Genomic DNA, 118,175 nt, shown 5'->3' on the forward strand with positions numbered 1-118,175 from the left:
TGCACACATGTTACAGTAATGAACCCTTGTTGCTGACACCACTTCTATATGGTGGTCATTTGGAGAAACCCTCGGAATGAAACGTGAGATGCTAGCCTTGAAGGACGCAGCTCCTGATGGGTTGCAAGATTTGAACTCAAACTTTTTGTGTAAACGGCTTTCCGAGAAGTACGAGTGAACCCTCTTCGCTTTTTTTCTCATCTTCGCGGCGGAGCAGTTCACCGCACACCCGCCCCAAACGGTCAGCTCTCCAGTCCGCTCATTTCATTGGCTGAGAGGGACGTCCATCAGGGGATTATCCGTGTCGGGGTAGGTTGATTACGGTCTTCATCTCTGAGATGAGCGGGGCAGTGGAGAAAGCAGTGCATTTAAAACCGCCCAGGGAAGACACCGCATTCATTTACGAGCCTGTAGTTTTGTGTTTTGTTTTGTTTTTTTTGCGGACTCCCTCCCTCCCTCATCGCCCCGGGTTGACTGTCCGGTCCAGAATGAGTCGGTCGAGAGGAAGGCAGCACCGGTTTACCTGAGCGAGTGGTCACTTTTTCTTTTAACCCCGCGAAACATGCTCTGACTTTTTTATTTAATTTAATTGGATGCCGTGTCGGGCTGCTACTGTTGCTGCCTCCCTGGAAGAAACTAGAGGACTCTTGCTTGTGTCAGCTTGGGTGTTTTTTTTTTTAAACTGAAATGCAAGGTTATGTAGATAGGCATTTCTCTTGCATACATCTCCGCTCTATTGTTTACATGTTGTAATTGGATTTTCCATCATTTCCAGCAGCAGCAGCAGTAGTAGTAGCTCAGTTTTTTCTCCCTTCTCCTTCTCCTGTTCGGAGTTTTTTGTTTTTTTGTTGTTGTTGCCGGGTCGTCCAGGTTGTGTCGAGGCCGGTGGTGCTGGAGGAGAAGAAGAAGAAGAAGAAGAAGATGGGACTACCTGCCCTGGAGTTCAGTGACTGCTACCTGGACAGCCCGCAGTTCAGGGAGAGACTCAAGTCCCACGAACTGGAGCTGGACAAGACCAACAAGTTCATCAAGGAGCTGATTAAAGACGGCAAAGCTCTCATCCAGGCTTTGAAATGTAAGTGGAGGTGGAGAGGTGTGTGAGAGAGAGATAGAGAAAGAAAAAGAAAAAGAAAAAGGAGTAAGGTCTGTAGGTTCACTTAACTGACTGGCATTAGTCTGTGCTGTCCATACTGAAAAACAAAAATCTGTTTTGGTGCATGTGGTTTTGACACAATGAGTCACAGGAGTCTGACAAAAGCTGAGATGCCTCCAGGTGTGTGTGTCTGTGTGTGTATGTGTGTGTGTGTGTGTTTCTGATAAGACTCATAACAGAAGTTCAGAGGCAAGGCGGGAGACTCTGATTGAACAGTGCATAGTGTCCTCTGAAGCTGTCAGCACATTTGTTCTCATCAGCTTACATTATGAGGCATTTAGAGAGAGAGAGTGTGTGTGTGTGTCTTGCTGGCTTTTGATGTACTTGAGTTGTTTAATGCTGATAAAAGCCCGACTGCCAGAGTGCCCATGCTTTAAAGTAGTTGTTATAATTGACTTGGGGGAAGTGATTTGCTTTGTCCTCCTGGATTGTAATGAGGTGAAAGTAAAAACCAGTTTATTTGACACTACTTTCTTGCTTCTTTACAATGTTTCATGTTGCAAATGAAAACCTGGACAGGTGTATACGTTGGGGGACTGGAATGTGATCGTATATCCACTAGGGTTATGGGCAGAAGCACTGAGTGGATCATTAATTGAAAGATTATTTTTAGGCATGGAAATCAAAGTGGTTGTGTTTAGGTACAATAAGACTTGTGATGGTTATATTTAGATTAAGGAAGGTTTAAGTTCGGTGAGGCTTTGGTGTTGTTAGGGAAGGATCTGAAAGGGACAATCTTGTCTCTGCTAGGATCCATAACACAAGACTTGATTAAATTGCAAGATGCTAAAGATGATGTATGAAACTTTTAACTTATTTCTTTTAAATTGAATCTCAGAATCAGATTTAGCTTTATTGGCCAAGTATGTTTGACTTTGACTGCTGGCGCTTGAATGTACTTACACACAGTTCCAAGAACAATATACAGGAAGAAGCAAACAAACCTATAACTTTTGCACAACCCAGTATAATATACTAATTGAAACTTTTCACTTTTGTAGTAGCGAAACTGGCAGCTGTTACAACTCTGTGTTAAATGTGTGTGTTGTTTGCTTGATGTAACTTGGTGTAACTGTAATACTATCTACAGTATCACGCTCCTGATACTGTAGATAGTATTGTGTTTTGGTAGCTGGTGAAATATTCATGTTGCTCATATCCAGATAGGAAAAATCCTGGAAAGTCCAGGGGAGAGCAGCCTGCCAGTTAACCTGAACTTTCCACCCGCCTGTTATTGTCTGTACCTTTTAAAAACAAACAAAAAAAAAAAAAAACAAACTAGCTCAGTCCTCTGTCACCACAAAGCCCCGTCAGCTGATGTTTAGCTATAAAGACAAGTCTTCTTTTGTCTGTCGGTGAGATCTAGAAATCAAACAGCATGAGCATTGCGTTGCAGTTGGGAGGAGAGAGAGGTTCATTTGCTTGTTCTGTGCGACTATAGCACAGTGCTGCCCGACAAAGAGCAAATCAGCAGATTTTCCCAGTTGTATCTTTTTATACCTGTACTATACAGTAATGTTGACTTTTGCTTGTACGTGAGATGAATCACTTGCAGCAGGTTTAGAAATTTCTAACAGCATATTGAAGTTCTCCTTTCAGTTACACTGTAAATCTTGTCTGCTCATCTTTGAGCACACCTCGACCTCCACACCTCTTTGAGGTGCTGTGGGGATGTGAGACTGTCCCTCGAAGCTCCATAGTTTTGTGAGTTTCTAATTGCTGCTGGAGGAGGTTCCCCAAAGTCTCCTGACAGCTTTCACATGCGTGTGTGTTGTAATGACTACATGCATGGTGCCACAGAAAGAGAAAGTGGAACATATACAATCACCGTGTGCCATACCACTTTTACAGTGCCTCTGCCTGGGGACTTGCCGAGGCCTGTTATATCTCTGTTTTCTCTGGACTTTCAGTACAGTGTAAAACCCATACTATGATGATTCAGTGAGGAGGTATAAATGTAGCTATTGTCTGGGATTTTCATAAACGGTTTATACCAAGGGTTCTGTGTGTTATGGCAGCACTGTATTTACAGGATATTTGCATTAATGCAATAAAGTGTTTTGATTTGTAAGATGCTTAACTTCAAATTGGAATATAAAGCTCTGCCAAAGATGAATTCCCATAAATTTCTGATATTATTTATACAGTATCTTGTCATAAGTCAATATGAAGTTACACAAGCTGATACATATATCCATATTGCCTGCTCCCTGGATTGTGCAGTACAATTCTGCTATAGATTTATTCCTGGTGCGGTGTGAAGCTAGCACTGATGTTGTTGCTGAATTTGCTTCCTATAAATAATTGTTGCCAATGATTTTGATTACATTTTTTGGTGGTAAAAATTCATTTGTGTTTTTGCTCTAATCGCCCCAGAAATAAGTATTCAAGTATTCAAATAGAAGGTTTCACACAGAGATGCTATCACCACTTTTTCTAACTTGGAGCCGTTCCGTCCTCTTTGTGGGTGTCACATTGGTTTATGTAGCAGTTAAACATGTAGGCACATTCAGACAAACATCTATAGATACACGCATTCACAAACACAAGAACTGTTTCAGTAAAGGTTTGAAAAAACCACAAAGTCTATCTTGAATATGCAGCTGTGAGGTGTGAGACAAATATGGACTTAGGTGGCAGATGCAAAGTCACACACAGATAAACACATATACACACAGACACGTGTGCGAGTGTGTGTTAGCCAGATGTCATTTAAGGGCAGATCTAGCTTGTTATTACGGAGCCTGTAGAAATGTTTGACTCTCTGCTCCACCTCTAACATGACACAGCTCAATCAGCCAAACAAACCCTAATTACAAGCTGTGCATTTACTGCTGCTGTGAGGGGAAACAAGAGACCATGTTTAGACAGTTTATGTGACACTGACACATGACGTTGCCATGTATTCAGCTGAAAGCGTGGAGTTATTTTCTTTTGTAAGTTCATGTTACTTGGCTCAGCATATGTTCGTTTAAGTGTCTGAGTGTGATCTCTGTTTCCTTACTATATATCAACATTCTCACCATGTAGCGTTGCAGAAATGTGTTAAAGCAGTGTGTAAAATTGCTGTCTATGTCTGTTTTGATGTCACTCAAACACCCTGTGGGTTTCTAAAAATGAGCTTTAACGTAACTCAGTGTAACACTTTAACTATACAACTATTATAAAGTGTTGTTATTTGTATTAGTTTAATTCTGTTGTGTGTTTTGATGGTGTAAATCATCTTCTAGATGTTTCAGGAGCCTGCCAAAGTCTACATCCTAGGTAAAACACAGATTTTTTTGTAATTTGCTTAACTTTTTGGACATGAAATTGGTCACATAGATAGTGGACATCATAAGCACCTGTTTTGAGCACAGTCCCCAAAACAAAACAATTAGCTTTCAAAAACCCTTCATAGTTCATCCTAAGTCAGAAAGAATATTTGTCATCTGTCTGTCAGTGGATTGTTTACTCATTAAAATCAATTGAACAATACATGATGCAGGAATACAACAATGCTTGAACCTGTAACTATATATATCTAATACCTATTACTAGTTTGAGAGTTAAGAATGTTATAATCTGAGAATCATCTCACTGTAGTTAAGACATGTAATAATCACAGTCTCTCACAGTTGTGCACTCATTCTGCATGACACATTCTGTGATACAGATCATTTCCCTTTACTGTAAAGTTGTATTTTTAGGGCATGGCAGCATGAAACATAAGAGAACGCAGCTCAGGGTGCAACTTCTGGTGGAGCGTCCAAGAAAACAATGTGTGTGTAATTGATTGATGAGCACTTTTTGAAACATTTAAAAACCAAACATCTCAACTTATAACTTTAACTCAACTTAAACTTGAGAAGATGTCTTCTAATTTCGTTTAAAAAGCCAAATGTTGTCTGAGTTTAAGGAATTATATTGGGATTCATTTAAGCTTTTTTTTTTTTTTTGGCATTTTGACTTTATTTAACAGCTGGCCGTCTAGGATGAAACAGAAAACAAGAGCAGAGAGAAAGGGTATAACATGCCACAAAGGTCCTCAGGCTGGAAATCAAACCTTGGATGTTGCGGTTATGTGGTATTAGGCCACTGGATGCCTTGAAGTTGTTTAAAATAGTCTCCGTTTATTGATAGGGCCTGAAGTTGAAATCTGTCTCTGGTTTAGTTTGGACAAAAATTACAGTAAAATGTTCAACGACTATTTTAGCCCTATATAATGGTCGTGATGAACAGACCAGATTTAGCCTATAAAACATTGCCTGTAGATGTTGGCCCTTTTGAGAAATAGTTGATGCCTAAACTTTTATAAACATAGCCCAAAACTAAAATTACTCTGCAGGAACTACCGCTATATGAAAATGACATGGTAAACCTGAAAGGCTGGCTGGCCTAAAAAGTAGAGTCAGAGACTTGACCCTCAAAGCACACACATTGTTCAGGCATGTGCGCTTCATTGTGTGCGGCCTGTTACTGGTTTAAAAGCAGCCCTCCAGCCATTAGCGCCATCTTGATAATGGCTTCGTTTACTTTGACTTCAAATTGAACCTTTAACTGCCCCTAGCAACCTCACAAACAAGCTTCTGGCAAACTGAGGCCTTGTGTGTAAAAGTCCCCTGAGAAGAAGTGGAAATTCCTTGTGACGGACCACGCACTGTTGCAATGCATCTCTCTCTTTGAGTCTTCTTCCCTCTTTACCTTATGTCTTTGTTTTCCTGTAGCCACCCTCTGTGCCGTTGGTGAGTAATAAGGAAGATAATGGCAGCCATTCAGTGGCTCAACTGTCAACTGTGCTGATAGATGAGGGTCACACACACACAAATGCACACCACACCATAACTAATTCTCAATTATGTCTGATGGAGGGAGTGAACCCTCTTTTAAAAGGTCCAGAGCTAAAGGAGAGTATGTGCGGCAAAAGAAAGAGAAAAAGAGAGTGTGTGTGTGTGTGTGAGAGAGGAAGAGAGAGAGAGAGAGAGAGAGAGAGAGAGTAGGGGGGTGTTGTTGTCTTTGACAATTGTGTTTAAAAGCCGACATGGCCTTATTTTCTTCTCGCCTATAGAGGAGCTTGGAGCAGAGCAATCTAGGTTGTGGAGAGAGGAGGGGAAAGGGTAGAGGAGGAAGTCGATGGAAGAGGAAAGAAGTGAGGATGGGGCGAAAGAGAAGCAAGGCGGGGTGTCACTCTGTTTGAAGGCATTCCTCTGCATACATCAGATAGGAACAAAGAGACAAGAAGGGTGTGTGCATTTGTGTTTTAATGCATGCAGAATACTGTCTGCAGTGATGAATGTTTCGGGTGTCCACATGCATCATACAATATGCTATATGTTTACCATTATGACAATATATTTCTGCTCATGAGAAGGTGTGTGTGTACTTGTATTGCTACACAGTGTGGACCAATTTGAATTTTAAACAGCTGAAGTGAAGACACTTTGGGAAAGTGAGGACATTTTGAGGGTTGGGGTTAGACATTCAGTTTTGATGGTTAAGGTTAGGGTAAGGGGCAAGAGACTGCATTATGCCAACGAGTGTCCTCACAAAGATATAAGTACAAGTACGTGTGTGTGTGCACGTGTGTGTGTGTGCAGTCAGTGAACGCGTGTGTATGTTGCCACTGCAGTACGGCACAATGGGGGCTGGGGGTCTTGCTTTAGCAGTGACGTAAAGTGGAGATGAAGGAAATTAGGGCACGTCTCAGCCCAGCTCTGGTGCTATTGTTGCTTTGCTTTTATCAGGGCAGACTGTCTGTCTCACACACACACACACACACACTGGGTCACTGACTTATTACACCATACTTGATCAAAATTACGTATTTGTCCACAGTTTACCCGTTGAACATATTTTTCTCTTTTGTGTTCCTGATAATTTGTTGCGTAAGACTGAATTGAGAAGAATGAAACTGTAAAACTAACACAGAAAACCTCTTGATTGTGTGTGTGTGTGTGTGTATAGATATATAGATATATAGATATAGATAGATTAAAAGAGATTAAGAGAAAAAGTCCTGAAGCCAGATTTGTTGCAAAATATATACAGACTGCAAACTGGCATAGCTTCGAACATTCACCACAGAAGTGGTACTCCAACCAGCCTGCTGCTTCACCTCATAGTCGAATCTTTGATGTGGAGTATTGGACTTGGACTCTAGCTGGACTGAGGCTTGTAAATATTTTAGCTCGGGGACTTCTTCGGTTACACTGCCCTGAAATAATGCCGTGACTCAGCCCGTTGATACACTGTGATATTACTTGTGTGTTTTATCTCGTGGCAAAATAGCACTTATTTTGCTGGTATAGCACCAACACTACAGACTTCAAAGATGCATGCACATACGGCTCTTACGAGATGACATATTTCCTTTCTTCTGTGAAAGTATTGCTTTTGCAGCCATTCAGAAGTGTTAATGTTCACACATGCAACACTGTGGGAGGGATTGCTTCTCTATAAGTCACTCTTAATGCAGTCCTATACTAAGATTTTTTTCTATTTAAATAGAAAAATGTGTCATCAGAGGAACTGAAAGAGGAACAACAAAAGAGGCAGGCTTGTTTTCTCATGGTATAGTTAAAAATGCACTAAAGGAAACAACTAATTCTGACTTAATGTTAACATTTAAAGGTAAGATGAAACTATAAAGAAGGAAGTGGGATTCACACTTAAACACCAGTGTGCTTAAATATGAATCTTCTGCTTTATCACAAGCACTACATCACCTTCAGCAATGGAAACACTTTGACACTTACAGTAAGCTAATTGCAGAACAGTAAGTTGCATCTGTGATGTACCTTTGCATATGAATGCAAAAATATGCAAAATGACTCATGCCGTATACATGCGCTTGGCCAGAGAGGATGTGTTTCTCGTAAAGTGAAGTTTCAGTAGAACAAAACTGTTTTGACCAAAATGTATCTAGAGTATAACAAAGCTTCAAGTTGCTCTGTGACTCTTTCCCTCCTTCAGCAGGTGAATGTGAAAACAGCATTCAGGTGTCAAACACTGAAGATAAATCATTCTGCATGGTGAAGGTCAAACATCCAAGTGAAATAACAATAAGAAAAACAAATTATAGGTGGACAAGTGCTTGAAAAAAATGAATACTTGCTTTGCTAAACAAATAGTTTCAACTTGTTGATTAGTTGTAAATATTTATAATTTTTCTTGTTTCACCTGACCGTGTGCTTTGTATCTGCACTAATGTCTCAGTGATCTCTTCGTAAACATAGTTCAGTCCTCTCATTCTTAAAAGACATGAAGCAGTGTTCCATTAGGATTATACAATGTCATCTGTTATCCAATGAAAACTAACTTGATTTAAGAACGTTCTTGCATCTAGCTTCAGTTTCTTCTTTGCGATCATAAAACACCCGGAGCAGAGCAGGAAGAGAGGAGGGAATGTGAACTGTGAGGAATGCTCTTTAACTTTCTGCAATCTGCAACCTGATCGCTGCTGTTGGATTATAAAAGAGACAGCTGCTCTTTTCACAGCTGTTTAAAAAACAACCTGCTGCTTTCGCTGCAGGTGATTATGGAAGCAAATTGTTTAATTGGAACTGTTTTAACAGCAGATGGAGGGTGGTGAATTACTGTACGTGACACCCCACCCCTCTGAATGGCGGGGTGTCAGCTGGATGGATTCAAGTTTAATGTCAAGCTTGTGTTTCACATGAAAATTTACTACAAACTTAGACAGAGAGAAGGAGGATTTTACGGTTGATCAGTGCCTAATGTACCCTATAAAAAAATGGAAAAAATTTTCCATCTGCATGTTTCCGGCTGCAAGTCTGAACTCATTTTACTGAGAATTTGAATGAAGCAGAACTCCAGTAAATGATTTCTGTTCAACCTACCTCTTACCTTCCCTCCCTGCTCTCCTTCTGTTTTGAGATGTTTTTTAATTTGACTGCCAGCAGGCCCCCAGGAAGGGTCAGAGGTTACACAAATACTGTATGTGAGTGCACATATGAGTATGTTATTGTCTTTGGATCTGCGTTGTCTGTTTCGATCTGACCTATCAAAGGCACTTTTTTCTCATTGGTTGGTTGGGAAATTAGTCTTATTTTCAGTGTCACGTCTGGCAGCTGGATGTTGTGTTACTGTCCATAAAGTGTCACAAGACCTGAATAACTTTATTTGCAATGTTTTATGATGGTTGAGGAGGAAAATATGTTTTGTTCCAAACAGGAAGCTAGAGACTAAAGTTAAAGAAAACCATGGGAATGAAATGCAGGTTTTTGCCGATGGGGTTAAGATGGGGAGATTTATATAACCCTGTCAACCTCTTAAAAGTGTAGCTTCAGCTCCAGGTTGTCATTCACTCCTTAGCCTGGAGTGTTGAGTTGTCAGTTCCAAATTCAAGACCTGAGTTATAATGAACTAATTTCTCAGCCTGCAGTGGAGAAAAGGTGTGGCTCTGAGTTGCTACCCCATAAGAATAAACCTTAGGCCCCTGTGGAACTCTGCTGCCCAGACTTGCAACAAGTGTCTTATTCAGCAGGAAGATTTTTACTCTCTGATATCCTGAAATGTTACAGAACACGTACAGAATTAGGCAATTTAGCCTGACAGGTGGGGCTTAAATCAGGCAGGAGTACACAAAATACACCCCCACACACATACTCTCCCACACTTGCAACTGCATACACACACACATGCTGACACATGTTGTTGATAAAATAGCTATTTTCCTCTCACATCAAAGCTCTTGAAGTGAGTCAGAGCAAAAGGAGAGGAGCCAGTGTTACAAGTTCAAAGCTGGCACGGTGTTGGTGTCTACCCTCCTTTCAGGGAACTGTGAGTCTGGAGGTTGTAAGGTGAAAGCAGTGTTGTTGTGTCCAGGACGATACTGTGCTTGATACAGGAGGGAACAATTCTTCTTTGTTGTGTTTGAAACTTGGAATTTTTTTTCAGGCTCCAGAGTTTCAGTGCTCTGGAAGCTCACTTTCTTTGTGGGCACAAAGGAAAAAACAAATTTTGGTGCCCCGTGGCTGCATTATTCTGAGGTCAGTGGATGAAATAACTGAGTATATTTGTCAATGCAGCTGAAGTAGAATTTGGTTGCAAGAAAACAAAAAGAAGTCAACTGAAAAATTAGAGGTTGTCAGACATTGGTGTCAGGTGGTTTCTGGGAAATGTAGGAAGTCACTAAATTATGCAGTGTAGTTTACAAAGAAGCTTGAGGGCTACACCAAAAATAAAACCAAGATAACTCCTAGGATATTTTTAAAATTAATTAAGCTTAAAGATTTCCTTCACAGTGCACATATGAAAAAGAGAGAATGCACGGAGGTCATGCTAATTTTGATCTTGAGTTGTGAGATTGTGGTCAGCGCTTGCTGCCTGCTGAGCGAACGGAACACGCTAAAACACAGTTCTTCTTTGTTGGATTCCTCCTTATCACGCTCTTGGCTTTTTTCATTTTAGACTCTTTTCCATGAACCATGAGCCTAAAGCTATCTTCTCTGCGTCTACCAAAGAAGAAGTTTTGTGTACATGAAGGAAGATTGGTTAAAAAATTCGTTCACCCGTACAATAAACTGATTCATTGTTGTGTTTCAGAAAACAAATAAGACTCCAAATGAAGATGGTAACTCTCTGTGGTCTTGCCTTGGAAAGGTGAACGCAGGGTCGCGTTTTTCATGACTATCAATTACAATCGGGACTTTGTTTCCAGATGAGAAACGATACATGTGAAAATACAGTAAAGGTTCTCGCGTTTTATGGAGTTTTAGGAACACGGTGTACAACTATATCCATCAGGAAGCTTAAAGTTCAGTTGTATCATTTTCAGGGAAGTTAATTTGAGAGGTCCGTCTTCAGGCCAGAATTTAAACCTTATCGTTTCAACTTCATGTCCCATATTTTTTAATTTTACCACCGTGAGATCTTGTTACTGTTTTATGAAACTCCTTGACTAGTTTCCTTCACCTGGCCTCGTTATTACACAAATGTTTTTGGGAAATGATGCATTGTGTTAAAGAAGGTAATCATTAACTTGTAAAGTGTTAATGTCTACTTCCCACTCTTGACCTTGAAAAGGCTTTTTATCACAGCTTAATTTGCTTTTAGGATACTCTGATAGTGTAAACAAGTCATGAATGTATGCTGAATAAGTCCTTCAGCCTTTTATTGTTAGGCTGGTATTGAAGGAGACAGCTGACCTTCCAAAAGAGTGATTCTGCTTTCCCCTTCTCCTCCTTTTCCCCTTTCTCTAACTTCCCCCTTCCTCTTTCCTTTTAGCTGAGGTTGTGCATATTTTATTATAAACATATTAATCTCCTCCTCCTCCTCCTCCTCCTCCTTCTTTTTCTCATCAGCCTGTCCCTCTTCATTTCCTTTTGTCAATGTGACATGGAAATGCCTGTTACCCTTCTTCTTTCCCCCAGTCTTGTTCACCCTGCTTCCCCATCTGAAGTAACTCTGTTTTGCGTTATGAAAACAGGACAAGTGCTTGCAGAAAAACCTGACTAGGCCATTATTGGAAATGGCATGGCGGATGAGTGAATGAAGTGCAGGAGGCTTTAACTCTCTCCATCACTCCTATTGTTTCATTTTGTGCCACAACAAGCATGACCGCTCGCCTGGCCAGGCCTTATAATGCCTCTTGCCAGTGGTTGTGTTATATTTATAACAACAAGACATAAGCAAACCCCCACTGTGGTGAAGTAATCGTACTGGACATCAATCTGAAGCAGTTAGTTAGTGTAATACCGTGTTTCTAATTCTGTGACATATTCTGAGACAGTCTACTAAAGGCTATAAGCTAATGTGGGATCACACCCAGCCAGACATTTAGCTGTTTATGCTATAGTGATGTACTGTATGGGAAACTGTGCTGGAGGTGAATGCAGAATGGTCTTAGAGGAACGGATGCACTGAATTATTGAACACAATGCAGTGACCTGAGCTGAGGCGTGCTCTCTGTGTAACTATTGTTGCCCTGTCTAGTGGAGAATCAGCAGCCTTAGAGATGGAGCAGCAACCACAGAGGAGAGCAAGCAAATAGAGAGTGTTTTCAAGACCCATCATCCATTTCATGGTAAAAGTATAGGTAAAAGAGGCAGTTAGGTTGTCCTGTCTAGAGGCAGCACTCTTATCCTGCTTTATGTTCAGAATGACGAGGAGAAAAAGCTAGAGGTGGTGCAATTGCATGCAAAGTCAGTGGAAGAAGTTTCATGTGTCAGGTTTCGGGTTTCAAGGCAGTGAAATGGACCCAGCTTAACTCTTGGTAGTAATGTACAAATGTACTTACTCAAGTTAAAGAAATGCCTGTCTTGGTCTTTGTTTGTTTTTAGCCCATTTATTGTTTAGCTGCACGGAAAATACATTTTCAGTACTGTTGACCAAATAAAACAGCATTTTTGTTGCCAGGAGAGACAGCAATGTTTTAAAAAAATGGTCACTTGCATGGGTGAACTCACATGAACCTTTGCTTAGTTCTGAAACTCCAGCAAAGGTTTTTAGCCTCTTTTGTATCATTGTTTTGGTTTTGCATAATTCACATAGATTATTCTGATTATTCTATTCTCATCAGCCCCATTTTCAGAAGCAGCAAGCAGATGTTATACGAGACACGCTGTGATAAACCTAATGAACTCTACCTGCCCAGCACCAGAGGGCAGACAGATAAAGCAAGCAAGTAGCTGCTGAACATCTGGTGGAAGATCTAGGAAAAAACATTGGCTGCATTATTGTGAGGTCAATGAATGGAATAACTTAGTACATTTACTAAGTATTGTAGTTACTTAGTAAATGTGAGGTCAAGTGGAACATCTAGCAACTAAATAGACAGATATTTTTCACAGGAGTTGGCAGACACCAAACTAGACAGAGCCACAACAGCACATGAATGCTAATATTGCTCTGTATCTGCTGGATCTGTAAACAACTAATTATGTATGTTCCCATGATTGACATGGGAACATTATAAGTTGATAAGAGGCAGCGTGTCAGACATCTTGTTTTATAGTTTTTCTCCCATCGTTGGTGGGATTAATGCAATTTTAAATAACTTTAACAACAATATTCAGTTTTTATTTGAGCAGTTTTTGAAACATCAGAACTTTTACAGGACAGGGCATTCTGCTGCTCTTTCCATCTGTAGTGCTAAAGCACTTCAGCAGTGTTTGTTGAGGGAAGGAAGCGTGCTACTGTTCAACTTCCACCACCCAGATTTTCCCAGCTGGTTGAAGGATTTGAACTGGCAGTCCTCCAGTCGCAACCTATTATATATGTAATATAATAATTTAATACATTGTCTCATTGCACTACTTCACTCCATATTGATGCTCTGTGCAGTAGACATTCATTGTAAGACAGAAACACGTACTTAAAATTCACTCTGTGTCAGTGTGTTTGAGTCAAAGAGACAGAGCACGTGCAGGGGTGGGCTGAGGGGAAGACTCCATTGCTGCCCAGAGCCAACCCAAACAAACCACAGTCCACTGGCATGGAGAGCGGGGGAGTGTGTGTGTGTGTATTTAACAGTGTGCGTGTCTGCATTCAGCTCCCATCCGTTTTGTCCCGCCTGCTCCAAAAATAACCCCCTGCTAAGAATATTTAATCCCCAGGTTACCGCTCTCTCTTCTCTCAATGTCTTGCACTTTATCACACCCTCGCACATTTAATGTGCATACTGTACATGCACACACACATGTAGGGGTAGTTTGGGGGTTGAGTCTCCTGATGTAAAGCCAGCCAAAACTCAGGCTTAGTGGGGGTAATCTGGTAGGTGTGTGTTCGCTTTATTCTATTTGTTTTCATGTGTCTGGTGTCACATTTGGGGGTAAAGTGTTATTAGCTAGGCCTGGTGTCTGGCTGTGGCTTTGGCCCGTGGGCTGGAGATTACTGTAGGATGGAGGAATCTCTATGTATTCATTTAGTTTTTTTTTTTTCTTCCACAGGATTTGAGAACTATATTTTTTATTTGTAGTCATATTTCAAATCTTCCTGCTCTGCTTTTTGGTCCTGCAGGGTCAGGTTGTGGCGATGATGGGACTCAGGGTCATGAGGGCAAGCCAGGATTAATGCTAGAACACTGGGGGGTTAGGGGTGGTGTAGGTGGGAGGGGATTGAGTTTGGGGGGCAGGGATTTACTGAATGTCTATCTCTGCGGGAAATTATAGCAAACAGACAGTTTATGGGGTAGCTTGAGGTTGATACTGGTGACAAAGGGTGGGGCCACCAACAGCATTTTTGTAGTAGGTTTTTTTTTTTTTTTTTTTTTGCCTAAACCATTTCACTTTTGTCGAGGTTTTGAGTCAAATTAATTATGCCTAACAATGTCAGGATGTAATTTATTTATTAAAGAAAACACACAGTCATTCTTTTATACTGTCAAATGAAGGGATGTGCAGTGTGCTTCATTTTCAGATCACACTGAACCTTGTGCGAACACTTCCAAATGCTTAAACACTGAATATTTTTCCATCTCTGTGAAATTTATGGAAAGCATGTTTCACGGGCCAGCAGGAGATGGAGAATTCTGCAAAGAGTTAGCTGAGGTGGTGAGTTGGTGAGGTGTGATGACGCTTAGTACAAGCTCCATTCAAGGCCAGGACTTCAGCTGGATCATGTGATGTGGGTGGTGTGGTGCATTCAAGGTCATCCGTGAATTGCAAGTTGAAGGTGCGATCACAGAGCATCCAGACAGTTCAGATGGACTATCTGCACTGTGAACTCTGCCGTCCGTAATCAGGACCTTAAGAAAACAGCCACATCAGAATGTCTGGAAAAGACAAACATGTGAGCGTGCGTGTGTGACTTGTCAGTGATCTGTCACAAATGCACTGCTGCAATTAAAATAAGTACAGATGTTCAAGAAACCATCTTATTTTGTTGGAAATAATTCAGTCCAACTTAATCAGCAATCACGTTTGAATGTGATTTTTATTTTTGATTTTGGGCTAAATAAGTAAAGTTGACTTGACTCAACGAATACTTGGTATGAAAATCCTTTTCAACAAGCTATTATTTTTTCATTATTTGTTTATTTATTTAGCTTTCTCTATTAGCATTTGCACTGAAAAGGTAATGGAACTGAAACTGTAATTCTATATATATTCTCTATAAAAAAACATTTCTTTTCCTGAACTTTCAACTTGCTGTCTATTTCTGAATTATTATCTACAGTCAGGTCTGTCTAGCTCATTAATTTCTTCTCTTTGAGCAGCATCGAGGGCTGTTCCTGACTTGCAAGTTAAAATTGAGGTCACAGAAGACTCACCAGTCTACATAGATAGCTGAGTTTAGTCTGTCTGCTGAGCTGGCTCAGTCTGCCCCCAGTTTGTGTTTGCCTGAGTGATAATAGCTCATTGAGCTGAATAAGCAGCATCTCCCTTATTAGGCATAAATAGTGCAGTAATTGCTCTTCTTTTTCTGCCTGATGACTAACAGACATTGAATACTGGCAAATATACACATTTATTTTTGCATCATTTTGATAAATGCACCATTTTGATGTATGTTGTGTTTTCTTTTTAGAGACACTAAGACATCTAAATATATGTTCTGCTGGGATGTAGGGCAGCAGAAGCACAGGGACCAAAGGAGTCAAGGACCTTTGTTAGTATTTTAAGCTGAATACTGAAAACATTTTACTCTGACTCCAGTGCTAGACATGTTAGTGTTGAAACCAAATCATGATCGTTTTATGATGTTGCTGTTCCCAGCATGACTTTTAACACTATCCAGATCATTAAGTGAAATTTAGTGACAGTATTTCCAGTTGGAAAAGAAAAGTGAGCATTCAGAGTCTGAGAATATGCAGTATATTCAGTATTTTACAGCTGTATCAGATTGTTTCATTTTTTTTAACTGACATATCTCATTTTACAAAATGTTTAAGATTGTTTAAATGATTTAAGGTGAAATTTTGGTCTCACAGTCTCTTTCTGCTGACACAGAAAGCTGGATTAACTTGCCTGTTTCTCATTTTGATGACAGAGGACTTGCCCAGACAAACACTAAATTCTAATTCTGTCAGGACTTTGTACAGAGAAAATTCTTTTCTATTCCAAATTTAGACTCTTACATAACTTGACACAATCTTTCCAAAACTGATTTGTTTTGTTATGGCTTCTTTTTTTGAAGAGGAAAGTGGGGGCACATGCCAAGCAAGGCTCAGACAAAATGTAAATAAACACGATGAGTAAACAGCAATTAAAATGAATGGACACTGTCATGAATCCAACAGGGGACATTTTTTTAAGTTATTTACTTACATTCATTAAAAATTACACAATTTAAATAATCTCAAATTATTGTAAGATGCTTATGACACATGCTGATTTTAATATGGAAATGCCAGTTGGGAATGTGATAATTCAGTAAACCTTCAGCATTACTCCTGCTTCATGCAGCTGAAAAAAAAAAAAAAAACTTTGAAAATTTATCTTTCAAATTGAAGATGTCACATTGAGGGACGTTCAGTGGAAATAAAAGGCTGACCGCAAGAACGCTGTAGAGGGATCATATGGTGATAAAAGCAAATTTTCTGGCCCAGAACTGAAACACAAAAAACCACAATAATGTTAAGCTCATTTGTCTCACTGTACGCTGTAGGTCCCACAAAGCCAGTTTCCCATCCAGTGTCAACAGACCATCACAAGTTGGACTCTTTATCTGATATCCAGCTAACTGGAGTTATTCAAGTCTTTTTTAAGTGGATATTGATTAGACTGCTCCAGTAACATGTTAAAATGGTAAATTGGGTGGAATTCCCGCTTTCAGCTCCTCTGTAAACCAGCCTTCTGTCTTATTTGTAGGCTGTCCAGTATCATTCCACAGATTGACATTGAAGCCTTAAACTGAGATGTTTTCCCATTTCAGCTTCCATTTAAAACTCAGTTCTGTTTCTGCTGAATTAAATTTGAAGTGATTTCACTGTAATTGGTTTCTCCTTCTGTATGTATAGAATTTATTAATTTTATGTAAGCAATTGTATAAATATCATTGGGACAGATGACTTTACTGTAACCCACAACTTCAGAATTTGTGTTTTAGTTCACTCCCAAGTCCCAGTATTCAGCTTTTGAACATACTGTATCTGTAAATAGCTTGTAGACTGTTAGTACTAATATATAATGTGCTGTAGTTTTTGAGTATTTGATAGAATGTAAAACCTGGTGGAATGTTTGTAGTCTCATGATTTTTGATTTTGATGAGAAATATACATGTAGTATTTTTTCTCTGTGCATTGAGTACCCTTCATGGTCAGAAAAATATAGCTTGTGTTGATGATGATTGTTTTTTCATTGTGTTCCTCTAGCATTTTGCTATCAAATGTAATGTGGCACCATTTTCACTGGCAGTTTCATCTCCCCCGACAAACTCTGTATTAGCTTTTTAGGGATGCTAATTATACAGCATTTTGGGATATAGCATGTTTTGTGAAAATCCGGATAAGTCAATAGTCGCTAAAACGCACAATAGCTAAGATAGCAGCTGTTTTGCTGTCAGCTCATAAAGCCAAGAAAGAGATTTGCAGGGCATGAACCTGCCCAAACAGGGTGGAATTTGCTGTACACTACTTTGCTGCCTCAAGGCTAATAGCTGTACATTGTGTCTTCAAAGTTAGACTTCCAGTTTGTTCCTACCATATTCTGTGTGAGTGCATTAAGAGGGTGCCATTTCATTTGCTGTCATGCTCTGTTTGAAACCTCAGCTCCCTCTTATCTCGGTCTGGCTCTCTGTGTCACTCTGATCTCAGAGGACGGACTTAAACTGACAAACCACCGAGCAGCAGCCACTCGGCCGCACATCCCTCAGGCTGCTGTGATCCATCCTGACGGAAAGAGAGAGACGGAGAGAAAGAGAGAGATACGAGTTGGAGGAAGGCAGAGAGAGGGAGTAATGGCTACACTAACAAAGGGCTGTAACATACTCAAAGGACAAAATGTGTACTCACTCACTTATCTGTGCTGTCTGTGCACACTATAATACCCGATGAAGAGAAAATGAGACTGTGTGTTTGTGTGTGTGTGTGTGGTTGGATGCTAATAAAGCGTAAGATGGTGCCTTCAGGCTGCTTTTAGTTTCCTACTGGGAGAGAAAATGAAGTCAAGAGGGGGGAGAGCTGAGGGAAAGCGTCTGTACATTCTGTAATAAATCAGTTCGATATATGAGATAAACTAATCAGTAATGATTTTATTGCCATTAATTTAAAGTTCTGTAATCTTCTCTTCTGTAGTTTCAGTCTTTTCTCGAATCAATCCACCAAACTCAGTGTTTTGTCATTCTGATTTCTTTTTCTTTTTCTGAATATAATTTTTTTTCCCCCAGACATGTCTGATTACTGAACATGACATTTGAAAGTCAAAGGTTTTCAAATTCACAGTTTTGCATGTCCATGCCTGTTAACCAGACTGTGAGACCAAGAATTAACCAGAATTATAGCAAATTACTGACTCAATAAAACGTATTATTTATGTAGAATTTAGCATCCACTGGCCACCGTTCCCATTCAGTTCAGTGGCCTGACTCTCTCTGTAGTTCAGAGGTATTGTGTGTTGGCAGAGAGACGGTCAGATAGAATGACAGACAGTGAAACAGGCCCAGTTGAAGAAACACAGAAAGTGTATAAACGTGTTGAAGGGTGAGAAAGAACAGGAGGGTATTGCTGTGTTTTGAAAGTCTAAAATTATGAAGAACAAAAGGAATACAGCCTGGTTTTCATTTGCAGAATATGTAATAAAGTTAATCCTCCTGTGTTTTGACAGAGTGTGATCTGACCAAGGCTTACAGAGATAGATCCACCCATATAAGAACCATTTTGTTTTTTAAGTAAAATCCTCAATTGATACTACCATGAAGTCACATGACAACAGTGGCATGTTAAGTGCTGTGTTTGTGTGTGCAGGGGAAAGCCCAACTTTGCACGCTGTCTCTACACACTCTCCCATTATCCCGCAAATCTTCTGTCCTCCTTCAAAACAACCCGGATCACAACTCCTCCTAAACATTTAAATCCTGCAGTGGGTTGGATTTAGTATAGGTGTAATGAGACTAAGCACTTCAGGTGTACAGTTATACAGATAGGAAAAGTTCCTGTCATTTATCATGTATTTTCTCTTGCCTCATTCCTTCTAAATGTAATATGTCTGCTTACTCACTAAATTACATATTTTTGTGCTATTACAAGAACCCTGCCACTGCTGTCTCATTTTACCATAGGAGTATCCTCAAACATCATAATGTTAATACAGCGTTACCTGACCATTATGTCGTGACTTGGCTCTCGGCCGTTCTTAACCTCACAGCAGCTTGCCCAAGGCTGCAGCAGGTGTCAGAGACAGCTTGCTCACACATGCATGCGTACGCACAGCAGCATGAGCACATGCGTGCTGAGACACACACTTGCCCCATTAGTTTGCCTTGTATCTGTGGTCACACAAAATTTAGCACATCAGTTTTCTTCTCCCTAAAGTAAAGATGCATGTTAGGAAATTAGTACTAAAGGGGTCACATTTTACACTTAGGATGTGGTGAATTAATAGGATTGCCCTGCTAACCTGGTAACATCTTGACAGGGAAGGAGTGAACGGGAGAATGAAGGATTAATGAGGGAAGAAGCAGAGATGAGAGGGAAGTGAGATTACAACTTGGAGGTGCTTGGTCTGCGTGGGGTTTGGCTTGTTAAAGGTTGAGGTTTCAGTACTGGTGGGGGTCGGTTGGGGGTTGGGTGTTGAGGGGAATGACTTTGAGGCTCAATCATGGAGCCAAAAGAATATTAATTTAAATGCATATTTCTCTGACTCTGGGGAGAAGGAGAAAGAGGGAGGGAGAATTGAACAGAACCAGAGGAAGGTTTGTAAAGAGATGTTCGGAGGCAGACTAGTGGGCTAGACTCCATGTCCAGAGAAAGATCAAAGTGTAATTTCTTATTCTTTCTCCTGGATTCTGTTTGAAGCTGGATTTCTCTGAATAACTCCAGCAAATTCTCTGCTGCCACAGCACATAAAAGGCAGCGAGGTGCAAGGAGGGGGCAGGGTTGCTAGGCTGGCTGGCAAATGTCAGATGGCATTGGATACACATCACGATGACTTCTCTGTATCTGCTCAGTGGATAACTGGTCCTTGGCTGGGTTAAAGGTTGCCATGTGGTGGCCATTCGGACTGTGTGTATGTGTTCACTGACTCAGAAAAATAAAATGGGATTACACTGTTAAGGTTGCATTTCAAGCCTATGTTCCCTCAGTGTTTTACAACAGATCCAGGCTTTTTCTTTTTAATTTGGTTCTGGTTTTGATTTAGTTTTAAGTCTTTTGATGAAAACGTGTATTAGTTTTATTTGAATTTTAGTCACTGGATTTTTGTCAGTGACACGACAGCCTTTTACGTCTTCTGTCAGCATCTTTGTGTACAGTTACAGGTATCACTCTTCTCTGCAGTAATACACAGACTGAGATATTGCACAGTGAAGGGACTTTTGATAATTGGTGAAAAAAGTAATATATTTCGTCATTATTCCCGTTTTCAGCAGTTACTTTTTACATCTAGTCTTGTTTTTGTCTTTAAAAAAGGTTGTCATCAAATTTGTTTTTTCATAGTTTTGTCATAATTCGCACTGCATATATGATCCTGTTGATTTAAATAGTAATATAATACATTACTGCAGTTGAGTAACTTCAAAAGTTATGTTCCTTTATTACTGTATACAACCCTTAATGGTATGCATATATTGGTGAGAAACAAGTAGTCGATTAGTTGATCTTCAGGAAATTAATTGTCAGCTATTTTGATAAGCTAAACATCTGCTGCTATCAACCACAAATCCATTCAGACTCTTTAATGACTCCATATGATAAATTCTAAATATGCTTTTTGACACCTCAGTACATGGGATATTTCCTGTTCTACAATATGACAGAATGTTCCCAAGTCAGCGTTTGGGTTCAGTTATTTTGGCTGGAAAACAGTCTGGATAGAGAACCTACTTCCTCATCCTGTTCTTGTTTGGCACTTCCTGTTTCAAACGACAAAGAAGGTAGGGAGGGTGGTCGCAATAAGCCTGAGAAAACTTTTAGTGCAGTTTGCCATGTGAAAATGTTACACATTGTTCATACTGCATCTATGATGTGTTTGAAAATTTCCACAAAATGTTCAAGGTTGCTGGAGCTTTAAATCACATCTCACAAATCTTCCTCAGTAAAATGGATTTTGCTCAGTTGTTCGGGAAATGCCCCAGTTGAGTGTGGAAGTGTGGAACTTGGTTCACTCCATTCGCTTTTCATATGACTGAAACAAAACTCCACTGTTTTAATACCTTGAGTTAATATTATTGGTTCTTACACTGATAAAGTTTTATCTTTGTTCCAGCTGATATTTCCCCTCTTGCCATGATGCTGTTTGTAGCCTTACTGTCTCAGAGTAGGAAGCTGAAATTTTCTGACCACTGGCCACATTGTGAATTCCTCAGTTCACTATCAATTTTCACAGTTTTACAAGCCATTATATTTTAGAATAAAAACAAAACAAAACAGTATAGTAGGACAGGACTTGATATGATTTACCTGCCATAGTAGCTAGCTCAGATAAATTTAGCAATAATCCAAATGCAAAGTATTTTCATCAATGCGTTAAAGGTGGATAATCTCAGTTTCCCATTTTTGCTCCATTTATAACTTTCACTCTTTTTTTGGCTTCTCCTATAATCCTTTTTTCCGTCTGTCTCACAAGAGTTGATGGAATGAGGTCATGGAGGATTTCAGTCAATCCTGTTAGAGACTGCTGATTTATTTCCTGGTTGATGTCTCACAGAGGCCGTGCTTAGAGCTGCTGTCCTGTGTCGTCTTAGATGGGGAAAGATTGGCATTCATACAGCCATCTTCAATACAGTCAGCACTGGGACTCAGCAGATTGGCAGCTAATTCACTGGCATTTTATCCAAGCATTCAGTTGTAATAGAAATTGGCATCCATAGAAGGCAAGTTGCCACCCTGTAGAACTGGCATCTAAAGTATACTTCGTTAGCCATGTAATGTGTTTAAGGCTGGCATAGCAGACATAATAGCTACAACACTTCCATTTATGTAGGACTTGTCAATTCTGTATCAAATATATAACAATGCCTCCTGAGCAGTTTCTCTGATTTTAGTGTTTTTAGGCCTTTGTTAAAACTTGAAGACGTTCTGTACGTTTTGTTGACCAGTGCAGTCACAAAAGGAAAGGTCAGATTGTGTGGTTGTTGTTGTTGTTGTTGTTGTGAAGTTTAGTGTAAAGGAACACTGAGAACATATTCTCATAAACTGGCCATTTGAAGTACTGAGTGAACGGAAATTCTGTTAAATTGTTGATATACAGATATCTAAAATGCCTGTGAGGAAAAACGCTGTCCCTAACACGAAGCTCAAATCCCCACCTACAATTAAACTGCTTTACCAACATGCAGAATGATACAGAGGCAAGCCAGAGTGTGAACCTGTAACAGCCAAATACTGAAAAAAAAAAATTATGCAGTGAGCAGCTTCTCAATACCACACTCAAAAATCCAACAATTGCGGTTTTTAAGTTGGTGTACCACTTAATACCATTGTGCAGTCTTTAAGTTTGGCAGCTTTAAAGTAACCAGCAGTAAACAAAGTCTTTAGTATATCTGAGGTCACAAGGTCGCAGTTTGGCTCTCAGAGAGTTGTAAGAAGTGTTTTGGTGTATGTTTGTGTTGTCTGGAACAGAGGTCAGGTTTGTGTCGGGCGTTGGGGAGGAAGTGGACAAAGGCTATTTGGAGCCTGGCACTAATCTGGTTAGTGTGGTTTCCATCCTTTCTCTCTCTCCTAACACCACTCTCTTGACCGTACTGGTCTGATTTATCATGTGCCCAACAGGCCTTTAAACTGCCAACGGCTGCCTAGACATCGCATAGTTCAAGGGAAAAGTGTTTTCTCTTTACGAGTAATAACACTGTTTGCACGACAAGCTAAACTACATGTCAGACTCAAGCCATGGAATTGTGTTGGTTCACTATTTGAGAACACTGCATTATGAACGTTTTTGGGCGAAGCTGATGGAAAATGTGTGAACAAAGCTGCCTCAGCATTGTTGCTTTAATATGATTTATTCACAACCTCTTGACACGATGATAAAGACTGGATGTCCTTTTTCCACTGTTTGTGTTGGAATGGCATTTAGTTTGTCTTTTACCGGCCATGACCTCAAGTGGGACAACAGAGTCTCCCAGGCAGCTCAGAACAACTACAACAAGCCACAACAGTGAGAAAACTACTTTGTCATCTTCTGGCTCTTGTTTCCTTCTCTGTGTCTCCCACCTAGTTTATGAGAGGCCTGTTTTTTCCCTTCTCTGTCAGCATGTTTCTTGCTGTCACTTTGCGTGCGTTTGTGTCTGCGTCTGTGGATGTGTCTTGGTGTGTTCTCGCTGTCAGCTCTGTGTAGAGGCAAGGTCATATATTCCTCTTATGTTTCCTGTTTCCTGCCTGGGCTCTGAGTTAGGTCATGGTTGTCATATCAGGGAATGCTATTAGAAGAGTTGTTTGGGGGGGTATTGGTCAGCTTCAGGGCTGCAACAAATATTATTTTCATTAGCAATTTATATTCCACTTATTTTCAAGATTATTTAATAGTTGTTTGATCTATAAAATGCCAAGAAATGTGTGTGACATATTAATTTTGCTGCCTAAAATCATTATACAGAGGGTGATAATGTGATTGTTCACCTTAGAATAAACTGAATATATACAGTACATAATCCAAATTTATTTTTTGTATTTTCTTTTTCAAATGCAGACAGTCTCCACATCACGAATACAGCTGTAAAGCAAATGATACTGGGGGCACATGAGTACTTGTGGCGTCTGTGTTCTCTTCACTTCACAAGAATGTTATAAAATTGGCTGAAAACTTGGTGTTTTCCTTGAAATTACGAGGTCAGTTTTAGCCAAAGCAGGGCATTTCTGGCCCTGTGTCCTCCGCTCGGATTCCAAGTCAGATTGTCCCACATTCCTGCTGTGGATTTTTCCAGCGGCAGCCGGCGGTCTGCAGGATGATTTCACCCCACAGACGCTCTTTTTGAAATAGGGAGAGGAAAACCTCCCCGGTTGTCTCTGTTCGCTGTGTCAGCAACAGGCGTGGCAGTGCCAAAATGAGAGCGGAAGAGAGAGAGAGAGAGATTGAAAGAAGGTTACTCTAGACTAAATGAGGGAGGGCGAGGGGAGATAAGTCTGACAGAGCATAAAAGTGAGAAAAGCTGATAGAAAGATAATAATTATAATAAGATAATAGGAAACCTTGAAAAACAAAGAGAGGAAAACAGATGAAAGATGAGAGAGGTAGAAACACTGTATGAAAGACCAAAAAAAAAAAAAAAAAAAAATCCAGAGGCACAGAAGCTGAACTTCCTACTTCTTGTGGTGACCTGGCTTCTTTGTGCTTGTTGCTATGATACGACAGCTATGTGGCCCGGGGCAAGAGGAGGGAGAACGTGAAAGCCTCAGTGATGTACAGTGTTTCCCTCTTTTACTCCCAATGCTGCCCACAGAGGTTGTGAAGTGTTTCAGAGTTTAATATATCATTGACTTGGTGAAGATATAAAGTGAATAGTTTGATATTTTGTATGTTTGAGCACAACCAATTCTGAACTTTAGGAGGGTATAACGAGTATTTGGGAGTAATGCTGAAACTATTATTTGCTAAAACACTCAGATGCTTGAAACAATTTTGATTAACAGTCATTTAGGTCATTTGTCAAACAAAAATGTCAAATATTTACTAGTTCTGGTTACTAAAAGATGAGATGAGAATTTGCTGCTCTTTTTTATATCATTGTAAATAATTTAAAATGTGATATTTGGGGGGGGTTTGGACTGCTTGTGTGTCAGAACAACAAATATGAGGGCTTGGCCTTGAGCTCTGTTAGTAAAAAAAAGTACCAATAGATGAACTGATAGTGAAAATAAGCATTAATCCCAGTCCTAATTTGGAGATAGCAATCTATTTAACATTAACGTGACAAAAACAAACATTTTTAATAAAGATTTGACTGTTTAGAAGAAGAAGGACACTCCACATAATTTTACTTCATATTAAAACTAACAGAAAATATCATTGATATGTGACAATGAGGTTTTAGTTTAATCAAAAACCAGAACATTAAACATAGTAAAAAATAATTATAAATGATTGTTCGTGAAATTAAATGATTTAATGATGAACACGTTTTCGGTCTTCTCTCCAGGCTCCTCCTTTCTTATGCCCTCAACCCCTTAAATATCCTCCTGTTCCTCTTCCTCTCTGACTCCTTAAATCTAGTTTGCAACAGCTCACATTTCCTTCTCTTACAGCTGTTTCTCAGCTCAGTTCCCTCCTTCCCCTCTCTTAAACTATATGACTTTCTTCCTCTTGTTTCTCCCTGTTTCCCCAGTCCCTTCCTGCCCCCTGTCCAACATCTAACTCACAGTTCATTCCAGTTGGGACTGTGTGTGTCATTGTTAAATTCTTTTTTTGTTCCCAAGCTTTATTTAGCCATTGTTAATCACTTTGTTGGCCTCTGACCACCATTCAATTAGTTTCTGATGAGCGAAGTACTATTACAGGGCAAAGAAAAGCCACCACAAACTAGCACAGTGCTTTATTGACTTTATAATCTCTGACATTTGGGAGAATTTGAGGAGCTTGTTTCTCTGTCATTGTCTTTTGCTCCTTCTTTAAATTCCTTCCCTGGGACTCTTCTCTGGGATGGGCAGTTTGACACTCATTAAACAGGAATGAAGATGCGAATGGGGTGTGTGCGCTGTGTGTGTGTTTAGATTGTTTAGCTTGATGAAAGATTTGCTGATGAAAGATTGGTCGGAAAATGAATAGGTTCTAAATGTTACCCTGCAAATTACAGTGAACTTTTACTATACACACACTCTCACACACACAAACACTTGCCCCCTCAGTCGCTCTACTGACACATTCAGATGGGATGAAAGCCATCTGCTGAGATAGACACTGGGAGTGTTTCCATTGTTTGTGTGTGTGTGTCTATGCTGGGTCTGCTTTGTCAACCCCAGTGCTGTGTCATGTGTTGGCCCATGTTTGCTTTTATAAGTGGTTCCAAATGTGAGCCAGTGAGTGCCCCTTAGTTATTCTGTGTGTGTGTGTGTGTGTGCGCGCGTGTGTGTGTGTGTGTGTTTACTGTCATGACTCCCACATGTGACAGAGTTCCATCACAGCTTGTGTTTATGGTCCACAGAGCTGCTGCTGGCAAACATGGAAAGGTTTTCACAACATTATCATAGTAAATATAAAAACAGAAGTTCATAATCTGTTAGTGTAAAAACCCCTGTCCTGGACAGATAAACAGACGTATTTGTCCCCACATTACAGACATTTTGGGATTTATGAGACTGAATGTTTAGTCTTTGAGTCTTATAAAAATTAAATTTGTAAACAGTTTAATCCTGTTTACAATAACAAATGACACATATATTACTTACTATGCTGAAAAACTAGCAGCTGTACAGTCAGTTTCATTCACTGTTTTAAAATGTGGAAAAATATATTTGAACAACTGTCAAATTTAAGTGCCATATTGTAGCATTAATGTTACCTCATTTCCTTCCTCATTACTTTCTGTGGTAAAAAGTGTGTTAAATAACAGTGAATGACTGGCGCAGGTCAGCGGGGGGTATGAGTGAGGTATTGGACCCCAGGTCTGTGTGTCAGCCTGTAGTTAAACCACCAGCAGGAATATTTATACAAGTGGCGGCAATTAGTGTGTGATTGAGAGGTATGTAGAAACTCTGTGTGAGTGTGTGTGGGTGGGTGTGTTTTTTAACTTTCTGTCTGGTGGTATGTACATTTTGGATTGCCCTGAAGCACACATGCGTGGTCACCATGCTGGTAATAGGAAGCGGAGCAGTGTGGCCACTAAAATGCTGTTCTGTATCTTAAATCACATTGAACTTTTGATAGATTTTAGTACAGTGCAAACAAGATGTAATTTATAAAGTAAAAAAGAAAAAAAATGCAGAAAAAAAATTATGAAAAAGTGAATACATTAAGTGCAAAAAATATAAATGTTTATTACTTTACATTTTCTTTTGTGAATTAGAAACTGGAAGCAGTTTTATCATTTTATTTCATAAATTAATTTATATAATTTTTATATGTATACCTGTAAGACATGTGTTGATTACTCTGGAACAGAATTGGGAAAAAAAGTGGTACATCCCTGCAGATTGTCAGCACAACATTTAAAAGTTTTGGCCATAGATCTCAGATGCCTTAAATTATGACTAAAATATCATAATTAATTGAAATTAATAATCAGAAGAGTAATTTTACAGTTTTAAAAAATCACATTTCAATAATAAAAGTTAGTGTCATGCTTCTGCGGTCCAATGTCCAGTTGGTAGGTGGCTCAACAACTGTACCCCAGACTCAAATATCTCAAAAACTATTAAATGGATATGTTTGTACAGAAATTCATGGTCCCCAGAGGATGAAGCCCAGTGACTATGGAGACCCAAGTATATAGCTTGCTAATATAATGTGACATACAATATCAGTAGTAAAAAGAAATCACATTTACCCATATAATGACCGTATGTACACGTGCTTGCATGCATGTACAGTATTTGTTTGCATTTGTATCCTGCATGTGTGCAAGGATGAGTGAAGGGTTCTCCACGGTCTGGAGGTTTTCCTGGCATCTTGGCAGCAGCTTGTCCTGATGACATATTTACTGAACAGCCAGCCAGCTTAGCCTTTGGAAGGTGATGAGATAAAATATAACTCTGAGCTGTTTTCCCTCTCTTTCTCCCCGTTTCTCTGCCAATCTCTCACTCTGTCTTTCAATCTCCAAAGTGACGTTATTGCTGTTGCATCCAACGCAAACATATACAGTGTTGAAATGATCCTGGGTATGATTTCTCTTGTGCCATAACAAAACATTAAAATTGACTCTCTTGTTCTAATACAGTTGGAATACACACTCACATACCGTTTTTCAAATCAACCATAAAATTAACACCATTTGTGCCAGGATATATTCCAGCGACTGAATATGCCGAATGTGATTCCAGTGCGATTAGTAATCCACCTTTAACCTCCAGACATTAACCCACTTTACATAGCCCACAGGGACTGTATGACAAGGTATTAGATGGTATAGGCTTAATAATACTGGACAGTGGTGAGCTTTTTTTTTTTTCAAATGTTCTCCAGCTGTGTTGGTGGATCGTATTACAGGCGGATGATGGACCTGAAATGTGGGTCTGTAATGGAATCTACATTCGTGACCAGATTTGACCTTAATCAGCCATATATGCTCCTCTGTGGTCAGAAGAAGAGTGATGAGACAGTATATGTTGTCCATCAATGTGCATCGAACCAGTCTGCTTCCCATAAAGCTGACTTAGCAGAATGGACAGTCGAAGGGTGACCTTTGACTCCTGCTTACCCCCAACCTGCACTCACCATGGCAACGGCTGAAAGAAACCTTCTCCACTTCCTCACACTTTCCCTGCTTCTGTGACTTATTGTTGCCATGAAAGAAGTGTTTCCTCCCTGCTTAATGTCAGGGTGACCTTATGTTCTCAGTCCAACAGGAAAGCCCTGCCACACATATTGTAGGTTTATGCTCAGTGTTTGACAATATTCACTCACATTGAGTGTTTTATTTTTTAAGTTGCTCTTGAGCCAATCCTGTTTCATTGTTGAGGAAGGAAAGAGTCTGGATAGAGATCACCTTACTTTCAAACAATGTCTGTGAAGATTCTTATTCATCCAGGCCATGGTTATCCAAGAAGAGTTGACTTGAAGGCTGCTGGACTTTGTTGTAGATCTTGAAAAGATTTCAACTCAACTCTCATCTGATAGAATTTTTTTTAGTTCTGTGAGAACTGAAGAAGCCTCTCAGATTTGAGAACTGAAGAAATTCACAAGGAAAATCCAAGAGGATTTTTCAGTCTTCACAGAACTAAAGAATCTTCTCAGATGAGAGGTGACACATCTTCAAGGATCTAAGTCCAGTTGCCCTCGATTCAACTCCTCTTGGCTTACTTTAAAACTCACACTCTTTCTATTAAATTGTATTTCTTTCATCATAAATCTATCTGGATGCCACAGTCATGATATTTGACTTTGACAATATTAATCTTTCCAGTACACACATTCACCCTCACACTTGCCATACAAGAAAGCAAACACATTTGGGATTTGGTTGCAGTATGATTTCCACATGGAGAAACCCATAATTTAGCCTATAATTGAGGTCATTTTGAAACAATAGAAACAGTGTCCCACCTATTACATCTTAGTCACAGTTCTTTAATTCTAATCAAAAATGTTGTATGTTAATTAGGGGTGTGCCCAATTCATCGATTCATAGATTAATCGTGACGCGACACTTGACGATTCAGAATCGATTCATAAATGTTCAAAAATCGATTCTTTTAATAACGGAAGTGCAGCGGTCGGAACGAAAAAAAAAGTAGCGCGTCCCCCCCGGACATATTATAGGGCCCAATGATTTCCGCGATCACTGAATCGCGGAATTGGCCGACTAAAACGGAATCTATTTTTAACGCGCAATATCGCGGAATTTGACATAATTTGAGTGCAATGCTGTTTTCGTGTGGAAGAGGAACGTGTGTCTGGGGAAAACTGCACGGAGGGAAGCAAATCTGGATGGCACAACAAGCCCCTTCCACAGACTAAGCCCGTCCCCCTTCAAAACAATGTAAGCATGGTGAAGCGGCTACCTGCGGCTCTGTGTTCGTCGGTGAAAAAACTGCGAAACTCGACGCGAACTGCTCGGCTCTGTACTGAGGGGTTAGCGCCGACTGTTGCATATCCTGTCAACACTCCGTTGACTGGAAACGTAAGAATACGCGCAGTGACCACATAGTGTCCAAAATCCATATGAGAAACAATCTGGCTGACATGCACATACAGTAAGATTTAAAAGGATTACTTTCTGGACATGTAAATCAAGATATCAGATTGTAATAGAAGTGGAAATATTGTCAATTTCCTTTCCCTGTTTTTTTCTTTTCTTTTTTTAACAGATATTTTTTTCATGTACATGTTCATAATAAGATAATCAAATCAGAATTATGTCAGTGCAGCCACACAATATATATTTTTAGTATTATTATTGTTTTTAATCTACATCAATAAATGAAACAGGCATTACATGTGCGACCTAATGTTTTTTTCTTCTTTTATCAGAGGAGTTAGAAAAGAAAAGATAGAGATAAATGTGTTTTACTTCAATGAATGGATATTTAAAAATATACATTATTTTATAAGTAACTACAGAGTGAGAAAAGAAACATTCTATGTGGGGAAAAAAAAAGATTAATCGAGATGCATCGATAATCGGTGAATCATCGAATCATAGCACTGTGAATCGTAATCGAATCGAATCGTGAGGTGACTTAGATGGCACACCCCTAATGTTAATTGATTATGATAACTACATGGATATCAACTAATATATTAGTATCAGTACTAGCCTGAAAAATCCAGTATCAGTCAGACTGTACTGTAGACCCAAATATTTATCACAGTATGAAAACACAGAACTGTATTTGTTTATATAAGAATGTGTCATCTTTTACTTCTGGCATTTTTGGGGCTTTTCTTAGTACAGCTTTAAAGCAATATTGACTAAAATCCTTTTAGTCAATATTTTGGGAATTTTTTTACAGTTACATAACTGTATTATACATTTTTCTCACCAACAGGGTTGGCACTCAGCCAGCATTGCTGGAAGAGTAGCCAAAGTTAACATCCATACAACAATATGTAGAAATATTAGTCTGAGGCCACATGTGGAAGTAAACTGTAAAAGTAAAAGTATTTTTTCTGGATGGTCCTGCAGCAGTGGCAACCACAAAGCAACACGGACACTGTGTCATTAATTTCTTGGAGAAGTATTAGAAATCATATTTTCTACAAAATAAATTGTAGCAGAGTAATATGTACTGTAGTGAATCTGTCACTTTATGATTGAGTCCACAAATTCCTCTTCTTGCTTGGCTGCAAGAAATGTAAAGAATTAGATGGGGAGACTGAAATCTGTCTTTGTCTCCACAGATGAATAGTGTGGGGCGTGTGTGTGTGTGTGTGTGTGTGTGTGTGTGTGTGTGTGTGTGTGTGTGTGTGTGTGTGTGTGTGTGTGTGTGTACTTGTCCCACTTGATGAATAGGATTTCTATTCACATGCTTGTGGAACAAAGATACTGCAGAGTTCAAGCTACTGCTGGATATCCTGTTGATATCACACAGACCCATTCTTTGGGCTGTGTATGTGTGTGTCTGTGAGCTTATACACATAGCAGCCGTTGTACAGTGCTGCTGGTTGTGGTTAATTACAGATTCCTTTTGTGTAACTTGCTGTGCTGTTTGTGCGTGTGTGTATATGTGCTGCCTTTGTGAGCAGGATGCCTCACTCCAGCAGTATCCAAACCACTGTCCTTCAAATGTCATTGTTGAAATGCAGACAGCGCATGTGACCGGCACATTTAGTACTGACATGATTCACACATGAGCATAATCACACTTGACAAGCAAACCCTCTTAATGAAATATCTATGTGACAAGCCAGAAAGACGAAACATCTGTTTTGGCTCTTGCTGACCACAATTCACCCACATGTCCACATGTCATGGCAGTAACAAAGCCACCTGTATTATCCTCGTTATACAGCTGACCATGCAGACATCACTGTTCAATGGGTTCAATGGTTTGAAGGGGACAGGTCATCATTTACTTTAATTTTTCTCAGACCACCTCTGGGCACTTTTTGCATTGTGACTGGGAGCATCATCTTGTTCAAAGTACCTGTCATCCACTTGTATGTGTGTGTCAATTATTTTCTCAATTAGTCGTTGAATGGTTTGGTCTTTAAAACACCTAACATGTTACAAATGTCTAGAAAAATGACCATCACATTTTACCAGAATACAGTTTGACACATTTAGATGTCTTGTTTTGTCCTACCATCTATTCAAAACTAAAAAAAGATTAAGTTTACTTTAATAGCAGACTTAACAAGCTCATATATTTTTACTTAAAAATTTACTTCCATGTTAAATTTGTTTTCAAAAGTGTTTCCAATTAATTAATTAATTGAAAGGTATAATACATGTCTATGGATCTAGTTTTTACAGTGGTGGCTATCGCTGTATATTTGCCTATATGTTGTGCTTTTACTGTTTACCTTCATTTTCTCTCCCAGATATGTTTGACTAACATGGGGACTTAAAACTCATCTTAACATCTGACTGCTTGTGTTTTATTCATCTTCAGGTTGTGATTGACCTGGAATGTGTGCGTGGGCAAGAGTAGATCTTTATGAAGATTCTGTATTCAAAGTCCATGTGCTATGGTTACTTGGTACTGTTTGTTCGTGCATTTGTTTGTGTATGTCTCCATTGGGTGGTGTCTATGAGCTCAGGAGGAAGTAAAAGAGAGAAGAATGGAGGGAATTCTGTTGAACAAGTGCTAGAGAAGAGGGGAAGAGAACAGAGAGGCGAGTGTCAACAGGGTCACTTATTTTTAGCTGTCACTGTCCTCTGCTGTCCTTCCTGCCTGGACATTGACACACACACACACACACACTGACAAATACTAAACAGCAGTGACAACAGAGCATCATCTGCAGTCATCTGGGAGCCACCAACAATGCTGCTTTTTTTCTTTCAGCTGCAAATCTGATATTGCATATTCAAAATATTTCAAAGTTTTTCCACCCAGTGGTTGATTTTTATCACATTAACTACAGACCAACGCAGCAATACCGGTGATGGAATGCTGCTGTACCTAGCAGCTGGGGAAAAATAACATGTAATTCAATTCTGTTTGGTGGTTTATTCACATGGACTATGCACATTATTGAATGTATGTCTACACACTGGACAGCCATAGTCACTGGCAGTCCAAGGTCAGATACTGCAATGCCCAGTGGTAATGTCCCGTATCATGTCAAAGCATGCAGATTGTCACTCTTTTACTTGGAGGACGTTTGTGTTGTTGTGTATGTGACATTCATTCCTACCCCAATGCAGTAAAGGTGAGTCCAGTTTACCTTGTTGTGTTCACTGTCTTGGTAACATTTTTCTTTATGACAGTTTTACACATCAAAGTGTGTGCATGATCCTGAGGTACTTGGCAGTAAGAGGTCTAAACATCTGGAAACCATCAGCGCATAAATCCTAACTATCTGCTTGGCTAAATACCACAGTGTAATTTAATTTTTATTAAAATTAATTGGTACTTTATTCATCACACACATTTAAACGTACTGCTTGAACTTGTGAATCATTGCATTGAAAAAGCTACCATAAATGGTAAGGTATCACTTCTCCCTACATCTGTAAGGAGACATTCTCTTACACAAAAGCTTCTCTGGACAATGTACTTGTTGTGGGTTGTAATTCTTTCTATGTTTTGTAGTAATTCATTTGTGTTGGCAAGATTGTATGGAATCGTATCGGCCAGCAATGTGGTTTTGATTTGAAAACGTTGTTTGAGCCTGTGTGTGTGTGTGTATAGACATGTGAAGGTACGTATGTGCTTGCGTGTGTCGCTGTTGCCAGCATCTATCGAAACATGGCGCTGGGAGCGATACGACGTGTGATTTATCTGACATGCATGATGTATTTACATATAGAAGCCAGAAAAAAATTGAACGTTACCTCATCACAGCGTTTGCCAAAATGTACATTGAGACATCCTCCAAGAGCGAGTAAGCTAAAGAGAAATGCACGATTACGAGTTTGTTTTTCATCACTGTTTTGAGTGATGCAGCCTGAAGTCATTGTTTCCAAAGTAGGATAAAGTCATAGTTCACAGTCATCAGTGGGCCAAGCCAAACAGAGAGAAACAGGGAAACTGCTTGTGGTATGTAAATACTACATGGACCTTGTCTAATTCGAAAACGACTTATTATTTCGTTAGCAACACTGTCAAATAACTGTTAAACAATAATACGAACAATAATGTCATAATAGTTTCCGCACGCACTGCAGCACATTACAATTACTGTACCAAATAAATGCAAGGATCTGAACACATCTGGAAGGACAAATCAGCCTTTTATATAATATTGGCTATTGTGTAGAATGTGCTGCCTTGTAATGCAACATAACACACACCACAATTTAATATAAACCACATCTACAATGAAATGCCAAAAATAAAGAAGAGCGATTAATATAATTTACATAATCAGATTTTCACATTTGTCTACAGCTAAACGTATAAATTAACACTAAGGTATATATTTGTTACCTATTAGAAATCTGGAGGGCAAAATTGACTATTTTGTGTCCAGCTTTTGAGTTACCTGACTTTTGAAGACATGACTGACAATGATGGTTTGAATTTTTGATCAACACAGCAGAATATTGGAGGGTTTTTTGAGCCTTATTGTGACAGTAACACTTTAAAGTCTTTGTGTTATGTACAATACATAGTGCAACTCACTTTCCACAATCATCTGGAGACCCTTAAGCTACATAGAAATCTATTATAATGCCTAATGAGGGTTTTTAGCATTTTTGTCTCAGAATCATTGTTAACCTTTGGATGATTATTTCACTGATGAATAAACAGTGGTGAGTGCTGTACTTTTTAATACCCTTATAAAATATAATAGTCTAACCTATTGTGCCTCTGCCAGCATTCATTATTGGACAGTTAGAGGACACTCCAGGCAAAATCTATCTATTAAAAATGTTTTTTTTTTTATGTTTTAATTCTCTGCTTGAGATGTACTTAAGTTTATGACAGTTTATTTTAAATAACCATAAAAATTTGAACTTCAAGCCAAGTTTTTCTTTGACTAAGTTGAAACTTGCTCAACAATGACTCAGCTCTTCAGCTATGAACTGACAATACCCAGGTCTGGCTTTTTTAAGGGAGCTCATGTGCGCCAGCCTTAATGAGAACAGTTTATTTATCTCGATTTTAAAAGTAAAAAATTAAAACACAATGTGAAATGTTTCTGTGTAAGTATATGTAAGATTTACAGAAGTGATTTTCTGGCGCTGTACCATGAAATCTCCAGAGGTGTTTTCCAGACGTGTGTAATGAGTAATTTTCGTAACCTATTTGCAGAAGTGGGGAAAGTTAAAAAACGTAGTTAGTGGTTTCGAATGTTTTGGCTCTCCACAACCAACTGTTCAACATTTTAGATGTTTTGTGAGCTGAAACTAAAACATGAAACGAAGTAAGGAATAAAGTGTTCAGCTAACAGCAGTTTGGCCTATCGGGGCATCTTTAGCGATAGGCCTTAATTCTGGCTTTTAAAGGTCTATCTAAAACATTAGCATCAAACATGTTTTGGGTGAGTCTCTCAGATTGAGAGGAAGGGCCACTCTCTGAACTCATTGTTTTGCGCGAATGTTCGAAAGTCATACAGGAAGAAATTCATCACCGACCAATTACTCCTTGCACAGTCATGCAGCAGCTTGTTGCATCTGAATGCTGAAGCCACTGTGGAAGTCCTTTTTAAAAAATGTCACAGTGTTTGCAGTTGCTTGCTGTCACGGTTTGCTGTTTCCCCACCACTAGCTCCTATTCTCTCTGTGGCTCATCCAAATGCATTCTGAAAAATGTATGAACTGATAAAATGAAGTGTGAGTGGATGTTTAAGTATTACACAGTAATGATTAGAGTACACACATTCTTAAACTAATGATATGTATGGGTGTACTTGGTTTTGATGTTTATGAAAGAGAACACGTGGAGTGTGACTGGACCCAGTGTGAAGAAATTATCCACGACAGGCACGTTTCACTCACAAGGTGCTGAGAGGAACTGTCAGTGGCACAAAGAGGCAGTCAGAGAAGAGAAGGAAGGGAGATGGAAGCAGAAAAAAAGAGCAGAGAAGCAAGGAGGAGAGTGTAGAAGGAGATATTGTTTTGTGTAGCTTAGTGGACACATAGCATGACATCAGTGCTGCCGGAGCTGGATTTGATTCCCACTGAGGCCACTGGGGCTAAAAATAACACACTCATTCTACCAGACAGAACAAATGAAAAGCTACAAAAATAAAAGGTCAGCGAACAGTTTGTGATAGAAAGCAGGCACTTCAGTGGCATCCAGAGGCTGTGTATAAAAAGGAAAGGTGGCATCAAAGCAAAACAAACAAAAAAAACAAGTTTCAGACCTAGACATGTCTTGATTGATTACTTAATCCCTCATGAAAGGATTTAACAAATAAAATCAAACAGGAAATTACTGCAGATGAATTAATAATTCAATATAATGACTTGTTTAAAATAAATCACATTTTCATTTATGCAAACCTTTTTGTAACAGAGTTGCTTAGAAGGCATGTTCTTTTTCAGTCCAAAAGATTTCAGTCCTGTGGAAAGAATGGAAGATCCATTGTCCATTTCCAGCACAGTCCACATTACTTGTATCCCACTAGATTTTTTTCCCCCTCCAATTTACTGCTATAGTTTTCATTTTATTATAATGTGTCACACTGGAGGAGCAGTGGAGCTGAGTGAAAGTTTTGCTTTTTTCTTAAATTTTCTTTACTGGACACTGGCACTGTAAAACCACAGTTTATCCTTCAAGGTTGGAGTGTGGTCTCATTTTGGTCATACTTTAGTTATTTTGACGCCGCAGAGCCACTGTGACTCTCTGCTAACTGACATCCTACAATGCTTTTATATGAGTCAGTCACAAGAGAGGGGAGGGGGGGTGTGTGTGTCTGTGTGCCAGCATGTGTGTGTTTCTGGCAGCACAAGCGGGAGCTGCTGGGCCTGTGTTTCATTTCTGCGACTGGCAAGCTACAGCAGACCTTTCCAAAAACGTGCGCGCGCACACACACACAGATCTGCATGGAGGACCTGTGGTATTTACATGAACATGGCCAATTACGCTCTGTCTGTCTTGTCTCTCTACACTCACTGTCCTTTCCCTGACTCCCATCTGTCTTTCCATGAGACTCTTGATCTCTCGTCTCTTTTCTGTCTCTTTCTCTGCATCCTTGTCTGGATTTCATTTTAAGTTCCGTCCACATTTTTCAAAACGCCACTGAAATACATCTTTGCTGGTGAACATTTTGTGTAGTTTGTGTCCTCCTCTCTCTGGAAAAGTGGAGTTTCCCTGCTGGGACTGACCACATCACACTGTTACTCTTATTGTGAGCCTTTCTGTTTCTTATTTGACATTGAAAGTAAAAGACTTATTTGCCAAAGTATCAATATAAATGTTCATTATTTTGAAATTCCTATAACTCATTGTGTCTCAAAATCAGTATAGCATGCAAGATCCTGTGTCCTGTGTGTAGTTCTTCATTCTCTGTAGTTTCTAAGAAAGCTATGAGAGTTTTTTTTCTCTTTGTGTCTTCCCCTTCATCCTTCCCCTAATTCACACTGATTCTGTGTATGTGGCTGACCTCAGTCCACACAGCAACAGGAAATTTTGTAGTAGTGGTGACCCTGCCTTGAGTTTAAATGGACAGGAAGCCAAACTCACTGTGAGTGTCTGTCTCCCAGGAGCTCTTAGCGCCTCATGTATTATTTGAAAGGCATCCATCTGTCCCAGGCTTTTCACTGCCTCACTTGGCTAATGTGACTTAAGTTTAATGGAACTTTTTGCACTTTTCAGCGTGCACACACACATACAGATGCACAAAGCCCCACACAAATGTAGGAGCTGTCAACCTTCATCACTAACACCACTGGGGATCCACTCACAGTATCCGCTTGTCTGCATTTAGGCTTTTTCCATTTTCAGGAACTGCATAAAGAAGTGTAACAAAGAACAGTATTCTCTTACATGATAGTAAGAATATAGTAAGAGTATGTAGTAAGTAAAAAGAAGAATGTGATGCTTTCTAAGAGTCTTTACAGTTAGTGGTTGAATCATTATGAACTCCCACGGAGTAATGCAATAGACATGAAATATGGCTTTTGCTAGTATCGTCACTGGTGGAATAAAACATCTCTAAACCTAACAGCTCCTTTTTTCTCTTTCCTCTTTTCTTTCAGGTCTGTCAACAGCCAAGCGGAAGTTTGCTGACTCTCTCAACGAGTTTAAATTCCAGTGTATCGGAGATGCCGAGACGGATGATGAGATTTGCATAGGTGAGCTTGCTGATATGAAATCCAATACCTTCACTGTACCAGAAGAGGAAAGCTTGTAGATAGATGGTAGACGATGCTTTGCCATTTATAGTCACTGACACAGAACAGTCATATCAGCTCTGATGTGAAGACCAGCTTGATTTTCAGATGGTCTTAGATTATGCCTCCTCTCAAATTGTACGAAAACTAGACAAAATACCATGTCATTTTCTTAGCCATTCTTATTTCTAGTGGTCACTATTCATCTTTCTTATAAGCTATACAGTCATGATTACAATGTCAGTGTTTCTTCATCCTCTATAATGAAAACATTACGTGTTCTACTTGAAGTCACGTGTTTCATAGCTCTTGCTGAGGCCTATTTGTTTTATTTAATTTTTTTTTTTCAGTGTTGCTCTTGAATGCTATTTAACAATTCTCCCCTCTCTAGCCAGTGTTAGAAACACCCTGCTGACCCAACCGTAACCCATTTGGCGTACATGAGAATATTGTGTTTGTATTAGTGTACATGAGAATTTAATTATTATTTCCATAAACTCTCCCAGGCTTTGTAGTGCTCTTTTTTGGGTTTTTTTTGTTTGTTTTTTTTTAAATCCAAACAGCCTTTGAAACATGCAGCAACCACCACACCCTCTCATGCTGCCTGGCTCTATCTGTGCAGGCTGCAGCTCTTCACTGGCCTGACCCACCCACTACTGTTGTATAACTATCTTTGTCTATCTTTCCTGAACAGCTTGCTGCTCAACTGGGCTGAACCACGGCACTGTTGTTTTTGGGAAATTCATAGTCATACTCATGTCAAAACTAATTTTCTCTCTCTGATGCAATGATTTTCCTCCATACTTGGAGTGAGATAATCACTGGAGAACGTGTGATTGAGCTGAAAAGTTTGACTGTGTTTTATAAGCTTTATTAAAAGGTTGTGTTGCTTTTTAATACATTCCTTGCATAGTCCTGAGGTCCTTCTCTTTTATAGTTGGATCTAACTTCCAAATACCAAATCCTGAAGTCTAACTTTTTGGAGTAGAGTGTGTGCAAGTGTGTGTGTCCTGTCATGCGATGATTACGGAATTAAGTTGGTTCCAACTTTCAAGTACTAAATCCTGTAGCTTGAAGTCTAATGTGTATGTGGAGCAGAGTATGTGTGCTCTGTCACGCAATGATTAAGGAATAAACTTGGGGCTGCACTGTCTATTTGCATGTGCATGTGTGATTTTTTTTTTTTTCTTTTACATGCCAGCGCACATTCTCAGTACGAATGTGCGCTAAGGATGAGGTGCGTGTGTGTGTGAATGCGTGTGTGTGTGAAGTATTGGACAGGGATGGAGGCAAGTGAAGTGGAAACTCTGGCCCAAAACAATGTAGCCGTGCCTCACTTGCCAGCGAACGGGGAAACAAGCACTGAGCTCTGCTCACTTTGAAAGCACCATAGAAACTAACCCTTTAAATTGCGGTTTCATTTCCAGTTAATTACTCTGCTGTGTCATGACTTTAGAAAAACTTGTAAGAGATCCAAGAACAGAAACAATGCACCTTCATCGCCACCACTTCACGCCAACTTTCTTCAAACACTCTCTGTTTCTGTTTGCTTGCACTTGTGTACCTCTCACTGTCACTACTTGAAACACCAACATTTTCTCTCTTCCCCCTCCTTCCCAATTGTGTCTTGTCTCTCTCCTTCTCTTTTTCCCCTTGTCTGTCCCTAGCCAAATCTCTTCAGGAGTTTGCAGCAGTTCTACAGAACCTGGAGGATGAGAGGACACGGATGGTGAGTGACCCAACATGTTGGTTGTTTATAGGTGGTTGATGGTAGAGTGTAGGGGCTGTGTTTTGCACATAAATCTTGTCATTACTCAACATTGATAGGGCTGACCACTCTAAGTCGGTTAGTTGAAATGACTCAGAGGACAAGTAATTTATTTTTAGAATATGGTAAACTTTTTTCCATCATGTAATATGTACAAATAAGTTTTGACTTTACTTTGCATGCCCCTGTGATCCAGGGAGCTGTGTTGAGCTTCTAAATAGAGATCTACGATGGTTTCAATTTTCCATTTTACAGAAAATAATATGAGTAAACACTGTGATTTAAAAGATATCAGTAGTGCAGTAGTGTATACTTGCTAGTCTGTGACATTAATGTGTGTCACCCCAGATCGAGAACGCCAATGATGTGCTGATCATGCCTCTGGAGCGGTTCAGGAAAGAACAGATCAGTGCAGCCAAGGTAAGGGAGCAGCACCATACAGCTACAGGACTCGTGACAGGAATGACTTTCCCTACACGTGTACAGTGCACCATTATTGAATGCTGGCAGTGAAACAAAAATCAGTAAATCAATAAAATCCTTTCTGTCCTTCTGCAGCTGTTAGACGAGAACTGGTCGACACAACACCCACCCAAAAATACAGCTGACTTGAATATACAGTATTTCTTTCATTTTAGTTTAAGAAAATCTTAATATTTATTTGTGACTATTTTATCAGCAGTTTTCCAAAAGCTTCAAATGTGATTCATCCCATCAGATTTTGGAACTTTATTTTATAATGATGACGGTGATGAAGATTTCAGGAAAGGCCTCAGCTCAGTGGATGTGGTAATTGATGTGTGACCTTAGACACTTTGATGGAGCACTGCAGGTGAAATGATTTGCAGTCTCACATCCCTACCACCTGGTTGACATTACCTCAGTTTATCAGATTTTTGAATTTATCTGTTAAGCACATCTGGATAAAATTAGCTATATAATTTGTATTCACTGTATTCATATGTAGTTTACATGGCCAGTACTTGATCATGGCAGCTCCAGAAAAATGTCAGGTGTATTCTCATATGGCCCTATTTAAAACTATTGGCACATATTAAAGTTCCAATGAGATCCTCCTTAATTCAGGATAATTACAGTGTTTCCTGGAGGGTCAATATCAATGTTCAGTATGCAGGACTGTGATATTAAGTGTATAACTTTGTAATACTTCTGCATCTACAGCTTTGCTAGAAGCAAAGACTTTAAAGCAAGATGTTAGAATATGCCAAACACCACCTGTCAGTTGTTTGAACGGTGCAGCCACTCAATAACTTTGTACCAAGAATGACTGGAAAAGTCCTTTTAAGGTAAGCTTGTAATAAAAGGCTGTAGTATATAAACATATACAGAATATTTACTGCATGTGTCAGGGTCTCTTCTCCCATACCGAGTGTCTTCGTATCACGCTCTGTGCCATCACTGTATGACCTGGATAAAAGATTAGAGGAATACATAATCCTGCCATAAATCACTTCTCCCCACTGGGGGGTCTCAGAGGCCAACACTTCTCCCTCATGGCACAGCCGGTGTTGTTTTAGTGTTTCAGTGAGTATAAATCTTTTGTACCTCGACTGAGAGTACAGGAAGGTATGGAAACACAGAACATAAAGAAAGTAAGCAAGTAAGTAAACAAGGAGGATGTTTACCTTTTAATTGTTGCATCTTGGATCTGCTTCAACATTTTGTCTGTTGAGTCACTTGAAAATATTCAAAACTAAATGACAACATTGGACAGGACATCTCAGACTCTCATACATGCTGTTTAATTCAAATTCAGTTTTTGCTCTGTGAACTTTCAAAATAAGTGCTACAACATTCTAAAGTTAAAAGATAAGAGCTATACTGTACATTTTTTGGATAATCCCTTGCCCCGTTTAGTAAATGTGCCATGTTTCAGTGTTTGTAATCTCCTTACAGCAGGTCATGGTACACTTACCCTGTGCAGTCATTAGCCATAGGACCTAGATGAGTAGCCACAGGGGTTCCACTGATACATTCAGTATTAAACATGTTATCGGTTCAGACTCTGCTAATCCATCCCCTGATAACAGGTCATTGTTTGATTGTGACATGGTGGCCAGATTAAGAAGTGAACGCATAATCTGTGCAGTTAGGTCACCATTCATGATGTACTAATCCCAGTTTAGCCCTAAAAGAACTGACAACATCATTGCCCGACACAGTTTCACCTTGTCCTAAAGCTCTGGAGCTGGCAGACCTCTAACACGAGAGGGGTTTTAGGAGAATTACAGTGAGTGGATAAAAAAATAATAGAAATATGTTTAAAACATGCTGGGTTAAATATTATTCAGTTTATTTAAAGAAAACTCGAGCTGAGGTCCTAATCTTATTCACCAAGGAATTCACACTAATCAAATTGCTGCAGGAAGAAAGTCTCAACGCATTCCATAAGTAATTAAATTCTTTAAATTCAACAGTCACTGTGAGCACAATTCAGCTTTTAAGAATAAAGGAAAGGCTGGTGATAATGCGGGGCCTGTGTTTATATCAAAACATCAATCTTGCAACAACGATAGAAGCATTTCTGGATAAACACACTCCGAAGAAACTCTCTGAAATGATCTAATACTAATGATTTTGAGAGAATTGGTGTTACTAAGTGTTGTAAATTAGTCCCGGTTGTGAAACACTGTGTCACCTAAACACATATGTATGTGCAAATTTAATAATTTATATTAAAATGTATGTGATTTTTGCTTCAGGCTTAGAGAGTAGCGTGCTATTCTGATTTGTCCTGTTAGTTTATAAAGTTTGTGTCTTCAATTTTCCCATGGATTTAAGTTAGAAAAACAACTTGTTAAGACTGAAATATTAAAGTTTGATGACTGCATGAGATCAAAAGTGAGCCCGGCATCAGTGTTTTAGTCAGTTTAAGCCCCAGCAAATGCTGCTCCTGTTGAGAACATGGTTAATAATACAGTACAGGATATTCTTTTTACTGTTAGAGAACTTTGTTAAACAATTAAATGAATGTTTACACAAAGTGTCATACCATCTGTTATATGTAAAAAGAGGCAGGTTGTTGGTTGGCATCCTGTTTCAGTGGGACTTCCAAGTAATTGTTGACATGTCAGAGCAGTGTGGAGTCAAACCTGACTGAGTCATGTCTCAGTCTGGTGGCAGGACGTGGTTCTGTATCAAACATTTCAACTGCTTTAACTCCTCTGGCAAAAGAAAATCATCAGTGAGTTACCATACTGTGAAGACATTGCCACCTGCTGGCTGAAGATAGAAGTGACTTAAAGTAAACCAATTTAACAGCCTCTTTTTTTTCCAAACATTTGGCAAAAAACAAACAGTGACTGATAGAAAACATGATATTTATACTGGCTGTGTAATTTGTGATTTACACACACACAAACTTGTACTTCTATCTTTGTGAGGACACTCATTGACACAATGCATTCCCACGCATCTTACCCCTACATTTACCATCATAACAAAATGCCCAATCTCAACCGTTACCATAATCCTAACCTAAACCTGATTCTAACCAAGTCTTAACCCTCTTTAGGGGAAGGTCTATAGGAAAGTAAGGTCCCAAAATGTGCTCACTCTGTACAGTCTGTAAGTCAGACAAACCAGATTCTTTAAGCTGATTTTTATTTGTTTGTTGTTTTTAGTCAAAATTATGTCATGAAATCTGAGGGCTGAGGGAGATACTGAGAGAGCTGCAGAGTTAGTCATTTCAGACATGATTTCCACTGTGAATATGACAAAGTCAAAGAACCAGAGTTTAAACAGAGGCCTTGTTGTTTAGAGGAATGTTCATCATCTCTGATGCGTTCTGCAGCTGCTATCTGTTCCTCCTCAGCCCTCAAGGACTCTGCTTGTTGTTGAAACTGGCTTGGCAATGAAACACCTGTATCATGTGACTGTAACAGGGGTTGACATCATGGCCTTGTCTGAGTACAGACTGATGAGGCATTATTTCATTTATTTTCACTTATCTGGAAGTTTTATTTCCTTGGCAAATAGCTTTCCAATGAAAGTGGGAAGTGAGAGTGGGCATAGACAACCAGATAAGAAGATTGGGGAAATTAAATTAAATACATGACAGATGAAGATAGTTCATCACGCTGTTGCAAAAACATCCTCTAAATCCAGTATTGCCACAGTGCTGCACATTGATCTGCAACATTGCCCACAACTGGCCTTTTTCACAGCAGACATTTATGTTTGTCATAGGAATGCAGCCATTAAAATTTTATTGTTTACACTTGCGCTTTATGCCAAAATATCATTCATCATATTGCCTGTTTCAGCATCAGTAATATCATGATCAGATGAAAATAAGATGTAATTCGTCAACAGACGTTTGGCTCACTGGCTTCAGGTGTGCACACTTAGAGCTCAACTTAATAAAGTGTAAGAGTAAAATGTAAGAAAAATGTCACAAATGTATTCCACAATTTCCCATTATTTTACTGCTTTTTACTGCAGTACTGACTCAAGATATTCAGTACTGCTTTTTACTGCAGTACTGAATATCCTGAGTCTAATAGTATATCCCATGTTTTTGAGTTTCTTCCTGAAACTCCAGTCTGGTCATATTATGAGTTTGGGATAAAGAAATGCTGTAATATTAACAGGCTGCGGCAGATGTAAAGTTAATAATACCCCAGGGCCTCTCTGACAGAGGCAGACCCACCCTGATCTGCCCTTTCTCTGTTTATGTGTTCACTTCTCTCCTCTTTTTTCCCTTTCACTGCCTTTGTACTGATATCCATATCTCTTCCTTCCATCGGTTTGAATCAGATTAAAGTTTAATGATCCTAACGTTGCTGATAATTACTGTACAACCAACAGAACATGTTCAGAAAAGAAACAACTGTCTCACGTGTTCTTTCCTTTGAGTGTCTTCTGTGATCTTCTTGGACACTTTTCAGTTTTTCTCTATAGTTTTAAATCCAACAGTCTTAAGAAATACACACCCTGCTCTATCTGTCCCTGCTTTATCATCCATCCGTCTGTCTGATGAAACAGTCTGTTGTTTTATAAGCAGCTGTGCTCCCCGGAGGAACAATTTCAAACTGGACTCCCTGACAAATGGAAAATATTATGTGAAAGCTAAAATAAATTCACATTCAGTGGAGGTTATCTTGCTCTCTGTTCTCAAAACATGCACTTCAATCAGTTTTTTTCCAACTACTTGAGGGCTGGTTGATTGCAGATGGTAGTTACTGATCAAATTAGTCCATGGTAATATGTTTTAGGTTACTTGATTAGATTAGATTGTTGGTTTATTAACATTACAGATATGTTCCTCAAGAAGTCCCACGGGAGTTGAATTAGCTGTGATGAGGATGAAGCTTGATTATACTGTTTGTCACTCAAATACAAGTTTAGTTTTTTTTTTTTTTTTAAATCTGTTTCAGGAAGCCAAGAAAAAATATGACAAAGAGACAGAGAAGTATTGTGCAGTGCTGGAGAAGCATCTTAGCCTTTCAGCAAGGAAGAAAGAGTCACATCTGCATGAAGTAAGATATATTGTCAGAGTTTATATCTTTTGTCTTTGTCCCACCTGATTTGCCATATATCTCATATTTTTCCATAAATATCAGCCTGTCAGTTTTCTCACTTTCCTTTCCCATTGTAGGCGGACAACCAGGTGGATAATGTTCGGCAGCATTTCTACGAGGTTTCTCTGGAGTATGTCTTCAAGGTGCAGGAGGTCCAAGAGCGGAAGATGTTTGACTTTGTGGAGCCTGTAAGATGACCCTTTTTTTTTCCTTTTATGTAATATGACTTTTTTGTAAACTCTTTTCCCCAAAGTTGCTGAGCACACATGCTCTTTTTCAGCAGTGGTCTGTATTACAATCACTCATTTTGACATATCCACACCCAGCAGCTGCTTTCTGAATTCAGTCATCTTTTGTTGGCAAACATCAGTTTGGAGGTTTTGGTATCTTACTCGAGGGCACCTCAGTGGCAGCTGCGGTGGAAATAAGGACAGTTTCTTGCACACACACCGCACGAACCTGAGTTTTAGCCCTGTAAGAAAGTACAAAGTAGGTCTAATTCACTGCCTCTGTTTTAAGTTTAGTCTTTTAAAATATTGACTTTTCTCTTTGTCGCATGGCAACATTATATTTCAGGATGGGTCATCATTTATTCTTACATACATGGTTGCAAATTCTCCTACCTTCTTGTTCTATGAATCGGCTAAAAGATATGTATCGGTCCACTTTTTCTTCAAATTCTCTACTCGATCTTCAACCTTTTGCTTCTCAACCTCCACATTCTTGTCTCCTCTTCCCTTTCCCTCTACGTCACAGTCACTTTTGTTTTCTCCACTGTGTCCTCCTTATGCATTCTCTTTCTCTTCCTCCAAGTTCTCAACCTTTTCATCCTACATCTTATACTTTCCTCCTCCACTTGTCCTTGTCTTATTCTCACACATCTGCTTTTATTCACTGTCCTCATCATCCTTCACTGCCCTCACATTCATGCGGTTTTGTTTCCCTCAGCTGTTGGCGTTTCTCCAAGGCCTGTTCACCTACTATCACCACGGCTATGAGCTGGCAAAGGACTTCAATCACTTCAAGACCGATCTCACCATCAGCATACAGAATGTAAGGTCACACACAAACAAAACACAAGAAGATGACCTCAGAAGATGTCTTAGAGAAAGTAATACTACAGATGTGAATCTGCTGCAGGATGTGAGGAAGTCAGAGGTCAAGAAGTGAATCACCTCTGTCACTAGGAAAATAAGAAATTTGAAACACCAAAATATTCAGGATTTATAACAATGAGCTTTTCTTGTTCATTCTGCTCTCATGGAGCTTTTTATTTATCTCTTATTCTGCTGAATAACAACTAAGTGTAAGTTCTCTTGTTGCCTAAGGCTTGTGCTCCCCTGTGCTTGTGTTTGGACAGACGAGGAACCGCTTTGAGAGCACGCGGTCAGAGGTGGAGAGTCTGATGAGGAAGATGAAGGAGAATCCGCATGATCACAAGAGTGTCAGTCAGCACACCATGGAGGGATACCTGTTTGTCCAGGAGAAGCGTATGTATCAGCCAGCTTCTGTGTGTGTGTGTGTGTGTTACATCTTACAATGACGGCACAATATAGCAACAATTTAGTGTTGCAGTGCCATGGAAACATGAATGAGCATGTATGCAGGTACAGTGTGTGCACGCTGTTGGCAAATTGTTTGGCTCTCACACACACATTTAATCACACACACTGACAGAGCAGCAGAGCAAACAAACCATAATGAACCTACAGTTGACGAAGTCAAGGCTGATCTGCTGCGGACGTGACAGCAGCTCTGACCGGGTACCATGGTAACGCATGTAGCACTAAAGATGGCCTGACTAAGATGCAACCTTTTTTTTTTCCTATTTAACCCTGTCTCCTCCTACTTGCTCTGTTTTTGTTTTTCTCTGACCATTTGACTTCCCCCTTTTCTCTTTATTCCTTTTGTCTCCTGTGTTTTTAGTTTAACCTTCTCTCTCTCCATTTTTTTCTCTCTTTCCCTCAGGCTCATTTGTGTCTACCTGGGTGAAGTACTACTGTACATACCATCGCGAGCCCAAGAGGGTGACCATGGTACTGTTTGACCCTAAATCAGGAGGAAAAATGGTAAGTGGCTCTGGCCATTTAAATATACAGATGAGGTCACAATTTCACTAAACATCCAGGCTATCTATCTGTCTAGCTTTCTATATCTACATGTTAGTAAGGAACAAAACATGAAGTTTGCACAGATTCTTAAAGAGGTAGAAACATACATGGTCAAGTGCACACAAATGCTCTGCAAACTTGGACCCAAAATACACAGACACAAACACTCACACCTATTTTGGCCTGAGTGTCTCTTCAGCCTGTCATCATGTTGTCTGATTTGCAGTTGGTTCTCACCCAGTTCATCCCACTGGGCTGCTCTCCAGCGCTCTCTAACACACATTGCTGACTGTTGAGCACAACAAGCTCTCACTATGCGTTTGGGTATATTTTTATTATACCCAATACATGACACGCTGTCGTGGGATATTTCCAGGGCTGTCGCCCATCTCACACTGCATTTGTCCAAAATTACCTCAATGTGCCTTCAGTTGGAAGTGAAGCAAGTTGGAAATAATGTCTGTAGCTTCAGGCGCTCTTCAGCATGAGAAGGAGAGTGAGTCCTGATTATGAAAAACAAAGTTAACTCTAAAAACGTCTGTGTTCTCAGTTTGTCACGAGAAAAACTTGATCATCATTTCAGATGTCATTCATGATGTTGTAGAAAGTTTGCATTTGGTAGGTTCAGGATTCTATATGTATCAAACCACTACTGATATACTATGATGCTTCTTTTCTCTCTAACTCTCTTTGTCAGGGGGAAGAGGAGAGCTTCATCCTGAAGTCCTGCACCAGGAGGAAGACAGACTCGATAGAAAAGAGGTTCTGCTTTGATGTGGAGGCTGTGGACAGGTCAGTGAGTGTGTAATCTGACGACACATTAAATTTCTGTTCAGGGTACGAACTGTGTCTTTATCCGCCCAAATCAGTGTAATGCAACAGCCATGCTTACCTGTAGTATTAAGTCATTTCATTTATGGCTTTTCCATCTGCGGTCACATCACCAGAGTATTGTGGAATTCTGTGACCGGAAATATCAGGCTGCTTGATGAATACTCTGGAGAATATTGGCAAATACTGTAACTTTAATGATAGGATCTTCTGCATTAATTTCAAGCAGCTTTTGTCACACATACAGTTCATTGGACAGTGGTTTTCAGGAGATTTTTGTCCTAGCAGCCAAGCAACTGTAATGGCAAACCATCATGAAAAAATACAGGCATGCTGGGGCTTTGTTATTGAAAATAATGAAAGCATCATGGAATTTCACACCAGTGTGAACGCTGTCTTCATGTCACTAATTACAGCCCATGATCTCACTGATTGGCATTAGGTGTTTTAAATGGTGTAATTACAGGTAATATACACATGAGGGTGCTGCTCAGTTGAATTGGACCTGAATATAAGACATTGTGGCTGTTTGTCCTCTCAGGCTTGGCTCCCTGCAGGCTTTGCTTCCTACCTCCCCATCTTCCCCAACTTTGACTTTCCCCCATCAAATGAAATAACCTTGTCATCATCTCATCCTTTGCTTTGTTTCTTGTTTCCATATTTGTGACTTTATTTATATTAGTAGTGTGTGTGCATTTCTTTGTGTGTGTTTGTCTCTAAAGTGGTAAAAATAAATGCTAAAGTAAAGAGGTGTGTTTACACATAAATCACATAAATTCTGTGTGTTTGTTGTTTTACAGACCGGCATAAATACATTTGATTAAGTAATTTTTGTATTTGTACGTATTTGTATATGTAGCTACCCATGCTGAGAATGTGGCTGTATACATGCATTTGAGTGTGTTTGATTGAGTGTGATTGCCTGCTGGTTGTACTACACATCATGATTGAAAGACAGTGTATAGACCGGTGTGTGCGGGGGGTGTTGTAGTGCTGCGGTGGTGACAGCTGAAGGTGAGTGTGGTGCTGGTGACAGACTGTATAGGATCGTTTGAAACCCTATAGAAGATTGGGATGAACATGACTAATGAGGCAGTGTGTGGGTGTGTGTGTCTGTCTTTGGTACCTGTATGTGTGTGTGCACTTGAAAGATTGCATATGTCAGTATGATATATCTTAGTTGCTTAGTTGAATGAAGCCTCATTTGATTCTGTGTGAATTTACATGCTGAGTTCTTTGCTCTTTGTTTCAACCTTTTATGGAGAAAAAACCATCTGTTCTTTTTTTTTCCAGGAAAGTGATAGTGTAGTCATACCGCAGGCACCCATAAATAAATATATCTTGAATAAGTATGGGATTTGTATGCAGAGGTCTTTCTACACAACTGTGTTCATCTGAAGAAGGGCAACGAGCTCTTTGAATGAAACATTTTCTATGAAGTATATTTTTACTTTTAATATTGTACAGATTTTTCAGCTAAATCATCCAACTAATTAGTTGAAAAACTCCAGAAGAATTTCTGAGTAGCTCTTTGTTCAAAGCGTGATGTTATGATTACAGGTGTAGTTTGAGTCAAAAGCACTGCTGCGTGCAAGTATTTGCATATTTATCCTTGTGTGTGTTTGGCCAGTATGTGCAAGATTTGTTGATAGCATTTAACGGACAATGTTTGCCACTGGCCTTGATACTTGATAAACCAACGAGGCCTTTGTGTGTGTTTGTGTGTGTGAAGGCCGGGAGTGATCACCATGCAGGCTCTGTCAGAGGAAGACCGCAGGTTGTGGATGGAGGCTATGGATGGGAGAGAGCCGGTAGGTTACCATGGTTACTGGTTTGTTCTTATGTGACAAAAACAAACAGAGTGAAAGGAAGGGAGAGAGACGGACAATGTGACCGTTAAGCAGAACAAGAACTCCAGCATTAAAAATAATGTTTTTGCATTAGTCCAACTTCAGCAGCTTTTCCTCACTTCATCCTCTCCATACATACGATTTGTCACCTGATAACATAAAGCAGTGGTTTCCAGTCAGGGGCTCCTCTAAGGAGTCCCAAGATAAATCTGAGGAGAAACAAGATGATGAATGGCATTGGAAACACACACAGTTTTCTCTAATCTCTTTCTTGGGTAAATTGGCGATCTCAGGCCTCTAACAATAAAACAGTCCTAAAAGGTTAGAAGGGAAAATCAGTGTTGGGCGGAGTGTATATAGTGTATATAGTATACAACAAGAGTTGAGGGTCCACGAGTAGACATAGTGTCACATCATAGAATGACAAGCCAGAAAGGTTTGGGAACCACTGGCATAGAGCCAGTATCTCACAGATAATTTTGGTGTTTATGTTCCTAATAGGACAGCTGACTGACAGCTAGTCTCCCCAGCACTTGGTTTATGCCTTCTTAATATACAGCTCTTTCACCCTGAGGCTAGAAGTGTGTGTTAGTTCTGCTCTCCACGCTCTTATTTTGTTGCTTTCATGTCCCAACACCAACCTCATCCTTATGTCTACATTCAAACATGCGAAGGTAATCAACATCCATAAACCCACCACAAGTTTGAACAAGCAGTAGCTGCTGAGACGATCTGTAATAAAGCAAGAAATGTTGATGCCCACGGAGAGTGAAGTTATGTAGATTGAATAAATCTCAGTTATTGTGTTAAGGTTTTCTCTTAAGTGGAATGAGCAGCATTTACTAACAAGCACTGAAAGCCTAATAGGAAGATGTAGAAAAATAGCACAAGAGCATATAACAAATGTGTTGCTCTTAGTGTAATGTAGAGCACAAATAATAATAATGATGTTTTAATATCTCCTGTCTTGTCCTTTCCTTGTCCTGGTCATTGGGCTTAGTTGCAATTTAGCTGAAGGAGTTGATGTGTTTTTTTTTTTTTTTTTGCAGGTGTACAATTTAAACAAAGACAACCAGGCTGAAGGCAGTAAGTAGCTTTAAGTGTGATTCATTAACTGTTTAGTTATGTGTCCAGCATTAGTTATTATTATCATTTGACTTTTTGTATTGGTAGGGTTAGGATTAGATTTAAATAAAAATGTGCAAAATTCATTGTATGTTTACTTATTTGTTGACCAAAGAATAATTTAGTATGTCTAAAGTATGTATGATGTCCAAATAGTTTTATGTATCTTAATTTTGTAGTGCCATCATTTTCAAATAGATGCTCATCTTATTTTGCAAATCAAAGCAAATATAAATCAGAAATCCTTTTCTTCTGACTCTAACTAATATCACTGTGATGGCTCACACTCATTCTGTTCTTCTCCCTCTCTGTCAGTGGCTCAGCTGGATGTCATTGGGTTCAACGTGATGAAAAAATTCATCTATGCAGTGGACACTCGAGGTACAGTGTTAACTCAGATTCTGTGGATTTCATACTCCGTTAGTATAACACACTACTTTTCAGTTAGATTCAGTTCAGGTCTGTAGTTTCTGAATTATATTAATTCCAACCAGTTATCTGGACAGAGTCCAGTACATTGACATGGAGATATTAGGCATGTTAGGCTGGCATAAAATCACATCAAAACATCACATTATATACAGTATACATTAGACTGGAAACATCCTTATTTAACGCTGCCGTACAGGCATACAGGATGTGTATACAGAATATTATGTGTGTAGGCCCACAGCTCTGCAGCAAGCTAAACACACTTCCAATAAAGGTTGAAAGATTGCCTTTGAGGGGTTTTTATTAGAAGCAAATGTGAGACTGTGAGAACAGTACTGGACAACAAATTCAGCGGGAGTGTTTACAAATCAGAAATATAATACAATAACAAGGAAACTGGATTCATAACATTATTATCTGTCAAATCAGTTACATTGTGGTTCAGAAAGAAACAAATTATCACCAGTCAAAGACCAACATTGCATTCTCTTACAAAGTACAACAGAGTAATGAATCAAGTAAATGTACACACAGAGTCAGCAAAAGTAAATGTAAGAGGAGTAAAATACACAGCAGTTCTCCTATTAATTAACTCCAGATAGCTAGCACTGTGACTAGCTGGGTTAGCAGAAAGCCGAAAACTACTAAACCATAAAACTGCTTTAATAAAAACAGTACCTGCAGATAATCCTCCAACAGGAGCATCACGGGAGTGAGTAAAATATGTTTGTCAATATTGGCTTGGTCACCGAGCTGACAAAATGGTGGCTGTAACAACTGTGCCAGAAGTGGTTGCTATAGCAACAAATCACTCAACAGAAACCGACTGTTGGTGGCAGAATATAGTATGTGCAGTTTATAATGATTATTTACCATAAAACAGACGTTGTATTGAATCTCAAGAGAGTTCTAAAAGGGTACAAAAATAAATACACGTGAGGTATTGAGAAGTTCATAATAGAAAAATACAGTTTGCTAAAGGCTGGTTTGAAACGACAGGCATCAAAGGTCATCTGCAGGATTTAAACCCTCCACCTTCTGAGTATTGTCTTCTGATACATCTGGACATCCACTCTCTACAGACATTCTTCTAAAATGTCACAGTAAAGGTCCACATGGGCAATATCATTACCTTTTACCTTTATCTGCTGCACCAAGAACATCCATTACTACACGCTCTTGGGCTTTTCATTGCTTGCAGGACACATTTACTTGTGGAGTGTATATAATGATGGTCTCCTCTTTCTCAGCTGCTAGGATTATTCTTTATATGAGGGACATGTATGAAAATAAAATTGGTACAAAAAATGATGTTGATAAATTAAATATTAAGGCAAATGGACATATACTTACTACCAAAATTATTTGAATTGCACTAAACTAATTTGTTGTGAACCTGGCTGGCTGCCCTGCTCCTGGCCCTCATAAAATGCATATTTTAGGCTTTATGTAAGTGGATTAATGCAGCGAGTGTACAGTACTCAATTGAGGAAGCACAGGGATTAATATTATATTTCACTTGGTTCAAAATTTCCATGGAATAAGAACAAGAGGTAACCTCTCCTCTCCTCTCCCCTTCTCTTTCCTCCCCCCTAGGTATCGATGAGCAGGGCTTGTACAGAATTGTTGGCGTCAGCTCCAGAGTACAAAAACTACTGAGCCTGGCTATGGGTAAACACAAAAATACATATATTTTGTTTAAACTAAAAATAAAATCTGTTCTGTAAATGAAGTGGTCTTTTTTTTGTCTTAGCTCATATCTCATATTTTTGTCCATTAAGATCCTAAGACATGTGCTGATGTGGAGCTGGAAAATGCAGAGTGGGAGATTAAGACTATCACAAGTGCTATCAAGCACTATCTCAGGTTTGTGTGAAAAGGCTTGTGCAAGTACACATATGAGGTATAACAACAGAAAATCCTGTGAAAGAGCCGTGCAGTACATTGTCCTGTGGTTATTATCAAAATTTCCTCACTGTTCTACTCAGAAGCATTTGTCATGAAATTGTGTTTGTGTATTCAGAGATTAAGAGTGCGTTTTAACCTCAAAGACCCATGGAAAATGGATTAATTGGTCTTTTCGTGACTCTAAATTATTCTTCTCATTTTGAAATTGCAGCACTTTTCTGCTCTTTTCACTCACAAAACTTTGTACTTTTAAAACTTTTATTTAACCATAGAGGGACTGCTCTTAGCACAAACATTCTGTTTCTGCAGTGCTGCACTTAGATCAGTGATACATTCTGAGTACAACCACAGTCTTACTGCTGACCACTGTATAGCAGCTGACATTTAAAGTACTTCCTCAAGAGTATCTCAGCAGTTGGTGATGAGGGAAGGATCAGGATGATGGAAGAGCAGGAATAGGCAGCTAAGTGGATGAAAACGCATGAGGGGAAAGAGTATTGGTGTTCAATCTGTTCTAAATTTACAATGACTGAATGAATCTACACGCTGCACTGCTCTCAAACACACGTACACAAACTTTGACATGCAGACACATTCATGCACGTTCAGTGCACACACGTGCACTTCTTTGGCACAGAAATCAGTCAGAATCACAGACAGGCCTAGTGTCTACACGAATACACAGCACGCAAACACACTGTCACAGCACCAGGACCTCGGGTCAGGTGTCACTGAGAACCGGTTGGAGCCATTACACCCCTCAGGCAGCAGTGAGAAACTGATGTCCATCTGTGCAAGCTGGCATGATGGAGAGAAACAAAGAAAAGAGGGAGAACAGAGCCCATTCAGAACTATTCAGATTTCTGTAGAGTAGCCAAACCTAGACTTGTGTTCCGTTTTGAAAGCTGACATTCTCCACCTGAAATCTCCATCTCTTGTGTCTGCAGAATGCTGCCTGCACCTCTAATGACATATCAGTACCAGAGGAGCTTCATCAAAGCTGCCAGTGAGTATTCTCCTTTATGTGTGTCTTATTTAGCGTAGTTGGCAGAACACAAGATAAACTCTCCTGCGCGCTGAGCCTACTTTGGATTAAATAAATAGATTGTACTATATAGATGGTTTACATGGAGTTCACATACTCTTACAACAAACTGCTAAGCAGCAAATTCCTCAGTACCATTTGGTTTGCTGTTGATTTAAGCTGAAATCCTCATGGGTCATGTTGATTTATACAGTTTATGAATGGATTTTGGAAAATGTATTTAAAAATCCATATTTAAATATGTTTTTTTTTTATTTGTTGTAATACTTATCCAGGGATTCTGTCTCTTTTCTCAATTAATCTCTTTGAAGGCATTTCTTACAAGGCTTCCTCCAATTTAATGTGGAGAATGAGAGCATCAAATGAATCATCATATGAATGGGGTCATGACTTTGGCTGTTAAACCACTTGTTAGCTGCAAATAGATCGTTCACCTACTGAGAAACCAGCATACCCACTGTGCCACTGGGATGCCTCTGTCTCTTTATTAGGTCTGGTAGTTGAGCCCCCTGACTGTGTGGGCTTTATGTTGTGTGAGGCACACAGTATGTTACTGACCTGCTGTGTGTAGTGCTTTCATTGGAATATTTATATGAGATTCAAATTCCACATGAAGATGGAAAGCCTTGGGAGCTTAAAGCTGAAAGTGACAGCCTAGTAAAAGCTTAATGCTTTGAGGTTTGTTGGGAGCTACAAAAATGTTCCCTTATTTTCCACCAGCACCTGATGGGTGGGGTGTATTGATTCAAGATAAATAATTTCATTTAAAAAAAAACGTTCAGCTGTCTTGAAGACAGATTGCCTAAACTCTCCAACAGTCACTGCAATCATTTCAGTGTATTAGATTCTTCTCATGTGGCTCCTAGGCAACAAAACAAACTTTTGCAAGCACTAGCTGTTTTTTAGCATTAACTTGAGACTTTGCATGAAGACTCTTCACAGTGCAGTCTAATAGTTTGTACGTCTAGGTTTTATGTGGCCTGGCTTTGATCTAGTTTAGCAAAGTTAAGCCTGGCTTCATACAGTCTGGTTCATTTCTGTGTTGCTACTCTATCTTCCCCTTACTAAAGTTTTGAAATTTCGGTGTATTCCAAAAAAACTCTTGTTTAGTTTAGTTTAATCCAGTCCAGTCTAGTCTGACAGGATGTGTCAGTGACCTGTTTTCTCTGTTTGTCGGTAGCTAAGGCACTAGAAAGCTGAGCTGACAGGGGAAGGAACTTCAGGAAATGACTGTGTGTCTCTGGCAACACCACCAAGAAATGGTTCCATAGTGAGACCAGCTGGACAGAAAATGAGAAAAAGTGTGTTGATCTGTGTATTGGGAGAGAGGCTTAGAGTTTGGCAGCTAAGAATGCCAAGGTACCTGGTTTGATACCAACGTGGATCACCCATTCTATAATACATGCATATAAGTTTACAAATTTCTCTCATCTTCTGGTAAAACTCTGCTATCTCTTTTTACCCTGCCATTCATCAGTTTCTTTTTATGTGGGTGTCTGCATTTGCATGTCATGAATTTGTGTGTGAATGCATATCTGCAGGAATGCGTGTCGGCATGTGAAAGTGCGCTTTTGTATTTTTTCCAAGGCAGAATTTTACAGAAGTAGCGAGGTGTTTTGAGGACAGCGTCCTCAGTTGAACTCCCTCTTTCAGCTCCTCCCTTTCTCCTCCTCTCTTTCACGTATCCTTTCCAACTCCTCCCATCACTCCGTTAACAAATCTCATCTTCCGCCTCCTTCTCCTTCTCCTCCTCTAGTTTCATCTCGGCTTACTCTTACCCATCCTGTGCTACTTGGTTTTGAATATCTGGTTTAAATAGAGAGCAGAGGCAAAGGTAGTAGAAAAGGAGGAAATGGAGTGGAAAAAAGGGGGGAGTGTAAGAGAGAAACACAAAGGAGGAGGACGGAGGGAGGGTACTGCCACCTGGATTTCAGATACCTGCCTTAGGCATGTGCCAACAAGAAAACACACATACAGCAATCACTCTGTCTCCAGTCATTAGTTTTGCTTGCAGTATCGCTTTCTCATTAATTCATCAATTTCTTCCTCCTATTTCACCTCTAATTCTCTCTTTTTCTTACTTCATCTCCTGTCTCACATTTTCACTTGTATAGTTACCTGAATTCCTTCAACTTGCTTTTCATTGGGCTCAGGCTTTCTCTGTGCAAGGTGACTATTTTTTGTAAAGATTCTAAGAAACTGGACCAAGCATTATTCACTGTAACCATTTTTGTAGTTTTTGCTTTCTAACCTAGTACATAAAAGAAAGAGCTGAGAAGATAAAAGATGATATTGCATTGAACGGTGTTCACCATGAATTTTATCTGAAGTTAATATGCAGTGACATTGACCTGAATGATACATATTTCTTTTTAGATACATAAGATCCTATCCTCCTTTTCAAACAACCAAGCTGACAAAGATTCTTTTGGAAAAAACTGTAACGTGTCTTAAAACCAGTCACTCTTCCTATTTAACAAGTGTTGATCGGTTTTTATTCCTACTTTATCTATTTAACCTAAGCTTTGTTACACCTAATGGAGTGATTTGCTTGCTGCTTGGTCCACAGACCGTATAGAGATCACAATGCAAGTGTAGCAGCAGAACCACTTATGATGATTACATGACCCATTTGAAAAGTGATCAGGTGAAGACTTCAGGATAAATACACTGCATGCTCTTCAAAAGAAACATGTTTTTGTCCATCCATCCATGTGTCCATCATTTTGAGCCACTTGTTTTTGTCAGGGTTGTGGTGATAGCAGGGTAAAGGCAGCAGTATACTTAAAATGAAGTTCTTGTCGGATGGTTGAGCAAGGCCTGAAATTCTTTTGATATAGTGTGCACTGTAATCTCCATTTGTATGATTCATCCGGTCTTGCCTTGTCTTCTCTATGATGGCAGGTTTTCACCCTACCCTCAAACATTTAGAACAGGTATGAGCATGTTTGCCTTTAGACACAGATGACACTAGTTAGGCCAGCATACCCTAACACATATGCCCCTCTTACTAACTACTTACTTCAGTGGATCCCAAGGCATTCCCAGGCCACATGGGATATAAAATCCCTGCAGTGTGTTCTGGGTGTCACCCAGGGTCTCCTACCGGTTGGATGTGCCTGGAATATCTCTATAGATATGCAGCTTCTTTATCAGGGCCCTGACCTACCTTAACTGGCCTCTCTTTAACCCAAAGAAGCAGTGTTTCGAGAGCTTTCAGATGTGTGAATTCCTCACCCTGTTCATAAGGTTACACCCTTCAAAGGAAACTCTTTTAAGTTGCTTGTATACACAGTCTGATTCCTTTAGTCACTGTCCAAAGCTCATGACCCTAGATGAGCTTTACCTTCATGCTTAGTTCTGTTTTCACCACATTAGTCTTCTGCAGCACCCACCTTACTGATGATACTGCAGCAACCTACCTGTTGATCTCACACTCCACCTCACCTCTTATTATTTTTTCTTATTATGATGACATTATTTTCAGAATGGCCCCTTTGTGTATGGCCATATTATCTTTCTTAACCTTCTCTAGAGCTTATCTGCTTTTGCTGTAATGACGGAGATAACTTCAGTGACAAAGAGGAGATGGTCAGACAAGGAAACAAGGAATTTAATGGTACATGTGCAAGCAGCACACGAGAGATTTCAAGCTACACCACATCAAGAGTTTGAGCTGAGTTCAATGCTTAGCCAACAGTGACATCTTTCCACTTAAATGCAAACCTGCTGGCATTACTCCAAACAAAGGAAACACTATAATCAATAATTTAGACTGCTTTGTGTACATGAATGGATGCAGGCAGTGTTATATTGCTGCTAGCCAGGTGTTGTAATTTCAGCCTGCAGCTAAAATAGTGGTAAAACGTTATACTTTCTCATCTTCCGCATACAGTTCTGATCATTTCAAGTGATGGCCAGGAAGTTAATACAGAATACAAGAAACTGAAACCTGGCGATTTACATGTCATCTAGGGTCTTGCTCTAGGAAGAAACAGAAACTGAGACAAAGACAAACACATGTTGTTTACTCCTACTTAAGATTTTTGACACTGAACCTATAAACCGTTGATGCCTGTTACTCAAATGAATGATGCGTACTTTTGGTGCAGAGCTTGCCAACAACAAACGCTCACCATAACACCTTAACACCAAAACAAAATTCTCTTTGGTACTGCAAAATGAGGTGGTAATTCTCTGTGGTTTTTGCCACTTCCAGATACCATTTGACCCATTGTTAATATATAAATATTTGCTGCTTTAAAGCTACTGCATGCATGTGCAGTATAATAGTTTTTGATGATCTCTGTGACTATTCACAAAGACGCTAATTTTCAAATTAAGCCTCAAATGGAAATAGAAGATGTTTGACCTTCCTTTTCTTCTATCAGTCACGCTCAAAATGAATTAAGATAATGTGGTCTCTTGCTCAAATGTTGCAGAAAAATATGTCAAATTCTGCTGGAACACATACCGTACATCCAACGACTTATCATACTGCATCAATTTTGTTTGAAAATGAAAGACAGAATTTGTTTTGTTAAAACTGTAGATGTTTTGTATTTGTACAGTTTGTTCTGTCTTGGGTAGCCCACCACAATATGAATCCAGGCAGCATGCAAGTAGGAAAGATAGGATATTCTGCACATATTGCACAGGCGAGGAGATGATCAGGAGGCGGTGCTGGAGTTGGTTAGGGATCAGCCGGTGGTTAGCAGATGTGTCAAGCACTCCTCATTTACTGCATATGGTTGTGTACATGTTTGCTTTCCTGACTTTGATTGTAAAAGTATGTACTCCATACGTAATCCAAATCCCTTCTTGCTTAAGAGATGCACAAATGAATTTTTTATGACGTGAGATTTGTTGTCAGGGTTTTTGCTTTTTAAGAGCCTCAAGCTGTGAGAACTGTGGTATTTTATACAAATCTGTGCTTTCATATCTGATTTCAAGTTAATGGACAGAAGTGTTAATAAAACTGGCAACAGTCTTAGTCCAATTAACTTTATAACACAGGAGTTGGCCAAAGTCTCTAATGAGCTTCAGTCTGGATTAGGTAGTGTTAACAAAATGCCAGCCCAAAGAATAGTTTTGAAATCATCACCAAAAATAGGGATACTGGTTTATTTTGAATATCTTTGACAGTTGATATGAGAAGTCTAACGTTCTGCATTTTATATTATTGCAGTGGATGAAACTTGATTGTTTATTTTTAAATGCTAAATACTTAAGTAATGTAGTGGCTGCCAGAAAATTCTCTAATTCTGTCAACTTTGTATCGGCACCATGTTGTAAAGCATCTATACTAAATATGAGTATGGGGGACATGCAAACATGCATGCATGACAAGTGGAGAGGATGTGCATGAATTGTGTGTGTAGCTGCGTATGTCTTTGTGTGCAGGTGTGACTGTATTCAGATGCATGCAACCCAGTGTTCAAAGGAAAAAAATACTCCTGGGAACATGGTTTATTTATTTATTTTGTCCTCAGGGCTGAGATTCAAGGTGAGAGAGAAAAAGCGATTTTTAAAAGGTCATCGTCTGTTAAGTGATGGATGAGGTGGAGGCTGCGATGATAAATTATTTCTGCTTGTTATAATCACTTGTGACTCAGTGCTGTAGCTACTGACCACAGTGTTACATTGACATTCAGCCTGTGGTTTATGCATAAATGTTTCTTTGGTTTTCACGCATCACAGTAGCTGGTGTGTGTTTACAGTATTTTCATGTATGCATATGTTGTACATTTAATCTAGAAAAGAAAAAAGAATGTTCTCATTTCTTACATTGTGAATTGTTTTAAATGATTGTGATGATTTTTAAATGATTTTCCTTGGAGTTTAATCCAATGACATGGCAATTTCAATATTCAAGAAATTGTTTGGCATTTTGATTGATGTTTTTTTTTTTTTTTAATATTATTTACATTTGTGTCATGATGACAAGATTCCATTTCCGCTCAATTCCACTCTCAAATCAGAGTAAAGCCAAGAGGCTATTAGCTTGGCTTATCATAAAGACTGGAAGCAGGGGCTATGTCCAGAGTTTAAAAAAAAAATGTTTGAAAAAATGGGTCTGAATTCTGAGTGTGTAAATTTGTCCAATGTTTAGTGCCCTCAAAAATTCCATCCTGTTCCACATTTCATAGATGAGAAAACTTCTGAATATTTGTCAGTGAAGACACAAGATGATGATTAGTTCGTGTCGGAAATTTCAATTTACTGCTCATGACTAACTATTTAGTGTCTGTTATATAGGGAGTAGTGAATTAGTAGTGAATGCCATGGCCATTACTTTTTCTCTCCATTGTGCAATATTTTAGGGCATTATATAGTGAATAAATTTACTCTTTTTACTTTTATCCTTATGAACTTTATGTGTACATTTACGAGATTCATTTCTGTGTTGAGAACATAATGTTGCTCTTTCACCAGTGATAATTTGTTTCTTCCTCATATGAAACACAGTGCGACTAATTTGACAGCTAGTCTACACTTTTTTGAATCCAGTTCAACTGTTACCATAATCTACCTTTGGTCTAACTCTTGTTTATGGAATCTCATAGTTTGCTCATAAATTTCCTTCTGTCTGCATATCAAACTAATGAGATACAGTTAATTGTGACAATGGGTTTCTGCAGATGAGTAAACTTTGCAGGCACTGGTAGGCGTATTTTTGAACTTTGGACAGAGTCAGGCCAGATGAATCCCCTGTGCTTCCAGCCTTAATGCTGAGTTTAGCTAATTGCCTCCTGGCTTCTGCTCCATATTTAATGCACATACATGAGATATTGATCATCTCTTCTAACTCACAGCAAGAAAACAAATAAGCATGTTTCCCAAAATGTTACACAGACTGCTGCCTCAGAATAACTGCTTCATATACTCAATGAGAAATAACCTGTTTTTGAAAAAGCATCTGTGCACTAACCTTTGTCCATCACACACAATTATGACTATAATTTCAACAGTTGTTGGTCTCTGGTTGCCCAGTGGTTAATGCATTTACACACATCACCTCAACTTCCACAGTTTGATTCCTTAGACTGTCAGCTGTCAAATCAAGGCAAAATGTGAAAAATATATATATTTTTAAATTCAACTATTGAAGCATCAATCCAACCCTTATTAGATTAATGTGACTTAAAATTTATCCCATTAAGTAATTATTGAATCATACTCTCTTTATGTTTCTTACTCCCTCCTTGGATTAGGTAGGTGTTAGTGGGAGTTAATTCCAGAGCTTAGTATGATTTGGGGGGAGATTAAAAAAAGCATCTTTGAATTAGCTCTTGGATAGAATTAATACCTTTTCAACTGTGTTAAATTTGGTTTTCTGAAAGCCTGATATTAATGCATATATTGGTATATGTGGTTGTACCATATGTGTGTTTGTACCTAAGTCATGAGTTGCGGCTTGAAACAACAGAAGAGTGTGTGCTTCAGCATAATGTGTGTGAAGTGGTGGACACTGGAGAATGCATTATAGGGAACAACAGAGAAGGATGAGTGTAGCTGTTTTCATGTGCATGCATCTTTTTGGAGGTATGTGTGGGTGTGCACGTGTGTGTATGTTAAAGATATCTGACCTTGTGTGAGTTCATGTGTGTGTGTGTGTGTGTGTGTGTGTGTGTGTGTGTGTGTGTGTGTGTGTGTGTGTGTGTCAGCCCTACTTGTAAAATGTTTGTGTGCTTGCATGTGTATGCCTGTGTTTAAGATTCTCTGCTTGTTGTGAGTGTATTGCCTGGTGCTGACAGCCAGGGCCCAAGGGTTGATCTAGTATGAGTCTGCTGTCATCTATCTATTGACTGGTTCTGCAGACCTGACTTATTATAGCCATTCGTCAATAAGAGGTCTCTCTGCCTGCTTGTCTGTCTGCACTGCCTGTCTACCTGTTCATCACCAGGTCACAGTGCTTCTCCACTCTCTGCATCTCTCTCCGTCTTGAAATCAGTTCTCTTTCGGTCTGTATTAGGAGTATTGGAAGTTTCTGATTGCTTTCCACTTGTTTACCTGTTCAGTGTTTTGTTTCTGCATATTAAATATATGTGTTAGTAAGAAAGTAATCAACTGTGACATACTGAAGTCTTAATTTCTTCAACAGCCTGTCTCCCTGTCTTTCTGTCTGTCTCTGACCAGAATTGGACAACCCAGAGGCCAGGGTGACAGAGATCCATGCTCTGGTGCACCGGCTGCCTGAGAAGAACAGACAAATGCTGGAGCTGCTGATGAAACACCTGGCCAAGTAGGTGTTGATATCACACACTTGGACACAGATGCATAACTGCAGTCATTGTTATTTTGCTGTATCAGACGCTGTGTGCTTAGGAAAGCAGCACGGTATTTAATTTTAGCCGTAACCATGTTGTGCTATTAGCAACAGTAAATCTCCTCTCCACTCATGCCGCTGTAAAACTCCTCAGCTTAATATATGCTGTTGTCCATCCACAAAAAAGATTAGTGTTCCATGTAATCTCTTGCATTAAGGCAGTGTGTACTGAAAATAGAAACCCATCCAGCAGCCACCAGGCCAAATCCATTTCTCGACTTATCCCTTGAAGAGAAGGAGGGGTTAGTGGTCAGATGCAGGTGTTTCTGTGGACGCCAGGAAGTGTAGAAGCTACCATAATTGCAGCCCAATAAGGATTAGTTTGGTGATTTGCGATTCAAAAGATTCCTTTGTGTAAAGGTTAAAACGATGCTGAATTTGGTTTAAGAAGCCACTTTTTTCCCATACATCCAGTTTAATTTTAAATTACTATAAATGATTAAACTATTAAGGCTGAATCAGCTCCTAACTTCAGACTGAAATAAAGTATTTATAGTATATGTAGCATAAATGTTGAAAAAAACTTTCAACTTTTCAAACAAATTTATCCCAGGTTTACATAGGCTTCTAGATATCTTTTGACCTGCAAATCATCAAATCACTGCTTATTAGGAGATAAGAGGATGTTACTCGCCCTTTGAGCTGATAGGAATTCACTGTTTCTCTCAAAGACATTTCAGCAGGCAGATGCTGATGAGCACTCCAGACGATTAGGTTCAACAAATCTGTTTCAGAGATCTCTATTTTATACAAACGGTCCATTCCCTGACAATTGACTCTTCATTTTCTTTCTCTCAGGGCTTCAAATTCCACCGTTTGCCTCCACATTTTGCTGTACAGACATGTAAACTTGTGAATCAAACAGGCTGATGGTCTGTAAATAAGATAGCCACAAGCTGTGGAATCAAAAAAGCAGAGCATGACACTGTTGGCTTATGTGAAATAATTCCTTTAATGCAGCCAACTGGAATTGTGTTTTCATTCTAAACCCACATCTAAGCCCTCTGGCTTTATCAGGCTTTTCTTCAACAGCGGCAGCATGATATAATGTGTGACAAATGGAGCAGCAGCCATGTTTATACAACATGTAGGCGAATGCAAATCCAGGTATTTTGAGAACCTTTACCTGGGTTTAGTGGATTACACATGTGGACTGTCACACATGGACACAATATCATTTAAAAACAGGGATAACAGCACACATTTTCAGACAGTCTCTCCAGGGATAATGTTGCACTCAGTTGTAAACATGAAAAGTTCCTGGTGTGAAGTTGCTGTGAATGTTGAATTGTTGGTTTGAGAAAGTTACAGAAATGGTCATTTCTGTCTGGCTTCATAACCTTATTATCCTGCCAATTCAGCCACTTTAATTGTACCACCAGGGAGAGCTTTTCACTTCTTGAAGGTGTTGTTGTAAATTTGGAGAAAAATGTGTCTTATTTTTTTCTTTTCAGTTCTATAACACAATTGATGTCTGTCTCCAGTTTTTCTATTTCACACTTGGCAAAGAATATTTTTTCTCTAACAACTACTTTCCTTGAATTGCCCCCCAAGGGACAGTTCTTTGTTTGATTGATTGATTGATTGATTTCTATAGCAACATTTTTCAATAGCCAGTTCCCTGAATCAGTATTTTTTTTCTTTTTTTGGCTGCTTAGCAATAGGGAACAATATATTAACTCACTGAAAATATGTCCACTACAAATAGCAGAGCAACATTGGCATTCCATTTAAGGCTTGTTTCAACTCCATTGAATGTCCAACTCCTGAAAAATATATCTGGCTCTTTAGCTGATAAATGTTTCACCAGCTAGTTGCTACCTTTGCTTGCCTGCCATGGTGCTCAACAGGTTGCATAGAGTGTGTTTATGAGAGGTTTTTCTCCTTGCTGCTTCTTGATGAGAGCAGTGAGACTAATTTAAAACAGTAAAGTTTCAGGGATTTTTGGATTAAATGTGGGGCCACCCACTCTCTCTGTCTAAACCCCTCAACAGTGTGGCCAGTCACCACCAGCAGAATCTGATGACCATCGCTAATCTGGGTGTGGTCTTTGGGCCGACCTTGCTTCGACCCCAGGAGGAGACGGTGGCAGCCATCATGGACATCAAGTTCCAGAACATTGTTGTGGAGATCCTTATAGAGCACCATGAAAGGGTAAGAGGCTGTGCATGTGTACAAATTGAAACTGAAACAGTAGAGTCTGGCAACATGGCAGACTCTACTGCATAAGATTAAATGAATCCCCTGGCTTTGTCAAGGGGATTAACTTTTGTGTAATTGTGCATTAAACCTACAATTAATTCACCTAACCCTTTAAATCTGAACACATGCTACACACTCACACACTCAAAATAACTGTATATACTGTACTACATATACACTTCAAAGCCACTTTCCCCTTTAGATCCAAGCAGCTTATATTGGTAGGTCAAGCTGCTTACAGATGTCACCATGGCAACAGACAAATCAGCGTTACTGCTGGAGACTCAGGCACTGCGCACACACCGTATGTTCAGCCAGTGACAGAAAGAAACGATCAGTCACACACACAAATAACACAGATGGGAGAAGTGTGTATTGATAGGATGACACACACACACACACACACACACACACACACACACACACACACATGCACAGGTGATGTGTTAGACCCTTCCATCCTCCAGATTTCCCAGGCAACAGCTGTGTCTAGTGCAATGTGCAAAAACAAAACAAATGGAATATAAAAACTGTGATAGAACGGTCCTGCATCCTTAAAAAGATCTAATCACAGTCCTCGTGTCACTGTCCTCTTCTGTACAGCTGCAGAATAATGGCAGATATCTGACCTCTCTCCACAAATAAAAGCATAATTAGAGTCCATTTTTCTGACAATTTATGAATTTTATTTGCTGTGTGAAGTGCTTTTTATTCTCTTCCCTTGACAGTATAACTAAGCATGCTCATGTGCCATACTGAAAAAAGCATGGATATGGATGAATGGATTTGGGGATGGTAATGTTTAGGCTGACAGCAGCATTTAGCTGTGGAAAACCATCAATTTTGAAAAATGTAGAGATGCATAATTAGTTGGGGATGGGGAAAGGGATGGGAGGGCACGAGACCCAGTACATGTATATTTTTATCACAACAGAGATTTGAAGCATGTTGCGTAATCATGCTTCAAGGAGTACAAATAAAGTTTGTCACAATCACAGATTGTAGTCTGAAGCCAACAATGTCCCTCATTGTTAAGATACATTTCCCTGCAGTTAAACACGAGACCATAAATTACATGGAATTAGCAAGAACATCCTGTACACTTGTTTAATTTTTTTTTTTGGAATGTTTCAAAGTTTTTTTTCACAATTTATATATTGTTGCTTTGGTTATCCTCAAACTGAACTGTCTTGTTTGAGCAGATATTTAGGGATGTGCCAAGCTCTTCAGGAGGTTCGACCAACCTGCCGCTCAACCTGCCCAGGAGAAAAAGCACTGAGAGCAAAGCCCCATCCTGCAGCGAGAGGCCTCTCACACTCTTCCACACACCAACACATTCCCAGAAAGGTGAGCTGAACCACCTAATTTGCCTAATACAAATAATTATGATTGTTTTTGGCTCTTTAGTTTTTTGGGGTTTTTTTTCTGTTAGAGTTGGCTTACACCTGGTATGTGCTGCCATAAGTTCGGCTTAGGGAGAAAAGGAAGTGTCCACAGCCACCATTTTTTGCTGAACATCATAAACAACTAGCCATTTTGATACAGTTTTGCTATTTTTTTTGCAGAAAAATAGATGAAATTTGTATGTCTGATAACACCAGAACATTTGTAAATCATTCTTTATTCTTGTAGGTGAAAAGAGGAACAGTGTTGTCAACGCCACCGTCAGCGAGCTACAGCAGCCGGTTTCCTCTTCTGCCAACTGTAACAGCAGCAGCAGTAGCAGCAGCAGCAGCCAAGGTCGAACCCCAAGACACAGCCTGACCAGCAACGACGGAGAGCAAGACACCCGTCAGATCCGACCCAGTTCACTGTGAGTAGGACAGAGCAATAATGTAAACTGAAGTTAGCTTGTATAGTTCCTTCACCAGAGCGCAAATCTGATTTTAATCAGATTTAGCATTTGCTGTGCAGCTGAATTGCAGTTTAACCATTTATTGTTTAATTTATTTCTTTGAGACATAGTCGGCACCTAATGTTCATGGTTTCCATTTTTATCTTCTTTTCTACAACCAAAAATATTTTCTGAGCTATCCTTGTTTACTGTAAACAGAAGTGAAAAGTGTGTAGGATGTTTGAGGATATAAAATCCATGAGAAAAGCTGTTTAAATGGAAAAAAAAATTGGTATTGTCCAAGAAAATTCTTAAACAGAAAATGATGATTTGTCAAGAAGACCAAAATAAATAAAAACTTAATGGCTCAACAGATGTTTGTGAGTGAGCGGGGAAGCATAGAAAGTTTGGAACCACTGGATATAAAAAGAGACATACTGTTTATGCACACATGCTAACATTAACTTCAGATGCACTCACAAACACTGTGGGTTCAAGAATGTACACACACTTTTTTTCATGCACACAGAAATTCACGGGCAGAGGAATGCAGGAGCACATACACTCTGTCAGCACACACGTGCATATGTGGCAGCTAAGAGCTTTAACAGAAGTAGTCTTGTGACTGGCAGGTTGTCGGTCTAAATCCCAAAAGCATCTGGGAAACATTTGCGGCAAGGAATTGAACTCCCCACTGCACCAACAGTGTACCTTCTTCCCCTGAATGAGAACAAAAGCACAGAAAAGTACAGAAAAAAACACATCCCGTTAATATGCATGTGCACACAAACGTATCAGCTAGCAGTTATACAATTTGCATGTCTTGGATTTTTGTTACACAGTGTGCCCACATTTCAGGCTATCTCAGTGTCTGATCAGCAGTTTACAAAACAAAGAAAGACCAACTGAAAGAAAAAAATATTTTTACAGGTCTGAGCAAGCCTCTCTCCCTGTGAGAAGTACATTACATCTTCATATAAACACCACCCTCAGGTTATTAACAGGTGTAAACACACACACCTGCATATGGCGTTCACAGCAACATGATGCTAAGTCTACACACATACACACAGTGTCTTCAATAGTCTGTCAGCATAAGATTGTCTATTTCATGATGTTGTTTCTTTGAGCCACTTTGGTGTTAGAGAAGATATGCTACACACTACCAATCATCTCATTTACTGATACAAGAGTGGCAGACTCTCAGTAAGATGATTGCATGCCACCACTGATTACTTTCCTCCATCTGTCTTCCCTCTGCCACCTCCACTCTTTCTGCTTTATTTTCTCACCCTCATTATTCTTTAATCTCCCATTCATAGATTCATCTGTTTTTTTTTCTTACCTTTAGATGTGCATTCTTTGTCAGTGTTATTTATTATTTTTCCTTTGATACATTGCTCTGTATGTTTGTTTGCATATGGGATTCTCCTCTCTTCTGTTCTCTACTCTGTCTCTGATGAGGACATCAGGTCGTAGTCTGACTGATAGTTACAAATGATGTGAATAACAGAGAGGACAACTGACTCTGCTGTGTGCTATTGTATCCTTACAACAGATTCTTAACATAAATAATAAATATACAGAGAAATAAATACACAGATCAGTGCAGTTATAGGATCAATATGACAAAATCCTTAGGTAGTCACCTAAAAGCGTGAAAGAAATGCATACTTTTTGTCTTTTGTTGCTGTATACAGTAAGTTAGTCTCTCTTAATAGGAGACCACAACCCACCTGCACAGCACAACACAGTCATAACTGCAGAGATGGACAGTCTGCTACGTCATGCCTTTACTGCTTCAGTAATGTCCTCTGAGTTCTCTGCTATATTACAGCTGCTGCTGTGTCATAAATCTGAAAAGTACGGAACGTAACAAACATGCCACCTAACTTAAAAATTTATGGTCCTTTCAAAATGAGGTGTGAAGGGCACACTTAAAATTCTACCTGTGAATATAAGTAAGTTAAGAAATAGACTGATAATTTTTTATTTTGCTGGTTAGAGTATGACTATAAATTTTTTGGGCTTTCTTGTTCCTCAAGATTGAGGAGATATGTCATCCATAACTGCTTGTTGGTGATGGTGATTGACAAAAAATAAATACCAGCAGAGACAGATCAAGGCCTAAAAGAGACATTCAAGAGTTAGGAGGAGACAGAAAAGCTTTTCACATAGTATTTCGATTATGAGTCACATTAAAGAGGCATTTAATAACTGAAGTGAACAACCTGTTGGCCATGACAAGACACCTAATCAGCCTAATCAGCCACAACATTAAATCCAGTCAAAGTCAGAGACCACACACACAAACACACATTATAAACTGAGACTGAACCCGGGATACAAACGTCTACAGGTCTGAGCAGCACAGATTGTGTTGCAGTACTGGAAGAGGAAAGTGTGACATTCCCTTCATGAACAAAAGAAACTGTTTTGAAGCATTTTGACAGTGGAGAAAAACAAGAGGATCTGCATACAAGATGTCTTATAGAAAATTATGTGTGTAATTATCTCCCATTAGAGGTTTTTATATGAGGCAAGTGGCTGCATGAATAGATTACTGTAGTGCATTTATGCATGTATGAGCAAAGAGTAATAGATTTCCTTTCATTAACTCAGTCTCAGCCAATTTACTCATTAGAGTCTTGCAGTGTCTAAGATGGAAAGGATTTTATTTTAGATTCAAAGATAGAACTACTGAGTGATTTTGAGCTTCTCAACAACCAGCCACAATGAAAACACTACACATGGTGGAGGGAAAGAAAAAGCACTTCCAAAGCTATCTGGTTGGAGTAGTCACTGAAGTGTGAATCTCAAAGGAGCTGCCACGGCCAAGATCGATATGGCGAGCTTTTCAAAATTGTGGCAGTTTGTCCTTTTAAAGCAACAGTCCCACATTTTGGGGAATGTGTGCATGTGTGTGTCGTCTTACTCAGAGTTAAAGTAGATAGAGTCCAAGTAGATAATAATCAGTTTGATCTGTGTGCAAACATAGACACTCAAAGATTGAAAGACTAAAGGAGATGAAACCAAAGGGTGGGGGATTCAGTCTAACGCCACGGCAAAAGAATGTATATCTGGCAATTGCTGATGTTTGGTGATTAAGCAAATTTTCATATAAATGAATTTGTGTCTTGCTGCTTGTTTTTCGCTAACTGATGAGTGACAATGATGCAGTAAATATTCTGTGATAAAAGGTTTCACATTTGCATCAAAATACCGAATGGTAGGTCTTTCAAACTGGGGCTGTGAAATTTGAAAGGCCATGGGTTTTACTAGGCAGGGAGGGTTTAACAAGGAGACATTGCTTAGTTGCATTATGGGTAGTGTAGTGTCCAGTGTTTTTGGCGCTTCACTCATGCTTGGAACTAAAATTTAGGATATGTTGGCTTCAGCAGCTGTGACTTTTACTATTCTCACAAGTCCCCCGGCTTAATGAAACTGAATACTAACTTTCTGATGTACCCCTTTGTAGATCCCAAAGTGAAACAAAACAGAAAAGATTTATTAAAGCCTGTTTACAGCATGAAATGCTGCCTAGTGCAGACCATGTTTTTTTACTCTCATAGACCCAAGTCAGACATCATAGTTTTCAAAGAAAAGCGGGCCTGCGTCCTCATCACAGACAAGAGCGAGGTACAAAGTTCACAGGTTAACAACTAGGTCTTTGAAAGTTCCACATAACCCTGAGGCAGATGTTATTTTCAGCTTTGGCACATTTTGTTGTGTCCTTTTTCTAAGTTTGTTTTCGGGTGGGAAATGCCTCAGAGGTCTTTTCATACCTTTTAAGTTCTTTCATATACAAATCATATCCCCGTGACTCTTTCTATTAATGTGTTTACTAAGGTGTGTACATCAAGTGTAAATGGCAAAAGGTCTCTGTCTTCCTTTTGCCCATTGGAGAAAATCAGTGTTTTTGGTTTATTCTTGTTGCTTGTTTGGCTTTTAAAAGAAAAGGAAAAAAAAACAAAACAAAAAAACGGTGAAGAGAAAGTCTTGAATGCAGAGAGATTAGAGACAAAGAAATAGAAAGAGAGCTGTAAAATTAAATCCATGGAAAAAACAAAATTGTGAATTGAAATTATAAAACCATTGGGATGATAACGTTTTGTAGGAAAATTATCATAGAAATATTTCCACAGCGTGACCCCCATGTACACACACACGCAAGCACACACGCACGCACACACAGTGCCAGTCACCAGATTACATGTGTCTGCTTCTGCTGCTTTTACTGATGAGCTGCTTCTTGAATTTCTTTTCCGTCATTCCCATTTAATTTTTTTCTTTTTTGTTTGCCGTCAGCACAGTGCAGACACAGTATGTCTCTCTCTCACGCTCTTAGATCTTGGGATATTACTCAGAGTACTGGCAGTCGCACATGAGGGGTTCAACTTAGGTTTTTAAATAGGTTTTTAAGCTGCAACCAAAACAACACTTGATTTTTTTGTTCTTATTTTTTGAGAGAAAGTCCAGAGAAAGTTCTGTGTAGACTTCCTCTCTGTGCCATTTTCTGTCCTTTGCCTTCTTCAGCAGCTTGCCCTCTGCTGTAAATATCATTCCAATTCTTATTTTCTGTAATATTGGCAAATAATCTCTTGCTGCACAGTCGTGAGTCTGGCTTCAAGTCAAGCTTTCAACTTGATCTGTTTGCATGATGATCATAGTGAAAACTCCACATAAACAGTCGGAATAATAAGCAGGTGAATGAATCAGTAAGTGAGCAAGCAATAAGTGAGCAATATAAAACAGCTGTGTTTTTCTCTCGCAGCTGATGTTTATTTGGTGTAAATTCTCATATAAAAGCCAGTTTTCAAATAGTAGCATAAAAAAATAGCACCTATAAATTAAGGCCACTTTCTAATAAAGGCCAGGTAAAAAAGAATAAAAAACATAATAAAACCTTGAGGGGGCTGAGTTTACCTTTCTCCTACTACAGCAGGCCACATTTACTAATATGCTGCTCTGGGTTTCTTTTTTTTTAAATAGAAATACCACGTCACATTATAAGCGTACCAATAACAGGAAGACTGACAGTCTTTTAAGGTGAAAAATCTGAGGTGAATTCACAGTAGGTCAACATCAATCAGGAAAAAAAACAGAAGGAAAGAGGACAGAGGAAAAGGACTGGAATTAATTAGTGAATGAAAATACTGTTGAGCAGCAAAGTGGTGAGGGTGACATGACTGATGGAATTGGTGATGTGTAAATGCAAATTACACTGAAATGATCAAGACAGTAGGTAAACAGGAATTTTTAAGTTTGTATTAACTTCAGAAGCAGGGTAAAGCAGTACAGTATAGTACAGTAAAAAGCCCTACATAACAGCGTCAAGGCATCATATATTCATATCCTCATTTGTATAGAGAAGTGCACAACTTGTCTAACCTGTCTAATCTCTTCCCTGTTCTTTGTGCCACTTTAATCGGCATTATCTTGCTGTCATTGTGAAAACAAATATAATGTGGGGCACAATGACACCTGTGTGACATCAGTAGCAACTAAAATTTATGATGCTCATTACTGAAATATTCCTGAGAACTTTTTGCACCCATGTGTTTTTTCTGGTGCCCAAACTTGATATTTGCAGGTCATGCAGGTTATGCAGTTTTATTGTGCAGACAGTCTTTAGGCAGTAGACGATACATTCCTGTTTAAGGGATCAAGAACTGCATGGTGTTGTTGATGTGCAGCAGCATCTAATAATTGAATTCAACAAACACAGTAAATACAGACGTGCCATTTTGGTTAAACTATAATTTGTTTCACTTTGATTTGAGATTATTTTTACTGTCAGAGTATTAGAAGTATTGATCATCACATACCTGTATTGTTTGTTAATATTAATACATGGTGTCATTGTAGGATGTCTTCAAATGTGCGTTTGCATTCACTTTTAATGAGATGGAAGCGTGTGCCTTTGCATTAGTGTTTGCGTTGCGGTGAATGTGTGGGTGTGTTATGACAAAGTGAATAAATGGCCTGTCAGAAGGAGAGTGGAGAGACAAGAGATCACTTTAATTAAATCAGCTGTCAGATGTGCTGTGCATGTGATGGGGAGACTATAATGTGGGGCACCAGTTGACTCACTTTGTAACCTGTAATCTTTATTACTTTTTGCGCAGAATGCTGGAAAAGAGGAGATCTTATCTGAGAAAGTGGAGAATTCAGTTTCTGCAAAGTAGGGGAAAGAAAACATTGATTTAGTCAAAATTACCTTGATTGTCAGCTGGAAATTGTCTTTTCTAACAGCTAACAGTGGAGGGAGGGAGAGGAGATGAATGGGTTAGAAGAAACTACATAGGATGAAAAGAAATTGAAACAGAGGAAGCAGATGAGAGAGCACATTGACAAGCAGTGAGTGACAAATGGAGAGAGAGGGTGGATCATTGAGACAGTCACTCAGATTGACACTTACAATAAATAAATAAATAAGGCGCATAACAACAACCTGTTTTTCTGCTGTATTTTCTTAAAGCTGGATGTTTAATTGACAAATTTCCATTAATCCATATCCATCCAATAATCCATTAAGGTGAAAAACAGACAGGACCTGTACAATGATGAAATCACATTAGTAAAATGTCTAGAATGTGCTTGATTGAGCTTGCATACTCTGTCTTTATTATTAATGGTTCAGTTTCACAGTACATCATGGAATTAAAGGGATTTCTATTCATATTTATATTCTATTTATATTTTGGATCTCAGGCAGAACTGCATCTGTGCAACACTCAGTTAAACATATTAGAATCATGGAGAATTTGAAACCAAAATACTAATTTTCCAGAGTCAGCTCATAAAGTTGATAATCTTTCCAATATTCACAAAATGCTGTCAACTCAAACATCCATCATTCTGGAGCTCCCGAGAATTGATCGTGTGATACAGTCCAAAGCTCCAAAACAGCTACTCAGTGGACCATGTGGACAGACTGCTGTTCCCAAGGTCAAAAATGAACTTTCCGACTCTATTTCAAATCCATCCCTCTCTCCATATTTCTCCACTGCAGAATTAAAGCCAGTATTATCTGCTGGAGCACAGCGCTGGAAACTGCAGATGGACTCCTTACTGCATGTGTAAAGTGTTACTGAATGAAGTAATTAATGTGTTTGTTCCCAAAGAAAGACATACCATGATTATCACAAATCTCACCTTAGCACACAGCAGTGTCACTATGGCAACCAGATTTCACGTCATCACATCACAGACAACTGTCTGACACTGGCAGAAAAATCTAAATTTTCCCTTTTGCTAACCATGTGTATGCAGGGTATCCATTCAGTCATTCATGTCATAAAGCTTAAGCCCGCCCAAAACAATATTTTTAGATCACACAGGATAAACTCTTCTCCCTAAATTTCACCATCTTTCTTGAAATTTAGAAAGAAAAATTCTGCCTTACTATGATATCACAGTCTGTATCTGCCTGTTGTAACAGTTCATTGAAGCTGCTTACTGAAATATTTATGCAGACACAGTGTTTTTCGTGAATGCACAATCATACGGAAATATTTCAGATGTCTTCTCCGTCATTAGGTAGACAAAAGTCAGTGTGACATGCTTGGTATCTTTGGGAACTCACTAGAATTTAAAATAAAGATATAAGCAGTCTGAAATTCAAATGACTTGGGTCTAGTAGAGTTTAAGGTAAGCTGATCAATAATTAGAAGTAGCTCTCAAGGTTCCAGTATTTTCTAGCTATTCTCAGGGCTGCTGGATACTTACAACAATCAAAGCAAAGTCTTGGATCATCTTCAGAAGCTGAGACATAATTTCAACAAGTTTAAAAATGCCTAAATGTTAGACAAATTCAATTTTCTGTCATCAGTTTGAGCTTTAGGGTGGAATACTTTGCACTGATATCATACATGTAAATAATGTGTGTAACTGTCTCCCATCAGAGGTTTTTAATAAAGGGCAAGTGGCTGTATGAATATATGTTCTGTATTTTCTACACTAAGCAACACCTTCCTTGTATAATCCTGCCTTTTAAGGCTTTCTCAGTACTGTTTTAGTTCATATGAGGCAGAACAATGACAGAGAAGCAGAGGCAGCAGAAAATCTCTTTGAGTCTGAAATACATGTAGCCAGTCATGATGCACAACAGGCTGGCTGAGTTTCGTCAGTGATGCAGCATGAATGCAAAGTGGTGGGTGTTCTGTTTCCTCGTGACTCCGCTGGCCTTGTTTATGTCAGAATGTTCTGTGATGTCTGCGTAATAATCTACGTGTATGTTAATCACTGAACAGAACTTTTCACCAGAATCTTGCTGCACCAGATTAGACGGATGGAAGGATGAATGGATTGATGAAGGCACATGGCTTGCTTAGTTAGACAAATGAATTATATTTTACAGCATCACGTCAGCTGACCATTTGGAAATTTGATTAGATTACTGTAGATACACTCTTCCCCAAAAACTGGAAAGAGTCTCACTACAACTGTGTGTATTTGCAGTAGTTGGATGAGCTAAATCTAAATATTCTTTTTGTCTTTAAACATGTTAGTCCTGTTGATGTGGTGCTTCATGTCATTTCCCTATCTACAGCCTGTAAAGTTCAGCAAGCAGTTCATATATTGAACTTGTACTAGATGTGTATTCATGGTGGAGTAAGCTAAATCTTTCATTTGTTTTGACTGAAAGCTCACCAGTATGTACCGTTTTCTTCATCATGGCTAATAACCTTCAATTAAGGTTGTTATTTTAGTCAGAGCTGGAGCACATTAAGCAACTCGCCTCACCTGTTGAGAGTAGCAGTGCTGGGAACAGGTATTCAGCATGCCAACATTTTTTTTAAACATGTCCAATGCAACAGTTCATGTGAAATTTTTGCCAGACATTGGTATGAAAAATAGTTATATTCAGATTCTAGGAACAATTAGAAGCTCTGAAATCTGTTGGTAACATGACAATTTTTGTGAGGCTTTTAGGAGAGCTCTGTGCCTTTAACCATCATGAGATGTTTGTTGTGTGACAGGGCTGTAACGATCATGACTGATGATAAAATGATTTGTACACTTGCATTCAGAGGTGGATAAGCCTTTTTCTAACCTACCTTTTTCGTGTGTCATTCCACTTTAATAAGCATAACGTTATTTGTGGATTATAAAGTTATGGTTTCTTTATCTGTGTGATTTTCTGGAGGTAATACCAGTGTCTGGTCAACTGCTGGATTGGATCTGCGTTTATTTTAAAGTGTTGACTTTTTGAATACTTGCTTCAGCCACTGTATTAAAGAGTAAGTTTCTCCTTGCAGCTAAGTGTTTTGAGTTTTCTTTAAACTTTTTTTTTTTTTTCCCCTGGGAGGTCTGCTGTGCAGACTTGTCATTTGTTCCTTGTGTGCTGGAAAGCTATTGCAAACAGACCTCAGAGGACAGTGAGAGTGGAAAACTATTCACTAAAAATAATCTCTTGAGGCATAATGGCTAAATTAATATCAGGTTAGTTAAAATAGCTTTCCTTTGTTTTCCTAAGTCCAGAAATGCCGTAGTACTAAATCTTGTGGCTCACTGATTAGGATGGATTACTTAATCCTGGTTTTTATTTCATTTTCTGTTTGCAGGCTCAACCCAAAGAGTCGTGGCAGCATACCAACTAGGTAAGAAAAACATGTCTTTGATTTAAGAAAGTCACATTTGTCACATCTCATAATATCCAGAACTGCACACTATGCATATGTGATTGTTTTCTTTCTGTATAATACTACCGGCGTGTAATTTTGTGTGTATGTGTCCACCAGCACAACGTCTCCCAGCCCCACTTCACCACGTTCTCCCTCCTGGCCAATGTTCTCAGCCCCGTCAAGTCCACAGCCGACGTCCTCCACCTCCAGCGATTCCTCTCCTGTCAGGTTGGTCCACATTGTTTGTGTTATGATTTAATCACAACATCTGTGTGAAGATGACAGTAAAGTGAGAGGAGAGGAAATAAAATAAAATAAAATAAAATAAATGAAAGCAATATATTTGTATGTCTTCTATACAATAAAGTATATAAATAGTTTATTTTTTAGAGGTGTTGGAGTGCAGTAAATAATTTGAATGCTGTTAGCATCATGCTAATATGCTTTTATTTAAGTAGGTCTTCAAAATTCATCATGCCAGATGATGTGACTGTTGTCGACTTTGAAATCATGAGGAACAGCAAGGTAGCTCCAAAAAAATAAATAAATAAAATGTAGAGGTGCACTACAGCAAGCGTCTCCCCACTTTCAGTGTCCTACCAGCTTCAAACAGCTATCATGTAGCTGGAATCATGAAAGAAGGGAATTTAAAAGCCAAACAGCTCCACTGGGGAACAATGTAGTATCATCAAGTTCTCCTAACTAGTTTTGCATTACTTGCTTATATAAGTGTCTCTGTTTAAATTGGAATAAAAATGTACCCAATTTTGATGCAGTTATTTAATTCAGCCTTGGCAGACAAACTGCATTTCACTGCATCAAGTTTCAAGCTTCGAGTGTCCCAAGTGCTGCTGCAGAAGCTGTTAACAGCTGGTCTTCCATGTCACTGCTTTGCACCTTCAAAATCCCAGCCTTTCTTCCAACCAATAAGCTCTACATGGCAGGTTCTGTTACCTGATGCAATATAAATTAAAAGAATATGAAAAAATGACTTGGAAAAAGGAGAAAACTGTAGTTTAAATGTAAAATATAAAGCAATTATCTGTCCAGTGAAACATATTGGCTATGTAATGGCACAACATGAAATCCATACTAGTCCAAGATGATCACATCTTTAGTTTGACTTGAGCTGGAAAACATCCATTATCATGTCTGAATATAGCCACTTGGCACTGATAAAACAGTTTGTATAAAGTAGTGAGCAGTCTCAGGCTTGTGTAACCTAAGGTTTTTGTTTTTTTTTTTTAGGTTTTTGAGGTGTCTAAATGAAGCATTGTTAAACATTTTTCTAACTTTCTTAACGTCTCCAGTATTGCGGGCAGGAAGGCTCGAGCGCTGTACGCCTGCAAGGCCGAGCATGACTCTGAGCTGTCCTTCATCGCTGGAACCATCTTCGAGAACGGTGAGTCAAGCTCTGGACTTGCCAGCAGAAAGGAAAAATGAAAAATTGTGGGTTGGTGTTTGTATAAAAACAAAAACAATTGCTCTCGAAACAAAAAGTCAGCCTTGGGAATTTGCTGGACTTGAATTTGTTCAGCCTTGGTGCCAGATTTCATTGTTGAGGTTGAAAATATGTTTAAAGTTATCCAAATGGTCAGTGCATTTGGCCCAGAGAATTACAACTGAAAGGCTTTTAACACCATTTTCCCTTGGCTGCCATTTCAGTACCGAAATTTAATGGTTCCTGTCATTTCTGCCCAAAGTTTTTCCTTTAGTAATGTGTGATACTCACACTGGAGAAAAGAAGAAGGTGTTTTGGAGTTGGATGAAGAAACTTTTTAATTGGTATCATGCACTTAATTACTGGGAAACTTCATAGGGTGTGGTATATTTTTCCATTTGTTAATAGCATTTTTGTCCAGTACCTGGCCACAGAATAAGCTTAGATGTGCACTTGCTTTTATTGCATACTTCTCCAAAGAATATTAAGAGGTTGGCAAGCAGGCTAGACTGTAACAGACGCAGTCAAATGCAATGCATTGCTTTTACCTGCAGCCAAGAACTTAATATCTTTCAGATGGAGGAGTCATTTGCTTTGTTTTGGGCAAAAATATGTATGTATAAATACAGTATATGAAATAAACCCCAAGCACACAAACAATGGTACAAGAAAGTATTGAAAATAATATTTCTGTGTTTAATTGGCTTCATTTCTCTCTTTTGTTTTCTTTAATATTCTTTCCATTTCCCCTCACTCTAAGGATCTCATCAGAAAGTCCTATTGTGCCTAATTTCAGCCTCTTCAACCTTGAGCTCCCAAAACTGTAAATTACGTTTATCTCTCCACAGTTTTATTTTGCTCAACTCCTCCAGTGGAGACCAGATTGGCACAAATGTAAGAATAGCACAAGTACTTAAGCAGCACTTGTGCAACTAACGTGTGCTATCATTCAAAATAATAGTTGAGCTGAATAGCTATTACAGTACGATTGTAAGAATAGGACAGGAACAGGATTTAATGTTTTTCTGACATTATACTTACCTCAAGTTGCCTTTTGGGACATACATGCATACATTTGTACATATCATACCTGCCTGTAGAGAAGATTTATTACAGCATCATATAAAATCAACAATAATGATAATAATAATATTAAAGCAAACAGAGCTCTGGTATCAGAATAGTATTTGTATTGGCAGATATCCAAATTCAGGTATCGGGATCGGAAGTGAAAAAATGTGGATTGGTGCATCCCTAGTGACATTGTTCATCCTGGCACATATTTCATACTCACTTATCAGTAGTTATGATTGTGTTCAGTAATTTGCAACTGTCTCTTAACCCCCATTCCCCCACTCTCTCTCACTATCTGCACATGTGCTTGTGTCGATGTTCAAATGCTTCACATTTATGGACATTTTTGCCTCTGTCTTGAGATGTTTAAACAAATTCAGTTATTTTTCTCTCTCTCTTTCTAGTTCATGCCTCCAGGGAGCCGGGTTGGCTGGAAGGGACTCTGGAAGGTCGAACTGGACTGATACCAGAAAACTATGTGGAGTTTTTATAGTCCAGGGCCAAGAAAAAGACCTGAACTGGACGATACTGGACTAGAGATGACCAAACTGGACTAGAGGGGGACTAGATTTGACTGCACAAGACTGAACAGACTCTGTTAGATTGTAAACTATACTGGACTGGACCATTGTTGATGAGGCCATTCTTGTCTTGACTAGAACTGAAACTGGACAAAGCAGAACCATATCAAATGGATATGACGCAGAAATAAAGCGGAGCGGATCGAGGAGAGACCCATGAATTGCACTGGAAAAAAGAAAAGTTACGACTCCCTCTGTGTGGTTCTGGCTGTTATTGGATTAGTGTGGATGATTTCCCAAGTCCTGGTGAAGATGATGTGGTAATGAACCTGGAATGTGTGTGTGTGTGTGTGTGTGTGTGTGTGTGTGAGAGAGAGAGGAAAGAAAAGTGTATGTTTGGGGGAGGGGGGTTCAGTTGTATAAATTAGTTGATATTTCTGAGCTGTGAGGCTTGTGATTTTTCAGCCCTTCAGCGTCATAATGTTGAACTGCTTCATCTTCTCCTCTCTTTATCAGCTTGAAATAGAAAGCTGGAGATGATGGAGATGATGACAGCAAATGTGAGAAAAAGCAAGTGGCCTCTAACTTTGGACTTGCTAATTCACCTCCTCTGTGCGGCATTTGTATGATTGCTTATGCCATTAGGGGAGTGGAGCTTTTAAAGCAGATTTAAATGATTGGGTTTGGCTGAATAGCTCCAAATGTGTTTGTGAGCACTTTCTGTGGCAGTCCGGTAATTCCCCAGGACAAGACTCAACCTGGCTAATGTTTCAGAGCTCCAGTTCAGCAGCAGGAGCCCCAAGGCAGATCAGAGTAGGATGAGGTCGCCTGGAAAACAGTTTGCCAAAAGGTCAGCATTGGGTTTCTCCTTTTTTTTTAAAGGAGCAGAGCCTTCGCAAAAAATGTGAAAAATTTCAAACTAGCTCCACAAGCCGATCAGCGGTTTACAGTGCAGCATAGGAGTAACAACTGATTCCTGCTGGTTAAAACAAGCCCAGCTGTGAGGCCTTGCTCTGCCTCCCCAGCTCAGACACTTTTTGACTGTTGGAACTAACTGGATACTGTGTAGTGCTGAGTCATATTTGCACTATTTTGGGGAATTCTCATCAAGCACAGTGTTTTATTTTCCACTTCGCAGAGCACTGGTGTTCCAAGCCATCAATGTTTTTCTTTTTCAACCTCACTTCAGAAACACATACAATTGAATATATTTATTTTAAGCTTGGTTTTTCTTCTTGTTTTAGCCATCATGGATTCAGTTAATTCCATTACTTTAGACAGAAGAAGTCCAAATAGGACACAGTTACCTTTTGTATGTTATCACTCAGCACCAAGATTCTTTTCTGCTTTTATATAGAATCAAAAAGACAATACTATGATTGTCTTAAATGGACGGATATTTATAGACAAGAGAAAGTTGTCCATGCATATGGAAATGAAATGTAGATAGCGTAATATTTGTTTTTCAGAGAAACACAGAGGAAAAGACAAGTCATTAATTTTCAGAGATGTTCAGATACACATGTAAACGCTGGTCTGCTTTGGGGCTCCAATAACTGTCCTCTTTTCATGAGTCAAAACTGAACTTTTTCCTTGAACCAGTTGGTGAACGTCTGAAAAGAAATGTCTAAAAAGAAATGTCTAAAAAGAAAAAAGTTTTTAGTTAAACTTTTTCTCTTTGGACAGAATATTGAAAGAATATTATAGCATTTTAACAGGAAAATCAAATGGGAGAGTAAAAAAATGTGAAACGAGACTACTTTGTTCATATATAAACTTATTTATGAGACGTTCTTCAAGGCGCAATTCTGAACTTTATTCTTTTGAGGTGTTCTATTGACATTGTAAATAAATTCACATTTGATAAGGTATAATTTTTTTAAGTATGAAATTTTATATTTTGTATTTTTAGCATACTAACTTAATTCCATCTTTGTTGCCCAGATTTTTGTATCATTTAAGCCTGTCTCCAGCCTTAAATATTCCTTCAGATGTTTTGGTGAATTGATAAGCATGTGCAGAATTAAAAGATAAATGTTGAACAGTTGCAGCTTTGACTGTTTTTTCTTATTTAGTGCCTGGCCTTAATATTTGTACTGTGGAAGTATTCACACATGTTGCAGTGCTTCTTTTGTATATTTTAATGTAACTACAGCACAATAATTAGCGATTAGCTCGATGCTAACATAATATGGAGAATTCCATTGATGGGCTAGCGCATTAGCATCAGTCGCGCTATTAACTTTTAAACCAAAGCGGGACAGCATAACAGGAAAGTCATACAGGTAATTCACACACCAACAATATATTACTCACAGACTTATGTCCCTTCTAGGTACAGCAGGAAGAATATGAACCGTGAGTGGGCTTCTGCCCCCCAGGATTTTTGATATTTGAAAAACCTTTGTTTCTGCTACAAGAGCCAGTATACTTAATTTGTACTGATCAGATTAAGTAGCCCTTTTTATTTCTATTTTATTTGGAGAGGGGTAGTCTAAAAGAAGGTTACCCTTTATGGGTATCTCTTGAATTTAATAAATATTGAACGTTAACAGGATTTCCTGTTTTTCTGACCTTATACTTACCTCAAGTTACCTTTTGGGACATACATGCATACATTTGTACATATCATATTTACCTGTAGAGAAGATTTATTACAGCATCATATAAAATCAACAATAATGATAAGTAAGGCTGCAAGCAGCGATGGGCGGGCCCTCGCACCCCTTGCGAACTGCGGGAGTCGCAGCCAGCGCAGCCACGCACAAGAGTCCTCCTATGTCCTCTCTTCTCTCCTGCTCTTCTCCCCAGAGAAGCACAGCAGTATACAGCAACAGAAAAGACATGGCACCCTCCCAGTGGGGGGCGCAATGAGTGTATCATCATATGAGCATATAAATGAGGGGAGAGTGTGAAGGTCATCCTGATTATCTGTGCAGAGCAAACGTAATTTGGTTTAATGGACAGTGTGTTATTTGTAAATTACTTTAGTGTTTTATATATATATATATATATATATATATATATATATATATATATATATATATATATATTTTTTTTTTTTTTTTTTTTATTACTTTATTGATCCCTCCTGGGGAAATTACTCTCTGCATTTTACCCACACCAAGTGAACACACACAAAAGCATGCTCATGCAGTAAAGACGCTGGGGCAGGGGCTACCCAGTGGGGCGCCCGAGGAGCTGGGGTGGATCGGTGCCTTGCTCAGGGGCTCCACTGCCATGGTTGCAGGGGAGGCGCACTCTTAACTTGCTGCGCCACGGCTGCCCCTTTTTATTTTTGTATATATATATATATATATATATATATATGAAAAAGTTAACTTTAATGGACATTTGTACGTTGAGCGAGTTGTGTTTATGTGACTACGTGTGTAATGTGGTTACAAGAAAGTTGCACATGTTAAAAAAAGTATCATGAAGTTTGTCAGAGGATAACTCACGCAATCAGTGTTCAGTTTGAGAGTTGTGAAGCAGGTTAATGGAGCCTGCTGTTAAAAGTTAGACATTGTTTTTCCAAGCATTGTATAATTTGTATTTTAACCATACACATTTCATGATTAAATGTAGGGAGGTGGGACTTTAGTTGCGTGGGACTAGTTGTTTGGTTCAGTGGTGTCTTATAATTGATGAATGATGTCTTATATGATATATTGCCGTCTTTTTTACCTGTTTTTCTGAACTTATATTTTTATATGTACAGTGCTTTTTTCTGCTGGAGCACAACAGAGCTCTGGTGCATTTTCTACTTTGTGTGCTCTTTACATGTCCACATCCTTTGCTTTCTATATTTTCTCAACAATTAAGAACTATTTCAAATCATATACAATCATGCACATCACCACTTACCCACAGACGTAACGCAAAAATACATAACACATTATAGATTATATGTCATAAATCCATGCTTTGATTCTATAGCAGTAATACATATGTCATATACATTATTCAAAGGTTTTCTTTCCTACATTACAACAGCATTTCCACAAATGCCATATCTCATTTTTACTAGATATGTTGATAACACAATATTTAAGAAATGCTGTTGAAATATAGGTTTTGCTTTACCTTTACATCACATCAAAAAGCAAAAGGCACTGGTTATGGTACACCTAGTACACTAGGGTGGGGTTCAATTCCCTGCAGTGCCCTGCTAATAGATTGATGATGTAAGATCCACACAAAATCCTAAATCTGCACAGCTTGTCATGACAACTCCATGTTAACACATCTATGTAGAATGTATGTATTTCCAGTATATAGATCACATGGCACACTGACATAAAGAGACATTTATGGTTCCAAGTAAAAGGAGCTCAACTGCACCAATGCTCTCAGGGTATACAGAGACATACACATGTACAAAAGACATGTCTTCTCCCCCAGTAGGTGCTGTATGTGTGTAGCATAATATGAGCATGTCACTGTGTTCTCTTTTGTATGCTGATCAGTTTCTCCCTCTTCATCTGGTATGCTTTCCAGTGAACTACATGAAAAATACACATAACTACATGAAAAATGCACAGATTTCCTATTCCAAATAGTTGGCGCTATTTGTGTATCATGATATCAATACATCAATCTGCTCTGAATCACATGATCAACATGACTGTAAAGTTTGATCCACATTCTCCACATGCTGCTTGGTTTGAACAAAAACCAAATAGTATAGCATGGCGTTTTTTTCGGGCAAAAAAAGTCAAAATTTTTTTTGACCTCAAAATGTCGTAAAAAACGTCATAGTATAGCATGGCATTTTTTTCGGCCAAAAAAAGTCAAAAATTTTTTTGACCTCAAAATGTCGTAAAAAACGTCATAGTATAGTATGGCGTTTTTTTCAGCCAAAAAAAGTCAAAAATTTTTTTGACCTCAAAATGTCGTAAAAAACGTCATAGTATAGTAAGGCGTCAAAATCGGCCAAAAAAAGTCAAAATTTTTTGACCTCAAAATGTCGTAAAAAACGTCATAGTACAGTAAGGCGTCAAAATCGGCCAAATCAAGTCAAAATTTTTTTGACCTCAAAATGTCGTAAAAAACGTCATAGTATAGTATGCCGTTTTTTTCGGCCAAAAGAAGTGAAAATTTTTTTTGACCTCAAAATGTCGTAAAAAACGTCATAGTATAGTATGGCGTTTTTTTTCGGCCAAAAAAAGTCAAAAAATTTTTTGACCTCAAAATGTCGTAAAAAACGTCATAGTATAGTATGACGTTTTTTTCGGCTGAAAAAAGTCAAAAATTTTTTTGACCTTAAAATGTCGTAAAAAACGTCATAGTATAGTAAGGCGTCAAAATCGGGCAAAAAAAGTCAAATTTTTTTTGACCTCAAAATGTCGTAAAAAACGTCATAGTACAGTAAGGCGTCAAAATCGGCCAAATCAAGTCAAAATTTTTTTGACCTCAAAATGTCGTAAAAAACGTCATAGTATAGTATGGCGTTTTTTTCGGCCAAAAAAAGTCAAAAATTTTTTTGACCTCAAAATGTCGTAAAAAACGTCATAGTATAGTAAGCCGTCAAAATCGGCCAAAAAAAGTCAAATTTTTTTTGACCTCAAAATGTCGTAAAAAACGTCATAGTATAGTAAGGCGTCAAAATCGGGCAAAAAAAGTCAAAAAATTTTTTGACCTCAAAATGTCGTAAAAAACGTCATAGTATAGTATGGCATTTTTTTCGGCTAAAAAAAGTCAAAAAATTTTTTTGACCTCAAAATGTCGTAAAAAACGTCATAGTATAGTAAGGCGTCAAAATCGGGCAAAAAAAGTCAAAAAATTTTTTGACCTCAAAATGTCGTAAAAAACGTCATAGTATAGTATGGCGTTTTTTTTCGGCCAAAAAAAGTCAAATTTTTTTTTGACCTCAAAATGTCGTAAAAAACGTCATAGTATAGTAAGGCGTCAAAATCGGGCAAAAAAAGTCAAAAAAATTTTTGACCTCAAAATGTCGTAAAAAACGTCATAGTATAGTATGGCTTTTTTTTCGGCCAAAAAAAGTCAAAAAATTTTTTGACCTCAAAATGTCCTAAAAAACGTCATAGTATATTATGGCATTTTTTTCGGCTAAAAAAAGTCAAAAAATTTTTTTGACCTCAAAATGTCGTAAAAAACGTCATAGTATAGTAAGGCGTCAAAATCGGGCAAAAAAAGTCAAAACATTTTTTGACCTCAAAATGTCGTAAAAAACGTCATAGTATAGTAAGGCATTTTTTTTGGCCAAAAAAAGTCAAAAATTTTTTGACCTCAAAATGTCGTAAAAAACGTCATAGTATAGTAAGGCGTCAAAATGGGGCAAAAAAAGTCAAAAATTTTTTTGACCTCAAAATGTCGTAAAAAACGTCATAGTATAGTAAGGCATTTTTTTCGGCCAAAAAAAGTCAAAAAAATTTTTGACCTCAAAATGTCGTAAAAAACGTCATAGTATAGTATGGCGTTTTTTTCAGCCAAAAAAAGTCAAAAATTTTTTGACCTCAAAATGTCGTAAAAACGTCATAGTATAGTAAGGCGTCAAAATCGGGCAAAAAAAGTCAAAATTTTTTTGACCTCAAAATGTCGTAAAAAACGTCATAGTATAGTATGGCGTTTTTTTCAGCCAAAAAAAGTCAAAAAAATTTTTGACCTCAAAATGTCGTAAAAACGTCATAGTATAGTAAGGCGTCAAAATCGGGCAAAAAAAGTCAAAATTTTTTTGACCTAGTATAGTATAGTATGGCATTTTTTTCAGCCAAAAAAAGTCAAAAAATTTTTTGACCTCAAAATGGCGTAAAAACGTCATAGTATAGTAAGGCGTCAAAATCGGGCAAAAAAAGTCAAAATTTTTTTTGACCTCAAAATGTCGTAAAAAACGTCATAGTATAGTATGGCGTTTTTTTCGGCCAAAAAAAGTCAAAAAATTTTTTGACCTCAAAATGTCGTAAAAAACGTCATAGTACAGTAAGGCGTCAAAATAGGGCAAAAAAAGTCAAAATTTTTTTTGACCTCAAAATGTCGTAAAAAAAGTCATAGTATAGTAAGGCGTCAAAATCGGGCAAAAAAAGTCAAAAGTTTTTTTGACCTCAAAATGTCGTAAAAACGTCATAGTATAGTATGGCTTTTTTTCAGCCAAAAAAAGTCAAAAATTTGTTTGGCAAAAAAAGTCAAAATTTTTTTTGACCTCAAAATGTCGTAAAAACGTCATAGTATAGTAAGGCGTTTTTTTCAGCCAAAAAAAGTCAAAATTTTTTTTGACCTCAAAATGTCTTAAAAACGTCATAGTATAGTAAGGCTCTAAAATAGGGCAAAAAAAGTCAAAAAATTTTTTGACATTTTGAGGTCAAAAGAATTTTTGACTTTTTTTAGTCGAAAAAATTCAAAAATTTTTTGACCTCAAAATGTCGTAAAAAACGTCATAGTATAGTAAGGCATTTTTTTTGGCCAAAAAAAGTCAAAAATTTTTTGACCTCAAAATGTCGTAAAAAACGTCATAGTATAGTAAGGCGTCAAAATGGGGCAAAAAAAGTCAAAAAATTTTTTGACCTCAAAATGTCCTAAAAAACGTCATAGTATAGTATGGCATTTTTTTCGGCTAAAAAAAGTCAAAAAATTTTTTTGACCTCAAAATGTCGTAAAAAACGTCATAGTACAGTAAGGCGTCAAAATCGGGCAAAAAAAGTCAAAATTTTTTTTGACCTCAAAATGTCGTAAAAAACGTCATAGTATAGTATGGCGTTTTTTTCGGCCAAAAAAAGTCAAAAAATTTTTTGACCTCAAAATGTCGTAAAAAACGTCATAGTACAGTAAGGCGTCAAAATCGGGCAAAAAAAGTCAAAATTTTTTTTGACCTCAAAATGTCGTAAAAAATGTCATAGTATAGTAAGGCGTCAAAATCGGGCAAAAAAAGTCAAAAATTTTTTTGACCTCAAAATGTCGTAAAAACGTCGTAGTATAGTATGGCTTTTTTTCAGCCAAAAAAAGTCAAAAATTTGTTTGGCAAAAAAAGTCAAAATTTTTTTTGACCTCAAAATGTCGTAAAAACGTCATAGTATAGTAAGGCGTTTTTTTCAGCCAAAAAAAGTCAAAATTTTTTTTGACCTCAAAATGTCTTAAAAACGTCATAGTATAGTAAGGCTCTAAAATAGGGCAAAAAAAGTCAAAAAATTTTTTGACCTCAAAATGTCATTAAAAACGTCATAGTATAGTAAGGCGTTTTTTTCAGCCAAAAAAAGTCAAAATTTTTTTTGACCTCAAAATGTCTTAAAAACGTCATAGTATAGTAAGGCTCTAAAATAGGGCAAAAAAAGTCAAAAAAATTTTTGACCTCAAAATGTCGTAAAAAACGTCATAGTATAGTAAGGCATTTTTTTTGGCCAAAAAAAGTCAAAAATTTTTTGACCTCAAAATGTCGTAAAAAACGTCATAGTATAGTAAGGCGTCAAAATGGGGCAAAAAAAGTCAAAAAATTTTTTGACCTCAAAATGTCGTAAAAAACGTCATAGTATAGTAAGGCATTTTTTTTGGCCAAAAAAAGTCAAAAAATTTTTTGACCTCAAAATGCCGTAAAAAACGTCATAGTACAGTAAGGCGTCAAAATCGGGCAAAAAAAGTCAAAATTTTTTTTGACCTCAAAATGTCGTAAAAAACGTCATAGTATAGTATGGCGTTTTTTTTCGGCCAAAAAAAGTCAAAAAATTTTTTGACCTCAAAATGTCGTAAAAAACGTCATAGTACAGTAAGGCGTCAAAATCGGGCAAAAAAAGTCAAAATTTTTTTTTACCTCAAAATGTCGTAAAAAACGTCATAGTATAGTATGGCTTTTTTTCAGCCAAAAAAAGTCAAAAATTTGTTTGGCAAAAAAAGTCAAAAATTTTTTTGACCTCAAAATGTCGTTAAAAAACGTCATAGTATAGTAAGGCGTTTTTTTCAGCCAAAAAAAGTCAAAATTTTTTTTGACCTCAAAATGTCTTAAAAACGTCATAGTATAGTAAGGCTCTAAAATAGGGCAAAAAAAGTCAAAAAATTTTTTGACCTCAAAATGTCGTAAAAAAACGTCATAGTATAGTATGGCGTTTTTTTCAGCGAAAAAAAGTCAAAAATTTTTTGACCTCAAAATGTCGTAAAAACGTCATAGTATAGTAAGGCGTCAAAATCGGGCAAAAAAAGTCAAAATTTTTTTTGACCTCAAAATGTCGTAAAAAACGTCATAGTATAGTAAGCCGTCAAAATCGGGCAAAAAAAGTCAAAATTTTTTTTGACCTCAAAATGTCGTAAAAAACGTCATAGTATAGTATGGCATTTTTTTCGGCCAAAAAAAGTCGAAAATTTTTTTGACCTCAAAATGTCGTAAAAACGTCATAGTATAGTAAGGCGTCAAAATCGGGCAAAAAAAGTCAAAAATTTTTTGACCTCAAAATGTCGTAAAAAACGTCATAGTATAGTAAGGAGTCAAATTGGGGCAAAAAAAGTCAAAAATTTTTTTGACCTCAAAATGTCGTAAAAAACGTCATAGTATAGTATGGCATTTTTTTCGGCCAAAAAAAGTCGAAAATTTTTTTGACCTCAAAATGTCGTAAAAACGTCATAGTATAGTAAGGCGTCAAAATCGGGCAAAAAAAGTCAAAAATTTTTTGACCTCAAAATGTCGTAAAAAACGTCATAGTATAGTAAGGAGTCAAATTGGGGCAAAAAAAGTCAAAAAATTTTTTGACCTCAAAATGTCGTAAAAAACGTCATAGTATAGTAAGGCGTTTTTTTCGGCCAAAAAAAGTCAAAAAATTTTTTGACCTCAAAATGTCGTAAAAAACGTCATAGTATAGTATGGCATTTTTTTCGGCCAAAAGAAGTGAAAATTTTTTTTGACCTCAAAATGTCGTAAAAAACATCATAGTATAGTATGGCGTTTTTTTCAGCCAAAAAAAGTCAAAAATTTTTTGACCTCAAAATGTCGTAAAAACGTCATAGTATAGTAAGGCGTCAAAATCGGGAATAAAAAAGTCAAAAAATTTTTTGACCTCAAAATGTCGTAAAAAACGTCATAGTACAGTAAGGCGTCAAAATCGCGCAAAAAAAGTCAAATTTTTTTTTGACCTCAAAATGTCGTAAAAAACGTCATAGTATAGTATGGCGTTTTTTTCGGCCAAAAAAAAGTCAAAAAATTTTTTGACCTCAAAATGTCGTAAAAAACGTCATCGTATAGTATGGCCTTTTTTTCGGCTAAAAAAAAGTCAAAAAATTTTTTGACCTCAAAATGTCGTAAAAAACGTCATAGTATAGAATGGCATTTTTTTCGGCCAAAAAAAGTCAAATTTTTTTTTGACCTCAAAATGGCGTAAAAAAACGTCATAGTATAGTAAGCCGTCAAAATCGGCCAAAAAAAGTCAAATTTTTTTTTGACCTCAAAATGTCGTAAAAAACGTCATTGTATAGTAAGGCGTCAAAATGGGGCAAAAAAAGTCAAAAAATTTTTTGACCTCAAAATGTCGTACAAAACGTCATAGTATAGTATGGCATTTTTTTCGGCCAAAAAAAGTCAAAAAATTTTTTGACCTCAAATTGTCCTAAAAAACGTCATAGTATAGTATGGCATTTTTTTCGGCCAAAAAAAGTCAAAATTTTTTTTGACCTCAAAATGTCGTAAAAACGTCATAGTATAGTATGGCGTTTTTTTCGACAAAAAAAAGTCAAAAATTTGTTTGGCAAAAAAAGTCAAAATTTTTTTTGACCTCAAAATGTCGTAAAAAACGTCATAGTATAGTATGCCGTTTTTTTCAGCCAAAAAAAGTCAAAATTTTTTTTGACCTCAAAATGTCTTAAAAACGTCATAGTATAGTAAGGCTCTAAAATAGGGCAAAAAAAGTCAAAAAATTTTTTGACCTCAAAATGTCGTTAAAAACGTCATAGTATAGTATGGAATTTTTTTCGGCCAAAAGAAGTGAAAATTTTTTTTGACCTCAAAATGTCGTAAAAAACGTCATAGTATAGTATGGCGTTTTTTCGGCCAAAAAAAGTCAAAAAATTTTTTCACCTCAAAATGTCGTAAAAAACGTCATAGTACAGTAAGGCGTCAAAATCGGGCAAAAAAAGTCAAAAAATTTTTTGACCTCAAAATGTCGTAAAAAACGTCATAGTATAGTATGGCGTTTTTTTCGGCCAAAAAAAGTCAAAAATTTTTTTGACCTCAAAATGTCGTAAAAAACGTCATAGTATAGTAAGGCGTCAAAATCGGGCAAAAAAAGTCACATTTTTTTTTTACCTCAAAATGTCGTAAAAAACGTCATAGTATAGTAAGGCGTCAAAATCGGGCAAAAAAAGTCAAAAATTTTTTTGACCTCAAAATGTCCTAAAAAACGTCATAGTATAGTAAGGCGTTTTTTTTCGGGCAAAAAAAGTCAAATTTTTTTTTACCTCAAAATGTCGTAAAAACGTCATAGTATAGTAAGGCGCTAAAATAGGGCAAAAAAAGTCAAAAAATTTTTTGACCTCAAAATGTCGTAAAAAACGTCATAGTATAGTATGGCAATTTGTTCGACTAAAAAAAGTCAAAAATTTTTTTGACCTCAAATTGTCTTAAAAAACGTCATAGTATAGTAAGGCTTCAAAATCGGGCAAAAAAAGTCAATTTTTTTTTTGACCTCAAAATGTCGTAAAAAACGTCATAGTATAGTATGGCGTTTTTTTCTGCCAAAAAAAGTCAAAAATTTTTTTGACCTCAAAATGTCGTAAAAAACGTCATAGTATAGTATGGCCTTTTTTCGGCTAAAAAAAGTCAAAAAATTTTTTGACCTCAAAATGTCGTACAAAACGTCATAGTATAGTATGGCGTTTTTTTCAGCCAAAAAAAGTCAAACATTTTTTGACCTCAAAATGTCGTAAAAAACGTCATAGTATAGTAAGGCGTCAAAATCGGGCAAAAAAAGTCAAAAAATTTTTTGACCTCAAAATGTCGTAAAAAACGTCATAGTATAGTATGGCGTTTTTTTCGGCCAAAAAAAGTCAAAAAAATTTTTGACCTCAAAATGGCGTAAAAAAACGTCATAGTATAGTAAGGAATTTTTTTCGGCCAAAAGAAGTCAAAAACATTTTTGACCTCAAAATGTCGTAAAAAACGTCATAGTATAGTATGGCGTTTTTTTCAGCCAAAAAAAGTCAAAAATTTTTTTGACCTCAAAATGTCGTAAAAACGTCATAGTATAGTAAGGCGTCAAAATCGGGCAAAAAAAGTCAAAATTTTTTTTGACCTCAAAATGTCATAAAAAATGTCATAGTATAGTATGGCATTTTTTGTCATAGTATAGTATGGCATTTTTTTCGGCCAAAAAAAGTCCAAAAATTTTTTGACCTCAAAATGTCGTAAAAACGTCATAGTACAGTAAGGCGTCAAAATCGGCCAAAAAAAGTCCAAAAATTTTTTGACCTCAAAATGTCGTAAAAAACGTCATAGTACAGTAAGGCGTCAAAATCGGGCAAAAAAAGTCAAAAAATTTTTTGACCTCAAAATGTCGTAAAAACGTCATAGTACAGTAAGGCGTCAAAATCGGCCAAAAAAAGTCCAAAAATTTTTTGACCTCAAAATGTCGTAAAAAACGTCATAGTACAGTAAGGCGTCAAAATCGGGCAAAAAAAGTCAAAAAATTTTTTGACCTCAAAATGTCGTAAAAAACGTCATAGTATAGTAAGGCATTTTTTTCGGCCAAAAAAAGTCAAATTTTTTTTTGACCTCAAAATGGCGTAAAAAAACGTCATGGTATAATAAGGCATTTTTTTCGGCCAAAAAAAGTCAAAAAATTTTTTGACCTCAAAATGTCGTAAAAAACGTCATAGTATAGTATGGCATTTTTTTCGGCCAAAAAAAGTCGAAAATTTTTTTGACCTCAAAATGTCGTAAAAACGTCATAGTATAGTAAGGCGTCAAAATCGGGCAAAAAAAGTCAAAAATTTTTTGACCTCAAAATGTCGTAAAAAACGTCATAGTTTAGTAAGGCGTCAAAATGGGGCAAAAAAAGTCAAAAAATTTTTTGACCTCAAAATGTCGTAAAAAACGTCATAGTATAGTAAGGCATTTTTTTCGGCCAAAAAAAGTCAAAAATTTTTTTGACCTCAAAATGTCGTAAAAAAACGTCATAGTATAGTATGGCATTTTTTTCGACTAAAAAAAGTCAAAAATTTTTTTGACCTCAAAATGTCGTAAAAAACGTCATAGTATAGTAAGGCGTCAAAATCGGGCAAAAAAAGTCAAAAAATTTTTTGACCTCAAAATGTCGTAAAAAACATCATAGTATAGTATGGCGTTTTTTTCAGCCAAAAAAAGTCAAAAATTTTTTGACCTCAAAATGTCGTAAAAACGTCATAGTATAGTAAGGCGTCAAAATCGGGCAAAAAAAGTCAAAAATTTTTTTGACCTCAAAATGTCGTAAAAAACGTCATAGTACAGTAAGGCGTCAAAATCGGGCAAAAAAAGTCAAATTTTTTTTTGACCTCAAAATGTCGTAAAAAACGTCATAGTATAGTATGGCGTTTTTTTCGGCCAAAAACAGTCAAAAAATTTTTTGACCTCAAAATGTCGTAAAAAACGTCATCGTATAGTATGGCCTTTTTTTCGGCTAAAAAAAGTCAAAAAAATTTTTGACCTCAAAATGTCGTAAAAAACGTCATAGTATAGTATGGCATTTTTTTCGGCCAAAAAAAGTCAATTTTTTTTTTGACCTCAAAATGGCGTAAAAAAACGTCATAGTATAGTAAGCCGTCAAAATCGGCCAAAAAAAGTCAAATTTTTTTTTGACCTCAAAATGTCGTAAAAAACGTCATAGTATAGTAAGGCGTCAAAATCGGGCAAAAAAAGTCAAAAAATTTTTTGACCTCAAAATGTCCTAAAAAACGTCGTAGTATAGTATGGCATTTTTTTCGGCCAAAAAAAGTCAAAAATTTTTTTGACCTCAAATTGTCCTAAAAAACGTCATAGTATAGTATGGCATTTTTTTCGGCCAAAAAAAGTCAAAATTTTTTTTGACCTCAAAATGTCGTAAAAACGTCATAGTATAGTATGGCGTTTTTTTCGACAAAAAAAAGTCAAAAATTTGTTTGGCAAAAAAAGTCAAAATTTTTTTTGACCTCAAAATGTCGTAAAAACGTCATAGTATAGTAAGGCGTTTTTTTCAGCCAAAAAAAGTCAAAATTTTTTTTGACCTCAAAATGTCTTAAAAACGTCATAGTATAGTAAGGCTCTAAAATAGGGCAAAAAAAGTCAAAAAATTTTTTGACCTCAAAATGTCGTTAAAAACGTCATAGTATAGTATGGAATTTTTTTCGGCCAAAAGAAGTGAAAATTTTTTTTGACCTCAAAATGTCGTAAAAAACGTCATAGTATAGTATGGCGTTTTTTCGGCCAAAAAAAGTCAAAAAATTTTTTGACCTCAAAATGTCGTAAAAAACGTCATAGTATAGTAAGGCGTCAAAATCGGGCAAAAAAAGTCACATTTTTTTTTTGACCTCAAATTGTCTTAAAAAACGTCATAGTATAGTAAGGCGTCAAAATCGGGCAAAAAAAGTCAATTTTTTTTTTGACCTCAAAATGTCGTAAAAAACGTCATAGTATAGTATGGCGTTTTTTTCGGCCAAAAAAAGTCAAAAATTTTTTTGACCTCAAAATGTCGTAAAAAACGTCATAGTATAGTATGGCCTTTTTTCGGCTAAAAAAAGTCAAAAAATTTTTTGACCTCAAAATGTCGTACAAAACGTCATAGTATAGTATGGCGTTTTTTTCAGCCAAAAAAAGTCAAAAATTTTTTGACCTCAAAATGTCGTAAAAAACGTCATAGTATAGTAAGGCGTCAAAATCGGGCAAAAAAAGTCAAAAAATTTTTTGACCTCAAAATGTCGTAAAAAACGTCATAGTATAGTATGGCATTTTTTTCGGCCAAAAAAAGTCAAAAATTTTTTTGACCTCAAAATGTCGTAAAAAACGTCATAGTACAGTAAGGCGTCAAAATCGGGCAAAAAAAGTCAAAAAATTTTTTGACCTCAAAATGTCGTAAAAAACGTCATAGTATAGTATGGCATTTTTTTCGGCCAAAAAAAGTCACAAAATTTTTTGACCTCAAAATGTCGTAAAAAACGTCATAGTATAGTATGGCGTTTTTTTCAGCCAAAAAAAGTCAAAAAATTTTTTGACCTCAAAATGTCGTAAAAACGTCATAGTATAGTAAGGCGTCAAAATCGGGCAAAAAAAGTCAAAAATTTTTTTGACCTCAAAATGTCGTAAAAAACGTCATAGTACAGTATGGCGTCAAAATCGGGCAAAAAAAGTCAATTTTTTTTTTGACCTCAAAATGTCGTAAAAAACGTCATAGTATAGTATGGCGTTTTTTTCGGCCAAAAAAAGTCAAAAATTTTTTTGACCTCAAAATGTCGTAAAAAACGTCATAGTATAGTATGGCCTTTTTTTCGGCTAAAAAAAGTCAAAAAATTTTTTGACCTCAAAATGTCGTAAAAAACGTCATAGTATAGTATGGCGTCAAAATCGGGCAAAAAAAGTCAAAAATTTTTTTGACCTCAAAATGTCGTAAAAAACGTCATAGTACAGTATGGCGTCAAAATCGGCCAAAAAAAGTCAAAAATTTTTTTGACCTCAAAATGTCGTAAAAAACGTCATAGTATAGTATGGCCTTTTTTTCGGCTAAAAAAAGTCAAAATTTTTTTTGACCTCAAAATGTCGTAAAAAACGTCATAGTATAGTATGGCCTTTTTTCGGCTAAAAAAAGTCAAAAAATTTTTTGACCTCAAAATGTCGTACAAAACGTCATAGTATAGTATGGCGTTTTTTTCAGCCAAAAAAAGTCAAAAATTTTTTGACCTCAAAATGTCGTAAAAAACGTCATAGTATAGTAAGGCGTCAAAATCGGGCAAAAAAAGTCAAAAAATTTTTTGACCTCAAAATGTCGTAAAAAACGTCATAGTATAGTATGGCATTTTTTTCGGCCAAAAAAAGTCAAAAATTTTTTTGACCTCAAAATGTCGTAAAAAACGTCATAGTACAGTAAGGCGTCAAAATCGGGCAAAAAAAGTCCAAATTTTTTTTGACCTCAAAATGTCGTAAAAAACGTCATAGTATAGTAAGCCGTCAAAATCGGGCAAAAAAAGTCAAAATTTTTTTTGACCTCAAAATGTCGTAAAAAACGTCATAGTATAGTATGGCATTTTTTTCGGCCAAAAAAAGTCAAAAAATTTTTTTTGACCTCAAAATGGCGTAAAAAAACGTCATAGTATAGTAAGGAATTTTTTTCGGCCAAAAGAAGTCAAAAAAATTTTTGACCTCAAAATGTCGTAAAAAACGTCATAGTATAGTATGGCGTTTTTTTCAGCCAAAAAAAGTCAAAAATTTTTTTACCTCAAAATGTCGTAAAAAACGTCATAGTATAGTATGGCGTTTTTTTCTGCCAAAAAAAGTCAAAAATTTTTTGACCTCAAAATTTCGTAAAAAACGTCATAGTATAGTATGGCGTTTTTTTCAGCCAAAAAAAGTCAAAAATTTTTTTGACCTCAAAATGTCGTAAAAACGTCATAGTATAGTAAGGCGTCAAAATCGGGCAAAAAAAGTCAAAATTTTTTTTGACCTCAAAATGTCATAAAAAATGTCATAGTATAGTATGGCGTTTTTTTCGGCCAAAAAAAGTCCAAAAATTTTTTGACCTCAAAATGTCGTAAAAACGTCATAGTACAGTAAGGCGTCAAAATCGGCCAAAAAAAGTCCAAAAATGTTTTGACCTCAAAATGTCGTAAAAAACGTCATAGTACAGTAAGGCGTCAAAATCGGGCAAAAAAAGTCAAAAAATTTTTTGACCTCAAAATGTCGTAAAAAACGTCATAGTATAGTATGGCTTTTTTTCAGCCAAAAAAAGTAAAAAATTTGTTTGGCAAAAAAAGTCAAAATTTTTTTTGACCTCAAAATGTCGTAAAAAACGTCATAGTATAGTATGGCGTTTTTTTCGGCCAAAAAAAGTCAAAAAAATTTTTGACCTCAAAATGTCGTAAAAAAACGTCATAGTATAGTATGGCCTTTTTTTCGGCTAAAAAAAGTCAAAAAATTTTTTGACCTCAAAATGTCGTAAAAAACGTCATAGTATAGTATGGCGTTTTTTTCGGCCAAAAAAAGTCAAAAAATTTTTTGACCTCAAAATGTCGTAAAAACGTCATAGTACAGTAAGGCGTCAAAATCGGCCAAAAAAAGTCAAAAAATTTTTTGACCTCAAAATGTCGTAAAAAACGTCATAGTACAGTAAGGCGTCAAAATCGGGCAAAAAAAGTCAAAAAATTTTTTGACCTCAAAATGTCGTAAAAAACGTCATAGTATAGTATGGCTTTTTTTCAGCCAAAAAAAGTAAAAAATTTGTTTGGCAAAAAAAGTCAAAAATTTTTTTGACCTCAAAATGTCGTAAAAAACGTCATAGTATAGTATGGCATTTTTTTCGGCCAAAAAAAGTCAAAAAATTTTTTGACCTCAAAATGTCGTAAAAAACGTCATAGTACAGTAAGGCGTCAAAATCGGCCAAAAAAAGTCCAAAAATTTTTTGACCTCAAAATGTCGTAAAAAACGTCATAGTATAGTATGGCTTTTTTTCAGCCAAAAAAAGTAAAAAATTTGTTTGGCAAAAAAAGTCAAAATTTTTTTTGACCTCAAAATGTCGTAAAAAACGTCATAGTATAGTATGGCATTTTTTTCGGCCAAAAAAAGTCAAAAAATTTTTTGACCTCAAAATGTCTTAAAAACGTCATAGTATAGTATGGCATTTTTTTCGACCAAAAAAAGTCAAAAAAATTTTTGACCTCAAAATGTCGTAAAAAACATCATAGTATAGTATGGCGTTTTTTTCAGCCAAAAAAAGTCAAAAAATTTTTTGACCTCAAAATGTCGTAAAAACGTCATAGTATAGTAAGGCGTCAAAATCGGGAAAAAAAAGTCAAAAATTTTTTTGACCTCAAAATGTCGTAAAAAACATCATAGTTTAGTATGGCGTTTTTTTCAGCCAAAAAAAGTCAAAAAATTTTTTGACCTCAAAATGTCGTAAAAACGTCATAGTATAGTAAGGCGTCAAAATCGGGCAAAAAAAGTCAAAAATTTTTTTGACCTCAAAATGTCGTAAAAAACGTCATAGTACAGTATGGCGTCAAAATCGGGCAAAAAAAGTCAATTTTTTTTTTGACCTCAAAATGTCGTAAAAAACGTCATAGTATAGTATGGCGTTTTTTTCGGCCAAAAAAAGTCCAAAAATTTTTTGACCTCAAAATGTCGTAAAAAACGTCATAGTATAGTATGGCCTTTTTTTCGGTTAAAAAAAGTCAAAAAAATTTTTGACCTCAAAATGTCGTAAAAAACGTCATAGTATAGTATGGCGTTTTCTTCAGCCAAAAAAAGTCAAAATTTTTTTGACCTCAAAATGTCGTAAAAAACGTCATAGTATAGTAAGGCGTCAAAATCGGGCAAAAAAAGTCAAAAAATTTTTTGACCTCAAAATGTCGTAAAAAACGTCATAGTATAGTATGGCATTTTTTTCGGCCAAAAAAAGTCACATTTTTTTTTGACCTCAAAATGGCGTAAAAAAACGTCATAGTATAGTAAGGAATTTTTTTCGGCCAAAAGAAGTCAAAAAAATTTTTGACCTCAAAATGTCGTAAAAAACGTCATAGTACAGTAAGGCGTCAAAATCGGCCAAAAAAAGTCAAAAAATTTTTTGACCTCAAAATGTCGTAAAAAACGTCATAGTACAGTAAGGCGTCAAAATCGGGCAAAAAAAGTCAAAAAATTTTTTGACCTCAAAATGTCGTAAAAAACGTCATAGTATAGTATGGCATTTTTTTCGGCCAAAAAAAGTCAAAAAATTTTTTGACCTCAAAATGTCGTAAAAAACGTCATAGTACAGTAAGGCGTCAAAATCGGGCAAAAAAAGTCAAAAAATTTTTTGACCTCAAAATGTCGTAAAAAACGTCATAGTATAGTATGGCTTTTTTTCAGCCAAAAAAAGTAAAAAATTTGTTTGGCAAAAAAAGTCAAAATTTTTTTTGACCTCAAAATGTCGTAAAAAACGTCATAGTATAGTATGGCATTTTTTTCGGCCAAAAAAAGTCAAAAAATTTTTTGACCTCAAAATGTCATAAAAAACGTCATAGTATAGTATGGCATTTTTTTCGACCAAAAAAAGTCAAAAAATTTTTTGACCTCAAAATGTCGTAAAAAACGTCATAGGATAGTATGGCATTTTTTTCGGCCAAAAAAAGTCAAAAATTTTTTTGACCTCAAAATGTCCTAAAAAACGTCATAGTATAGTATGGCATATTTTTCGGCCAAAAAAAGTCAAAAAATTTTTTGACCTCAAAATGTCATAAAAAACGTCATAGTATAGTATGGCATTTTTTTCGGCCAAAAAAAGTCAAAATTTTTTTTGACCTCAAAATGTCGTAAAAAACGTCATAGTATAGTAAGCCGTCAAAATCGGCCAAAAAAAGTCAAATTTTTTTTTGACCTCAAAATGTCGTAAAAAACGTCATAGTATAGTAAGGCATTTTTTTCGGGCAAAAAAAGTCAAATTTTTTTTGACCTCAAAATGTCGTAAAAACGTCATAGTATAGTAAGGCGTTTTTTTCGACCAAAAAAAGTACAGTAAGGTACAGTAAGGCGTACAGTAAGGCGTCAAAATCGGGCAAAAAAAGTCAAAATTTTTTTGGCCTCAAAATGTCGTAAAAAACGTCATAGTATAGTATGGCATTTTTTTCGGCTAAAAAAAGTCAAAAAATTTTTTGACTTCAAAATGTCGTAAAAAACGTCATAGTACAGTAAGGCGTCAAAATCGGGCAAAAAAAGTCAAATTTTTTTTTGACCTCAAAATGTCGTAAAAAACGTCATAGTATAGTAAGCCGTCAAAATCGGCCAAAAAAAGTCAAAAATTTTTTTGACCTCAAAATGTCGTAAAAAACGTCATAGTATAGTAAGCCGTCAAAATCGGGCAAAAAAAGTCAAATTTTTTTTTTACCTCAAAATGTCGTAAAAAACGTCATAGTATAGTAAGGCATTTTTTTCGGCCAAAAAAAGTCAAAAAATTTTTTGACCTCAAAATGTCGTAAAAACGTCATAGTATAGTATGGCGTTTTTTTCAGCCAAAAAAAGTCAAACATTTTTTTGACCTCAAAATGTCGTAAAAACGTCATAGTATAGTAAGGCGTCAAAATCGGGCAAAAAAAGTCAAAATTTTTTTTGACCTCAAAATGTCGTAAAAAACGTCATAGTATAGTATGGCGTTTTTTTCGGCCAAAAAAAGTCAAAAAAATTTTTGACCTCAAAATGTCGTAAAAAACGTCATAGTACAGTAAGGCGTCAAAATCGGCCAAATCAAGTCAAAATTTTTTTGACCTCAAAATGTCGTAAAAAACGTCATAGTACAGTAAGGCGTCAAAATCGGCCAAAAAAGTCAAAATTTTTTTTTACCTCAAAATGTCGTAAAAACGTCATAGTATAGTATGGCATTTTTTTCGGTCAAAAAAAGTCAAAATTTTTTTTGACCTCAAAATGTCGTAAAAACGTCATAGTATAGTATGGCGTTTTTTTCGACCAAAAAAAGTCAAAAATTGTTTTGACCTCAAAATGTCGTAAAAAACATCATTGTACAGTAAGGCGTCAAAATCGGCCCAAAAAATTCAAAAATTTTTTGGCCTCAAAATGTCGTAAAAAACGTCATAGTATAGTATGGCATTTTTTTCGGCTAAAAAAAGTTAAAAAAAATTTTTGACTTCAAATTGTCGTAAAAAACGTCATAGTACAGTAAGGCGTCAAAATCGGGCAAAAAAAGTCAAATTTTTTTTTGACCTCAAAATGGCGTAAAAAACGTCATAGTATAGTAAGCCGTCAAAATCGGCCAAAAAAAGTCAAATTTTTTTTTGACCTCAAAATGTCGTAAAAACGTCATAGTATATTATGGCGTTTTTTTCAGCCAAAAAAAGTCAAAAATTTTTTGACCTCAAAATGTCGTAAAAAAACGTCATAGTATAGTATGGCGTTTTTTTCAGCCAAAAAAAGTCAAAAATTTTTTTGACCTCAAAATGTCGTAAAAACGTCATAGTATAGTAAGGCGTCAAAATCGGGTAAAAAAAGTCAAAATTTTTTTTGACCTCAAAATGTCGTAAAAAACGTCATAGTATAGTATGGCGTTTTTTCAGCCAAAAAAAGTCAAAAATTTTTTTTACCTCAAAATGTCGTAAAAAACGTCATAGTATAGTATGGCGTTTTTTTCGGCCGAAAAAAGTCAAAAATGTTTTTGACCTCAAAATGTCGTAAAAACGTCATAGTACAGTAAGGCGTCAAAATCGGCCAAAAAAAGTCAAAATTTTTTTGACCTCAAAATGTCGTAAAAACGTCATAGTATAGTAAGGCGTCAAAATCGGGCAAAAAAAGTCAAAAATTTTTTTGACCTCAAAATGTCGTAAAAAACGTCATAGTACAGTAAGGCGTCAAAATCGGGCAAAAAAAGTCAAATTTTTTTTTGACCTCAAAATGTCGTAAAAAACGTCATAGTATAGTATGGCGTTTTTTTCGGCCAAAAACAGTCAAAAAATTTTTTGACCTCAAAATGTCGTAAAAAACGTCATCGTATAGTATGGCCTTTTTTTCGGCTAAAAAAAGTCAAAAAAATTTTTGACCTCAAAATGTCGTAAAAAACGTCATAGTATAGTATGGCATTTTTTTCGGCCAAAAAAAGTCAATTTTTTTTTTGACCTCAAAATGGCGTAAAAAAACGTCATAGTATAGTAAGCCGTCAAAATCGGCCAAAAAAAGTCAAATTTTTTTTTGACCTCAAAATGTCGTAAAAAACGTCATAGTATAGTAAGGCGTCAAAATCGGGCAAAAAAAGTCAAAAAATTTTTTGACCTCAAAATGTCCTAAAAAACGTCGTAGTATAGTATGGCCTTTTTTTCGGCCAAAAAAAGTCAAAAATTTTTTTGACCTCAAATTGTCCTAAAAAACGTCATAGTATAGTATGGCATTTTTTTCGGCCAAAAAAAGTCAAAATTTTTTTTGACCTCAAAATGTCGTAAAAACGTCATAGTATAGTATGGCGTTTTTTTCGACAAAAAAAAGTCAAAAATTTGTTTGGCAAAAAAAGTCAAAATTTTTTTTGACCTCAAAATGTCGTAAAAACGTCATAGTATAGTAAGGCGTTTTTTTCAGCCAAAAAAAGTCAAAATTTTTTTTGACCTCAAAATGTCTTAAAAACGTCATAGTATAGTAAGGCTCTAAAATAGGGCAAAAAAAGTCAAAAAATTTTTTGACCTCAAAATGTCGTTAAAAACGTCATAGTATAGTATGGAATTTTTTTCGGCCAAAAGAAGTGAAAATTTTTTTTGACCTCAAAATGTCGTAAAAAACGTCATAGTATAGTATGGCGTTTTTTCGGCCAAAAAAAGTCAAAAAATTTTTTGACCTCAAAATGTCGTAAAAAACGTCATAGTATAGTAAGGCGTCAAAATCGGGCAAAAAAAGTCACATTTTTTTTTTACCTCAAAATGTCGTAAAAAACGTCATAGTATAGTAAGGCGTCAAAATCGGGCAAAAAAAGTCAAAAAATTTTTTGACCTCAAAATGTCCTAAAAAACGTCATAGTATAGTATGGCATTTTTTTCGACTAAAAAAAGTCAAAAATTTTTTTGACCTCAAATTGTCTTAAAAAACGTCATAGTATAGTAAGGCGTCAAAATCGGGCAAAAAAAGTCAATTTTTTTTTTGACCTCAAAATGTCGTAAAAAACGTCATAGTATAGTATGGCGTTTTTTTCGGCCAAAAAAAGTCAAAAATTTTTTTGACCTCAAAATGTCGTAAAAAACGTCATAGTATAGTATGGCGTTTTTTTCGACAAAAAAAAGTCAAAAATTTGTTTGGCAAAAAAAGTCAAAATTTTTTTTGACCTCAAAATGTCGTAAAAACGTCATAGTATAGTAAGGCGTTTTTTTCAGCCAAAAAAAGTCAAAATTTTTTTTGACCTCAAAATGTCTTAAAAACGTCATAGTATAGTAAGGCTCTAAAATAGGGCAAAAAAAGTCAAAAAATTTTTTGACCTCAAAATGTCGTTAAAAACGTCATAGTATAGTATGGAATTTTTTTCGGCCAAAAGAAGTGAAAATTTTTTTTGACCTCAAAATGTCGTAAAAAACGTCATAGTATAGTATGGCGTTTTTTCGGCCAAAAAAAGTCAAAAAATTTTTTGACCTCAAAATGTCGTAAAAAACGTCATAGTATAGTAAGGCGTCAAAATCGGGCAAAAAAAGTCACATTTTTTTTTTGACCTCAAATTGTCTTAAAAAACGTCATAGTATAGTAAGGCGTCAAAATCGGGCAAAAAAAGTCAATTTTTTTTTTGACCTCAAAATGTCGTAAAAAACGTCATAGTATAGTATGGCGTTTTTTTCGGCCAAAAAAAGTCAAAAATTTTTTTGACCTCAAAATGTCGTAAAAAACGTCATAGTATAGTATGGCCTTTTTTCGGCTAAAAAAAGTCAAAAAATTTTTTGACCTCAAAATGTCGTACAAAACGTCATAGTATAGTATGGCGTTTTTTTCAGCCAAAAAAAGTCAAAAATTTTTTGACCTCAAAATGTCGTAAAAAACGTCATAGTATAGTAAGGCGTCAAAATCGGGCAAAAAAAGTCAAAAAATTTTTTGACCTCAAAATGTCGTAAAAAACGTCATAGTATAGTATGGCATTTTTTTCGGCCAAAAAAAGTCAAAAATTTTTTTGACCTCAAAATGTCGTAAAAAACGTCATAGTACAGTAAGGCGTCAAAATCGGGCAAAAAAAGTCCAAATTTTTTTTGACCTCAAAATGTCGTAAAAAACGTCATAGTATAGTAAGCCGTCAAAATCGGGCAAAAAAAGTCAAAATTTTTTTTGACCTCAAAATGTCGTAAAAAACGTCATAGTATAGTAAGCCGTCAAAATCGGGCAAAAAGTCAAATTTTTTTTTGACCTCAAAATGTCGTAAAAAATGTCATAGTATAGTAAGGCGTCAAAATCGGGCAAAAAAAGTCAAAAAAATTTTTGACCTCAAAATGTCGTAAAAAACGTCATAGTATAGTATGGCATTTTTTTCGGCCAAAAAAAGTCAAAAATTTTTTTTTGACCTCAAAATGGCGTAAAAAAACGTCATAGTATAGTAAGGAATTTTTTTCGGCCAAAAGAAGTCAAAAAAATTTTTGACCTCAAAATGTCGTAAAAAACGTCATAGTATAGTATGGCGTTTTTTTCAGCCAAAAAAAGTCAAAAATTTTTTTACCTCAAAATGTCGTAAAAAACGTCATAGTATAGTATGGCGTTTTTTTCTGCCAAAAAAAGTCAAAAAATTTTTTTGACCTCAAAATGTCGTAAAAACGTCATAGTATAGTAAGGCGTCAAAATCGGGCAAAAAAAGTCAAAATTTTTTTTGACCTCAAAATGTCGTAAAAAATGTCATAGTATAGTATGGCATTTTTTTCGGCCAAAAAAAGTCCAAAAATTTTTTGACCTCAAAATGTCGTAAAAACGTCATAGTACAGTAATGCGTCAAAATCGGCCAAAAAAAGTCAAAAAATTTTTTGACCTCAAAATGTCGTAAAAAATGTCATAGTATAGTATGGCTTTTTTTCAGCCAAAAAAAGTAAAAAATTTGTTTGGCAAAAAAAGTCAAATTTTTTTTTGACCTCAAAATGTCGTAAAAAACGTCATAGTATAGTATGGCGTTTTTTTCGGCCAAAAAAAGTCAAAAAAATTTTTGACCTCAAAATGTCGTAAAAAACGTCATAGTATAGTATGGCCTTTTTTTCGGCTAAAAAAAGTCAAAAAATTTTTTGACCTCAAAATGTCGTAAAAAACGTCATAGTATAGTATGGCGTTTTTTTCGGCCAAAAAAAGTCAAAAATTTTTTTGACCTCAAAATGTCGTAAAAACGTCATAGTACAGTAAGGCGTCAAAATCGGGCAAAAAAAGTCAAAAAATTTTTTGACCTCAAAATGTCGTAAAAAACGTCATAGTACAGTAAGGCGTCAAAATCGGGCAAAAAAAGTCAAAAAATTTTTTGACCTCAAAATGTCGTAAAAAACGTCATAGTATAGTATGGCTTTTTTTCAGCCAAAAAAAGTAAAAAATTTGTTTGGCAAAAAAAGTCAAAAATTTTTTTGACCTCAAAATGTCGTAAAAAACGTCATAGTATAGTATGGCATTTTTTTCGGCCAAAAAAAGTCAAAAAAATTTTTGACCTCAAAATGTCATAAAAAACGTCATAGTATAGTATGGCATTTTTTTCGGCCAAAAAAAGTCAAAAATTTTTTTGACCTCAAAATGTCGTAAAAACGTCATAGTACAGTAAGGCGTCAAAATCGGCCAAAAAAAGTCCAAAAATTTTTTGACCTCAAAATGTCGTAAAAAACGTCATAGTACAGTAAGGCGTCAAAATCGGGCAAAAAAAGTCAAAAAATTTTTTGACCTCAAAATGTCGTAAAAAACGTCATAGTATAGTATGGCTTTTTTTCAGCCAAAAAAAGTAAAAAATTTGTTTGGCAAAAAAAGTCAAAAAATTTTTTGACCTCAAAATGTCGTAAAAAACGTCATAGTACAGTAAGGCGTCAAAATCGGGCAAAAAAAGTCAAAAAATTTTTTGACCTCAAAATGTCGTAAAAAACGTCATAGTATAGTATGGCTTTTTTTCAGCCAAAAAAAGTAAAAAATTTGTTTGGCAAAAAAAGTCAAAATTTTTTTTGACCTCAAAATGTCGTAAAAACGTCATAGTACAGTAAGGCGTCAAAATCGGCCAAAAAAAGTCAAAAAATTTTTTGACCTCAAAATGTCGTAAAAAACGTCATAGTATAGTATGGCATTTTTTTCGGCCAAAAAAAGTCACAAAATTTTTTGACCTCAAAATGTCGTAAAAAACGTCATAGTATAGTATGGCGTTTTTTTCAGCCAAAAAAAGTCAAAAAATTTTTTGACCTCAAAATGTCGTAAAAACGTCATAGTATAGTAAGGCGTCAAAATCGGGCAAAAAAAGTCAAAAATTTTTTTGACCTCAAAATGTCGTAAAAAACGTCATAGTACAGTATGGCGTCAAAATCGGGCAAAAAAAGTCAATTTTTTTTTTGACCTCAAAATGTCGTAAAAAACGTCATAGTATAGTATGGCGTTTTTTTCGGCCAAAAAAAGTCAAAAATTTTTTTGACCTCAAAATGTCGTAAAAAACGTCATAGTATAGTATGGCCTTTTTTTCGGCTAAAAAAAGTCAAAAAATTTTTTGACCTCAAAATGTCGTAAAAAACGTCATAGTATAGTATGGCGTCAAAATCGGGCAAAAAAAGTCAAAAATTTTTTTGACCTCAAAATGTCGTAAAAAACGTCATAGTACAGTATGGCGTCAAAATCGGGCAAAAAAAGTCAATTTTTTTTTTGACCTCAAAATGTCGTAAAAAACGTCATAGTATAGTATGGCGTTTTATTCGGCCAAAAAAAGTCAAAAATTTTTTTGACCTCAAAATGTCGTAAAAAACGTCATAGTATAGTATGGCCTTTTTTTCGGCTAAAAAAAGTCAAAAATTTTTTTGACCTCAAAATGTCGTAAAAAACGTCATAGTATAGTATGGCCTTTTTTCGGCTAAAAAAAGTCAAAAAATTTTTTGACCTCAAAATGTCGTACAAAACGTCATAGTATAGTATGGCGTTTTTTTCAGCCAAAAAAAGTCAAAAATTTTTTTACCTCAAAATGTCGTAAAAAACGTCATAGTATAGTAAGGCGTCAAAATCGGGCAAAAAAAGTCAAAAAATTTTTTGACCTCAAAATGTCGTAAAAAACGTCATAGTATAGTATGGCATTTTTTTCGGCCAAAAAAAGTCAAAAATTTTTTTGACCTCAAAATGTCGTAAAAAACGTCATAGTACAGTAAGGCGTCAAAATCGGGCAAAAAAAGTCCAAATTTTTTTTGACCTCAAAATGTCGTAAAAAACGTCATAGTATAGTAAGCCGTCAAAATCGGGCAAAAAAAGTCAAAATTTTTTTTGACCTCAAAATGTCGTAAAAAACGTCATAGTATAGTATGGCATTTTTTTCGGCCAAAAAAAGTCAAAAAATTTTTTTTGACCTCAAAATGGCGTAAAAAAACGTCATAGTATAGTAAGGAATTTTTTTCGGCCAAAAGAAGTCAAAAAAATTTTTGACCTCAAAATGTCGTAAAAAACGTCATAGTATAGTATGGCGTTTTTTTCAGCCAAAAAAAGTCAAAAATTTTTTTACCTCAAAATGTCGTAAAAAACGTCATAGTATAGTATGGCGTTTTTTTCTGCCAAAAAAAGTCAAAAATTTTTTGACCTCAAAATTTCGTAAAAAACGTCATAGTATAGTATGGCGTTTTTTTCAGCCAAAAAAAGTCAAAAATTTTTTTGACCTCAAAATGTCGTAAAAACGTCATAGTATAGTAAGGCGTCAAAATCGGGCAAAAAAAGTCAAAATTTTTTTTGACCTCAAAATGTCATAAAAAATGTCATAGTATAGTATGGCGTTTTTTTCGGCCAAAAAAAGTCCAAAAATTTTTTGACCTCAAAATGTCGTAAAAACGTCATAGTACAGTAAGGCGTCAAAATCGGCCAAAAAAAGTCCAAAAATGTTTTGACCTCAAAATGTCGTAAAAAACGTCATAGTACAGTAAGGCGTCAAAATCGGGCAAAAAAAGTCAAAAAATTTTTTGACCTCAAAATGTCGTAAAAAACGTCATAGTATAGTATGGCTTTTTTTCAGCCAAAAAAAGTAAAAAATTTGTTTGGCAAAAAAAGTCAAAAATTTTTTTGACCTCAAAATGTCGTAAAAAACGTCATAGTATAGTATGGCGTTTTTTTCGGCCAAAAAAAGTCAAAAAAATTTTTGACCTCAAAATGTCGTAAAAAAACGTCATAGTATAGTATGGCCTTTTTTTCGGCTAAAAAAAGTCAAAAAATTTTTTGACCTCAAAATGTCGTAAAAAACGTCATAGTATAGTATGGCGTTTTTTTCGGCCAAAAAAAGTCAAAAAATTTTTTGACCTCAAAATGTCGTAAAAACGTCATAGTACAGTAAGGCGTCAAAATCGGCCAAAAAAAGTCAAAAAATTTTTTGACCTCAAAATGTCGTAAAAAACGTCATAGTACAGTAAGGCGTCAAAATCGGGCAAAAAAAGTCAAAAAATTTTTTGACCTCAAAATGTCGTAAAAAACGTCATAGTATAGTATGGCTTTTTTTCAGCCAAAAAAAGTAAAAAATTTGTTTGGCAAAAAAAGTCAAAAATTTTTTTGACCTCAAAATGTCGTAAAAAACGTCATAGTATAGTATGGCATTTTTTTCGGCCAAAAAAAGTCAAAAAATTTTTTGACCTCAAAATGTCGTAAAAAACGTCATAGTACAGTAAGGCGTCAAAATCGGCCAAAAAAAGTCCAAAAATTTTTTGACCTCAAAATGTCGTAAAAAACGTCATAGTATAGTATGGCTTTTTTTCAGCCAAAAAAAGTAAAAAATTTGTTTGGCAAAAAAAGTCAAAATTTTTTTTGACCTCAAAATGTCGTAAAAAACGTCATAGTATAGTATGGCATTTTTTTCGGCCAAAAAAAGTCAAAAAATTTTTTTACCTCAAAATGTCATAAAAAACGTCATAGTATAGTATGGCATTTTTTTCGACCAAAAAAAGTCAAAAAAATTTTTGACCTCAAAATGTCGTAAAAAACATCATAGTATAGTATGGCGTTTTTTTCAGCCAAAAAAAGTCAAAAAATTTTTTGACCTCAAAATGTCGTAAAAACGTCATAGTATAGTAAGGCGTCAAAATCGGGAAAAAAAAGTCAAAAATTTTTTTGACCTCAAAATGTCGTAAAAAACATCATAGTTTAGTATGGCGTTTTTTTCAGCCAAAAAAAGTCAAAAAATTTTTTGACCTCAAAATGTCGTAAAAACGTCATAGTATAGTAAGGCGTCAAAATCGGGCAAAAAAAGTCAAAAATTTTTTTGACCTCAAAATGTCGTAAAAAACGTCATAGTACAGTATGGCGTCAAAATCGGGCAAAAAAAGTCAATTTTTTTTTTGACCTCAAAATGTCGTAAAAAACGTCATAGTATAGTATGGCGTTTTTTTCGGCCAAAAAAAGTCCAAAAATTTTTTGACCTCAAAATGTCGTAAAAAACGTCATAGTATAGTATGGCCTTTTTTTCGGTTAAAAAAAGTCAAAAAAATTTTTGACCTCAAAATGTCGTAAAAAACGTCATAGTATAGTATGGCGTTTTCTTCAGCCAAAAAAAGTCAAAATTTTTTTGACCTCAAAATGTCGTAAAAAACGTCATAGTATAGTAAGGCGTCAAAATCGGGCAAAAAAAGTCAAAAAATTTTTTGACCTCAAAATGTCGTAAAAAACGTCATAGTATAGTATGGCATTTTTTTCGGCCAAAAAAAGTCACATTTTTTTTTGACCTCAAAATGGCGTAAAAAAACGTCATAGTATAGTAAGGAATTTTTTTCGGCCAAAAGAAGTCAAAAAAATTTTTGACCTCAAAATGTCGTAAAAAACGTCATAGTACAGTAAGGCGTCAAAATCGGCCAAAAAAAGTCAAAAAATTTTTTGACCTCAAAATGTCGTAAAAAACGTCATAGTACAGTAAGGCGTCAAAATCGGGCAAAAAAAGTCAAAAAATTTTTTGACCTCAAAATGTCGTAAAAAACGTCATAGTATAGTATGGCATTTTTTTCGGCCAAAAAAAGTCAAAAAATTTTTTGACCTCAAAATGTCGTAAAAAACGTCATAGTACAGTAAGGCGTCAAAATCGGGCAAAAAAAGTCAAAAAATTTTTTGACCTCAAAATGTCGTAAAAAACGTCATAGTATAGTATGGCTTTTTTTCAGCCAAAAAAAGTAAAAAATTTGTTTGGCAAAAAAAGTCAAAATTTTTTTTGACCTCAAAATGTCGTAAAAAACGTCATAGTATAGTATGGCATTTTTTTCGGCCAAAAAAAGTCAAAAAATTTTTTGACCTCAAAATGTCATAAAAAACGTCATAGTATAGTATGGCATTTTTTTCGACCAAAAAAAGTCAAAAAATTTTTTGACCTCAAAATGTCGTAAAAAACGTCATAGGATAGTATGGCATTTTTTTCGGCCAAAAAAAGTCAAAAATTTTTTTGACCTCAAAATGTCCTAAAAAACGTCATAGTATAGTATGGCATATTTTTCGGCCAAAAAAAGGCAAAAAATTTTTTGACCTCAAAATGTCATAAAAAACGTCATAGTATAGTATGGCATTTTTTTCGGCCAAAAAAAGTCAAAATTTTTTTTGACCTCAAAATGTCGTAAAAAACGTCATAGTATAGTAAGCCGTCAAAATCGGCCAAAAAAAGTCAAATTTTTTTTTGACCTCAAAATGTCGTAAAAAACGTCATAGTATAGTAAGGCATTTTTTTCGGGCAAAAAAAGTCAAATTTTTTTTGACCTCAAAATGTCGTAAAAACGTCATAGTATAGTAAGGCGTTTTTTTCGACCAAAAAAAGTACAGTAAGGTACAGTAAGGCGTACAGTAAGGCGTCAAAATCGGGCAAAAAAAGTCAAAATTTTTTTGGCCTCAAAATGTCGTAAAAAACGTCATAGTATAGTATGGCATTTTTTTCGGCTAAAAAAAGTCAAAAAATTTTTTGACTTCAAAATGTCGTAAAAAACGTCATAGTACAGTAAGGCGTCAAAATCGGGCAAAAAAAGTCAAATTTTTTTTTGACCTCAAAATGTCGTAAAAAACGTCATAGTATAGTAAGCCGTCAAAATCGGCCAAAAAAAGTCAAAAATTTTTTTGACCTCAAAATGTCGTAAAAAACGTCATAGTATAGTAAGCCGTCAAAATCGGGCAAAAAAAGTCAAATTTTTTTTTTACCTCAAAATGTCGTAAAAAACGTCATAGTATAGTAAGGCATTTTTTTCGGCCAAAAAAAGTCAAAAAATTTTTTGACCTCAAAATGTCGTAAAAACGTCATAGTATAGTATGGCGTTTTTTTCAGCCAAAAAAAGTCAAACATTTTTTTGACCTCAAAATGTCGTAAAAACGTCATAGTATAGTAAGGCGTCAAAATCGGGCAAAAAAAGTCAAAATTTTTTTTGACCTCAAAATGTCGTAAAAAACGTCATAGTATAGTATGGCGTTTTTTTCGGCCAAAAAAAGTCAAAAAAATTTTTGACCTCAAAATGTCGTAAAAAACGTCATAGTACAGTAAGGCGTCAAAATCGGCCAAATCAAGTCAAAATTTTTTTGACCTCAAAATGTCGTAAAAAACGTCATAGTACAGTAAGGCGTCAAAATCGGCCAAAAAAGTCAAAATTTTTTTTTACCTCAAAATGTCGTAAAAACGTCATAGTATAGTATGGCATTTTTTTCGGTCAAAAAAAGTCAAAATTTTTTTTGACCTCAAAATGTCGTAAAAACGTCATAGTATAGTATGGCGTTTTTTTCGACCAAAAAAAGTCAAAAATTGTTTTGACCTCAAAATGTCGTAAAAAACATCATTGTACAGTAAGGCGTCAAAATCGGCCCAAAAAATTCAAAAATTTTTTGGCCTCAAAATGTCGTAAAAAACGTCATAGTATAGTATGGCATTTTTTTCGGCTAAAAAAAGTTAAAAAAATTTTTTGACTTCAAATTGTCGTAAAAAACGTCATAGTACAGTAAGGCGTCAAAATCGGGCAAAAAAAGTCAAATTTTTTTTTGACCTCAAAATGGCGTAAAAAACGTCATAGTATAGTAAGCCGTCAAAATCGGCCAAAAAAAGTCAAATTTTTTTTTGACCTCAAAATGTCGTAAAAACGTCATAGTATATTATGGCGTTTTTTTCAGCCAAAAAAAGTCAAAAATTTTTTGACCTCAAAATGTCGTAAAAAAACGTCATAGTATAGTATGGCGTTTTTTTCAGCCAAAAAAAGTCAAAAATTTTTTTGACCTCAAAATGTCGTAAAAACGTCATAGTATAGTAAGGCGTCAAAATCGGGTAAAAAAAGTCAAAATTTTTTTTGACCTCAAAATGTCGTAAAAAACGTCATAGTATAGTATGGCGTTTTTTCAGCCAAAAAAAGTCAAAAATTTTTTTTACCTCAAAATGTCGTAAAAAACGTCATAGTATAGTATGGCGTTTTTTTCGGCCGAAAAAAGTCAAAAATGTTTTTGACCTCAAAATGTCGTAAAAACGTCATAGTACAGTAAGGCGTCAAAATCGGCCAAAAAAAGTCAAAATTTTTTTGACCTCAAAATGTCGTAAAAAACGTCATAGTACAGTAAGGCGTCAAAATCGGCCAAAAAAAGTCAAATTTTTTTTTTACCTCAAAATGTCGTAAAAACGTCATAGTATAGTATGGCATTTTTTTTCGGCTAAAAAAAGTTAAAAAAATTTTTTGACTTCAAAATGTCGTAAAAAACGTCATAGTACAGTAAGGCGTCAAAATCGGGCAAAAAAAGTCAAATTTTTTTTTGACCTCAAAATGTCGTAAAAAACGTCATAGTATAGTAAGCCGTCAAAATCGGCCAAAAAAAGTCAAATTTTTTTTTGACCTCAAAATGTCGTAAAAACGTCATAGTATATTATGGCGTTTTTTTCAGCCAAAAAAAGTCAAAAATTTTTTGACCTCAAAATGTCGTAAAAAAACGTCATAGTATAGTATGGCGTTTTTTTCAGCCAAAAAAAGTCAAAAATTTTTTTGACCTCAAAATGTCGTAAAAACGTCATAGTATAGTAAGGCGTCAAAATCGGGTAAAAAAAGTCAAAATTTTTTTTGACCTCAAAATGTCGTAAAAAACGTCATAGTATAGTATGGCGTTTTTTCAGCCAAAAAAAGTCAAAAATTTTTTTTACCTCAAAATGTCGTAAAAAACGTCATAGTATAGTATGGCGTTTTTTTCGGCCGAAAAAAGTCAAAAATGTTTTTGACCTCAAAATGTCGTAAAAACGTCATAGTACAGTAAGGCGTCAAAATCGGCCAAAAAAAGTCAAAATTTTTTTGACCTCAAAATGTCGTAAAAAACGTCATAGTACAGTAAGGCGTCAAAATCGGCCAAAAAAAGTCAAATTTTTTTTTTACCTCAAAATGTCGTAAAAACGTCATAGTATAGTATGGCATTTTTTTTCAGCTAAAAAAAGTCAAAAATTTTTTTGACCTCAAAATGTCGTAAAAAACGTCATAGTACAGTAAGGCGTCAAAATCGGCCAAAAAAGTCAAAATTTTTTTTTACCTCAAAATGTCGTAAAAACGTCATAGTATAGTATGCCGTTTTTTTCGACCAAAAAAAGTCAATTTTTTTGACCTCAAAATGTCGTGAAAAACATCATTGTACAGTAAGGCGTCAAAATCGGCCCAAAAAATTCAAAAAATTTTTTGACCTCAAAATGTCGTAAAAAACGTCATAGTATAGTATGGCCTTTTTTTCGGCTAAAAAAAGTCAAATTTTTTTTTGACCTCAAAATGGCGTAAAAAAACGTCATAGTATAGTAAGGCGTTTTTTTCGGTCAAAAAAAGTCAAAAAATTTTTTGACCTCAAAATGTCGTAAAAAACGTCATAGTATAGTATGGAATTTTTTTCGGCCAAAAAAAAGTCAAAAATTTTTTTTACCTCAAAATGTCGTAAAAAACGTCATAGTATAGTATGGCGTTTTTTTCAGCCAAAAAAAGTCAAAAATTTTTTTGACCTCAAAATGTCGTAAAAAACGTCATAGTATAGTAAGGCGTCAAAATCGGGCAAAAAAAGTCAAAAATTTTTTTGACCTCAAAATGTCGTAAAAAACGTCATAGTATAGTAAGGCGTTTTTTTCGGGCAAAAAAAGTCAACATTTTTTTGACCTCAAAATGTCGTAAAAACGTCATAGTATAGTAAGGCGCTAAAATAGGGCAAAAAAAGTCAAAAAATTTTTTGACCTCAAAATGTCGTAAAAAACGTCATAGTATAGTATGGAATTTTTTTCGGCCAAAAGAAATGAAAATTTTTTTTGACCTCAAAATGTCGTAAAAAACGTCATAGTATAGTATGGCGTTTTTTCGGGCAAAAAAAGTCAAAATTTTTTTTGACCTCAAAATGTCGTAAAAACGTCATAGTATAGTATGGCATTTTTTTCGGCCAAAAAAAAGTCAAAAATTTTTTTGACCTCAAAATGTCGTAAAAAACGTCATAGTATAGTAAGGCGTCAAAATCGGCCAAAAAAAGTCAAAATTTTTTTTGACCTCAAAATGTCCTAAAAAACGTCATAGTATAGTATGGCATTTTTTTTCGGCAAAAAAAAGTCAAAATTTTTTTTGACCTCAAAATGTTGTAAAAAACGTCATAGTATAGTATGGCATTTTTTTCGGCCAAAAAAAGTCAAAATTTTTTTGACCTCAAAATGTCATAAAAAAACATCATAGTATAGAAAGGCGTCAAAATCGGCCAAAAAAAGTCAAAATTTTTTTTGACCTCAAAATGTCATAAAAAACGTCATAGTATAGCAAGTGAATAAACACTTTTGTGGTATAAATGAGCACCATAGTTGTGGTTCCACTAAGCAGAACGTCTGGTATGTTTGAGTGAAAGCTGCTAAATATTTCGCAAGACCACAAATTGATAATTTTCTTCCTTTATGTACAAACTAAATAAGGTTTTTTTTTTAGAGAAACTTAGAGGTGCTGGTAAGTGTAATTTTGAGCTTTGGACAAATCCATGCTAGTTCCTTCCCCATAGTTTAATTTTTTATGCTAAGCTAAACTAATTTTCTCCCATCTCTAATTCCAAGCTTAACACACAGACATGAGTGGTGTCAATCTTTTCTTCTAATCTCTAAGGAAGGTTAATAAGAATCTTTTCTAAAATGTGAAAAGATCAGTTGCTTATTTTAGAATGTAATTATAATTTCCAAGTAATATTAAATACTAGACCTCAGAAAAAAAAAACAAAAAACACTGGAGCTGAAGCGTTGGAAAACAGAAAACTTTACTGTGTAAGATGTTTGAACTAAAGAAAAATCAGTTCCTCCAAATTTCCACTTTTAACCAGTGATGACAAAAACATAAACCGAGATGTTACCAACAGGATGCCAAATCCAATGTCAAAGAACAACACAGATAACTTAATTCAACATTTAATCAAATAGGTGAAAATATCGACACTGACTAAAGAAGAGGTGTAATACAGAAGTAATACAAACTATTGTTTTTTTTAAATGAACATTTTATATTTTTTGTTTTTTTTTACATTGGATTACATTTACATAACTGAAATATGAACATAACAGACTTCAATGAAAGCCATAGCCATATATACCAGTGAAACATGATCTGCCCTTAATCTTTAAAGATAATATTTGCATGTATTTTATACAAAATAGACTTTATCAACCAGTAGGAGGGTAGTGCAATTCCATCAGGCTCTGGCAGATTTACTTTCACACAGATTCAACTTTTTTTTTTGTTTTGTTTTCTATTTTAAAGTGACCAGTAAATCCTCACAGCAATATACATGGGATCCAAAGCCTTGACCTTTACAAAAGATACCTTTCAAATAAAATAAGAAGTACTACAAGTTGGATAATAAGTGCTACTGAAAATGTAACTACTTGAATACTTCTTTTTGTTTGTTAAATCTTTTTTTTTCTCCTCTGCTTTGGTCACTCTTATATAACACAAAACCTCCCTCAGACCGCTTCACCTTCCATCCCTCACACCCTCCCTCCTCCCACCCTTCTCCCTCGTTTCCTCATAACTTTAAAACACAGTGAGCATTCGCGTAGACTTTCCCACTGACTCATAAAATTTACATTTACTTCACAAGACAAACATGTTTAACACTTCCTAACGTTTTCAACACATCTACCTTTATCAAACACAAACCAACAAACAGAAAAATATTTACTTTCTTGACTCGGTCAATGTACAAAAAGGATTGAGTAAAATTATTATATCAAAGAGGATCAAGCTGATGTATTCAAAATTGCAGAAAATATTTCATTTCTTTTTTTTTCTTTTTTGTTGTTTTACAACAGATCAATCTCCAAAAGCATTGATATTTGTTAAGGGTTTATCTATTTCCTGATTTGAAATCTTATTTCTATGGCTCTCTGTCTCCCTTTCACAAGGCCTTTAGTCGAACATGAAGCTGAAAGGCAAAAGAGAAAATGTATAGGAGTATAGAGGTTATGTCTATGTAAAAATATTCTGTAATAAGAGACACTGTTTACGTTGCACTGGATATGTCGGCGCTGCTATATACACCTATGGTCATTTAGAAATGGGAAGGGATATGGTTACATCTACACGTTAAAGCTGGTTTTTTGAAGCACCACCACCTGGAAACGACTAATACTGTATGCAAAGTTACCCAAACAAATCAACTGTTTAGTCAAATCTTCCCCAGAATAACAATGACGTGAGCGGCATCAAACCCATGTTCTTTAAAGCCCAAGGCCACGAGACCAAGTTAGCAGGTGAAGCTGAAAGCCTACACTGTACATGAAACAACCCTGCTGCGAGTGACCATCCTTTGGCAGAATGGCTGATTAAAAACATAATGGCTCTTATTGAATAGTGGCTTGTATGCGTCCAGAGCCTGCTGTGCAGTTAGCTGTAAATTACCGGTCGCTATGGCAACCTGCTACCTGGTCTGTTAACTGCCATTCAGAGTTATGCGCAGAAGAAGGATGCAGAAGAAGGACGACCATTCAGAGTAAACAGCTGAAAATCTATATGGTCAACATTTTAGGCAGAGAGGCCTGGCAGAAGAAACAGTGAGGGGAAAAAAACAGATCTACATCTATTACGGGTGGGGGGTGGGAGGGGTTTGGGGGGGGATTAAGTATATGCTTCTAGCAGAAGCCATTGTACAACTGCACTGTTAATGTATTTTGCTTTGGCTATCGCATAAGCTAGTACAATCATATTTTCACATTACAAATGTACCACATGCTGATCACCACCTGTTTGACAGCAGTAAAAAGGTACTGCTTATTTTGCAATTCCAAAAATACAATATTTTGTTGTGCATCTCCAAAAAAAGAAAAAAACCTATCATACACTTACTTGGATAATAACAATCAGTACTTTTCAGCTGGTGTAGATGTGACACTGAACTAAGAACTTTCTCATCAATGAGCACCCTTAAGAACCACATTACGTCACTGAACTGAATAATCACTCTTTCACATCTCCATGAAAAAAACACTGAAAAACATCCTATTACATTTGGCACTAGTGGAACACATCCAGGTGATGTAGTCACTCATAGCCTGAGCTTTAATTCACAAATTATTTGGACCGAACTGCATCATCTTCCAAACATATTTTAACTTTAGAGGTGAAATCTTTTATATATATATATAACTTTTTCATGTTGATCTCAACAGCTTAATAATAACCCCAGTTCCTGTTTGTGCAAAGAATCTGATATGAAGCTTATTAAAGGGTATATTTAATCTAAAATAGTACTTTCAGAGAAATGCAACACTTATGTCACAAATAATAATATGCTTTTTATTTACCTATCAGGAGCACTACATGATGAAGAGAATTAATTAATTGACTAATTTAGAGGTTTGAAAACTGTTTAGCACTCTAGAAAATCCAACCTGTCCTGTACATGTTAGGTTACAACAAGCACCAGGAATTATTTCCATTCGTATTTGACCTTGCAGTGATTTCTGAGATGGTAACAGGCAGTCTGGCCGGGTAAGTAATCCCAAATGGAGCTCCATGAAAGCATAAATGAAGTTGTACGAAACCATTTACTAAGCTATAACCTTAGTATCAGTGCAGCTAGCGATGAAAGGACGGTTTTGACTTATGGCTATTTAGAAGCAAACATTCATCAACACATCCTTGGACTTTTGAAACATTGAATGTGATTCTCAAATGGTTCACTTTAGTTCTAAGAACCCCATTTGTGTGACTGCATCTGAACAGACTGCAAAGGTTTGTGAACAAATTTCATTCCAATTAACAATTTGCTGATTATTCCAAGACCCAAAGTCTTGGAATGTTTAAGTCTTTAGTCAGTTTAGCCTTAAATATTACAAAAAAATCAAATATATATTGCTTAAATTCCAGTGGTGCCCATTTAGTGCAAAGCTGGTTACAGCTTCTTACAAGAGAAAGTATTTGCATTTATATTCAACATTACATTTGTGGATATACTGTAATCTGGGGACTGTAACTTGTAACGCAATGTGATCCAAACTGGGAGATGCAGTATATTTATCAAATATACTTCACTTGGGGAAAAGACGTGAAATTTTTGGACGTTAACAACATGTTGTGATACTTTTCCTGTCTT

At 36.7% G+C, this 118,175-nt stretch overlaps 1 protein-coding gene across 1 annotated transcript; it reads left to right on the plus strand.

The window, feature by feature from the left end:
* Positions 1-373: 373 nt before the first annotated feature.
* LOC121190442 (rho GTPase-activating protein 26-like) lies at positions 374-81,912 on the plus strand. The gene is made up of 24 exons (XM_041051171.1): positions 374-1,075; positions 38,096-38,191; positions 39,898-39,959; positions 40,347-40,418; positions 45,398-45,499; positions 45,619-45,729; positions 46,490-46,594; positions 46,902-47,031; positions 47,510-47,610; positions 48,350-48,444; positions 50,216-50,294; positions 51,383-51,419; positions 51,774-51,839; positions 53,487-53,561; positions 53,672-53,756; positions 54,746-54,804; positions 62,983-63,088; positions 65,167-65,326; positions 66,577-66,721; positions 67,007-67,187; positions 76,778-76,813; positions 76,955-77,065; positions 78,148-78,239; positions 79,757-81,912. The coding sequence occupies exons 1-24, from the start codon at positions 922-924 to the stop codon at positions 79,843-79,845; spliced, it is 2,349 nt and encodes a 782-aa protein (XP_040907105.1). The 5' UTR covers positions 374-921; the 3' UTR covers positions 79,846-81,912.
* Positions 81,913-118,175: the final 36,263 nt, after the last annotated feature.

Source organism: Toxotes jaculatrix, chromosome 12 (genome assembly GCF_017976425.1).
Source record: "Toxotes jaculatrix isolate fToxJac2 chromosome 12, fToxJac2.pri, whole genome shotgun sequence".
Taxonomy (NCBI): Eukaryota; Metazoa; Chordata; class Actinopteri; family Toxotidae; genus Toxotes; species Toxotes jaculatrix.

What these genes read in the sequence shown, in the direction of transcription:
- LOC121190442 (XM_041051171.1), top strand. Translation starts at nt 922, where the DNA reads ATGGGACTACCTGCCCTGGAGTTCAGTGACTGCTACCTGGACAGCCCG. An exon ending in TCTCATCCAGGCTTTGAAAT is followed by an intron (nt 1,076 to 38,095) that starts GTAAGTGGAGGT and finishes CTTTTCTTTCAG; the next exon opens with GTCTGTCAACAGCCAAGCGG. An exon ending in TTATAGAGCACCATGAAAGG is followed by an intron (nt 65,327 to 66,576) that starts GTAAGAGGCTGT and finishes TTGTTTGAGCAG; the next exon opens with ATATTTAGGGATGTGCCAAG.